Source organism: Nannobrachium achirus (genome assembly GCF_963921795.1).
Source record: "Nannobrachium achirus genome assembly, chromosome: 2".
NCBI lineage: Eukaryota > Metazoa > Chordata > Actinopteri > Myctophiformes > Myctophidae > Nannobrachium > Nannobrachium achirus.
Window position 1 is genome coordinate 71504157 of NC_137811.1, and position 144179 is coordinate 71648335.

General features: G+C 42.1%; 1 protein-coding gene across 1 annotated transcript; it reads left to right on the forward strand.

The window, feature by feature from the left end:
• Window positions 1-601: 601 nt before the first annotated feature.
• LOC308300267 (uncharacterized protein) lies at window positions 602-84212 on the forward strand (the record flags this gene model as incomplete). Its single annotated transcript, XM_080744088.1, has 42 exons — window positions 602-699; window positions 1759-1783; window positions 4192-4288; window positions 4653-4726; window positions 7290-7402; window positions 9410-9630; window positions 12133-12339; window positions 13392-13709; window positions 14928-15209; window positions 15513-15939; window positions 16572-16828; window positions 17345-17500; window positions 18491-18757; window positions 20248-20415; window positions 21893-22060; window positions 24589-24741; window positions 28620-28787; window positions 28890-29195; window positions 32680-32985; window positions 33571-33694; window positions 36728-36987; window positions 38827-38940; window positions 40724-40798; window positions 41163-41223; window positions 42223-42395; window positions 44769-44885; window positions 45559-45849; window positions 46878-46988; window positions 47235-47421; window positions 48065-48237; window positions 55060-55241; window positions 55873-56000; window positions 63282-63374; window positions 64154-64334; window positions 77947-77983; window positions 79451-79538; window positions 81527-81583; window positions 81687-81767; window positions 82058-82212; window positions 82470-83266; window positions 83471-83604; window positions 83710-84212. The coding sequence occupies exons 2-42, from the start codon at window positions 1764-1766 to the stop codon at window positions 84210-84212; spliced, it is 7830 nt and encodes a 2609-aa protein (XP_080600214.1). The 5' UTR covers window positions 602-699; window positions 1759-1763.
• Window positions 84213-144179: the final 59967 nt, after the last annotated feature.

Sequence of the window (144179 nt, forward strand, 5' to 3'; positions counted from 1 at the left end):
AAAATATGCCAAACTTACACATGATGAGGATGCTCTTTTATTTTCTATTTGCTCTCTTGCCCTTTGCACTCTCTTTTCTCAAATCTTTCTACATCTTTATCTTTTGTTTTGTTTTGATTGATTGAAGAATGTATTAGAAGCTTACAATAGAAAAGAAGTACAGTTTCATGACAGTACAAATCACTGGTGCAAGGTCAACTAAAAGGAGATCCTAGAAAGCCGAGGCTTATATTTCCACAGGAACCACACTTTAAGTATCTCATAACATTGCAAATTGTTGCTTGCTGTTATTATATTGTTTGCTGTTATACTACTGTAGGCCATATTTTCCATCTTTTTCTTTTTTCTTTTCCTTTGCAAACTGCTAATAAAGGTAAAACTATCAAATCGATCAACATTGATTAAAATGGTCAAACAACAACATCATGTTTGAAGTTAAAGCTCCCTACAGCCCGCCTTCCCACACTACGACATCCAATAGGAACGGGGCTACCAGATGATTGATGTGACGTGCGCTCGGTTTCGACCAATGAACGCAGAGATGCGGAGGGCGGTTAGCGGAGGTCCCGTCTCTTCCGGTCAGTTTTTTCATGTTTTCGATGGATGGTTGTTTTCCTGCAGAGTGTGCAGCAGACTCCTAGTAAAAGATAAAAACAACTCTTTACTCTTCATTCAATGGTGTTAAATGACAAAAACACGGTGAGTCGAGTTCTATTAACCAACTAATAATGGTTTTGTCATGCCTAGCACTGCCAACTCGCTTGCATTTTGCAGGAAACCGCTTTTATTTGCTCATTTTTCCTGCACGGTTCTTCCATGCTTTTCTCTTGGGGTATTTTTTCACCTTTTTCAAAACAACAAGAGGAGAGCTCCCCTCCTCACCTCACACACCCACTGCCATGCAGCCTCGGCCATGTTTTGCTTGCTTCCTTGGATTTTTGAAATGCAATGCAAATCAGCATGGCAATGTTTGATTTTTTGTATTATTATTTTATTAATAGCCTATATTTTTTTCTGGAAGGAGTGAAACAGAGGTGTAATTTAACCAAAATCTAGTTTTTTTCCCTCAAAAAACTGCTTGTGGGGGTAAAGTTTTAGAGCCCCCCCCCCCCCCCCCCCCCCCAAGGCAATATAGTTAGGTTACAGCAATTTCACACCAGAAAGGTTGGATTTTGGATATTGCATGTCTTCTGCTAGCTCCTTTCGGAACCACTCACTCCACGGCATTCTGCTAATGGAGGGAAGATGTTACACAATACCCATATAGGCTATCATCATTGAACTGAGTAGAATACTTGTCTTTATTGTGAATGTGCGGCAATTCGTGCTTTAAAGCAGCCATACTATGGCTGCCATAGTAAATGTTACTGATACTGTATGTGTATGCACTATGCACTGACCTGACCTGACCTGACCACAGACGAACAATAAGGGTAATAATAATAATAATAATAATTCATTATAATAAAAGTAGGCTATATTACTTGAGTACAAAAGGACCACAATTTAACAAGCCATTGAGCTTGATGTGGTTTAAATCGTTTTAGTTGACCTTGTATCAGTGAACTGTCCTGTACTTTTTCCTCTGAAAAATTAAATCAACCAATCAATCAATCAATCAATCAATCAATCAATCAAGGCAATAATGCGCAATGTTCATTTGCTTTTACAAAATAAATAAATTCATAACTTTAGCATGTGAAGTCAGTGAGTGGCCAAAGTTGATTTTCTTTCTCTCTGTTACATGATCCTATCCAGGAAGGATGAACAGAAAGAGGACTTGGTGAGTTCATATTCATATTTTTAAGTAGTTGTGTATCATCATCATGCAATATTTTAAACATGGATAAGCCTTTGTTAGCTAGTGAGTGATTGCCGATTGTAATAACCAGTGTTTGGCACTGGGCAGTATTACTCAGGAGTGTAATATGTTACTTATTACATAGATACTAGACTTTTGAGGCTTCAGGCTGGGGCTGCGACTCTCCGTCACACTCACCCCCCATTGACCTCCTCCTACGGGGAAGCCCGGATCCGGGTCACGGCACCAATGTAACGGAGGTGATCCGAACCTCCCCACCCAGCTTCGAACCCGGGTCTCCCGCGTGAAAGTCCAATATCTTAACCATTACTCCAAAGGGATATCCCTAAGTAACGAGAGCAGATACTAGACTTTTGAGGCTTCAGGCTGGGGCTGCGACTCTCTCCGCCACACACACACACACACACACACACACACACACACACACACACACACACACACACACACACACACACACACACACATATATATATATATATATCACCAGTGGAAAAAAAGTACCCTATCAGATATACAACAACACAATCTGTTTAGCCAGCTCCTTTTAGAACTGAATCATTTTAGCAATTTTTTGATTTTATAATAATCATAATAAGAGTCAACAATCAGCCGAAACGTATGTAAAATATGGCAGCAATCTCTCTTTACCTTTTAAACTAAATGTTTTCAAAAGACTTCTGACAAAATCAGAGTCAAACCCTTACACTACTCGTTACTGGGTAAAATAATAATATTACAGTAATACATTACTAGTAACTAGTTACTGCCCAACACTGTTAATAACCTCTATAATATGTATGCCTATTCATTAACCTACAATATACTGTATATCACATTGTATTCTATATGTAAATTGTATAATGGGGAAACCTGAGGGTTATGCATTTACCTCGCAGCCACCATTGTAATTTAAATAGTTCATGAATCTATCAACTGAGGGACTGGGGGTAGCAAGAAAGTGGATTTTTCTGTGATAATGTGGCGTCTGGTGTAAAGGCTTTAGCCATCAATTAATTTATAGCGCTCGTAAGAGGACTTTTATTTTGTAGACTTTTACGAGGTTATAACGACCGGAGGCAATAGACTGTTGGCAAGCCTGTTTGAGCCCCTTACTGCTCCAAACATGTACAAATGCAAAATATAAGGTGCTTACCGTCTTGTTCCAGGTGTAAATCTATCCATCAGGAAGCTCTGCTGAATGTGTCGGTCCATATTGTTCAATAATGAAGTGTTTTACTCCAGCTTGTCTCCGAATCTCATTGCTTTTCCTTGTTTACCACAATGTAAGTTCAGTGAACATGGTTAGGGCTGTCACGATATGACATTTTACATGACGATTAATTGTCACTCAAATAATTGTCGATTAACGATTTAATTGTGTTTTTATCGTTGATAATTACATTTCTGTTTGGCTTTTAGGCTTTGAAGTTGTACATGGTAGATATGACACATAAACTAAATATACAAAAAAATTACTGACATATTTGACAACTTACTACTTAAAAAATAACTTTGATAGTGGAAATAGCCGATCTACAAGCTCACAACGCGTCGCGATGCGACGCGTTGTGAGCTTGTAGATCGGCTATTTCCACTATTTCTGACTTTTTTCAACATTCACGATTATGACGATTATGACAAAATAATTGCGATAATGTCAAATAATCACGATTAGACGATTATGTAATAATTGTGACAGCCCTAAACATGGTCGCACATATCATGTGACTGTGCCTATGTTCCCCACTTACTCCCTCAACTAAAAAAGTTTCTATGTTCCTTTACCTAAAAATAAGTTCTGTTTCCAATTACAAAAAAAAAAAAAAAAGTCAACTCAAAACTTATTTCTAATTATTTAATCCACCTGTTTCCGCGCGAATTTACTGTAGCATTATCTGTGGGACACTTCTGGTTAACAGCAGACATACAAGCTCACGTCACATCGCAGATGCAACCGTTGTGAGCTTGTAGATCACACTCGGCTGCGGCGCCGGAAGCTGCCGTACACCTTCTGCGCAATGCATGATGGGACGTTGGAAACTTGTGGATAAGATCTCTAAACACACCCAATGGAACGCAATGGGAAGACATTACAAATTACATGAAAGTTAGCTGGGCACTGTTTTTTTTTTTTTTTTTTTTTTTTGAACATGGCACCTTTTTTGGGGAAAGTGGGGAACATAGAACCTGGGGAACATAGGGAGGATCCAGATTAGGGAACAAGCTTCTTGAGTAAAACACTTTTCCTATACAAACTTTTAATAAAGTTTTCAATCAATGTGTGTGTGTGTGTGTGTGTGTGTGTGTGTGTGTGTGCGTGTGTGCGTGTGTGTGTGTGTGTGTGCGTGTGTGTGCGTGCCACCTGCCAGTTACGAGTCGTGGTTGAAGTTTGTTCCACCAGATGGAGGGGCTTTTATCGACCTGCCTGATGGACGGATGGAGGTGCAGAAAAGTCCTTATCAGGAGGTGAGTCTGTCTTTACTCCAGGGTTTCTCAGAGTGGGTGCCACGACACCCTAGGGTGTTGTGACGCCATTAAATCATTTTTTAATCAAAGTCACCAGTGTGTTAAAAGGATATTCCACTTAAAAAAAAAAAAACATTTTATTGTCTACTCAGGCTTTTGTGAACACCCTGGACAGTTTTGTTTTAATTCAATATTTAGATATTTGATATTCATTTTATCAGACACTCCCCAAAACACCTGTCTTTTTAACTTTTTGTCATGTATTTTTGAAAGTTTTTTCTTGAAAATGGAAAAAATGAAATACAACAAAGAATTATTAAAATGAATATCCCTTTAGTGTCATCCTGTATTGTCTTGTTCCCAGAACGACACCAACCGTTACTTCCTACAGAGGATCAGGTTCAGAGTGCAGGCAGAGGGAAGGTACAGAGGTCACAGGTACTGTTTTACTAGTGATGGAAAAAGTGTGATTCTTTTTAACCCATTTAGAACGGGTACACATAAGTGTATCATTATTTAATGCTTTAACTATTGAAAAATAGCTCACAGCGCGGCACCGAGTGCCGCGCTGCGAGCTTGTAGATCTGCTATTTTTTTTAAATCGTGAAAATTTGAATTTTGTCCCGATTCTATAAGTGTCTTTTGAATCCTTCTAAGATTTTTTGAAAAACCCATGTTTCTATGTCAGCAATCTGGCCAGCCATCGTCAAAGAAAAGGTCCTTTTCACTTAACTGGAGCTCAGTTAGTCTGTTCTTGAGAGCCTACTATGTCAGTGGTTCTCAAGCCTTTTCATGTGAAGGACCCCCAAAATGATATGTATTTGGCCACGGACCCCCATCTCAAAATATGTTGTTCCAGGGACCACCCAGATGCAAAATTTGAGTTACAAACGTTCGCTTTGAAAATGCATACATTCAAAGATTTGCACAAATTTTCACAACTTTTTCAAAAATAGCAGATCTACAAGCTCGCAGCGCGGCACTCGGTGCCGTGCTGTGAGCTTGTATATCTGCTATTTGTCACTGTTTAAAGCATTCAATAATTCTAGGCCTAAATGGGTTTTAAGTAAAAGTACCAATACTGCAATGTGGAAATGTTCTGTTCCAAGTAAAAGTCCAGGATTCAAAATTGACTTGAGTAAAGTTATAAAACTATAAAGGTTTACGTAAAGTATTGACAGAAAGACTCATTGTGCAGAATTCCACATTTCACAACTTTTCATATGTATAATAAAATGTATAAAAAATCTTTTGAAAATAGCAGATCTACAAACTTACGATGCATCACATCGCAAGGCATTGTGAGCTTGGGGATCTATTTTCAAATTGCTGAAATGTGAAGGGCTGAAGTGGTCACTGTATGTTTTGTAATAGTCAAAATCTACAAAGTACCTAGTAACTTAAGTTTTACTTTTTTTGTGGAGTAAAAAGTACAATATTTGCCTCTGAAATGTAGTAGAGTAGAAGTAAAAGTATTGAAAAATGTTATGACAATACAACTACGAAACATAACTGTCAATTTGTTATTGTCCAGGACCTTAGTAGGGAATTAACCTAGGGCATGCTCTAATTATTTAGGAATGGTGTCCAGTGACTCTTCGGGCTCATCATAGTGGCCAAATTGTTTTATTTATTTATTTTCTTTTTTTTTAACCTTTATTTAACCAGTAAAAAACACATTGAGACATAATATCTTTTTCGAGTGGGAACTGGCCAAGAGGCAGACATAAAAATGACACTAACTTTGCTACACATACAAGACACCAACAGCAAAGATAAAAAATCCATGATACATCACTATTACCTAAACTCCAAGGTGATACACTTTACATGATATAAAAACTAGTTTACAAACTTCAGGTAATACTACACAAACAGTATGCAACCTGTAACAAAAAAATAAATAAAAACACAAAATGAGAACCTAATAAACATCAGGGCAAGTGCAAGTGTTTATGTATCTATCCAAGGTGCTTCTCAGAAGAATTAGCACGGCCAATTTGAGTCTGGTCTGAAGGTCGTTCCACGACCATGGACCAAAGAAAGCGAGGCATTTTTTGCCTCCCTCAGATGTAAATACAGGTACTATACAACGTAGCCAGGCATTTGACCTGGGATTTAGCCCATTTTTAACCAATGCAAATTTGGAGGAAATATAAGAGGGGAGCTCACCAAGTATCGCTTTAAAAATCCAATATTGCCACCATCTTAAATCACTTTTGGCTAGACTAGATGAGCTACAAATGTGAATTTGGTGTCTCTTTGAACTGTTCTAACAGAACCAATTCCTTCAAATCATCTATGCGTTTTACCTCAGCAGCACTAAACCACGATTTAAAAAGTATGGACATCTCACGAGACCAGTTCTACATAGTTTTGCCCATCTGACCTTTTTAACTTCCTGAATTGCTTACGGTATGCCACTGGCATCAGCTCATACATAGTCTTTTAACACAGCAGATTTCACTTTGGTGTACCTTTGACTGTCATCTAGAGACTAAGTGCAGACAAGGCTTCTTGAGCCTTGCCTGTAAGCACACATCGTAACTAGGGATTGGACGATATGAAAATGTCATATCACGATTATTGTGACAAAATGAATCGCGATTTATGATATTATCACAATACTCAAAATCCATTATCCTGGGGAGGAACATTTGCCAAAAAATAGAAGATCTACAAGCTCACAACATGTCGCATGCAACGCTTTGTGAGCTTGTAGATCTGCTATTTTTTGGCAAAGACATTTGATAGAGAGTGAAAAAAAGAGTACGTACGTATATTATAAGTACCTTTTACCAATTATAGAGGGTTTAAGTGCTACCGGATAGGCAGCTCGGCAAATAAAAGTTGAATTGATCCCAGTGCATGACGGAGGACGATATCACGATAAATTACATCTCCACGATGCGATTATCGTGAGTGTTTTTTATCACGATAAACGATAATATCGCGTATCGGCTCATCCCTAATTGTAACAGCAATGCCTTTTCTGGATCAGACCAATTACAGGTGGAGAAGACGCACGTGCTGTTTGGTCTTTCCGGAGAAGAGACTTACCGGCATGGATGACCACTGACTCCACTGACTCCCCTGACCCCCCTTCACCTAAAGGTGTGTGTGTGTGTGTGTGTGTGTGTGTGTGTGTGTGTGTGTGTGTGTGTGTGTGTGTTCCATTTCTATTCTCTCAGTGGAACTCCCTCGAGGACCCATGAGGGTCCTTGGACCACACTTTGAGACCCACTGGTGTTTCCAGTGAGCCGACGTGCACAATATCACCCTGACTCTGTTTGAGCAGAAGGGAACTGAGCCTTCATTAGTATCATTGCTAACTCTTTAACCCTTTTAGGCCTAGAATTATTTAATGCTTTAAGTATTGAAAGATAGCAGATATACAAGCTTGTAGATCTGTTATTTTTGAGTCTTTGAATATATCTTTTTAAAAGCGAACATTTGTAACTCAAATATTTGCTTCTGGGTGGTCCCTAGAACAACATATTTTGAGATGGGGGTCCGTGTCCAAATACATGTAATTTTGGGGGTCCTTTGACATGAAAAGGTTTGAGAACCACTGATTTAGAAGAAGGATTTAGAAGACATTTATAGAATCGGGTCAAAGATATTCAAAGACCTGCACAAATGTTCACGATTAAAAAAAAAAAATAGCAGATCTACAAGCTCGCAGCGTCAAGTGTCTAGAAGGATTGATAAGAAGGTGATTATATTCTGACATTAATGGCGCCAGCATGCTTGTAAAGTGCACTTTTAACCAAACCGATTCGGCCGCGGAACGCGGCGGAAAGCGTCTCTTGCCGACAGGAAGCTCATCGGCAGGTTTTCGGCAGCGGGTCGGGAACGTTATCGACCAGTATCGACGGAAAACTGGAAAACTGGACTTGCTCAGTTTTGTTGAGTCGCCCCTGGCCGTCGGTAGGATTGAGGGAGTTGTAGAATGGACCATTAGTTTGCTATACAGCTGCAAAACCAAGCCAAAATAAGCCAGAGACATTTTCCTGTTGCATATCTTTACTAAATACCATATTCTCAACTCTCAATTCCTATTCCAATCTGATCCAAAGCAAAGCTAGTAGTAGGCTAGTAATAGTGCTGCTGCTGCTGCTGCTGCTGCTGAAGCAGCCCGTGTTGTTTTTTTTTCTCTGCATGTAGAACACGGAGTGCCTCCGGTGCCAGATTCTGTGAGTGAAATAAGCGACCAGGTCTATGAAAATAAGCCCAAAAGCAGCGACCAGTTTCACCTATTGAGCTCTATTACATTAGATATTGTATAAAATAATGTTGAAAGCAAGGCCAAATAAGCAACTACACTTCAGAAACAAGCCCAAACAAAAGCAACACACAACTATCAACATTATAGGAAAACAGGATCAATGTTGCTTATAAATGAGCAGACCTGGCACCACTGCCATACAGTAACTACAGTCGGTGTCGTCTGAAAAAAGAAATAAGTGCTTAGTTTTTTGCAGTTCTTTGCAGTCTGTGTACAGTGACAGTCAGAAGGAGTCTCCTGTAGGCTGTTTGGTGTGGAGACACCTTAAAGCTATACTGTGTAAGATGCTCAACTAGTGGTCAGTAGCCCTATAGCAAACCGCGGTCGCGTCCGCGTCTTTCGGCCGTTTTTCGTACCTTCACACCCCCGCGTCTGCCTCCACCTCGCCGAGATCGATCTTTAGAGGGGTCCCTGGTTCCTGTGCGTTCAGGCATTCCGGAGAAACGGACTACTTCACCCTGCCTGGTAGGCGAGATTACCTTTTGAGTATAGAGACACACGGGCGACTACAAATATGGCCGCCATAGCGACCCCACTTCAAGATGCGCTGTGGTTGGCCGGCAGTGTATAACCCTCGCTGTGATTGGCCGGTAGTGTGATGACGCAATTTTTCCGCGAAAACCGGTCCCCGGTAGGGATCATAGAAAACATATAAAGAGAAGGCTTTAGAAGCTGAAAATAACGGAGTGGGGGTTCTAAAACTTTAGCGATTTAACAGTTAGGACAATTTTAAGATTTGTTTTATAAAAAAAGTTACATGGTATACCTTTAAGATAAACATGTCTTAATGAGTGCAATATTAACAAGTGTATTCAATTTAATTGCATGTTTAGAAGACCGCCTTCCGCCGGCCTTGAGGCGGATAAGGACCACTTGTCAAGATGAGTGGCCCGTCAAGGTGAAGAAGACTAGGTGGAAAACCACTAAAGATGACACGGGGACCACTGATGAAGATGACAGGCCCCTCAGGGTGAGGTCGACCAGTGATGATGAAGATGACAGGCCCCTCAAGTTTTGGAAGACCACTGGTGAAGATACCCGCAGACCTCAAACGGTAAGTTCTTTAACCCATTTAGGCCTAGAATTATTGACTGCTTTAACCCGTGAAAAATAGCAGATATACAAGCTCAAGTATATTTAGAGCGAACGTTTGTAACTGGGGGGGGGGGGGTCCCTGGAACTAAATATTTTGAGATGGGGGTCCGTAGCCAAATACATATCATTTTGGGGATCCTTCACATGAAAAGGTTTGAGAACCACTGACATAGTAGTCTCTCAAGAACAGACTAACTGTATGTATACATATTGGTGCTCCTTCCATTTTGGCGGGTGCTCCTAAATTATTTCTGGTGCTCCTAAGATTTTAAACTGGTAGCACCAGTGCTACCAAGTAAAAAAGTTAATTTCGAGTCCTGTCTGTAAGAGTTAACACATGGGCTGCTAAGGTTTATAACATTTATAGCTGTTGCTGCTGCCACCATTGACTTACGCTTTGTTTTGACGTGCCTCGCAAGCTTCGTGCGTGTGCACGTGCGTGTCCAGAGAAGATTGAGGAGGATAATCCATTTGTTTACAAACGCTCGCAAAACTAAAATCCAAAAATCGCGGTAAAATCGCGGTAAAGTGTCGCCGTGAAAACAATCAGCTCTCTGCTTCCATGGGGCTGTTTTCCACTTCATTCTTAGATAAAGCCGTTCTTATGTTTCAAAGTAGAATCTAAAGCAATGTTAATCCTTCTGTGATGTCTTCCCTAGAGGGGCTGCCTGCACTGACTGGGTGACGTAATGGACTCAGGTCATGCAAAGGGCAGCTGCAGTCTCAAAAAGTTAACTGTTTGTTGCCTCGTGTGTGAACGAGATAACTTCCTGTGGCAGGGGGACACCTAGTGGCCATAACTCGTCCCTGAACGAGTTTGGCTCCCCAAGTGTTAAAGATGGGGTGCCATGATTTTCCCCTCTATAAAACATAATTATCTACTATTATGATTATACTAGGAGGAAGAATCTTTCCAAAAAAGTGTACAGAAAATTTAAATTATGTTTTTATGTGGCCACACCCACCAGTTCATTGGTATGCTTGGTTGTCATGGTGGGTGGTGACCCAGCTGAAGTTAGCCACACCCACATGTGTTGGGTGAATGGTAATTAGGGGAGGGGTTGATTCTATGATGTAATAAGTATGGGTGTTTTTGGAACGGCACGTCTGACCCAGCAGGTAGCATCCTCCAGCTAAAAACCCAAATAAAAAGAGAATGCATAATTGCTCATAACAACCACACCAGGGGGTCTAATGAAGTACTGTCAACCTCCTAGACACATGAAAACCAGAAAAAGTACAAAACTATGGCACCTCCGTCCTGTGTACCCTGTGAGAGACGCTGGTGCATATGTCATAACATGACGCGCACAGAAGCGAAATGGTGCGTCTAGGCTGCATTGACATCCTATTCTATGCTGAAACATAAAAACAGTTTATCTCTGAATAAGGTGCAAAGAACGCCAGGGAAGCAGAGATCTGCTTGTCTTCACGGCGACACTATAACGCGATGGTCGGCCGCGGTTTGGATTTTCGTTTCGCGAGCGTTTGTAAACAAATGGATTATCTTCCTCAATCGTCAGCGGACACTCTGACTCTGGTCCGAGGCTCTTCAAAATAAAGCGTAAGTGAACGGCGGCACCAGCAACAGCTAGAAATGTTAGAAACCTTGGCTTCCATTTTGTTAACACATGGGCTGCTAAGGTTTATAACATTTATAGCTGTTGCTGCTGCCACCATTGACTTACGCTTTGTTTTGACGTGCCTCGCAAGCTTCGTGCGTGTGCACGTGCGACGGCGTGTCCAGAGAAGATTGAGGAGGATAATCCATTTGTTTACAAACGCTCGCGAAACTAAAATCCAAAAATCGCGGTAAAATCGCGGTAAAGTGTCGCCGTGAAAACAATCAGATCTCTGCTTCCCTGGTGTTTTTTTCAGCTTTTTTCAAGATAAAGCCCTTCTTATGTTTCAAAGTAGAATGTAAAGCAATAAACTGCCTCGCATTTTCTTCCCCTGTCTTCCTGCATGCAGCTGGGGGGTGACGTAATGGACTTAGGTCATGCAGAGGGCAGCCACAGCCTGTACAGTTAACTCTTTGTTGTCTCGTCTCTCAACGAGATTGGCAGGGGGACACCTAGTGGCCATAACTCGTCCCTGAACGAGTTTGGCTCCCCAAGTGTTAAGGGGACACCTTGATATTTGAAAGTTTGAGAAACACAGATATAGCTGGTGACCACCGGGAGCCCCTCAGGGACCACTGGTCTAGAGCAGTGGTTCCCAAACGAGACATTTGATTTCTCCCCATGACCCTAACTATAATAGAAAATAGCAGATCTACAAGCTCATAGCACATTTTCAACACGGTTCAAATGTTGGACCTCATGTCTATGATGGACCCCCTCCTGTGATCTCTGGTGCCTTCCAAGAGTAGCCCAGAAGACCCCAGGTTGAGAAACACTGGACTAGAAGACTAGAAGAATAATGCTCAGCAATAAAATGTCTTTGTTGTTTTTGTTTACAGACAACCTCAGCAGACAGAAGTGCAGACTCTGTCACGCCGGCAGAGGGGGAGGATGAGTGTCTGGTCACCCCACTTTCACCTGCCTCGCCACTTTCACCTGCCAACCCACCTTCACCTGCCAACCCACCTTCACCTGCCAACCCACCTTCACCTGCCAACCCACCTTCACCTGCCAACCCACCTGATGAAGACGACAGCCTCCTCCAGGTAGGGGTGGGCGATACGTTGATAAATATCGTTGAGACGATACAATGTCTCCACGATATGCCTTTTCAGAGATATCGTATATATATATTTCGTGATACAATGAGGGAGCCTTATATATAAAAAAAATCCTGTTGAATTGCAGAATCCATCTATTTAAACCTGCATTTTGGTCTAAATCAGTGGTTCTCAAACTTTAAAATGTCAAGGTCTCCCCTTAACTCTGACAGGATACAAATGAAACCAAATGGACCTGTAAGGGGCCATTTGGTTTCATTTGTATACTGTCAGAGTTACATTCTTGTAAGCGTCAAATTTAAACCTCCCAAAAGGAACCCAGAGAGTCTTTGAGGACCACTGGTCTAAATGGTCTGTTACTCCTTTTTCTTTTAGTTTTTGTTACCTTATACTGTAGGTGGTGGTACTGTTATTAACCCATTTAGTGCTCCAGACATGAAAGGGTTAAAAGTCCAAGCTGCCGTTCGCCTGCTCCGTCTGCGGCCAGTCTCTTATTTTGAAGGCCGGAAGTAGATCGCGCTCACAATTCCTACTTGACGACATTTTGAGATTTACCCGGAAGTGTTGTCGTCCAAAGCGTAAACAGCAATGGCGGATCGATACTATTTTAGCGAGAATCCAATGCCATCCTTGGCATCAAAAGTGTTTTTTGGAGAAAATGGACATCAAAGATGAGATAGAACGTTGGCTTCCATGTTAAGGGATCACTATTGTGTGCACGTGGATGCGCGATGATGATGAATCGGCGAGTCCACCCGTGCCAGCACTTTCCAACGGACGGTACGTAGCCCTTGCCAGCTTTACTGTATATACAGTAAATATCGCGCGTATACTCGGGATCGGCACTATAAATACTCGAGTATATTTCGCGAGTATACTCGGGATCGGCTACAAATGAGTTAAGTAACTTAACCAAAAAAAATAAACATAAAAAAACAACATGAAAAAGAATCCTGATAAGAACATGTATCGTGATACCACTTGGAAAAATATCGTGATATTGTATTTTTCCATATTTCGCCCACCCCTACCTCAAGGTGATGTCGTCCAGTGATGATGAAGACGAGAGCCTCCTCAAAGGCTGGAGGAAGACCACTGATGAAGATGACAGGACCCCGGCTCCGCTCCAGACGGCTCCCAGCATGTCTCCTTGCAGCAGAACACCAGTAAAGAACAAGGGAGGAGCATCCAGGCCAAACACCAGCGAAGCTCAAACAGCACCAGCCGACTACCGAACATCCCCACCTCCAGGGTCAGGAGACACACAGTCCATCAGTGCCTGGCACACAGTACGCTGCTTAACACCGCCCCCTCTTGGAGGATGGCGAGCCGACAAGTACCCAACCCCTGTAAAGGTACAATACAGAAACCCCGTCTTCAGAAAACACAGACCCAACTAGCCTAGGCCTAGGATTATTGACTGCTTTATATATTGAAAAATACCAGATATACAAGCTCACAGCGCGGCACCAAGATGCATCTTGGGAATGGGCTAAAAAATACATATTTGGTCACTTGTACGCATGCCCCTGTCAGTACCTTTTCCACTCGGGGTGCTTTTTCGGCACGGTTCCGGTGCTTGCGACTGATGTCACACAATATGGCTAGAAAAAAGCAGACTTACAAGCTCACAACGCATCGCAAGCGCAACACTTTGTGGGCTTGTAGATCGGCTGTTTTCGCCACCCAACACTGCCACCGGTGCCCAGTCGTTTTTAGAGACAGCTACATGGATAAATCATTATTGCAGAAAATTCCTCTTCAAACCAATAACACGTTTCTTAATAATTAGTTAATAGTTTCTTTTAATAATAAATATCAGCGGCGAGGGACCCCGGGGACCCCCCCTGAGGAGTGGCGGTCCGCGAGAGAGACCCTGGTGGAGACCCACGGTACCTCTCACGGACCTCCGCTGTGGTCACCCCGTGGTCGGCGGCGAGCCGGGCGAGGGACCCCCGCAGGGCGGCTGATCCACGGCCACCGTGCGGGGGTCCGTCGACCCTCCACCGGGGTCTCCACCGGGGTGTCTCTCGCGGACCGCCGGTCCTCAGGGGGGGTCCCCGGGGGTCCCTCGCCGCTAATATTTATTATTAAAAGTAAATTTTCATTATTAAGAAACGTTTTCTTTTCTTGTAATGTTATTTTCCAGTGTTGAATAATGGTTTGAAGAGGAATTTTCGGCAATAAGAATTAATGCAATACTGTTATTTATTATTAAAAGTTACTTTTCATTATCAAGAAACGTTTTATTTAAGTCCAAAAGCCAATCACAACATCATATTGTGTAACGTCAGTCGCAACGGATGTGCAGCACAAAAAAGGCAGACAAGCCCAAATGGAACGCACACCCCCACCAGCTGAAATCAAAATCATTGAAATAAAAAATTATATAAAGCAGTAAATGAAAACATAAAAAAAAAGAAATCTCCAAATACAGTACAATCTAAAATATGTACGTACCATTGTTATAAAAAACCCAAAGTTGTCCTTTAAATGAACAAACACTTTATAGCAATGATTACCATTACAGCATAGACTAACCTGTCTTCACCACCCTCCCTGCTGTCATGCAGCCTGACGGCAGTTCTCCGATCTCCGCGAGGACACCGACAAAGCTCCAGACGGCTCCCAGCATGTCTCCTTGCAGCAGAACACCAGTAAAGAACAAGGGAGGAGCATCCAGGCCAGACACCAGCGAAGCTCAAACAGCACCAGCCGACTACCGAACATCTTTACCTCCAGGGTCAGGAGACACACAGTCCATCAGTGCCTGGCACACAGTACGCTGCGTAACACCGCCCCCTCCTGGAGGATGGAGTAGTTCCTGGGCCGCCACAAAACCATCCCCTATGAAGGTAAAATACAGAAACCCTGTCTTCAGAAAACACAGACTGCAATAGTTTTGCCATAACTAATGTAGATTAACTGCAAAGGCTTTTTCCTATTCTATTTACATGATTTTCAGGTTTCCCCAAGACCCAAACTAGTGAAAATAAACACATTACAAAACATTTCAAATGTTGGACCTCTCACGTCCCTGTGATCTCTGGTGCCCTCCAAGGGGGGCCCAGACCCCCAGGTTGAGAAACACTGGACTAGAAGACTAGAAGGATAATGCTCAACAATAAATATACTCTTTGTTTGTTTTTCCTGAACAGAAGAGAAGATGTTTACCAGAATGGATGACCTCATGGATAACCTCTGACTCCAGCCTCCGGTTGCGAAAGTCTATCACGTCGGCCAGGCGGGCGGATGAGTGTCCGGCAACGCGAGGCTCCTCCACCAAACCACCTACACCCGCCAAGACACCCTCACCCGCCAAACCACCTCCACCCGCCAAGACACCCTCACCCGCCAAACCACCTCCACCCGCCAAGACACCCTCACCCGCCAAACTACCTCCACCCGCCAAGACACCCTCACCCGCCAAACCACCTCCACCCGCCAAGACACCCTCACCCGCCAAACCACGTCCACCCGCCAACACACCTCCAGCCGTTCTCACACCTAAAGGCGGGACAATGCTACGGACCCACGTCCCTCCACCTTGTTCTCTCAGACTTAAGAGGTCTTTGGCATTAAAAGGTTTGAGAACCAATCTATTCCTTTAATGAGTATAATTAACAAGTGTATTATTAACAATAAGTGTATTTAATTTAACCCATTTAGAACGGGTACACATTATTGTGTATCATTATTTTATGCTTTAATTATTGAAAAATAGCAGATATACAAGCTCACAGCGCAGCACGGAGTGCCGCGCTGCGAGCTTGTAGATCTGCTATTTTTGAAAAATCGTGAAAATTAGAATTTTGACCCGATTCTATAAGTGTCTTTTGAATCCTTCTAAGATTTTTTTTAAAAACCTATGTTTCTATGTCAGCAATCTGGCTAGCCATCGTCAAAAGAAAAGGTCCTTTTCACTTAAATGGAGCTCAGTTAGTCTGTTCTTGAGAGACTACTATGTCCACCAGAAGCAAAATTTGAGTTACAAACGTTCGCTTTGAAAATACATATATTCAAAGATTTGCACATATTTTCACGACTTTATCAAAAATAGCAGATCTACAAGCTCGCAGCTGCGCTGTGAGCTTGTATATCTGCTATTTTTCACTTGTTAAAGCATTCAATAATTCTAGGCCTAATGAGTATAATTAACAAGTGTATTATTAACAATAAGTGTATTTAATTTAATTGCCTGTTGTTCCAATCGTCAGGACGCAGGGGCAGGCCCAGAGGACGCGGACAACGTCGTAGAGTCCTGATCATCCCTAATCAACCCGACCGTCCTAGAGGTAGAGGTCCTAGAGGAAGTCCTAGAGGTCGTCCTACAGGTCTTCCTAGAGATGATGGGACGTCATGGTGGAACGTCCCCATGGTGAAGAAGACCCCAGATAAAGATGACCAGGCCCCCAAAGAGAGGAAGACCACTGAAGATGACCGGGTCCCCGAGTTGGGGCTGGGCGATAGTAAGGTGCGAAACCCCCCCCCCCCCCCAAAAAAAAAATAAACAATATGATATTTTTCCAAGCTGCATCACGATACACAATCTCGTCACGATTCTTTTTCCAAGTTACTTGACAGTACAACCACCTATAGCTACAAGGTAACAAAAACTAAAAGAAAAAGGAGTAACAGACCATTTTTGTGGCCTCCAGGGATTTTTTTTGGGTTCCTTTTGAGAGGTCTAAATTGACCCTTACAAGTATGTAACTCTGACATTATACAAATGAAACCAAATGGTTTCATTTGTATCCTGTCAGAGTTAAGGGGAGACCTTGACATTGTAAAGTTTGAGAACTACTACTTTAGACCAAAATGCATTTTTTAAATTAATTCTGCAATGAATCTTTGCATTATTATTTACAAAGCTCATCCTCATTGTATCACGATATGTACGATATCTCTGAAAAGGCATATCGTAGAGACATTGATTGTATCGTCTCAACGATATTTATCACCATATTATCGTCCCTCCCCCTACCCTAAGGCGAGGAAGACCACTAGAGATGGCATGTCCCCCAGGGTGTGGAAGACCACTAAAGATGACAGGGCCCTCAAGGTGAGGAAGATCATTGATGAAGATGACCTGGGCCCCAGGGTGAAGAAGACCACTGATGAAGATGCCCGCAGATCTTCTCAAGCGGTCAGTTCTTCAAACCTGTCTGAATTTATGTACCCGATTACCGGTCTTGTGTTTCCTTCAAATTGTGAGATAACAGGCGTGTGTTATGTGTTAAAAGTAGAGATGGAGCTCGAAATAAGGGTTCGCTACAAACTTGATAACAAATGTATTGAGTACCCGGTATCAATAAGCTTTGGTCTTATCAAGCTTGTTATCGAGCATAGCGGCCCATGACCTCATGTTGAAACAATCAAGACAAGAGGTTATTACAGTACTATTCATATTCATAATATAAAGCCATTTATCACTTATTGGACACTAATGATTGTGTTAATGATATTTCATGATAATAATCCTTACTTTTGTCAATTGTCATCTTTATAGATGGTGGTCAGCCACAAGCAGTCACAGTAACTAGACAATAATAAAAGATACCAGTTCTGTTCAGAATTTGTCGTCTCACATCTTTCCACAAAATATTAGATAATGCTCAATATAATAGTGGGCTCGATAAAAGCCCGGCTCAATAAGCAGAATTGATAAGGTGCTCATTATCAATAAAAAGTAACAAGCTCCATCCCTATTTAAAAATCCATATTGTGATAGTAATCATTACTGCAGAGTGTTCGAATTAACACTCTATAGCAATGATTACTATCACACTATAGAGCTACTGTATTTAACACTATTACTGAACAAACACTCTATAGCAATGATTACCATCACACTAGAGCTACTGTATTTAACACTGTTACTGAACAAACACTCTATAGCAATGATTACCATCACACTAGAGCTACTGTATTTAACACTGTTACTGAACAAACACTATAGCAATGATTACCATCACACTATAGAGCTACTGTATTTAACACTGTTACTGAACAAACACTATAGCAATGATTACCATCACACTATAGAGCTATTTAACACTGTTACTGAACAAGTCAAAAAACAATGTTGACAGTAAATAACGTAATAATAATATAATCTATGTGTTTATTGTTCTAGATGGGTACCGATGGCCCCGGCATCCCCCCAAACGTTCTACAAGGACCCTTCCACAGGGACCTTTCTACACAGACCCCCCAGACCTGTCTCCCCACCCTCCCTGCTGCTATGCAGCCTGATGGCAGTTATCCTCTCCAGGCTCCCAGCATGTCTCATTACAGCAGAACACCAGTTCATCCAGTAGCTTCCAGACCAAACATGATGAACCAGGAGGTCTCCAACACTCAGTTTGAGACCTTCGATTACTCTTCAGGCTACTTCACTGAGGTGAGACATTTATATGGCGTATCTCCCCATCCAGTTATTACACTGACCCTGCATTGGTGATTCTATGTTTGGGGGGTACGCTCGTCTAGTGACGCCACGCATGCGCATATATGTTCTCGCGACGTGACTGCATAAGAAAAGTAAATGTCTTTCACAACTTTCATAAGAAGTAGGATACTGTCTCTTGCCAAGATGCCCCATGTATATACTGTATGTGAGGACGTACAGTACACCTACCCTCACCTAAAGCTGTTATGCTAAGTAAGTAGCCACGGTACTTTAGCCAGCCCAGGGTACTTGGCTCACAAAGTGAACGCACATGCACGTTCATGCGTGTGCGTGCGCGTGAGAGGTGTGACACAGGTCTACCCGCGTGACCAGACCAATACATCACTGTCTGCTTCCATGGAATACTACTACTTTTGTCTGAGGTGCTGGTTTGCTGGATACCGTTTTGAACGTAGCAACGTTTCAAACGTAGTTTACAAGGAGCGCAATGGACATCACATCAAGTAGGATAAACTTTAAATTGATTAATTTGATTATTATTAAGAGAGTGTATCTTCTGCTTGCTCTATCTGCACAGAGTGCGTGCACGCACACACACACACACACACACACACACACACACAGCACACACAGGAGCGATGTTTTTCCCGGTGACCCACAGTTTGTTTTGCTTCTGTGTCTGAATGTGAACAAGGAAAAAATGCGGGGATTGTGAAATCAAGCAAGCCCGCATATTTAGTGCGTAAATATGAATGTGCACTCTTTTTGAGAAATTGTTACGCCTGCATAATCTGTGCCATTTGGCTGATTATGAGGTGAAGTAAGCGATCGCAGAATCGTGTTTTTCTGAAGGGTCTACTCTACGGTTGTGCTCAAATTATTCAACCCCCTTTGAAAATTAGGTGTATTATTGTAGCCACTGTTCCTTTGACTTAGAACTTTTGAACTATGCTCAAAACCGTACTTTTTAGAACATTCAGTGTCTTCAATTGTTTTATATCCTTTTCCTTTTTTGTACAAAGCAATAATCTCTTCTCTGAACTTTTCTGACTCTTCCTTAGACTTAGCCATGTTTCTAACTGCTCTAATCACAGTCAACACATGTTAACAAACTTCTAGTCTGGCCAGGTTGCACATCTGATGCAACTATTTAAGCCCTTGATTAGTCGATTGCAGTTGATTTGATTACAGATGTTTTCAGGTGTAATTAAGAGTGGAATAATTGAAAGTGAACGAGGCTTTGAAAGTGGCGTTTAGCATTGAACTTCGAAAAAGAAAACACTACAAATATTACTTTTGTTGAGCTATTTACATTGCTCTTGTATGATTTATTTATTTCATTCAGTTGACAGTTTGTGAATTTAGCCAATAAACCAGATTTGCAGGGGCGGGTTGAATTTTGACACTCACAGTGATCTATCCAGTTATTACACTCGACTGACCCTCCATCCTGTCTCCCCACCCTCCCTACTGCTATGCAGCCTGATGGCAGTTATCCGATGTCCGCTCCGCTCCAGGCGCCTCCCAGCATGTCTCATTGCAGCAGAACACCAGTTCATACAGTAGATTCCAGACCAAACATGATGAACCAGGAGGTCAACAACACTCAGTTTGAGAGCTACAATTACTCTTCAGGCTATTTCACCCAGGTGAGACATTTATATGGTGTAGCTCCCCATCCAGTTACTACACTGAAACTTTCATGTCAAGTATCTCCAAATTGACTCTCTTTAGCCCGCGGACCTCCGTTTGAAAAGATATGCCAGGGGACCCCCATAAGAGAAGATTTGTACGGCTCTAGCAGTGATTCTTGAACCATTATACTTTCAAGGACCCCCCAGTTTGACATGCACAAATGGAACCAAATGGACTTGTTAAGGTCCATTTGGTTCCATTTGTACACTCTCTGAGTTACACATCCAATAAGGGTCCATTTGGTTCCTAACCATCGTTTAGCTGGGGACCCCCCCCCCCCCCCCACTTTGAGAACCACTGAGTTATACAGAAGACAGGACGGGCTCATTTAGACTGAAGTGTATGATAACAATTTGCTAAGTAAGGTTCATCGCTGAAAACACCACATCTACAAGATCACAGTGTGTCACAAATGTGACGCGTTGTGTGCTTGCATATCTGTCATTTTCACCGTAGTAGCACAACAATGCGTTATCATACACTTATTTTCATGCACGTTAACCTTTCTCTAACTTCCTTGTCTGCAAATGATGCCATTCATCTAGCCAATTCCAGTGGTCTCGCCATTGAGGCTGGAACTTTCTTTCTCTTTTCATCTCATGTTCCCGTTTGGCGTTTGGCCGGGATCTGGGGGTTTTAGAAACATTTCATTTATCGGACACGGATGTGACAGAAACAGTGTGTCTTCTCCTGAGAATTCAGCAACACTGTGAACTGTGAACGTGAGTGAGCACTGCCGAGCAGCGTGCGTTTACGTTCACAGACACAGCTCTGTTCACACACACAGCTCTGCTGTGCGTGTGAACTGCTATCCAGCAGGTCCTATGGGCACATCGCTCGCTGTGCGCAGAAGGCAAATTGACTCCCGTCTTTGATCAGGATCACGTAACGCTATGTTTTAGCGGTAATTACAGAGACGATTTCACAGAAATCATTACAAAACACATGAATGTGAAATTGGATATAAACGTTTTTACTTTTATTTTCAAGGCATTATATTCACTGGCCCCGACGGGCAAGTGCTTGATGCATTCTGCTGACGGTTTTAAAAGTACTCCCGGCTTTTAATAAACTGTAGGTAAACTGTGATGTCTTAAGCCCAGCAAACAACCAACATCAAAGTCTTGGTGAAGATATAATGCTTCTAAAAGAGTTTTAACCTTTTTTTTTATTATTATTATTATATTTAAAGTCAATGACGAGCTTGAGTCTGGACAGCGTTTGTATTTTATCGCACTCGGTTATCCCAGTTAACCAGTTATCCCTGTGGTACATTTTCTGACACCTCCCGCTTAAAACCTAAAAAGTCAGAAGGATCGTGAGGCCGCGATTTCACTGTCTGTACTCGTAGGTCCACTAATTACACTGACCCATCCATATATTGCACTGACCCCCCCATCCTGTCTCCCCTCCCTCCCTACTGCTATGCAGCCTGATGGCAGTTATCCGATGTCCGCTCCGCTCCAGGCGGCTCCCAGCATGTCTCATTGCAGCAGAACACCAGTTCATCCAGTAGCTTCCAGACCAAACATGATGAACCAGGAGGTCACCAACACTCAGTTTGAGAACTACAATTACTCTTCAGGCTACTTCACCCAGGTGAGACATTTATATAGCGTACTGTAGCTCCCTATCCAGTTATTACACTAAAGGCGATTGGTTTTGATAGCACATCAAACTGGATGAAATCCTACATTGACGGAAGAGACCAAATGGTTGTCCCTTCCGGTGAGCTGCAGCGTTCCTCAAGGAAGCATTCTAGGGCCGTTACTGTTCCTCCTTTAAATTAACACATTTTTGGGACTAGACATTCTCTTCAAGTGAGATAAATGTAAACGATTTCAAGGTCAAAGTTGATGATACAGTAATCTCTAGCAAGGAAGAGATTACCTATTTGGGCTGTTTTCTTGACAAATACATGTCTGGGGATAGCATGGCAACAATGGTGATCAAAAAGGTTAATCAAAGAACAAGATTCCTGGGTAGAATTTCCACTTTTGTCAACAAACAGGCCCTCAGGACTCTTGCTGGGGCCCTCATTCAGTCCCTCTTTGACTATGCTAGCACATCCTGGTACTCCAACATCCAAAGGCCACTAAAGACTAAGCTCCAAACCTCCCAAAAAACAAACTGATTCGGCTACTTCTCGACCATGACCCATGACCCACGTTTCTCCACACATTTTGCTTGCTTTTTGCTAAGATGGCTTAGCATTGAAGACAGGGTTAAACAACTAAAAATGGGATTGACTTTCAAAATAGTCAATGCAAATCTGCCTTCAATCCCCTTAGTACCCGCATATCCGACCAAACATCTCCAAAAAGTTAGCGACACCCACAGCCACAACACCAGAGGGAGCGCACACAACGATCTGATAACACAAACCCATAAGACAAATATGGGTAAATTATCCTTCTACAACACTGCCACCCAAGTGTGGAATTCCTTGACTACTTCCCGTAAAACATGTAGCTCGCTGGCATCCTTCAAAACTGCCCTGAAAATTCACCTTTCAGGAGGCCAGAGGCGGGGGTAGTTATCACTTCTCCCATAGACAGGCGAGAAGTGAGCACCCCGCTCCTTACTTTAGCCCCACCCCCTCGTTTCCCATACTCTGCACACATTTAGTGTTTTTGAAGCGGTGAAAGCCGCTTCCAAGGAGTGGCTTTGTGTGTCCCATGTCCATATATGGTCATTTCAGACCAGAATGAACAGGTTTTTTCAAAAACAAAATGTGTGTCCCATGTCCTTATATGGTCATTTCAGTCCAGAATAAAGAGGTTTTATCAAAAACAAAATGTCTGTCACCTCATGTCCATATATGGTCATTTCAGTCCAGAATGAACAGGTTCTATCTGTCCCGTACGTCCAGAATATGTGTGTAGTGTCCGTCCCGGTCTGATGATTGGATACTTTGAGGATTGGTCAAGCTTCACATGACAATTCAGCCCTCCAGATAAAATCATTCATTCATTCAGAATATAAAGAATGTACAGATCACACAGTTCATAACTCTAGAACACATAGAATAACGGTTAACCGCTTCACTTCGAACCGAGGTTTGATTTTTATAATTGCGATGATATTTGAATGTTTTTTTGTTGCTATGTATAACACATACCAAGGACCTCCAACGCAAACAAGACTTATTTGGGGTGTTCCTTTCAGGCAGGGTGTTTAACTGTACTTGTCCTGTATTACATTTTTTAAAGCGGTGAAAACCTCTTCCAAAGAATGGCTTTGTGTGTATCACGCCCATATATGGTCAATTTAGTCCAGAATGAACAGGCTTTTTCAAAAACAGAATGTCCGTTTAATTACCATATATGGTGATCTCAGTCCAGAATGAACAGGGTTTTTCAAAAACACAATGTATGTCACCTCATGTCCATTATGGTCACTCCAGGCCAGAATGAACAGGTTTTTCCTGTCCCGTACGTGCAAAATATCAGTCCAGAATGAATAGGCTTTTTCAAAAAGCAAAATGTGTGTCCCATGTCCATATATGGTCATTTCAGTTCAGATTGAATAGGCTTTATCTGTCCTGTACGTCCAGAATATGTGTGCGGTGTCCCTCCCGGTCAGATGAATGGATACTTTGAGGATTGGTCAAGCTTCACATGATAATTTGGCCTTCAGGTTTTATCTGTTGTACATAGGTCTCACCTATTGCAGCAATGACAAATAGCCGCATAAGAGTAAAAGCAAAGGCACAATAAGAATATACAGATGCTAACAGAATGGTAAAAAGGAGCATTAAGGCAGAGAAGAGTAAATACATTGAAAATCTAGCAGAAGTTGAAAAATTTAGTAGGCCACAAAGATAACAGAAACTGAAATAATTATAGAGGGATGCAGTTGACAAACAACTAAGAGACCAGCAAGCAGGACTTGTAGGACCAGCAAGCAGGACTTTTTGTATATTTTTTAAAAACCTATTATACCGGCTGTCATACCGGCTCTCCAGACAATTCTATACTAAGATTCACTGCTTCACTTCGAACCGAGGTTTGATTATTTATTTATTGTTTTGACTATACTTGTACTGTTCTTCTTTTTAAAATATTCAATAAAAAAAAAACACTGACCCTCCATCCTGTCTCACCTCTCTCTCTGCTGCTATGCAGCCTGATGGAAGTTATCCTCTCCAGGCTCCCAGCATGTCTCATTGCAGCAGAACACCAGTTCATCCAGTAGCTTCCAGACCAAACATGATGAACCAGGAGGTCACCAACACTCAGTTTGAGAGCTACGATTACTCTTCAGGCTACTTCACCCAGGTGAGACATTCATATGGCGTATCTCCCCATCTATTTATTACACTGACTCTTCATCCTGTTTTTACCAGTGCCCAATGTTCCCTCTTACTTTTCACTGGTCTGAGCAAACACTATAGTGCATTCTGAGCGCTATCTGAGCGACTGCTGAGAAACATATGCGTGCATGTGTGTGGGCTATGTTATTTTTTTCTGTTGCTGTTGGTAGTCATGGTGGCCAGTTCCCACTTGATGTCATGTGGGAGTTCAGACTGCTTCAGGCCATAATGAATAACTGATAGCTTGCATAATGTCTTCAAAGTAGGACGTAAATCCAAGATGTACAGGTCATCAACAGATATGCTGTCTGCTTTGGATCCTCCATGGCTGATAATACAATCGCCCACCATGCAACAGCACCTTCCATACATGCTGCAGGGGTCTTTCCCCTTGGGCTTAACCTGCTTCCAGGAAAAGTTATTTGGACTGAATTTCCACAGATCATTCAAGTACTGGTTCCCTTTCCAGCCACCAAATACATACAGCTCTCCATTGTAGGCAAAGGCTGAATGACAACTACGTTCTTCTGGGAGAAGGTGTCCAGAAGACATGGTCAGCCAGCGGTTGGTCTCTGTGTCAAACACTCTGATGCTGTTGTAGAAGCCGCCTCCATGACAGCCCCCAAATACAAACATCTTTGTCCCGATGATGGTGGCAGAGTGACCTACTGCACCCGATCCTGCTGAAGCAGGTGGTGTGGTGCCTCTGGTGTTAATTAAAGACCAGACTATTGTGGTGGTGTCCAACTTGTACATGCCATTAGTCCATCCAGTCAGCTGGTTGTATCCTGCATACACATACATGACCTTCTCCAGGACACAGGCTGAGTGTTGGTTCCTTGCTCCTGGAATAGTCCCAGAAACAATGGGTTTGAACCAGCTGTGGTTGTCAACATCAAAGGCATACAGCACATTGCAGTAAGGATATCCTCCCCAAATGTAGATAATATCTTCTACCAGTACAGCTGTGTGGCCACAGCGCCCGGAGGGAACCTCAATGAGACGTTGTCCTTTTCCATTTGTCACTGGGGGCAACTTCCTCCAACGCAAACACAATGTGTTGAAGATTTGGACTTCAATCTGATCCTTGTTGTTTAGGTAATGGTTGTATCCTCCAAATGAGTACAGCTTGTGTCCGACTACCACAGCAGCATGGTAGTGTTCTTTAGGTCCTCCTTTCAGATGTATCGTCCAGTGAAACATTTAACACAGCAGCACCACCGTGAATCAGCTCAAGTAATTTACAATAGAGGTGGTTAGAGGTTAGGGCAATGTGTTGCTAACATCTGCTGAATGACGTTCTGTTGGAACATACAATAATTAACATTTAAATGGACAATCATATTGGATGTGATGACGATGTTGTGTTGTCATTCCTTGTTGTGTGATGTAATCTTCAACAATGAACCACATAAACCAGTAAGACTCCCTAATCGGTAGATAAGTGACCGCAAGGTCACATGTATACACCGCTTTGGGTGATTTTAGTGCAAAATCTGTAGGAGCAGTGCCCAAAAATGTGTTTTAAAAAATCTGACTGATGGTAGCGCTAAATGGGACAGATCCATGTTGATGACAGGACTCTAGACATACTGGCCCTCATTTATCAACGTGGTGCAGATCAAAATTTGGGTGTACACCGAAATTTAGGCAAGTCTCTGCATTTATCATTTCAACTTGACTTTGACTTTGGTCTAGGGTAGGATCAAATCTCACGTCAAGTCCTGAGGTGGTGTAGGATTCATCCTACACCACTTTGTTCCATTGTAGACGTGCGGAGCAGCATTGTTTAATTATCTGACAGGCAATGGACACATGTATCCACTCGAAAATGTATATCCAACACAATAATAAATAATCCTGTGAAAATATAACATTTTATAAAAGCATAGCCTATAGCCGGCTACATCATGGACATTCACGCCGATTTTATTTTCAAGTTACAATGACAAGCATTAAGAGCCAGATCTCCAATCTTAAGATTTATTCTGTTAAAGCAATTAACAGTAGATTTCTTCCATATATATTTAAATTATATATGGAAGAAATCTACTGTTAATTGCTTTAACAGAATAAATCTTAAGATTGGAGATCTGGCTCAGAACAAGCACAGATACGAACGCATGCGCGGCGCCGCTGTGGGTCGTGAGTCCTTTTAAATATGGATAAAACCGAAGGTCCAACCTGGCTTGGCTGTGCCCAGCCCGCACGCTCAGCACGCACGCTGCGGATGATTTATTTGGGGGTCCACGGCTATAACTCTATGGTCCACGGCCCACCGGGGAGAAGACCAGTGCACAGCAACGGTAGACCCACCTACATGATCGCTAGTTTAAGCACTCAAACGTGCATAGAGCTCGTCGCCGAAATTGGGTTAAATTAATATCCAAAACGTAACCGTGGGGTCTCTCAATTTATACAGTAGCCTAGCTACTGTACACTATGCTGGAAACCCGACGTGGCGAGCCGTGAGATCATGGCCATGGGGAATTATGATTGCTTGTAACCAAATGAACGCGCTCTGTCTGCGCACGCACGGCACGGGTAGGCTATGGTTTAAATTAATATCCAAAAGTATTCATGGCAGTGACTTGTGTCATTCATGTCGGCTGCAGTGCTATAGCGTCCTTGTCAAAAATTGTACCGTTGGTTAATCCCACGTTTCCACTGTCAAAGACTGCTGTGTAAACCAAAATGCTGCTGTTCCAAGTAGCCTAGTTTCGTGTGTAGGTGTGTGCGTGCGTGCGTGCATGTGTGCGTGGTCTGTGTGGGACGCGGACATGGCTTTTCTTTGGTTGTTAGGTCGTATTCGGATTGTTCTGGTCGTAAAATCGGGGCGTTTCTAGAATAATTAAGGGCGTGTTATTTAAATTTCAGCCTGCGCATTTATCAACGCTGGGATCAAATGTAGGGCAGGTGTGTCTGTTTAGGAAGCATTGATAAATGCCGTGCACACGTTGCCCTACGCAAAATTTGGTGAAAAAAATAGACCATTTTTTACACTCCATTGATAAATGAGGGCCACTGTGTGCCGCTTTGCGTGATTTTGGGTTAACACGGAAGTGAAACATAGGAGCAGTTTGTGCCGCTCAATAATAGTTGGATTACTTTTAATAAACTGTAGGTTAGGTCTAGCCTGATTTCCGACTCGGCTGAAGCTTTAGTGTGACAGTGTTCCCTGTCTGAACGATTTACAGGGGAGGGACTTTGACTTCCCCATAACCAATCAATAGAGATCAGCGGATCCGCCTACTTGTGGCTTCATCAGTGCACACAATATTGCTAGCCATTAGCACACACAATGGCAAAAAACATCGCGTGAGTGTCTGTGTGCGAGCATGCAGCCGTGAGCCTGCGGCCTGTTTGTTTCTGTCAACAGCTTGGTGAAATCGTTGTGTGTGTGTATTTGTGTGTGTGTGTGTGTGTGTGTGTGTGTGTGTGTGTGTGTGTGTGTGTGTGTGTGTGTGTGTGTGTGTGTGTGTGTGTGTGTGTGTGTGTGTGTGTGTGTGTGTGTGTGTGTGTGTGTGTGTGTGTGTGTGTGTGTGTGTGTGTGTGCGTGCTCTTCCTGAAACGTAATCTTATCAACTGCTGCGCGGATTGGATATTCGTTAGACCCACTCCCACCCCCTGCGCTCATTGGAGGAGCTGCAATTTCGGACGGTAAACTGCAGATTGATTACACAACACCAGACCAGAGAAACAGTCAACTCTGAGAGTGGGCGGGGTCTATGGGCTGGGACCAGGCTAGGTTAGGCCTACTACGTGCAGTTATTTCACTGACCCCCCATCCAGTTGTTAAACTAATCCCCTCCTGTCTCCACCACCCTCCCTGTTTGTATGCAGCCTGATGGCAGTTATCCGATGTCTGCTCCGCTCCAGGCGGCTCCCAGCATGTCTCATTGCAGCAGAACACCAGTTCATCCAGTAGCTTCCAGGCCAAACATGATGAACCAGGAGGTCACCAACACTCAGTTTGAGAACTACAATTACTCTTCAGGCTACTTCACTGAGGTGAGGCATTTATATGGCATATCTCCCCAGTTATTACACTGTTCCCCCATCCATATATAACACTGACATCCTGTCTCCACCACCCTCCCTGCTGGTATGAAGACTGATGGCAGTTATCCCATGTCCGCGAGGACACCGGCTCCTCTCCAGGAGGCTCCCAGCATGTCTCATTGCAGCAGAACACTGGCAGACATCGGAGGAGCATCCAGGCCAAACAACGTCATGATCCCGGCCACCAGCGAAGCCACGTTCCTGGCTCAAACAGCACCAGGCAACGACCGGACATCCGCACCTCCAGGGACAGGGGACGGCATGCCCAGAAGTGCCTGCTACGGAGCTGGGCCGCTGGACAGTGGCTTAACACCGCTTCCCCCTCACCCCCCCTCCTCCACACCGTCCACGGTAAAGGTAAAATACAGAAAACCCTGTCTTAAGGCCTGAACGCAAATCTGTATCGCTTTAGATTTGAACCCCTTTAACCATTGTTTGATGCTTTAACTATTAAAAAAATAGCAGATGTACAAGCTCACAGCGTGGCACAGAGTGCTGCGCTGCAAGGTTGTAGATCTGCTATTTTTGAAAAAAATAATTGTGCTTTGAATATTTTTGACCCGAGTCTATGAATGTCTTCTAAATCCTTCTTCTAAATCAGTGGTTCTCAAACCTTTTCACGTCAGGGACCCCCAAAATTACATGTTTTTGGCCGTGGACCCCCATCTCAAAATATTTTGGTTCAGGGACCACCCAGAAGCAAATATTTGAGTTACAAATGTTCGCTTTTAAAAAGATATATTCAAAGACTTACAAAATAAATTATGATAAATATAGCAGGCCTACAAGCTCGCAGCACTGCACCTGGTGCTGCGCTGTGAGCTTGTAAATCTGCTATTTTTCAATAGTTAAAGCATTAAATAATTCTAGGTCTAAATGGGTTAAGGTCTTTGCACACAGGGTCTGATTTTCAGCACGGACAAAAACTGACAATAAATGAACACACAGTGTCTCTATGACCTCATGCACACCGGATCTGAGTTTGTCCATTCTGACAATACTGTCTGTTTTATCTGTGCGTAAAAATTGGACCCTGTTTGCAAAGGCCTAAACACGAGCAAAAAAACTGTTTGGGACCCTCAGTGTAAAATCGAAAGGTGTGTTCTGCACCCACCTAAACATCTATAGTATGTTAAATAAGCATAGTGAACTAGAAAATCTACTCATGCATTGTAATATCGATTGTCTGGGTCTGACAGAAACCTGGCTAAAAGCGGTCATCCCCAGATTCTTTAGTGACTCTGGTGAGCATGCCTGGTTACAACATCTACAGAAAGTACAGAGTAATGGCCGGCCAGAGAATCCAGGCAGAGAGTGGAGGACTGGAGGTGTAGAAATGACTGTTTCCACAGAGATGAGGTTCACTCTGATTTGTGTGTACCGTCAGCCATCAGCTAAAGTAGAAGTAGTCTATGACCAGCTAAAATCTGTCCTCACAGCATGTGATTTTAACGGAAGGAATTCTGATCGGCGACGTAAATGTAAACTGGAATTATAAAAAGCTAAGAAAAAAACAAAAAACAGGTAACGGACAACTCAAGTTTAACTCAATTTATAGATCACAGGGCTTGACATTAACTTTTTGAGGCACGTTTTGAGTACATTTCCCATTCACTTGTCCGGGCACAAAAGTCACTTGTCCATAGTCTGCATACAGCACAAAGCTGCTTGGAGCGTCAGAGAAAAAGTGAAACAGAGGGCCACTTGTCCAGCGGATAATTACATTTTTAATGAACTAGTCTGGAAGTATTTATTACTTGTCCTAGATAACAGGACAAGCCTTAATGTCAAGCACTGGATCAGCTATTAAACTGACCCATCACATCATACAGCTATTACACTGAATCACTCTGCAACTAAGATAGATTGGCTGCTTTCCAATAAAGTCAAACATATAATTTCTTGACAGGCTTCTCGGACAGCAATATTATATTCTTCTCCAGAAAACTCAAAACACCGCTTCAGTAAAACTCAGCCACAACTAATAGTCAGAACCATCCCAAAGATTTGAGGGCACCCTACAAGGGCTGGAGTGGGATTACACATTATATATTCTGAAAAGGTTTTGGAAGTTCATTGGTAAAAATGTGTGGGAACCCTGGAGATTGTGTGCAATGTTCTGCTGTCAGAAATGAGCATGTAATGGAATCTTTCACCAGAAGAGGGAGCCAGAGGAAAGGGCAAATAATTGCTCTTCCCAAATGCAGAGGTCTAAAGTCTGGCCCAACAACAGACAGACAGAAATTATATTTATAAATTATATATACATTCAAAGATTCACACATTTTCATCAAAAAAACAGATCTACAAGCTCATAGTGAGTTACAAGCTTGTAGACCTGCAACTTTTAAATAGCTGAAGTATAAAATAATGGTTCTAGCTAAATCTAAAATGATGCTTTCCCAGATTGAATTGGTCGCATTCCTAAGACAAAAATTAGATTTTAGTAAATGTACTCCCATTGATTCCGGATGGGGACCCAAATGCATTTGGGTCCCCATCCGGAATCAATGGGGGTACATTTATTGTGATGACATTTTTGTCTTAGGAATGCGACTAAAACAAAAAAATATTATTGAACTCAAGTCTCCATGGCATTAGTAATCAATAGAAAAAAGTCATTTTGGGGGTGAACTACTCCTTTAACTGTTAATGACAAAAGAGTGATTATATTTATATTTCTTCAGGTTAACTTCAACCTAGATGAGTCATATAATATTTCGACAGATATTATTTGGTCTGAAAATGCATTGTTATACTCAAACTCAAAAGACCATACAAAACTCATCCCTGATTCAGTTGACATTACATCCTGTAAGTTGTAGCACCTCTGACTTGTTCCACGCCTTTTAGTGCTTTTACATTTTCCAGTCACTACTTTAGTGGTTTTCAAACGTTTTCATATCAAGGTCCATTATTTATTCAGCCTTTGAGCCACGGAACACCATTTGATGAGATTTAGCCTCCGAGACGCAAAACGTACGAATATTTTGTTGACTTTGGATAAGATATTGTCCACAATTCCATGCTTGATTACACTGGCAGGGTTCCCACGGTCATGAAATTCCTGGAACTATTTTGAAATTAGAAAAATATTTTCCTAGTACTGGAAAAGTTTTGGAATTTATCAAGGGTCCTGGAAGGTCCTGGAAATAAAATCTATGCATTGTCTTTGGTTATTGAGTTTGATAATGCCTCTGAAATGACAAATTAAACATGGGCCAAATTGTCAAATACCAGTAAGACTCCCTAATCGGGAGATAAGCGACCGTTGGTCGCTTATCTCCTGTCACACTGCTGACATCAGTATGACATCACACCGTACACAAATTACCCTTATATAAGACCGGCATTATCTACCGACAGATTAGTAACAAGATGTCAAAATCATTGAAGGTTTACCCTACTAACCAACTGTTTACCATAGCAACCATGTTTTTTACTTCAGAGGCAGAAATTGTGAAAATAGCCGATCTACATGCTCACAACGCCTCGCGTAGATCAGCTATTTTCACAATAGAACTGTGTTATACAAAATTCCTCAACTCTTAGTGCTCGTCAGGGTGGGGGGTCCCCAGTTAAAATATGATTATTTTCGGGGGCCACGGACTGAAAAGGTTGAGAACCACTGGCATATACTACCTGTTGAGCATAGGAGTAAAGACCTGTTATTGAGCCGAATTATTGTTATATAGATAGTCCTGGAAATCGGGTTAAATATTCTGGAAAAGTTTTGGAAATTAATTGGTAAAAATGTGTGGGAACCCTGCACTGGTCCCCCATCCAGTTATTACACTGACCCATCTCCATCCTGTCTCTACCCTCCCTGCTTGGTACGCAGCCTGATTGCAGTTATCCCATGTCCGTGAGGACACCGACTGCGCTCCAGGAGGCTCTCAGCATGTCTCATTGCAGCAGAACACCGGCAGACATCGGAGGAGCATCCAGGCCAAACAACGTCATGATCCCGGCCACCAGCGAAGCCACGTTCCTGGCTCAAACAGCAGCAGGCAACGACCAGACATCCGCACCTCCAGGGACAGGGGACGGCATGCCCAGAAGTGTCTGCTACGGAGCTGGGCCGCTGGACAGTGGCTTAACACCGCTTCCCCCTCACCCCCCCACCTCAAAGCCATCCACGGTAAAGGTAACATACAGAAAGCTTGTCTTCAAAAAACACAGAACCAACTTAAATTCTTTGCCACCAGGGTCTGATTTTTTGCATGGAAGAACCATAGACTGAAAAAATATGGATGGTGGGAACCCATTGGTTTCTATGCTGCGAACATGATTTGCCCTTGTATGGGTGTCACCATCATTGTTTTAATGCGGGTACCAAGAATGCTATTGGCTGCCAACGGTCAAGTGCAACCGCAGGGATACATGGGACATTGTCTTGAGCTTGCCGAAAATAAAGCACACAAGAAGAACCATCACAAGCCTATGATCACAAGCCCCTCCTACAGCATACCCTGCTTTAACAGCAATTATAACATACATTGGACTGTGCAAACTGAATGGTTCCCAAACGTTTTAGCCTGTGACCCAAAATAGACATTTAACTAAGTGTTGCAAAACGTTTCAAATATCGGACCTCACGTCCAGATGGACCGCCCTGTGATCTCTGGCACCCTGCAAGGCGGGCCCAGACCCCTAGGTTGAGAAACACTGGACTAGAAGACTATAATAATAATGCTCAACAATAAAATCTCTTTGTTGTTTTTGTTTCTAGACAACCTCAGGAGACAGAAGAGCTGCCTGTTCTTCTGAAAAGAAGAAGAGAAGATATTTACCAGAATGGATGACCTCATGGATAACCTCTGACTCCAGCCTCCGGTTGCTAACTTCACCTAAAGGTGTGTGTGTGTGTGTGTGTGTGTGTGTGTGTGTGTGTGTGTGTGTGTGTGTGTGTGTGTGTGTGTGTGTGTGTGTGTGTGTGTGTGTGTGTGTGTGTGTGTGTGTGTGTGTGTGTGTGTGTGTGTGTGTGTGTGTGTGTGTGTGTGTGTGTGTGCGTGCGTGCATGTGCGTTCCATTTGTACACTCTCAGAGTTACACACCTGTAAAGGTCGTTGCACATTGTTGCGTTTTCTCGGCCAAATATAGGAGTGAATTTCGGAGCATGTAAAAAAAAAATCAACATCACATTATGTCTATCATGTTTGCACACTGCCACCCGTTTCGTATTTATTTTCGGACCAGGTTTGATTTTTTTTCGATTTTAGCAACTGTCGCCACTGGGTCCCTTGCTCTCTCTATCTCCTCTCTCTCTCCTTGGCCTGAAAAAAGATTTCGGTTTCCAAAACGCAATGAAAAACACAGCAGTGCGCAACCAGCTTAAAGGAGTAGTTCACCCCCAAAATGAAACATGCTATGGAGACTTGAGTTCAATAATATTGTTGTGTATTCGTCGCATTTCTAAGACAAAAACATTGATTATAGTAAATGTATCCCCATTGATTCTGGATGAAGACCCAAATAAGGCCCTGGATGTGGACACAAATGCATTTGGGTCAGAATCAATGGGGGTAAATTTAGGGTCAAGGGTCAAGCAAATTTACCCCCATTGATTCTCACCCAAATGCATTTGGGTCCCCATTCAGAATCAAAAGGGGTAAATTTACTATAATCAATTTTTTTTGTCTTAGGAATGCAACATATACAAAATATTATTGAACTCAAGTCTCCATGGCATAACTAATCAATAGAAAAAAAGTCATTTTGGGGGTGAACTACTCCTTTAAGGGTTCATTTGGAACCTCCTCAAAGAAGCATGATGGTCCCTGGACCACACTTTTGACACCCACTGGTGTAGCAGAGTGTTTCCAGTGAGCCAACATGAACAATATCAGCTCCCTGACTCTGTTTGACCAGAATAAAACATTGAAAAGCATTGGCAGAATCAAACGGTTTGTCCGCACCGTAACCTTACCTCATGCCTTCATTCAGTGGGTCTCAAAGTGTCTGGAAATTATTCAGTCGACTCGTATTTCTGAACGTCCGTTGTGATGTAGGTGACGTCGTTGCTGATTGGATGTTCCAACGAATCAAAGTAGGGTTAGGGGTAGCTACGTCATCAGCCAGCCAATACACACTTGTGTATTTGTCCTGCCCCGCACCACAGACCAATCGAAAGCCGCGGTGGCTGGAAACCGCGTTCTATGTCCCACCTCCCCTTGGAGATAGGAGGCTTTCCAGACGGTGATGCAGAGAGACAAAACTAATCGCAGAACGGAGCAAACAGGCTGGCACCCAGGCTACCCTCAGGCAGGGCTTCCATATGGAAGTGTCTGTAACTGTGAGAGTGTACAGTACACACTGAACCAAATGGACCTGCAAGGATTCATTGTATTCTCTCAGAGTTAGGTCTTTGAAATGAATGAACTTAATTTAACCCATTATGGACGGGTACACATTTGTGTGTATTACAGTACATGTACAGCATGTAGTTCATTCATTTTTGTAAAAAAAATACATTTTTCCTTAAATTTTTCAATGAAAAGCCAAATGTGTAAGCTATCAAATAGTTTTGGAATTTTGTTTCTAGCTGCTACAGAGGCTGAGTAATACGCTTTCGAAACGTATTACGAAAGCGATATGGCATTTTTTCGTAGGTTTTTATATAAAGCTTTTTTACTGACTAGATGCTCGGTCTACCTACGTTATTTTTGTCTAGATTGATATTTCGATGCATTGGATGTACTGATGTTGATGTATTGATGTATAGAGTAACGAAGTCATGACGTCACTCGCTCATCCCCCGGTTCACAGAGGTAATTTCTCTATGGAGAATAACATGGAGTCATCTTAAAATCGTCTCATATAAGCATTGTGGTCCAAAAATAAACAAACGGTCTCCGCGATGTTGTCGGGGAGGTGGCTCTGTATAGTTTATGATAGTCAGTCACTCATATTTGAGTGTTTTTAGTGAAAATTCGGCAACAGTAAAATTTGCGTTTTCTCACCATCAGTTGATTCTTCATATCCATGAGTCAAACCGCGGAGAACATTTGTTTATGTTTGGAACACAGTTCTTATTTGACGCGATCTGAAAAAAAGTCTATGGGATTCAAAATGGAGTAAAAAAAAAAAAGTGAACCAGGTAGGATGTGTAAATGAAGTCAAACTTTGTTACTCTATTATCCTGCTTACTGTAAGTCACTCTGGATCAAGAGCGTCTGCTAAATGCCTAAACTGTAAATGTGTTAATGAGTATATGATTAATAAGTTAGTAATTAACCCATTTAGAACGGGTACACATTATTGCGTATCATTATGTTATGCTTTAACTATTGAAAAATAGCAGATACACAAGCTCACAGCGCGGCACTCGGTGCCGCGCTGCGAGCTTGTAGATCTGCTATTTTCTTTTTAAATCGTGAAAATTATAATTTTGACCCGATTCTATAAGTGTCTTTTGAATCCTTCTAAGATTTTTTGAAAAACCTATGTTTCAATGTCAGCAATCTGGCCAGCCATCGTCAAAGAAAAGGTCCTTTTCACTTAACTGGAGCTCAGTTAGTCTGTTCTTGAGAGACTACTATGTCAGTGGTTCTCAAACCTTTTCATGTGAAGGACCCCTAAAATTATATTTATTTGGCCACGGACCCGCATCTCAAAATATTTAGTTCCAGGGACACACCCCCCCCCCCCCCCCCCCCCAGAAGCAACATTTGAGTTACAAACGTTCGCTTTGAAAATACAATATTGAAAGATTTGCACTCATTTTCACGACTTTTTCAAAAATAGCAGATCTACAAGCTCGCAGCGCGGCACTCGGTGCCGCGCTGTGAGCTTGTATATCTGCTATTTTTCAGCAGTTAAAGCATTCAATGATTCTAGGCCTAAATGGGTTGATGTAATTCGATTTATTTGCGTGTCGTTCCAATAAGCAGGGTCCGGGTCCAGGGCCCCCAAACGACTTAGAGCTGCCGGTGAGACGTCATCGGGAGGGGCCGGGGGGAAGACCACTGATGATGTCCGGGCCCCCAAGGTGAGGAAGACCTCTGGTGAAGATGACTGGAACCCCACGACGAGGAAGACCACTGATGAAGATGACAGGGGAGCCACGGTGAAGAAGACCACTAAAGATGTCATGGCCCTCAAGGCTAGGAAGACCACTGATGAAGATGCCCGCAGACCTTCTCAAACGGTCAGTTCTTCAAACCTGTCTAACTTATATACCTGTCGTGTGTCTCTTTCAAAATGTGAAATTACAGTGGGTACAAGTTCTGTAAGTGCTATTGATTTGTCGAGATACGTGTTAAGTCTCCATATTGTGATAGTAATCATTGCAATATAGAGTGTTTGAACAAACAATATAGCAATGATTACTATCACAATATAGTGAATATACTCTATAGTCTATATCACTGTTTCCCCAATAGCACTTTTTTTTTTTTTTTTTTTAAGCTAAAAACTCGACCAGCTCTAACTGGGCCGGCCCGAGGCCCCGTCTGGCCTTACTAATTGGCATACATTTTTCTCCCTACTCGGCCTGAAAATGTCAATATTTTGTCCATTCCCAGATGATGCCCTGTTAGGGCAACCACACTAATGAAATCCCTTTTATGCCCAAATATGGAGATCCCTGATGTCATCAATATTAAGCCTGTATCTGGGAATGCCCAATATATGGTAAATGGTAAATGGTGCATTTATATAGCGCTTTTATCCAAGGCGCTTTACATAGATTGTGCATTACATTCACCCATTCACGCACACATTCATACACCAGTGGCGGAGGAAACCATGCAAGGCACCAACCTACTCACCGGGAGCAATGTGGGGTTCAGAGTCTTGCTCAAGGACTCTTCGGCATTAACTCAGGGGGAGCCCGGATTCGAACTGGGAACTCTTCGGGAACCCTTTGTGCTTTAATAACGGTTTCTCTACCCTTGAGCTATGCCGCCCCTTAGACTGGACATATTGTGTCAGTCTAAGGTGGTCTATGACGTCACACATATATGATGTCAGACGTCAGTCATCTCCATATTTGGGAAAATATGGCTGCATTTTGGCCACATTTAGACCATTTATATTTCTATTTTTTAAACTGATCAGAATTAATTAATGACCATTTTGTGTCAGTTTGAACCCACCAAAAAACCTTAAACAGGAAACGTAGATATGGGCGTTTTCCTTCTAAATTCCAAGATCCCTATTTACTAATAGCTGGAGAGACTGGGAGACACCTGTTTCTGAACACTCTATAACAGTGGTTCTCAACATTTTCTGGCCGCAACCCCCAAATATTTTAACTGGGGACCCCCACCCAGACGAGCACTAAGAGTTGAGGAATTACATTTTGTATAACGTGTAGATGTAGATCAGCTATTTTCACAATTTCTGCCTCTAATTAGGGCTGTCACAATTATTACATAATCGTCTAATCGCAATTATTTGGGGTAATCGCAATTATTTTGCATAATCATCATAATCGTTTCCATGTTGAGACATGTTAATATAGTTACAGACACTTTCAAAAAGTAGTGGAAATAGCAGATCTACAAGCTCACAACGCGTGAGCTTTTAGATCGGCTATTTCCACTATCAATGTTCTTTTTAAGTAAAATTGTCAAATGTGTCAGTAATTTCTTTGTATATTTAAGTTATGTGTCATGATTGCCATGTGCAACTTCAAAGCCTAAAAGCCAAAGATAAATGTAATTGTCAACGACAAATACACAATTAAATCGTTAATCGCAATTATTTGAGTGACAATTAATCGTCATGTAAAATGTCATAATCATGGCAGCCCTACCTCTAATACAGTATTTGACAATTCGGCCAATGTTTAATTTGATTTAGAAGTAAATAGTCCTTAATTAAATTGTGCATATACCCTCTATACGCTTAAACGGTATGGTGGTTTGTTTATTGTTGAGTGAGAAAACAATGTTGCACATTAAGTTAAGGGACCCTTAACTTAATGTGCAACCCACAGGCAGAGAACCACTGCTCTTTAACAATGATTACTATCACATTACAGAGCGTTCCTCAGAAGACCCTTCCCCTTCAACAAGGACCCATCATCAAGGACGTCCAGCAGCTCACCAAAGCTCAGTTTGACAGCTTCAGTAACTCTTCAGGCTACTCCACCCAGGTGAGACATTTATATGGTGTAGCTCCCCATCTAGTAGGGCATTCACCAAATATTCGAATATCAAAGTCACTATTCGATGAATTCGACAAAGTCGAATATTCGCTTATTATTATTATTTTTTTTCTATTGTTTTCTCTTTAGAAAATATATAGTTTATAAAGCTTGGCTAGATAGGAAGTCATAAGAATGAGTTGTCAATGCCCCTGGTGAATGAATTTGTTAATGCTCTATACCAGGGGTTCTCAAACCTTTTAAGGCCGTGACCCCCCAAATAAACATATTTGATTTGGGGACCCCCCACCCTGACAAGCACTTGGAATTATAGGTATTAATGTGACTCGGTTCCGCAGATAAATATTGTGAAAATAGCAGATCTACATGCTCACAACGCCTCGCAACGCGAGGCGTTGTGAGCATGTAGATCGGCTATTTTCACAATGTTCGTCTCTTGCTTACTTAATATTTGTCAGTTTGGCCAGTCCTGTCGAATATTCGACTATTGGAATACTTTGAGGTTGAATAATTAGAATACTAAAAATCACTATTGGTGAATGCCCTACCATCTAGTTATTACACTGACCTAGGGGTGAGCGATTTGGAAAAATACAATATCACAGTATGTTTCCAAGCGGTATCACAATACACAATCTTATCACGATTCCTTTTTCATGTTGGTTTTTATGGTTATTATTCAAGTTACTTAAAGGTGTATTCAGTGATAATGAAAGTGGCCGGGGGTCATCTTGTCCCTTACTGGCCTTACAGTGTGGAAATGTTTAGTTTTTGTATAGATTTTCTACACCATTATAATGTTCTCGTTTTGATCATTAGACCCAATCACTGAATATCAGTAGGCCTACGTCTCCAGCTTCAGGATATGTATGATACTGATTTACTACGAGACTGTGGCATTTTATGAGTTCAGTAGTTTACAATCTAGGCATTTAGCAGACTAGCAACTGGAGACCTTGACAGAACTACTGATTTAGACCAAAATGCAGGTTTAAATGAATTCTGCAATGAATCTCTGTATTAACAATTTAACAGGATTTTCCCTCATTGTATTATGATATGTACGACATCTCTGAAAAGGCATATCGTGGAGACATTGTATCGTCTCAATGATATGTATCACCATTCAAGGTTCACGGTTCAAGGTTGTACTTTATTGTTACGTCGTTTGTACAGGTACATAAAGTAAAACCTATTATTGTTCGGCATCCTTACAGACAATGCAGTGATATATATAAAATAAAGCAGAACAACAGAAAACAACACATCTAAAGTTAAAATAATAAGTAATAATGACTTAGGAAAGAAAGAGAGTGCAAAAGCAAAAGAGCAAAGAGAATGAGAAAAACATCTCAGCTGTACATGTGCATAAAGTTTGGTGTATTTTATACACCGATGGCATTTTTTCCCCGTAGTTGCTACTGTACTGTAAAGTTTTGTAAACAACTTCACAGTGTGTTCTATGTGCAACAGGTCGGTATAATTAAAAACTTCACAGTATATATCGCCGTATCGCCCACCCCTACCCCCATCCAGTTACTACACTGGCCTGGGACGCAGCTCCAAGAAAGAGAAAAAGAGAAAAACAGGCCAAGGCAAAGAAGACTAGACTAGGACAACGAGAACTCAGTCACACTACTGTCATTTATTCACAAAGGGTGAAATTGTAAATGTTGGTGAGAGTGCTGCAATGCAGTATTTATTGGATGTTGAGTATTTTTGGTTAATGCTGTTGTTGGGAGGAAATAACGTTATTGTCCTCCTCTTCTAGGCTGAGAGGTTAGGAGTCTCGTTTGCGTTTGAGGGGATCCTGAGTGAGACGATGAAAAGAAAGGTCACCCAAGCGGTGAGTATTGCTCCTTTAATTCAACATGCATACATTCTGCAGGGGCGTGCAGAGAGTACTGATGGGGCAGGTGCTCACTGCTCCAACCTCACAAAAGGGCACTTCTGCACATTTCTTAGGGTGGTCTTTTTGTGGGGGTCCCTCGAGCCATTTCACACCAGAAATGTAGTACAGTGAACATAGCATGCTTTCTGCCCTCCTCCCTGCTTCGTTATTCCAGCATCGTTTTTGCTTATTTAAACTGTGCTCTGTGTGTTAGACTAGTTTATTGTTGTCTTTGCAAGGACTCTGTGGGTCATGCAGATCTTTTTGACATTTCACTGCTCTATGTGTGACCAGGTCTCTTGTCTTATTTCCATTGCAGATAGGGTCGGATGGGCGTCCTATGTACAACAGTCCCAACTCTGGCATGAGCAGTTTCACTGGTGAGTTTGTCGTTGCCTCGCATGAAATCCATTTGATCAACAACTCGAGGCATTAACTCATTGACTGCCACCCAGCGTCAAAATAAGGAAAGGTTGTCAAAGTGAACCATTGGCAATAAGTCGTCAAACTCGTCATTTTTATTTATTTAAAATACTCTGTTTGCCACAGAGGCCTCTAATCCTGGTGAGTCAGTTGCTGTTTTGGATATCAAGCCCCTATACTCGGTGTTGGGGAAAATGGCACTATACAAACTATCTGCAGGAATCACTGCCTCGTTTGGAAGCTAGACAAAATATATGGTCACAAAGGGGGATATAGCATGACTGGAAGAGCGGTAGGGATAATCCACAAAAGCTCAGTATAGGTATTCCCTCAATGTAGAACTGACATGAAAAAATCTGTATCAACAAAATACACTCCACAACACAGACTTGTCTTTAGCATGAAGGCTATTCCATTGCACAACGGTGTCACTTGTCACATCGCTACCTAGGCTGTCACGACCATGACATCTTGATCGTTGTCAAACTAATATATTTTCAACAGTGGAACATGCAGTTCCTTAACCCATTCAGGCCGGGTACACATTTTAGTGTATGGGAGGGGCTTACAGTACATGTACAGTATGTATCAACATATTTGTTTTTGTAGGCTAATTTCTGATTTGGGCCTAACTATAGGTTAGGCCTAAATGGGTTAAATAAAAATTGCACAGGGCAGCAATGACAAATAACGTGAATATACAAACCCAATTTACTGAAATCTACAAAGACTTTACTGATAATGACCAGACAAGTAATGGCAATATAAAATGTTCTATGGCCAAAAGTTAAACACACCTAGACTGTCTAAATGTATACATTCACAAGTGTTCAAATATAGCAAAAGCAAATGAATCCGATCTACAAGCTCACATTGAGTATGAATTGGGCTTAAAACAGGATGGAGTTCAAGTCTTAAAGAATGCTAGTGATGTGTCATGATACCACTGCTTGCAGATGGGACCTCCAACGACAGTGCCAGTAAAAAGCTGCGGGTGGAGAAGGCCCCTCCGTCTCGTGTGCTCCACTTCAGTTATCTGCCCAACGATGCCTCGGAGACGGAGATCAAAGCCCTGGGGCAGCCCTTTGGCAAGGTCACCAACATCCTTACACTCAAGGGAAAGAATCAGGTAAGAGGACGAGACAAAAAACCCTCCGAAATACAATCGGTTCATAGTTAGGGAAAGTTAGCCGAGTCTTTGACCAATCTGGGAACTAAATTAATACCAATAGCTTTCTTCACAAATGTGTTCATAAAGGTGTCTACTATCACCTCTGAACTTTGTCAAACCCAACTCCCTTGGGAAACTTTGTGGGAGACAATCAAAGGTTGTAGTAAATCAAAGTGTATAGTAGAGTCTCATTGATTTTACTATACAGGGGAAAGAAAGTGATGACTCATCACTAACCCATAGTTTTGTGAGGGCCATTTTTAGTCCAAGGAAAGTTTTTTTTGTGCAAAACTAATGCTTGCAATGGATTCAGTATCATGAATTTTCAATTCAATTTTATTAAAGTGTCAAATCATAACAAGTTATCTCAAGACACTTTACAAAGGCTAAAGAGCCATGAGAGAGAGAGAGAGGAGAGAGGGAGAAACAAGGGAGAGACAAGGGAAAGACAAACAAGGGGCACACGCACACACATACACAGGTCCTGCATGCGTATGTACAAGAACGAACGAGGCAACAAACGAACGAACGCACACACACACAGGCGCTGCATGCGAATGCGTGTGTAGGGGGAGGGGAAGGGGAATGAAAACCGCTAGTTTGACCACTCACATGCTACTTAAAGCTGTATAGTTAAGTCAATGAGACCCCAACTTTGATTGGCTCCCACAAAGTTTCCGAAGGGAGTTGGCTTTGACAAAGTTCTGAGGTGATAGTAGACACCTTAATGAACACATTTGTAAAGAAAGCTATTGGTAAGCTTCAGATTGGTCAAAGACTCGGCTAACTTTCCTTAACTATTAGGTATTGTCTAGTAGTCTCTTGAGACAGACTGTTAACTCACACAACTGTCAAATGTTTCCGCGTAACTGAAAATGGTTAAGTAAATGGTAAATGGTGCATTTATATAGCGCTTTTATCCAAAGCGCTTTACAGAGATTGTGCATTACATTCACCCATTCACGCACACATTCATACACCGGTGGCGGAGGAAACCATGCAAGGCACCAACCAGCCCACCGGGAGCAATGTGGGGTTCAGAGTCTTGCCCAAGGACCCTTCGACATTAACTCAGGGGAGCCCGGATTCGAACTGGGATCCCTTCGGGAACCCTTCGTGCTCTAATAACGGTTTCTCTACCCCTGAGCTATGCCACCCCAGATGTGCAGATGGCAGATGTGTTCTCCCACTCCCCCAGTTCCATTTTGCCTTCCTAGTTGCGTGAATAAGCCCTACTACAGTAGTTGAAGCCCATCTAGCTTACTGCTTATCAGAAATGGGAGTGTGACGAGTAATCGTGTCACTGGCAGTGCATTCAAAGCCTCTGTACCAGGGAAGGAAAAGGGTTTTATCTGAGCATCTGAGCAGCAGCTTCCCCAAACATGCTTTTGAGCAATATAATACAGTATTTATCATTTGTTCCTAGATCCAGGTAACATGGCATCTAATACAGTATTTCTAGATCCAGGTGGGACCGTACCTATGTTCCCCAGGTTCTATGTTCCCCACTTACTCCCACAAAAAAGGTTCTATGTTCCCCTCTTACCAAAAAAAGGTCATATGTTTCCCAGGTTCTGTGTTCCCCACTTACTCCCATAAAAAAGGTTCTATGATCCCCGCTCAACTAAAGAAATGTTCTATGCTTATCCAAAAATGCAGGAAACATTCATTTCAAATTATTACTCTAAATACACACACAACAGAACAGAACATAATGGGGATAAATTACAAATACTAGTGGGTCAGGGGGAACTAGGGACATGTGGGCACCATATTTTTGTTATGACTGGACATCTGGACGAGTGGGCACCTGGACATCTGGGCACTTAGGGGTGGAGACATCTGGGCACTAGAGACATGTGGGAACCTGGGCAATCATGGGCACCTAAATTAGGATTGCCCACATATTCTTAGTGCCCAGATGTCCTACCATTCCCTCATTTGATTTGGGAACATATACCTTTTTTTTTTTTCCTTTTTTTGTGGTTGAGTGGGGAACAAGGAACCTTTTTTGGGGGGAGGGGGGAACATAGAACCTGGGGAACATAGGGAGGACCCCTTAATGATTTGTCAGTTGTGTTAACCCTTTGGCTGCGCCGATTAAAAATTGTCTTTTCCGCTTCACTGCCAAGGTTTTCTTACAGAACAGATAAACATTTATAGATAAATAAAGACAATTGTGTTTATATTAAATGATTGCAATTCGGCCATTATGTATTAATTTTGAAGAGTCTAGATATACATAGTTTACTTAAGGAAAGCACGCCATTGTGGGAAATGGTTTGATTTGTGCTTCTTTCATCTGGTATCTTTGTTTTCTCCCTGCCCAAGGCATTCCTGGAGATGGGTACAGTGGAGGAGGCCATAACCATGGTGAACTATTACGCCACTGTGAAACCTCGCGTCCGTCATGTCGCCGTCATCCTCCAGTACTCCAGTACAGAGCAAGTAAGGCAACATAACACAGCTAGAATGGACAGTTTTGGGCATACAATGTTTGACTTGTTTTAATAAAAGAGATTAAGTTAAACATTTCAAAGTATTATAGCATATAGCGTGAGCAAAACATTTTGGGATTCTACGTCAGCCTACAAAGACGCTACATTATCAGATCATCTTTCGGAGTCATGCCGTAAGATTGTAGATTGGCTGTATTTGCTGTGTAACACTATCCTTGGACAAGATATAAAGTTTGCCTCAAGCCAGTGGTTCTCAACCTTTTCAGGCAGCGACCCCCAAAAGAATCATATTTTAACTGGGGACGCGCCACCCTGACGAGCACTAAGAGTTGAGGCATTACATTTTGTATAACACGGTTCTATTGTGAAAATAGCAGATCTACATGCTCGTAGATCGGCTATTTTCACAATTTCTGCCTCTAATATTTGACAATGTGGCCAATGATTAATTTGTCATTTTAGAGGTATTAAAAAGGTCCTTAAATTGTCACTTTAGAAATGTTCAGATACCACTTAAAACTTCATGTTGGTTTGTTTACTGTTTAGTGGGAAAAAAAGAAATGTTGCACATTAAGTTAATCGTCTGGTGACCCCGCCAAATAATTGGGCAGTTAATGCAGGTGTGTTCCAGTATTGATGGAATGTCGATGTGTCCTCCGCAGCGAGCCCAGGCATCGCTGCAGGCGGAGTCTGCGGTCCACTCGGGTGGTTCTGCCAGCTCTGATGCCCAGGAGACCCCGGCAGCAGCAGCTCCTAGCTCTGATGTCCAGGATCCAGCATCTCCCATGTCTGATGTTCACGAGGCATTATCTCCTAGCCCTGATGTTGAGGAGAGCCTGGACGCAGCTCCCAGCCCTGTTGTTCAGCAGGCCCTGTTGGCACCTCCCAGCCCCGTGCTCCATATCACCATTGACAACATGTCATTCCCCGTCACACTGGACACACTGCATCAGGTAACTACAAAATCCTCACTGTTGCGCTCTGTAACACAAACACAAAGCCCCCCTTTTCAAGAATATAACATCACAACAAATACAAAAGGGAGTGAGAGTTTCAACACTGTGGCCATAACATTTCTGTCCAGTTTTCTTGTCAATAACTTACATGCAAACAACATTCAAACACATCCCAGTTGCCTGGTACCATGTAATTTGGGTTGGCAACTATCAGGCTCACAAGTTTCTCCAAGTGTCATCAATCATTAAACATACTGTAACATGTTGTTTCTCTTTCTAATTCAATTGTAGTTAATTGTCTAACTATGAATGATGGTATCATGATTTATATTTATATTTTTCTTTTTTGGGGAATTATCTTGAGTACCCCCTGCAGTACCTCCTCTATTTGAGAAACACTGGTTTAAATGACAGTTTTTGGAGAGGTGCAAGCGCTCCCAATGCTTGACTGAGTGTGTATGTAACTATGTATGTACTGTATGTATGAATGTAGCATATGTAATGGTTAGGGAAAGTTAGCCGAGTCTTTGACCAATCTGGGAACTAAATGCTTACTAATAATAGCTTTCTTCACAAATGTGTTCATAAAGGTGTCTACTGTCACCTCTGAACATTTTCTAACCCAACTCCTTTGGCAAACTTTGTGGGAGCCAATCAAAGTTGGTATACAGGAAAATAATAATAAATCTGCTTTAAGTAGCATGTGAAGGGTCAAACTAGGGGTTTCTCATGATTCTGAATCAAATGCAAGCATTTGTTTTCCACGAAAAACATTCCTTGAGCAAAAAACGGCCCCGACAAAACTATGGTTTAGTGATGATTCATCACTTTTCACAGACTCTGCTAACTTTCCCCAACTATGTATGAGTGTACTGGAAACAGCTGCAATACCGCTGGGTGACCAAGTGGCCAGCCTGGGAGAGCAAGTGGTGCTGTTGAGCAGCCGAGAAACTGCTCAAATGCATCGCTCACTTCAAACTGGGTTTGATTTTTGTCATTATTATTATAATTTTTTTTTTTTTCAGATTTTCTCCAAGTATGGCATAGTCTCGAAGATAATCACCTCCACCAAGAATAATCAGTTCCAAGCCCTGCTCCAGTACAGCGATCCCAGCAACGCCCAAAGGTCCAAACTGGTAAGACACATTTCACCCTGGCTACCAATGCAACCTCATTTGGTGTCTTTCCAGTTCAGTCGTGTGGTGTTGTCTTGTGGGACTAGAGCCAGACCAATGCCATGTCTTTGGGACCAATGCCCGTTTCGGAGAGCATTAGACCTAGACCACCAATTATCAATGTTGTGACTGACATCTTGTCAAAATAGAACTACGGTATATTACATCTGAGACAAGTATCTGTGTATGTCCTCTCCTCTCCCCAAGGCCCTGGACGGTCAGAACATCTACAACGCGTGCTGCACGCTGCGCATTTCCTCCTCCAAGCAGGTCAACCTCAGTGTCAAATACAACAACGACCAGAGTTGGGACTACACACAGCCGGACCTGCCGGCCAGTGACCTGCCCCCAGCGGCTGCTACTCCATCCAACTCCCTGCTGGGTAATTTCCCAGGTACATCCCGCTCCTTTTTAATTGTTTCTACCTCAAAAGGAAAAGTGTGTGTGTGTGTGTGTGTGTGTGTGTGTGTGTGTGTTTGTGTGTGTGGGGGGGGGGGGGGGGGGGTTAGCCCCAAGGAATGTTTTTCATGCAATACAAATGCTTGCAATGGATTCAGAATCATGAAGAACCCCTAGTTTGACCCCTCATATGCTACTTAAATGGGACAGTGAATCATAACTTTTTTTTGCGATGTTTCCGGCAGAACAGTCCTCTCATTCTATGGCATCATATGATGCTTAGTTTGTTGCATGCTGAAATACTAAAATATCTAAAAACACAGATTGAACACAAAAAAATAACTCAGGATTGTGTTGATCGTGTCCCAAACAACAATAAAATAAGATCTGGTTGTCCCAGAGGTGAAATGGTCCTTTATATTAACACTCCCCACCAGCCCAACACTAGAAGAGTGTGTCTATGCTCGATAAATCTCCTTTCTCAATCTTCTTTGGCAAGTAGCCACTGAACTAGTGATTAGAACTAGTAGTAGTCAATGGTTGCTAAGGGGTTTCTGTTTGTAACAAGTGACAGCTGGTTTGTAGTGATGCACCCCATGCCATGATTGTGTTTTTCTGCATTTTATTCCCCCTTCAAGGACTGCAACCACTGAGCACTGCTGCTGCAACCGCTGCTGCCATCAGGAGGGTGGCACTGGCCGGGCAGGGACAGTCTGGATCTGGCAGGGGTCTCCTGGTCAGCAACCACAATGAAGGAGTTAGACGCAATGAAGATGTTATCAACACGACACACACACAACACAATGAAGAGGTCAGCAACACAACACAACACCCACACAACACACACACATACACGCTAGAGCTGGGATCGGGCCCATTTTTTCTGTCCGTTCTGAACCCGTGTCCGACAGTTTTTTTAACCTTATGTTTCCAACGCTTTTTCGCCTTGTTTCTTTTTCTTTGAGGAAGCCACTGATTTACACTCACTAGCAAACTTGTTCTAATAATATGCAGTGCATGCAGCGTGCCTGCTTGCTACCCTTAATGTGAATATTAAGCCACACTGTGGCTTGTGAAAGTGTTTCAATAGTAGGCTACGTTGATTATTAAATAATAATAAATAATAACGTGCGCTGCGCTGGACGTCTGACACAGTGACTCGCTGACTCATTTATTCTGCAAGTTTCTGCGCCTGGAAAATAGCAGATCTACAAGCTCACAACGGGTTGCGGATGCAAGGCGTTGTGAGCTTGTAGATCAGACACCTTTGTCACGGAACACGCCACGATGAAGAAGTATAAAAGCCAGGATTTACTTGAGTGATGTGATGTGTGTTGAACGGACGGACGGACGGACGGACGGACGGACGAGGCTGGCACAGTGCACTGCCACTGCACACAACAGCGCCGAAAATAAACATCCAATGCAAGGACAGTATTGGAAACACAAGCTAGGAGTTCCATTCAGCGGCACGCCACTTCCAATCAAACCACAACAACGTGTTTACCTCAGCGTGGGACTTTTCTCCATGCTCAGTTATGTCTCCGTTGCTGCAGCAGTGTTTAGCGCGAGCAGCATCAGAGAGAGTGCATGATGCATGTCATAGGTAGGCAGAGGCTATATCAACGATTATGTCCGACCCGAATCGACGTCCGACAATTAACACATCTGCTGCCTCTTAATCTGAAGGTTGCTTGGTGCCTCGGCGCCACGTCGTTTCCTCCGTCGGCCGCCGCTATTATTTTGAAGGGCCGGAAGGGGGTTGTTTTTGTTTTTTTGGATTATCACTTGACGGCAACGATTACGTCATCTAGTCACATGACAGTGTGCGACAAGAAGATGAAGATGGCTGCGCCCTGCCTTTTGCCTTGTTTACATTTAGATCTGCTGCAAAATGTCTCAAAATGGCTATTTTGTTTAAATGAAGTTTCTTTATGGGCCTCGCCATTGACTTAACATTGAGGAGCTTCACTTCGCGTGCACGCCCAACGTGCGTTGTAAACAAATCGCCGACATTACCGATGCGAGCGGGACCGGAGCGACATTAAGTAAGTAATAATATCTTTACTGTATATACAGTAAGATTCACAGTCCTCACCGTCAACGGCGCCATGGTATTAACCCTTTCAATGACAATCCTCACCGTCAACGGCGGCGAAAAAGTTAACACTTGGGAGGCCAAACTCGTTCAGTAACGAGTTAAGGCCACTAGGTGTCACCACGCCAAACATGTCCCTGAACGAGACAACGAAGGGTTAACTGTACGTGCTGCTGCCTGCTCTCTGAATGACCCGAGTCCATACGTCACCCCGTAGCAGAGAGAGAGAGAGAGAGAGAGGGAGAAAATGGCGGAGGCTGCTTACATTGATTTCCATTCTACTCTGAAACATAAAAAGGGCTTTATCTCTGAATGAGGTGAAAAGAACGCTAGGGAAGCAGAGATCTGATTGTTTTCACGGCGACACTATAACGCGATGGTGGGCTCCCGTTTGGATTTTAGTTTCGCGAGCTTTTGTAAACAAAGGGATTATCTTCCTCAATCGTCAGTGGACACCCACGTGCACACGCACGAAGCTTCCGAAGCTCTTCATAATAAAGCGTGAGTGAATGGCGGCAGCAGCAACAGCTAGAAATGTTATAAACCTGAGCAGCCCATGTGTTAATTATGAAAATGTGTCAGGTAGAGCCTGACCGATACCAATTTTTTCGACCGATACCGATATCCGATGTTGGAGAGTGCTAGAGCACCGATACCGATGTTTTGTAAAAATCATTTTTTATTCATTTAAGATCATTTAATTGACTGCTCGCCCCTCGGATAAATGCTCAGATTATTGCTTTTTTTGTGCTTTTCATGTCAAACTTTGAGTTTGGTCGCAGTTATTAATTTCTATTGCTTGTTGGATAATAATACTCTTTTAATTTGGGGGTTCTGCTGTGTTTTGTCTCGTTTATGAATTAATATGTGTCTTTTATCCAAACGTAAAGTTTGATTCGCTCATGGATTCGCACGGCGGCTCTGCAAAGTGCAGACAGCCGCCATGCATTGCCAAGCAATTAAACAACACAAGTTCTATAGTCTATAGTCAGACATCTATATTTCTCTGTGGATTTTCACATAGGCCTACACACCTTCCTCCACCGCAACATGAAAAATCAGTGTTAGACAGTGCATGTGGTGAGTGAACGACACACGAGAGGCAGCAGCTCCAGTAGTGATGGCTTGCATCTTGGACTATTATACTGCACTCTGCTGGATAATTCTGGTATTGCCCACACATAGGCCTATATAACTCGGGGTTTCATGCTCTATCCGCAGACACGTTACAGACAATTAATATATCGGATATCGGTGGAATAATTCACCGATACCGATACCGATTGCTCCAAAACGACCGATATATCAAATTGACCGATATACCGGTCGGGCTCTAGTGTCAGGCCCGAGCCCGTCGGGCCCCACAGGTTTTCGGTGGGGTATCCCAGCTCTAACACACACACACACACACACACACACACACACACACACACACACACACACACACACACAGAGAGAGAGAGAAACAGCCTGCCTGGACTTCCTTCCTACCAGTCATTATCAGATTTTTTCTTTATTTTGCCTCTCATTGTCATCTGTTTCACGGGAGTCCGTTTTTACATGGCCCACGTTGATTTCTCAGCTAAGGGGTCCCTGCTTCATCTCTCTCTCAGCTAAGGGAAAAATGACAACAGCATGTGTTGAAAATCTGCCACATTATGTTTTGATCTGATCTACAAGCTTACAGTGGCCCAATTCCAATTCGCTGACTGACTCACTGACTTACACTAGGCACGCGTTCACATGAAGTCAGTGAGGGCTTGAGGGCTGTTCCAATTAAAATGGGCAGAAGTCACTGAGGGCTCGGGCCCCGCCCTTTTATGCACCGTTTCCGTAAGTGCGCACCTATGCAGGCTATGGCAAAGGAATTACCCACAGTTCATAGTGTTACTAGAGGAATCCTCCAAATGTCAATCATTTAAATATGCAGATAGGTCATGAATCGCTGTTAGAACGTCAACAAACAGTAGTACTTTCTCACTGTTCTCAAAGGGAGACGGAATAGAAGATAAGTATATATTTAGTAGGGATGTCCGATATTGACTTTTTTACCGATAACCGATAATATCCAACTCTTAATTTCTGATACCGATATGATATATGCTAATATAATATTTAGCAGTGATTCTCAACCATTTGAATTTCAAGGACTCCCAGTTTGAAATCTATTATGCTATTAATAGCATTTATATATCGCTTGGACCCCAATTTATATTATAAAATCATATTGAGAGTGTACAAATGGAATGGCTCCATTTGGTTCCATTTGTTCACTAAAAGTTAGACCTGTAAAGGTCTTTGCACACTGCTGCGTTTTTCGGGCCGAATATCGGAGTGATTTTCGGAGTGCGTGAATAAAAAAATCAACCTCACGTTATGTCAATCACGTTTGCACACTGCCGCCGGTTTCGTATTTATTTTCGGACCAGGGTTGATTTTTTCCGATTTTCGCAGCTGTTGCACTGAGTCCCTTGCTCTCTCTCCCTTTCCTCTCTCTCCCCCTGGCCTACGGCTTTCGGATTTCCAAAACGCAACGAAAACACGCAGTGCAGTGTGCAACCACCTTAAGGGTCCATTTGGTTCCATTTGTACACTCAGAGTTACAGACCCCTATGGGTCCATTTGGTTGCTAACTATCTAACATTAGCTGGGGACCAAACCCTACTTTGGGGTTTTTGGCACACCCCTAACTGCCATACAGTAAGAACTCCTGTAATATATATATGCATATAGCTTAGGGGCACAGACTTGTTGGCAAATGCTAGGTTGTTGAGGGCTTAGGGAGGACATTTAATGCTAGGTTGCTGAGGGCTTAGGGAGGACATTGGAATTGGGCCAGCGTGGTTCTGTGTGTTATATTTACTTTCTGATCTCTTCCTGGTATGTTGCCCAATCAGAGGGTGACTTAAGTTACGCATGCATAAACATGTGAACTGGGCAGGTACACGTCTATTTGAAGAGACGTGATTGGCCTGTCCCTGGCTGTACAGGATGACAACACGCTTTCACACACAAAGGGGCCATTTTTTGGGGTAAACATCTAGCAGATGCTTTAGAGCAGTGGTTCTCAAACTCTGGGTTTCGGGATTTTGAGGGGTCCCCAGATGATTAACTTAATGTGCAACATTGTTTTCTCACTCAACAGTAAACAAATCAACATAAAGTTTAAGTGTATAGAGGGTGTATGCACATTTATAAAGTGACAACTGAAGGACTTTTTTTAATACCTCTAAAATGGCAAATGAAACATTGGCCAAATATTAGAGGCAGAAATTATGAAAATAGACTATTTTCACAGTAAAACCGTGTTACAAAATGTAATGCCTGAACGCTTGGTGCTCGCCAGGGTGGGTGGGGGGAACCCCAGTTAAAATATTATTATTTTGGGGGTCGTGGCCTGAAAAGCTTGAGAACCGCTGCTTTAGAGAAGAGTAGAGTGCTAAAAAACCACCAGGATACCCATGGCATACACCATAGGTAAGCTTCAAAAACATGTTAACTCATGGGATGCCCACGAGGTGTCTACACACCAATCTCTTTGATGTCTCTGGAGGCCCACGACGCGTTGACGTGTTTACTGTATTTACAGTATTACTGTAACTTTAAATCTCACCGTTAGGTTGGGGCTGCGCCTGGATGTAGCCCATTAGCCGCTAGTCGCTTCGAGTCGACGCTGAGAGCATCGTGCGGCCGTTGTTCTCCATATACTCCAATGCATTTCCCCATCTTTAACGCCCTTTATTCATTGAAAAGTTAAAGTGTGCTTTGAACAAGGCCCCATGCGCAATGGCAGTATTTTTGGATTTCAAGAAAGCATTTGACTCTGTCAGCCATCAGGTCCTCTTGTCCAAACTAACACATTTCAACTTGTCCCCAGAGGCCATCAAATGGTTTACATCATACCTATCAAATAGAGAACAGTGTGTAAGCATAAATGGCATCAAGTCTCCTTATCACACTTGCTCGGTTGGTGTCCCCCAGGGATCAATAGTAGGACCAATTCTGTTTTCTCTGTTCATAAACGACCTACCTGATGTATGTAAAGATGTACATATCCAGATGTACGCAGATGATGCGGTTATACTGACTCATGGAAAGAGCTATGCAGAGGTGTCAACGGTTTTAACTTCTGTTCTGACCAGCGTTCAGGACTGGCTTACAGACTCATGCCTGCTCCTGAATGCAAAAAAGACGGTCTGCATGGCTTTTTCCAAAAGACCAGTTGTGATGGAGTCATCAAATGTGTTTCTGGGTGGAGAGGAACTTGAACTTGTGCCAGAGTTCAAGTACCTCGGGGTCATGTTAGACTCAACCCTAACCTTTAAAAAACATGTAAAAAAGGTTACAAACACAATCAAGTTCAACCTTCAGAACTTTAAACAAATCAGACCTTGTTTGGCAGTTAGTGCTGCTAAATCTTATCTCCAATGCATGATCCAATCACACATTGAGTACTGTTTCACAAACTGGTCTTGCACAGGTATAACGATTCTCAATCCCATTGAACAGCTATATAAGAGTGCGCTTAAGGTATTCGATAGGAAACCCCGCTCATATCACCATTGTAATATTCTTCAGAGGTACCGTTTTTTGAGTTTCGCTAATTTTAAGGTATTTAAACAGGTCAGTATCCTATATAAGACCCTAAATGGTCTATGCCCACCTCCCCTAAAGGAATTCATAAAAAGGAAGCCCGATAGAGGACTCAATACTAGAGCAATCACTAGAGGGGATTGCGAAGTACCGTACCGGGTAACCGCTTTTGGAAAAAACACCCTTTCAGTGCAGGGATGTTCAATCTGGAATGACCTACCTCTAACAATAAGAGACTGTTTGTCATTTCCATCCTTCAAGTTCAATCTAAAAAAATGGTTAGTTGACAATCAAACCTGTGACCATGTATAGTTTTAAGAGTACAGCTCATGTCATGTACGTATATTTTTAACTTTTCTTTTCTAATGTAGGGTACTGTTAGTAATATGTGTCGTTTTGTTGTTTTCTCTTGGTTGAGGAAAATAGTATTTGTATGTATGTTCTTAGGCGCCCTCTCCTAATGTAGGGTTACTGTTTGTTGGTATGTATTGTTTTGTCTTCATGTGGGGACTACGGATGAAATTTAGCATTCTTGCTAATTCCGGCTTATTTACATTGCTTTCATGTAGTGTTCATTAATATGCATTGTCCCGTCTAAATAAACAAATAAAGTAAAGTAAGTTTATCTCTGATGTTTGTTTTATGGCTAAAACTGTGGCGGGGTGCGGCAAAATGTCCAAATTTTCATCGGCAATGAACAGCTATGATCATCACTGGTCCATACAGAAAGTTACACAATAACATCCTGTCTGCGCTCATGTGACCAAGTGACGTCATGACGCATGCATTGACGCAGCAGGGCCGGATTCAATACAATGGTGGTGGGCCTGGGCAGTGAGAGGGGATAAATGGGGCAATCCAGGGGCACCCGATGTGTTAAAAACTAAAAAAAACATGATTTGTCCGGAGTCAGTCTTTAAATGTATGATTGGTCCTTCCAAGGCTTTTAGACGCAGGCTGTGGAATGACGAGAGGGAGGAGTCAAGCAGCATGGATGTGGCCACGCCCTCCAAGGCAGCCAATAAGCATAAGCACGGGACCAGAAGTGCACGGAAGGCGTCGGCGGCCGAAGCTGCTGGAGGCTCCGCCAAGAAGAAAGGCAAAGGCAAGAAGGCCCGCCACAGGTATGTGTTAGGGGTGCTGGAAAAAAACCATTTGAATTCGAATCGTGTTTCTAACATGGTAAGATTCAGAATCGATTCTCATTTTCCAAAAATCGATTTTATTACGATAATTTATTAGATATTATGTTGTGTTTCTACAAGTTTAAAAGAATTTGTGCAAGCATGAATAAATCAAGCATGTTGTCTTGGATTTACCTTTGTTTGTTTTACAATTATAAAAGCTACGTAAATGCACTCTGCTTTCATGCCAGCAGACTTGAGTAGATCCTGATATGAATTGAATAGAGAATCGTTTTGAATCGAGAATTGTTTTTAAATCGGAAAATAATCGTTTCTGAATTCGAATCGTTTGGATTTGAAAGAATCGAAAAATAATCGTGAATCGTGACACCAAGAATCGATTCTGAATCGAATCGTGGGATACCCAAAGATTCGCAGCCCTAGTGTGTGTGTGTGTGTGTGAATACATTCTGAGAAAATAGGAGAACAATGAATAACTCATGATATCAACATACAGTTACAGTACAATGTCACCACCTGTGTTCAAAATGTTAAGAGTGTGTGTGTGCGTGTGTGTGCGTGTGCGTGTGCGTGCGTGTGTGTGTGTGTGTGTGTGTGTGTGTGTGTGCAGCAACAAGGACCCTGACCTGGTCATGGAGTGTGAGACAGAGGAGATCGATCCATGGCAGGAGGTTCCATGGAAGCAGATCGAAGACGAGGATGAAGATGACTGGGACTTCGATGGTGACTACGAGGGTGGTGAGTACGCGCTGTCGCTGACCGTCGGTCGCTATGCCAGTAGAGCGTGGCAGCTGGAGCAAGGATGGCTTGCTCCAGATGCTATCCTAAGTTTCGAGCATATTTTGATTACCGCGATGATATCGTTGGCCGCAATTATTTTTGCCACAATCACTTTATTTTTGTATTTATTTTTTTCATAATAGTCCCATCCCTAAGCTGGATCAGGCTTTTAGCACGCATGTTTCCTAAACCCACCAGGATTGAGTTAAGACCCGCCTCGCGAAAACGCGAGGACTTCCAGGAGTGGCTGAAATCCTTGCCAGACACATGGGGGGTGGATAAAGTCAGACCTAGTAAAGGCATGAAGTCAATATAAAACTTTTAGGCTACTGAGAAAAGCCTGCATTTGCACAATGCACAGCTATTCATTTGTCACTACAGTGCTCAAAATAAACTGTGCTAAAAAAAAAAGAAAAAAAAAAAAAAACGTGTAACTTTTCTAAAGAGAAAAACGTACTGAGAAAGCTATTAATCTGTCACTACTGTGCTCAAAATAAAAACTCTTACTAATTATCAGTTAAATTGTTATAGTTTGGATATGGCTTTGGGCATATTATACTGCGTGTATTATTGTAATGGATCAGTAGGGCGTAGGTACAGTATTGTATTATTGTAATGGATCAGTAGGGCATAGGTACAGTATTGTATTATTGTAATGGATCAGTAGGGCGTAGGTACAGTATTGTATTATTGTAATGGATCAGTAGGTACAGTATTGCTTTGCACTTGAGCGAGCAGCACTAACGTTCATACGCACTTTCATACTTAAGATTATTGAGAGGGGTGCTTCCGGCGAGGCGGGTCTTAACTCAATCCTGGTGGGTTTTAGCGGTCTCCTCCTCAGAGACAGGCCTATCAGTGTCATCATCACCATCACTAGGCAGTAGTGATGCGCGGATAGGCTTCTGAAGTCATCCGAATCCATCCGCGCAAATTCATTATCCGCCCATTATCCAACCGCATTAATTATATCATCCAATTTATAAATCCGCACCATCCTCATCCGCAACTTCAAAAGTATTATTATTATTATTACCCTTATTATTAGGCTAATATTATTTTCTGGTAGGCTATTCCCTGTTAGTTTAGTTGTGCGATCACAGAAATGCATTGATCTAGCCTACTGAATGTCTCCGTTCGTCTTTTTTTCTTTCTTTTTTTTTTTTTTGGAGTCAGTGCTGCGCGTCGATGCAGACATGCAGGCAGACAGACAGAGTCAGACACACGAGAGAAAGAGAGAGCGAGGGAGAGAGCGAAAGAGAGGAACAAACACAACTTAGTGGGAAGTTTAACTTACCTACTGTACAGTACTTCTTTACAATATGGACTATGGAGCTGAGAGAGATTCACTTTTTAGCGCAGCGACCAGAGGTAATGAGTGCGACGACGATGCATGCCGTGATGCCGTTTAAGTGGACACAGCTGTTTAGTTTTATCGTGGACTGCACATTGCCTCATGAAAAATGATGGTTACTTTACAAATTATACAAAATAACACACGCTAACACAGACACAAGCATACCTAGAATTCGCTTTTTATTGATAGATATATTAGGCCATAATTTATTTCCTGCATTATTTCATCCGCGGATATCCGAAATTAATTAATAATTATATTTGATTCTACTTGGTCTTGCAAGTGGCCACCTCAGAGCCTGGGGGAATAGCTTAGCTTCCCTCCTGCTAGTTGCACTGACGCTGTACGGTCCGGTCCCACATTCGTTCCTGACAGAAACTGTGTCCTGAACTATAGTTCCTCTCTATGCCTCTATGGTCCTGGCAATAACAATGCTAATGCAGAAGAGAATAAATAAATATTACACCCATACTAGGTAGTAGGTAGGCTATCCTCTAAAATGTTGTTACTATGGGCAGGGTTTGCATGACAATATAGTCTTTGCAACAGAAAGTAATTATTAAAAACAATAACAATTAAAATAATAATAGATTTAATATTAGATTTTTATTCTCAAAAATGATTATTCGATTATTCTAACCACTAATTACAATTAATTGTAGCCATTTCATGAAGGGTTTTACTTGATTATTAGAACAATATAATTTTTAGCTTGATAACTGGTCATTTTAGGTTGTTTTTTTAATGTCCGCGGAATCAAGAATTGTTCCCCACAGAATTCCGCAGAATCAGGATTGTTCTCTGCGGAATACAAACTTTTTCTCCGCGGATTCCAGGGGGGACTAACTGAATGCACAGCTGACTATTTTACATAATCAATTCCCAACAGATCCCCAAACCTGTTGTTTTGGGGAGCATTGGTTTCAGTTCATTCAACCTCCTCTTGTGTGTTGACTAGCAAGACATATTCTTTACTTAATTGCGCAACAGTATTTCGTGTTGAGTAGCTGATATACAACTTGCGTCTCGGATGCGGCCGTTGTGAGCTTGGAGGTCTGCTATTGTCGGATGTGAAACGGGACAGAGCATAAATCAGGCTTCGTGGACTGTAGCTGGGCGAGCAATAGCAGGGACAGGTGCCTTGATCATTAGGAGCGCTCCCTCCATTCCAATGATGGTGAATGGAGGTGGGGTTTGAAGGGCAATTGTTTTGAGTCGCTATTATTGTTTACAATTAACAGAAACCAAGGATTACATATTTCTAGAGTGAGATCACAGTAAAAATCCTAAGAATTCTTCCTCCAGACTGGGAGTAAAACAGCATCTTAAAGTATGGCTTTCAAAGTTTGTAAGATTGGTCCATTTTGGACAAAATGCCTCAAATCACAAATGCAGAGTGCAATTAACATGAAATCGCACACACAGGTTCCCACTAGGCCGAGGAAGAAATGCCACTTCAAATTTTTGAAATCAGCCTCATGGTGGCGCTATAACAGGCTGGTTTTGCCTATAACTCCACCGATCTATAGGCCAAGGAAAAACCCTTTCATTGCATTTTTCACAGCCTTTTATAGCGCCACCAGGAGGCCAACTTATGTAAGACACATTTTTGGATATTTCTCCTTCAGATTTTACCCAAAATGAACACAAATCAGTACACGCTATCTCTACGTCATATGATCAAGACGGATCTGTCCTGTATTAAATATTCCATCCTGATTGGCTAAGATTGGCCTCCACACTTTGCAGGATTGATCAGTTTCAAACAAAATGCCTCAAATCAATGTTCAAATCAGCCTCATGGTGGCACCATGAAAGGCCTAAGATTGGTGAAGAACACATGCCACCCTTTTTACATTGGCATATTATACCACCACCAGGATGTGTGGCTGGTGGAGACCTGTGCTCAGAAGAGCACTTTCTCCAAAAATTATGTTTAAGCAAATTCAACATAAAAAAGACGGAACCAAGGCGGGACAAGGCAGAAAGATCTTCGGGGCACACGCTGGCCTAGCGGTCCAGGCGCATACCAAATAGGCTCTGATGCCTGACAGAGGGTTCGAATCCTGTTCCTGACGACCTGTCCTTTGCTGCATGTCACTCCCCATCTCTCTCCCCATTTCCTGTCAATGAAGGCATAAAAGCCCCAAAACAAAGCAAAAAACAAACAAACATGCAAGTCAATGGGTGAGAAGCAGAGCTTGCCAGCGCTTGCCAGTTTTGGAAAAGGGAACGGTTGGGGATGGGCTTAGCGAAGAGCTAATTTACTTCATGTTAATTCATTTGTTCATTCAGAATTAAATAACCTTTCATAATGACAATGAAAAACGTGTCCTACCGGATGTGATTCCTCATTGCAATTGTTAACGTTGTAGACATGTCGCAACACTGCCTTGTTAAAGAAAAGCATGTCAACTCAAACAAAGTAGTCCATTGAAGTAGATGGGGACAACACTGGTTGTCGATGTAAGGACATTTTAGATCCCTTTAGAGCAGGAGTTTCAACGGGGGGTCCGGGACCCCTAGGGGGTCCTCAGAGTTAACTACAGGGGGTCCTCCAAATCTTTGTGTTAGAAACTTTTTTCCTTTTTTATATTAACTACTGAACCCTAGCGTCCTTATTCTGAGAACTTTAGTCAAAAATCGCAGATCTACAAGCTGCGAGGCATTGTGCGCTAGTAGATGAGCTATTTTCGGAAAAGAGGTTTGGTGTAGAGGGGGGGAAACTAAGAGCAGACCAAGTACAGACTGAAAGGTCAAGTTTATTACTTATTGGCCTCGGAAACCCAGGCTTTTAATTACTTATTGATGGTTCAAGTGGTTAAATATCTGAAAACACAAACTGGCATGAATCCAAAATACACTGATTGTGCTGTCAAACGATGAAACTATTATGGAATCTATGAAAAGGTTGTGGGGGTCCCTGCTTCATTTCTCTCTCAACTAAGGGGTCCTTGGCCTGAAAACGTTGAAGACCTCTGCTTCAGAGAGTTTAAAACTGCCAATTTCACCAGAGTTTGGTGCTAGCAGTTAGTAGCCTGGAAACCAGCGAATACCGATGTCTCTGGTTGACATTGGCACATTTCACTCAGGTTTTTTTTTTATCTCACTCATGTCACTTTGGCTGCTGACCTCACTCAGCAACAAAATGACATGCATGATCTGGGCAGATTGCCCCAGGGAATGTGCCATTGTGAACCAGAGACATCGGTATGCCACTGCAAAAATACATTTGCACTCGGGAGATTTGGTCTGGCACTGCTCACTGTGATGGGATTTTTCCCTCCCTCCGAAGTAGAGGGTTAGGGACCAATATCGCCTCATAAACTTCTCTCCTTCCAGAAATTGCACTTTCATAAGGTTGGTCTGGCACAAAGCTTTGTGTGGCTGTTTCGCCTTGGGCGGGAGTAGCACGTTGACAGAAAACCCCTTCAGCCAGCTGGTGTAGGTGATGATGTGCATACTATGCGACTTGCCTCCGTTCGTTTTTATTTTGACATGGACTTCTCCAGATGAAAGGCAACATTTACAGGTAGGCCTACAGTTAATACTAATATGTACGGCTTTGCAATCTTCTTGTCTTACGAATGTTATTGGTCCTTAACATTAACATTTTACTCTTTTAAGAATGTCAAAATTTAGGAAATGGAAGCTAGCAATTTAGTAGCATCAACGCTACATATATATTAGCATCAAAGCTAACTAAAACATCACTTTGACCACAACAAATAGTGCAAACGCGATAGGCTTAGTCTCCACTCTATTGGACAACAGGACCATTTCTGCCTAATAGAACCCATGGACAGTAATTTTGAATACATAAAAGTAGGAAAATGAGCCTAGATGTTATTTAGGGCGGAGTTGTCCTTTAAGCAATATTACACAAGAGGGTGGGTGTGTGTTGTGAATATAGGCACTTTAGAAAAAGAGCTGCAGTTTTTTAATAGTTATTGTTCCTTTAATGTATATGTTTCACAGGCTGATGACAAAGTAATTGCGTAGGAAACATTACAACAGAGAATAATTTCATATACATTTAATTTTCATCTGGAGAAACTCAACATAGATAAAAAAAGAAAAACAAACTAGCGTTGTGCAGCCGTGACATCATAGACTTAACCAGTAGGTCCCTGGTTGGCTACGTGCACTGTCAGTGACGGAGCCCTGAGCGTGGCTCACCCAAGGTTTGGCTCTGGTGGAACACCCACAAATGCCCAGAGGCCACACCTCTTTCTGAAATCAAATGCAAATGCGATTTCTGGAAGGGGGTGGTTTACGCGTGCACGTTTTTGCCAATGAAGCTAAGCACAACGGTGGGGGGGGGGGGGGGGGGGGTATTATTGTATGTGAAAGTGAAAGGAGCGCTTGTTTTCGGTGATGACGACAGAGGCGCGCCATCTCAGGCAACCATGAACGACCTGAGACACAGCCGAGCGAGCGTTAGCAAGCGAGTCGCCGAGCGTTGCGAAGGTCGCATGAGCCGACCCAGCGCCGTTACAAAGTTATGTCACGATATGGACCGAATATTAACTTTTTTTTTGCCGAACTAGTACGGGAGTTAAAAAGCTGGCAGTATTGTGCTGAAGCCGAACTAGTTCGGGCTATATAATGTATTTACAGTAACCCTATTAAGCCTTACCATAACGTCGGGGCTTTCCGTGGATGGTGGCCGTTGACGGCGGTTTGTTTACATTACACGTTGGCAACATCTCGCTGCCGGAATCTTCCATTTAATCCAATGCATCAACCTGACTTTAACCTTTATCTCTGATGTATGTTTTTTTATTGAAGAGAACAACATCTTTTCACAGCTAGATGACCAAATAATGATCGGCTAACATTAGCTTTAGCCTATACATAATGATTTCTCACAACATCCTGCCCATAGTTATGTGAAATGTGAGCGTCATTATGTGCACATGCACACACAGGGGCGTTGCACAATACAGCGCAGGGCAATGGGAGAGTCCTTGGCAACGCATGTTGGGGTCTGGCGATATCTAGTGGCACAAAATGAGTTAAATCTTAGTCCGCCCTCACTTTCGGCAACACCGAAAAGTGAACACAGCGTTGCGCTCCCTACCTCCTTGCCCACCAACGGCCCCTGCCCACCAACGGCCCCCACCGTTGTACTTAGGTTTGTTGGCAAACGGCAGGTCGCCAGCCTGCGTGGTTTACAAGGCTAGGACCAATCAGGGCCCAGTATGCAAATATGGGGCAGCTTTATCACCAGAGGCATTTTGGGGGATATTTTGTAATATTATATATATATAATATATAACAATATATTACTCTTGATTCCAAGTAATAACATTTAACTTTTAAAGCAGAAATAAGCAGTTTTCTGCTGACATGAGCAGGAATCATGCAATTGCTTATTTTACAAAAATATTTTTATTTTATTTTATTCAGGCAGCTAACAATGCTTCCTAAAGAAATGTTGCATGTGTGACACTTCCTGGGGCCACAATCTGCCCCCAAAACTATTCTTTTCATCTGTGAGAAGTTCTGTTATTGGTTGATTAAACTGGGTGCCCATCCAAAATAACAGACCAATCAAGACCGCCTCTTGTTCTTGTTCAGATTGGTTGACCTGTCTGTCAATCGGTCGGCTGGTGCATTCACCAATGAGCTGCTAATGACAGAGCTTCTTACAGATAAAATAATAGTTTTGTAGGTAGACTGCGGCTCCTAGAAGCGCCACAGAGACTAGATTTTTTTAGGGAGCACTGTTAGCCGCCTGAATATAATAAAATAAAAATAAAAAATAAAAATAAGCACTTGCATGATTCCTCCTTATGTCAGCAGAAAACTGCTTATTTCTGCTTTAATATGTAATAAGTAACATTATTCTCCTGAGTAATTTTGCCCAATCTTTTCAGATCTCGACCCAGACCTGGACGCGGATGAAGAAAGGTACCCGAGTATAGAGGACTCAGGGGGCAGATGTTCTTCTCCATTCCAAAATGCCAGAGGTAAGAAAAGATATATTTTATCGTTTGAGATTAAATGAAATTAATGTTTATCTACAGTATGCATGGGATGTATTTGATAATGATGACTTATGTATTTACTATGACAGTAGTTTCCCCCTAACTACTGTACATATTTAGATTTTCTTCTACTCGTCTATAGGATGTTTTAGCATAGTATTGTATATTTGTCTGATGTTAAATGTTTCGATTAATTGAGTACACAGGACCCCAATGGAAACAAGCCATATGCAGACCTTGTATTGCACTGTACGTCCCTGTGCCGGTCTCTACAAACTCTTAATAAAGTATTTAATCAATCAATCAAAATGTATGCTTGGCACAGTGTAACTACTGTATGTATAACTGTATTTGATGCATTACATGGGTGCTTATTTTAATTAACTCTGGATAAGAGTGTCTGCTAAATGCTTGAACAATCAGCACAATGTCTAGTGCCAAATTACTGTACAAATCTGTTGGAAGTAAATATGGTGGTATGAACAAAAACTGGAGTTGATAAATTGCTTAAAATTGGACCAAAAGATTGCATTGTTTGTCAGGAAGTCAAACAAAAAGTAAAAAAAAAAAAAAACAGTTTGAGATTTGTTTTTCACACAAATAAAATAAAATAAATCAAACCCATTTTGAATGACTAGTGAAGGCTGCTAGACCTTACCGCTGGGTAGCTGCAGCTGGTGTTGCCATCATCATACAGACAGATATTTGGACAGTACAAAAATATGAATGTTATGGTAATTACGTATTTCTATCATTTACAGGTGGTTGCAGGCCCGGTGTAAGCTTTCCAGCTGCAGATCCTGCTGAGTGGTCTGAAATGAACTGGAAGCCAAAAAACATTCCTTTCACCGCAAATCCTGGACTTATCAATGGTGCTGCTGCTCTTGATTCAGATCAACCTGTTGACTTTCTTCAGCTATTCCTTACTGATGAGCTGCTCAAGTATATTGTTGATTCGACTAACTTGTATGCAGAGCAGTGCATTAAAATTGTCATTGATAGTCTGCAACTGCCAAGTTCTAGAATGAACGCCTGGAAAGCTCTCACAGTTCCAGAACTAAAACGCTTCCTAGGGCTGTTGTTTCTCACTGGTATAATTCGTAAGCCTGAGTTAAATTCGTACTGGTCTAAAGATGAAATAATGACTACCCCCTACTTCAACGAGACCATGTCTCGCAACAGGTTTGTAATTATATGGAGATTTCTTCACTTCAGTGATAATGAATCAGCCGATGTTACTGATAGGCTGTACAAAGTCCGCCCAGTCTTAGAGTACTTACTCTCCAAATTCCGTGAAATGTATCAACCAAACACAAACATTTCTATTGATGAAGGTACGCTTCTGTGGCGTGGGCGCCTAGCATTCAAAGTGTTTAATCCACAAAAACCTGTCAAATACGGCATAAAATCCTACATCCTTTGTGATTCTGGGACAGGGTACTGTTTCAACATGAAGCCCTTCTGTGGAGAACGTGTTGCCCTAGGAGACACAGTTGTCTCTCTTCTTGATCGCCTAGCGGGTCATGGCTATAGATTGTACATGGATAACTTTTACAATTCCGTTGCATTGTGTAAACGTCTAATTGATCTGAACACCCATGTCTGTGGTACCCTAAGAAAGAATAGAGGCCAACCACCAGCCATTCAACTGGCTTCAAATTATGACCTGGATATTGGGGAAACAATGGCACGTCACAATGACGGGGTGATGGTCTTGGCATGGCGGGACAGGCGAATAGTGACAATGGTTACAACACTCCACCAGAACAAGATGGAAGAGGTTCTGGAAAATCACAAAGGCCACAGAGTTAAAGTTTCACGACAGAAGCCAGCTTGCATTATTGCATACAATAAATCAATGAATGGAGTTGATAGATTGGACCAAAACATCTCGTACTACCCGTGTACTAGGAAGACCATGAAGTGGACAAAGAAATTTGTAGTCTATCTGTTTCAGATCAGTTTGTTCAATGCTTTTACCATTTACAAGGCTAAAAACCCACAAGGCAACTGTAAAAGTCAAATGTCATTCATTCTAAGTGCCGTCAAGGCGTGGATAATGAATTCCTACCCGAAAAAGGTCAACAGACAGCCAAGGCAGCAGCACCATTATCCTGTAAGAATTCCGCCCACCCCCGGCAAAAAGTACCCATCGAGGTGCTGCAGGGTCTGTTCAGCAAAAGTTTCAAGTGGAGGCAAAGAAAAGCGGAGTGAGACGCGGCTCCAGTGTGCTGTTTGTTTTGTGCCATTACACAGGAAGATCTGTTTCACAAAGTACCACACAGAGTTTGACTATGAAAATCTGATTTGTTTGCAGAGGGGGGGGGGTCGGCGGTTCTAGAGAATTGTGACTGGGGTGCGGGAGGCTATGGGGGGGCAGGGGCTAATACATTTTGTCAACAAACAATAATGAATAATACTAATACGAAAGACAAGATTCTCTAGTTTAGGGTATAGATAACTGAACAGATCAGATCACGCCAGGTCCAAATCTGTGGAGGTGATCGGATAGGGTTTTTGCAAGGCTGAAGATGCTTTCCAACATAAAAAAAGTATGATTTTATAGGGTTTAGTCAGCCTTTAACATATTCATATTTCACATATTTCAGTCTTTCACATATTCATATATATATATACTGTATATTATCATAATTGGGTTTATGGGAAGGGGAGCTAAGCCTTCACCAGGGGGGGCTAAAGCCCCCTCTAGCCGTCCCTGTAGCCGTCCCTGGATCTGGCCGTGCAAAGTGAGACGCTGACACGTTTCTTTGTTTGTGTGTGTGATCCTGTGCCAGTGACTGTTGAGACACAATGTAAACTGTACTGAGCAAAAAATATGTATGTAAAAAAAGTCCATTCAATGTTAATCTTTTTTTGTAATTTGTTTGAAGACAAATACTATAAATATATTTATCATTCATATAAGTCATTGAAGTAAAAAATAAAAAGATCAAATGAGTTTTCTGCTTGATAGTGTGTCTTTCACAAAGGTGTGTTTTTCTCCTGTTTCTTTCCTCAGACGGCAGTTTTTTTTTGTGTTTTTTGTATAAGTAAAAAAACTAAAAAACAGTTTGTTTTTCTTCTTTTTTTCCCCCTATTTTTCTGGGGATACTAGTGCGACATTGCCATCATAGTACAAAAATTCTGTGGGTCTTGAAAGATTGGTCACTATGGTTAACTCTCCTACTGCCAGATTATTTATTTATTTATTGGGTCTGGTGCCATCAAAAAGCGGCTTACCTTTGCGACGTTATAGTAGATAGACAGACATTTATTTTTTAATTTTTTTAATTTATTTTTTATTGTGCAATAGTGCACTTTGGTCTGCCAGGCAGCAGAGGGCGGCGTCATGCGAGAATGAATGTGAATTTGCCTTTTTATGTGTTGAAGAAGAAGAAGACCAGTCACTGGCCACAGAGCCTTACAGCCAGAGGAAATCAACAAGGAAGTGAATTGTTCTCCGTTGATGTTAACGCATAATGGATTTTTTACACCATCACCGCGGAAAATGTGTTTACAGTACACGGCCGCGCGACCCCTCATCAGCTTACAGTCATCAGACGAACGAACCGAACGAGCGCCGTATTGGCGCAGAGGTCTCTTGAGAATTGGGGCGAACGTGAACGTTCAAAGCGTGGGGAGAGTTAAAAAGCTTGGCAGGGAAGGAACACAGAAACATTTCTGGCAGTCAATGAATTAAGGCAGGGGTCTTCAATGTTTTCAGGCCAAGTAGGGAACCCCACAACCTTTTCAGAGATTCCATAGTAACATTGTTTGACCGCACAATCATCATTGTATTTTGGATTCATGTCAATTTGTGTTTTCAGATATTTAACCACTTGAACCGTTAATACTTAATAAATCTGACCTTTCACTCTGTACTTAGTCTGCTCTTTTCCCCCTCTAAACCAAACCTCTTTGTCGAAAATAGATGCTACAAGCTCACAACACCTTGCAGCATTAGGCGTTGTGAGCTTGTATATTGGCTAATGTTGGCTAAAGTTCTCAGAATATGGACACTAGGGTTCAAGTGGTTAATATAAAAAAGAAGAAAAAAAATGTATATTGCTCAAAGATTTGGAGGACCCCCTGTAGTAACTTTGAGGACCCCCTGTTGAAGACCCTTGAGTTAGGGCTTTGACCAAGTGTCAAAGGTATGGTCAGTGATTATACATCGTAAAATGTAAAAGACTGATAAGATTAGTAAGACAACAAGATTGCAAAACCGTACATGTTATTAGTCTCGCATCTGGAGACATTCAACCGAGATAACAAAGAAAAACAAACAAGTGGCAGTGGCTCATGGATAGAGTGGCCGCTTGGCAACCGAAAGGCTCCCAGTTTGATCCCAGGCTCCCCCAGTGTTACTGCCGAAGTGTCCCTGAGCAAGACACTGAACTCCCGATGATCAGGTTGATGTCAGTGTATGAATGTGTGTGTGTGTGTGTGTGAATGTAATGCACAATCTCTTGGATAAAATAAGCTCTAAAATGCACCATTTACCATTTAGCGTCGCACATCTGTGGCGTCTGACTCCACCAGTCAGTCCCTGGTTGGCCAACGTGCACTGTCAATCACAGAGCCCTGAGCGTGGACGCTGATTGGCAGAACACACACAAATGCCCAAAGGCCAGACATCTTTCTGAAATCAAGTACAAATGTGATTTCTGGAAACGGGGTAGTTTACGAGACTAGGACCAATCAAGGCCCAGTATACAAAAATGGATCTGAATTTCTTTTTAAATCTGCCCCTTGGAAGGTTCCAATGCAGAGTTTCCAGACTAAGGGTCGTTTCACACTAATAAGGAACCTAACTAATTTCGGTTCGGGAGGGCTCCCCGACCCGAAATTATTTAGGTTCGGGGGGAGTTCATCCATACTTTCTTAACGGCTAGTGCCGAAGTCGCTTGTAAATATTGGAGGTCCGTGGCATGACAACGTTTGTGGCCGATGAATGAGCGTTGCAGGGTGGATACATATCTGACTGGCCCTCGCGCTGCACGCTGAATGACTGGATGTCCAGTGTCACGGGTTAACCCTATCGGCTCGTTAAATATCACTAGATAGGAAATACCCTGACCTAAAAGTAAGCTATATGTGTGTGCGTGTGGTGGATGCGTGTGCATGTCAAACTAAAACAAAACGGCACTGTCCCTAATATCAACACTTAGCATGTCCACTCACCTACTGGCCACGGCTAGCTCTGTCGTTGGCCAACACAGCTGAAGCGAGGTGCTGGATATGGTCCGTTCAGATGGGTAATCAACCCGTAGTCTTTTTGTTGTTTTTATATTTTCTTCTTTTTTTTCTCCCGTAGGGTTTTTCTTCGTTTTATGTATTAGTCTCTGCACATCCACGACGCTGGTTCTCAAAACAGCTGGACAGTCAACAATAACTTTCTATCGTACGCGAAGCTCCACTATTCTCCACTCATGCGAACTACAAGGCATCGGAGGACAGCGCTATCCATCCGTCTCTTATCTTCTGCAATCGCCGTTGAGTTGTGGCCTCCGTATGTACGTTAAAGTCAAAGATATATCGTCTTCCACCTCGCAGCCATAGATCGCAGCCCGTAACAAACAAACCGCCACGCTTCTTCAAACACTTCCTTCTCTCTGTCCCCGTGTGATGACGTCCATTCATATAGCCGTGCCTCCAGTAGCCGTGACGCAGTAGTCATGACGTACAGAGACAGTGCCAAAACAATAAAAGTAAAATAACCAAACCATGTGTGCAGGGTGTGGAAACTGGAAAGATATGTGTAAGCCTATGATGCACAATATCCTAACACCAGTGAGTAGCTGCTCCAGCAGGCAGCAGCACCAGCGGGGTCTCTTCTCTCTCTCTCTCTCTCACTCACACTCACAAACGCTCGAGCTCTGTCAAAAACATTTAATCTACAAGCTCACATTATAGGCGTGCCGCCTCCCTTGCTGCATGTCACACAGTCACAACTCGTCATGGAAAACCTATCAACACGGAATACTAGCAAAGTTGTGTTTAAGCTCTTCTTTTCTCTTTAAAACGGTTGGCGACGTGTTAGCGATACACACAGCAAAGGTCTGTCTGTGTGTGTGTGTGTGTGTGTGTGTGTGTGTGTGTGTGTGTGTGTGAGACACGCCAGAGCGACTCGCCGTGTCTCCCTCCCAAACAACCGCTGTTTCCTTGGCTTCACAGCCGAGCATAGGAACTTGGAGCCGGGCTGAATGAATGAGAAGTCACCGCTGAGTACCGAAATTACGTCGGGAGGTCACAACATTTCGGCAGCACTGTGGAGCCGAGTTTAGTCGGTTGACGCCCCCATATTTGGGTCTGGACATTGCCGAACCGAAATTAGTTAGGCTCCTTATTACAGTGTGAATCGACCCTAAAGCTGGTTGCACAGTGCACTGCATTTTCTTGTTGCATTTTGGCAATCGGAAATCCAGGGCCAGGAAAGAGGAAAGAGAGAGAGCAAGGGACTCAGTGGTGACCGATGCAAAAATCGGAAAATCTTCATTTGCGTGCTCCGAAGTTCACTCTGATGTTCACAGTGGTGTGCAAAGACCTTAATATCTACGTAGCAGTAGGGTTGTCATGGTTATGACTTTTTACATGGCTATTAATTGTCCCTCAAATAATTGCGATTAACGATTTAATTGTGTATTTGTTGTTGACAATTACATTTCTGTTTGGCTTTTAGGCTTTGAAGTTGCACATGGCAGATATGACACATACTGTAACCTAAATATACAAAGACATTACTGACATATTTGACAACTTTATACTTAAAAAAAAAAAAACATTGATCAACGTGTCGCGATTAGGGTTGGGACTCGTTAGGATTTTAACGATTCCGAGTCCTTAGCGATTCCCTCTTAACGATTCCGGTTCCTAACGGTTCTCTTAACGGTTCCAATATATATATTTTTTTCATATTTTCTATCATCCATTATACAATTACATAATACACACAACTTAAACCATGGAAAATCAGCTTTATTAAATTACTGCACCCATTTCACTTGGCTTGAACACTGTTCGGTTAGGTAGTCTGGCTGTATGCATGAGTCCAACATGTTTTTTTTTTATGATTTTTTTTCCTAAATAAAACATGAACGATTGAGACCATTTAACAGTAGTTGTTTACATAAGCCTAATGGGCATTCAAACAGTAGTTAGCAGTGATGTTAATAGGTTTTCAATGTAATGGGTCCCGGGTCCCAGAAAAGTTTTATGAGTCCTCAATAAAATGTGTTTGAGCGCTGTGAGCTTGTAGATCGGCTATTTTCAAAATGTTTGCCTATTTCTTATATTTATTTTACAATATGGCTTAGTTTGAACTTAGAACTAGGATTTCTAAATACACTAGGCTACAGATACCCATTTAATTATATTTATATCACTGGGACCCCAATTTATATTAAATGTTAAAATATTAGAGTAAAAATGGAACAGGTCCATTTGGTTCCATTTATTCACTGAGTTACAGACCCATAAAGTTTCCAAAAGATTCCCTTTTACTTTGCTTATTAGCAATATAAAACGTTTTTATATTCAGCAAAATGTCAGTAATGGTATTGTCTGCCTCTCATTATTGTCAAGGAAGAAAGTACTGTATGTCGCTGCCTTGCTTAAGTTTCATCAAGGCAAAAAAAAGCACCCTAAGACACACACCACTCACATGTGTGCGGGGGACGAGGAGGGGGAGCCACCGTTGCACAGAAGTTACTTTCACTTTCAGCTTAGGACAAATGGCAGCTTTTAATCAATGCACAAGGATTTAAGGACAGACACCACGGTTTGATTTGATCATTGCACAGTCAATTATGAAGGGATTTCAAAAATTAAAACGTCCCCATATTGCTTGGGAAGTCTACTTTGCAGAAAATCGCGGCCTTTGCGATTCGCTAATCGCTAGTGTTTTTCTTTTACCGCGATGCGGTGATGAGACCCGTTAAGAGAATCGGACCGGCAAAAATGATTGACCCGGTTCTGGACCCGCTATCATGGAACCGGGTCCTAAAAAGAACCGGTTTCGGGTCCCAACCCTAGTCGCGATGCGACACGTTGTGAGCTTGTAGATCTGCTATTTCCACAATTTTTTACTTTAAAAAAATATATGAAAAATGTTCAACATGGAAACGATTATAACGAATATGAAAAATAATCGCGATTATGTCAAATAATCGCGATTAGATGATTATGTAATAATTGTGACAGCCCTACGTAGCAGAATTAATATGTAAAATATTATTCTCCTGAGTAATATTGCCCCTAACTTTACAGATCCGGACTCAGACCTGGACATGGGTGAAGAATGGCTTCCGACCAGGGGAGATCCTTCTCCACTCAAAACCGCCAGAGGTAAGAAGACACATATTTTATCATATTTGAGATGAGATGACATGAACGTATTTATTTAGTTTAGTATGTGAAACGGCACATGCGGACGCCGTCTGGACGTGTACACTTTTGTACGGTCTATGGGTTTGCTGCTCTGACATCATGCTCTGACATCACTGTGATGTCAGGGGAACAACATTAACGGAATCCCTTTTATGCCCATATATGGAGTTCCCTGATGTCATCAATATTAAGCCCATATCTAACAGGACTTCATATGGGAATTACTTCGTCCTAGAACGGAAGCGATGCTCGTTTTGTCGACAGAAGAAGAATTGAACCGATTGGTGGACGGAGTCTGTTTGTTTTGGTCATAGCGTTATAAGAAAGTGGTTTTGGTTTAGTTTCAGCATGCACACATCTCAAGGCGACGCTGACGAGTTATCGATCAGATACATAACGGCGATATAAATCAGATTAATGTATAAAGAAGATGATACGGAGAATGGCCGTGGTGTTGTGCGAGTCGATGCACAGCGACTGTTCGCCCCTTAGTGCTGCCAACGAGTCTTAACAGGTAGGCTAATAATAAACTTTTAAAACCCTCCTCTGAGGTGAATTCACATGTCATAGCAGCCATTGGTGAAATCTTGTACTATGCCTAACCTAACCATATCTGGCGACGCTGGTGAAACAAAACAACGAGCGGCTGCGGTCCGCCTGGAGTTATACTTTGTCATACGATGGTGTTGCAGCGAGCAACCAGTGAGTCGGAAAATGTCAAAATGTGTGACCCAGTTCTTAGTACAATGAACTGAAGCATACATTGGCCATGATTGGATAAAATACTGGGCTGCCTGTTCCACTTTAACTCGAGTATGAATGAATGAATTAGGCCTATGTGTATTGTCAAAAACATTAACAGTGAACAAATTATTTATCACCTGTGAATATATGAAGACATTAATGGTCTATCAACAATGAGTAGCCTGCAGCCTATATGAATGAATATAGGCTACAGACTAGGCTGTATGTCAGGGGTGGGCAACTTTGATGATGGCAAGGGCCACTATATTTCCACCTTCACTCCAGAGGGCCACATTGCATATTGCTACGTTCTACTTTGTCATTCTAGTATCTCATACAAAATCTACAAGCTCAAAATGCATCGCGCTGCGATGCGTTTTGAGCTTGTAGATCGGCCATTTTTGCTTCTTTTGAATTGGAATCCTGAATAATTTTTTGTTGTTTTTGAATTGGAATCCTGAAATGTAACATTTTTATCTAATTTCAAATGCATTTAGTTATATAGTCATGTTAACTTTATGAACCTAAATACAAATACATTGGACGTAAAAAAATCATTTTAATACTAGTCATTAAGCTACTAATATTGACTGACGGAATGAAAGCAGGTCATGTTTGGAATTGTAACAGCTGAAATCAGTAATATATCAGTGTTCCGGTATTAACCTGTGGGCCGCATTAAGTGAAGATGGGTGTTGCCAGTTGCCCATGTATGCTGTACGTGATATACACAATGTAGGCCTATCAATTAATGGATGGAATAGAAACCTACATGAGTTGAATACTTTCAACTTCATGCAAATCATGCACAGAAATGTGGATTTATTTAGGCTGCTCAATTAACAAAGACACAGGCTTATGTAAATAGCCTACTTGACAATGAAAAGCTATTTTACAATTTGAATAACATGATTATATTGATGTATGTTCATTCATAAAGTCACTGGTGATAGACTGTTTTGCTAGTCTATTGTTAACTAACTCTGAGCAAGTGCAGTTAGTATATTTATTAAAGATGTGTCAACAATATTGCCATTACTGTATTGCCTGGTAATACTAGCCTACTTTTTCTCAGGACCAAATGGCATTTTTATTTAAAAGGTTTCCATTATTAGTGTAAGTCAAGACATGCAATGTGCTACCTTTCTGGTGTGAAATTTCATTAACATAACTGTAAAGGTCCCACCCAAAAAGGGTTAGGGTTAGGGTTAGGACCCCCCAAAATATACGCTGTTTTGTGCGGGAAAACCGCAAGATTTGCACCGCGGGAGCTGCGCGGGCACAAAGTACTCAAAAGAATTTCCCAGGGTTGGCAGGTCTGAAAGTGTGACGTGACAGACTGACTGACTTTGCTTTCTATTATTTCCATGAATTAAATACAGAGGGCTTTCCACGTAAAAGAAGACCGTAAAGGGTCTTATTTGAGATGTTCCTTTTAGGCAGGGTGTTTAACTGTATATGTACTGTACTACATTTCAATTGTATTCACCATACTTGTACTGTTCTCTATTTTTATAATAAAAAAATCAATCAATCAATATGCTTGTGGAAAATAGCCAATCTGCAAGCTCACAACGTGTCGCGGATGTGAGGCGTTGTGAGCTTGTAGATCAGCTACTTTTGGCACGGAACACGCTGTGACGACGGAGTATAAGCCAGGATTTACTTGGTAATGTGTTTTGGACAGAGGAGGTTTGCACAGTGCACTGGCTGCACACAACCATCACAGGCTACAGTAGTGGGGAATACGGCGACAACACGCAGCGAGCTCCCTTCAACACAACAACACGTTTACCTCAGCGTTTAGGACGTTCTCCATGCTTAGAGTTATGTCTCCATGTCTGTAGCATTAGTGCGAGCAGCCACCTGGTTCGAATGATATCAACGCACTTAATGCGAAATATTCACGTGCTTTCAGACTCTTCAATGCAGAAAGTATCCAGGATACTTGGATATCCAGTATCCAATATCTCACCAATGCAGAGATATTAGTAGTAAAATGTCGACATCTAGTGGTCAACCTCAGAGGAGCGCAAAAATAAAACCTGAGGTGAATCCCAGCCTCGAACCAGATGCCAAGTATTCTCTGTTCCCCGGTGTAACGCTCCACGCCACAGACCCCGACGGAGCGGCGCGGTATTGGGCTCCGATGACCCCCGTGAGTCGCCACCGAGGCGAGCGCTAGCGAGCCGAGTTGCCGCGTCGAGCAGTGGGAACGGCGCCAATCCCACTCAGCCGCGTTACCGAGTTATGTGCCGTTATGGACAGAATAGTAAATATTCAGTCCCTTACTATCCACGTCTACCCCACTATCCACGTCAAAGATAAATGCACAAAAAAGGAGTCACATCATCCGTTCATCACGGTTTGGGTTCGATTCCCCTAAGGGGAATAATATTCAAGGCGAGAGATATCGGCGCATGCGTACTTCAAAGTGTACGGTGAACAGGATACCGTGGATACTCCTCCGTGGATACCCAGTGGATACTCTCTGCATTCAAACGTCTGAGAAATGGTGAAAAAGTCGGATTGAATGCGAAGAGAGCAGTCGAAGCCGGTGGAGCAGCACACAGTCACATACACACACACACAGTGCCAGTGCCACACACAGGGGAGTTGTGCGCGCTGCGCTCATCAGAGTGAGGGCATGTATGGGCATAAAAGTGATTGTATGTATGATGTGAGATGTCAAAGACGTCATAGGACTTTCACATAACGAAAAACAAGCATGTTTGGGCTCTCACAGCATATCTCCATATAAAGTACATGGATTTCCATATATGGGTACCAGGGGTCTGGTCTCCATATATGGGTAACTGGTCTGATATACATCACTGGCCAGATGGCCAAGACATGGCACAACCTCGCCCTTTAGGGCCTCGCCCTGAGGCGTCTTACTATTACTGTATCTACTGTATCTATGCATGTACTGTGTTTTGATGACTAGTTGTGGTTTTATAATGTCACAGTGCGCAGTAGGCGGAAAAACAACGATTAGCCAAACAAGACTAAACAGTGTTTTTTGCTTTTTTACAAAGCTGAATTTTTAACATGGTTGGATGGCTGTTGTTGTTGTTGTTGTAGCTTGATAGCATTGGTGGAGTGCTCACAAGACGACAAGTCACGCAATGGTGGTTGAAACGGTGTTACCGAGAACCGTGGTGTTGACACGGACGATATTTTTGGTGTTAAAAATCTCATACCGTTGCAACCCTAGTTCTTATGATGTTTTAGTATAGTATTGTATATTTGTCTATCATTAAATGTTTTAAAGAATTGAGTAGACAGGCCCCCAGCACCGGCGCCTGAACAATGGAACCAGGGGGAGCCAGTGCTCGGCCAGACCCCCCCCGACCCTCTCCATCATGTATACAAAAACGAAATCACTGTATGCATTCTTTTGCGGTGTTACCAGTCTTGCTTGTTATAAGTGATAGATTTGGGCATGGACCTGGTTGCTTGTTTCTCTTGCATAACCAGGCAACACAGGCGTGGTTTGCCGTGCCTTTGTAGTGTGTACGGAAGTGAATTGGCGCGTGTGTGAGAGAGAGAAAGAAGTTAACAAACAGAGAAATACCTGTTGAAAAGTGTTGTACTGTATTGTTCCTGCTTGACCAAGAGTAATAAGTGATAAGCGTTCTCTGCCAACGATGTATTGACTATTCTATAAAGGTTACCACGTTAAACATCCACGTTTCCAGTCGTTCGCATGGTAACATGTTGTTGGACATTGTGGATTTGTGGCGATGAGTTTTTTATAAGATACTAGACGGTGATTAGGTGTTATTTCAACGCCTACATATTATAAACGGTCTATGTGTATATATATATATACACGTCTATTAGACGTCTAAAATATAGACTGTCTATTCATGGGTTGCATTTGTAGTCCTAAACGGCCATCTTGAGGACCAGTTTGTTAAATATATACATGCCTATTAGACATCTAATCGACGTCTAGTCTTAGCTTAGACGTCTAAAAAACGTTCAAATCTACGTATATGTATATTAGACGTATTTTAGACATGTTTTAGACGTATATTAGATATCTAAGACTGAAAAATGTTGAGGGGGAAGGCCAAACAAAAATCATATTATGAGCCTAATCGTTTATTCGCACTTACTATCAAAACCTCCACCGGCTGTCTGTCTGTCCGTCTGTCTGTCAGTCACACGTCACACTTTTGCCCTGCTCATATCCCATCAATTCTCACATGGCCCTCTTCTACCTCCACCATGAGGCCGATTCTTGCAAAACACATTTTTGGACACTGCTCCTACAATTTTTCCCCTAAATTCACGCAACTCGGTACACAGTATGTCTACACTCATCTCATCAACATGGATCTGTCCCATTTAGCGCCACCTTCAGGCTGATTTTTTAAACCACATTTTTGGACACTACTCCTGCAGATTTGTCCCTAAAATCACACAAATCGCTGCACAGTATGTCTACACTCATGTCATCAACATGGATCTGTCCCATATAGGGCCACCATCAGGCCGACTTTTTCAAACACATTTTTGGACACTGCAACTACAAATTTTGCCCTAAAATCACACAAATCGGTACACACTTGCTCTACACTAATGTCATCAACATGGATCTGTCCCATTTAGCGCCACCTTCAGGCCGATTTTTTATTTTTGGTCACTACTCCTACAGATTTTGCCCTAAAATCAGGCAATTCGCTACACAGCATATCTACACTCATCTCATCAACATGGATCTGTCCCATATAGCGCCACCATAAGGCCGATTTTTTCAAACACATTTTTGGACACTGCTCCTACACATTTTGGCCTAAAATCATGCTGCGACCTGACTGTCGCTTATCTCCCGATTAGGGAGTCTTACTGGTATACACAGTGTTTCTCAATCTTGTTTGGCTTGAGTACCCCCTTTCCCAGATTTTTTTAATCCAAGTATCCGGGTAAAGGACCCGACATTTTACTTTTAAAACGGCAATTAAAACTGTAACTAGTAGTATATCATGCTATGTTCAACACTGTGACCATGACATTTCAGTCCAGTTTTCATGTCAATAACTTCAAACAACATTCAAACACACCCCGTTGCCTGATTCCATGTAATTTAGGTTAGCAACTGTCAGGCTCACAACACGTTTCTCCAAGTATCATCACCAGTAAGACTCCCTAATCGAGAGATTAGCGTGATTTTAGGAGAAATGTGTATGACAGTAAATGTTTTTGGAGCGGTGTGCAAAGCACGGAGCTCCCAGTAAGTGGCTTTCGGTATTTGTCCCGTCTAGTGCGAAAAAATTGTGTTGTTCAGTTCGAACAGGATCTGCGAATGCGCGACTTTACTGCACACACACGCACGCGCGCGCACACACACAGACACACGCACGCAGTGAGTGCAGCCTCTGTGTTGGCAAGCGCATCTCTCACTCTCCCCAAGCCTGCATTCCTCCCTGCCCTCACTCTATTACATCAGAGTAAGTGATCTACTTCCGGGTCATCACCCGTATGTATCGCTAACTTAATACCAAACCACTTGCCAAGATGTACTACATATGTACTAAATATAGCTTAAAATTTCAAACACCCATGTCACTTTTGCAAGATGTCGTTTCCAAACATTGTATTCGTTTCAGTTGTATTCGTTATTACCCTCATCTTTTGCCTTTGTATAAAATAGCCTCAGTGGCCTTGTGGTTAGAGTGAGACTGGGAGGTCGGGGGCTCGATTCCCCGGTCGGGTCATACCAAAGACTGTAAAAATGGGACCCAATGCCTCCCTGCTTGACACTCAGCATCAAGGGTTGGATTGGGGGGGCTGATCACCATTACTGATTCCCGAGTGCGGCACGGCTGCAGCTCACCGCTCCAGGAGATGGGTCAAAGGCGGAGAACAAATTTCAAATCACAGCAATGTGTCTGACTAATAAATACATTATTATTATTATTATTATTATAAATTATTATTATTATACACCACGTCATCGCATCACCAATACTTTATTAACGTCTGTTTACATTATACGCAGTTATTACCGTTGTTTGAGGACGTCTAACCAGCAATGTACAACTACTGACTTCTCAACAAAGAAAGTGCTAGAAAGTGGGCTTGGAACAGTGTTTTGTTTTGATTTTGACATCACGTGATTGGTTTCAGCTTTCCGGTTGTTCTAGCGTAGACACAGGGAACCAGGCTCACTCATATGTTGCGCAAGGGCCTTATCTTTCAATTAATAAATAAAAGTTAATAACGCGGCAAACGCGGCGTGGTCCTCCAATAGTTTTTTTTCTTGTTTAGTGTTGTATTTAGTTCATGGTTCGTTTTATTGCTAGTTTTTAGTGTTTCGTGGTCCTGTAGGCTGCTCTATTTGTCTTTCTGGTCGACGGCCATTGTTTGTGTAGCCTGCCAACATGGGCCGGGGTCGAAAACGAACCCCCCCCCCCCCCCCCCCCCGCCCCAGTAAAACTAGCAGTAACACCGCCGATGGATCCAGTACTTCTACCCAGGGATCAACAGCTACAGCTAGGCCTACTGCTGGATTACGACAACAGACATTGGGTGCTTTTTGATTGATTGAAGAATTTATTAGAAGTTTCATGACAGTACGAATCACGGGTACAAGGTCAACTAAAAGGAGATCCTAGAAAGCTGAGGCTTATTTCCACAGGAACCACACTTTAAGTATCTCATATAACATTGAAAGACAGACGGATAGAACATAGTACTTTATCTAGGATAAAAATGTCTATGGCTGTCTAAAAATGTGAGTGTGAAGACGAAGAGAGAGCGAGTGGGTGCAGAGAAAACCGAGCAGGACCATAATGTTGTGGCTAGAAATGTGAGTGTGAGAGAGCCTACCAGTACCTCGGCTGTTGCAGAGAAATCCGAGCAGGACCATAATGTTGTGGATAATGCGAACCGGCCGCTCGCCACCTCCGTCGTAGAGATCAAAGAGTAAAAAAGACGAGAAATCCAGAGATTCAGACACCAATGCTGACCTCGATGACAGTGAGCCAGAGGATGATGATCACGGTAAGGAACCGATTGTGCGACCCCTCCGCAGCTGCAGAGAGACCCCTCGCGGGGGAATGGAAAGTCCATTCAACTCACAGCAGACATCTCAGTCTGAGGAGTCAGGTAACGTCCCTAAATATATGTATTTAGCACAGTATACAGCCATCTACTGCTATATGATTATGCTGTTACACACAATTGAGCAAAATGAAACTCTGATGAAATGAAACTCAGTTTGCTGGGTTAGATGTGATGGGTGTTTTGTGAACGATTCTTCATAAAATACATTTTTTTTCTTTTTTTGTCATGGAGAGGGGTTAGATAGTGATGGGTAGCTTGTGAGTGATCAGTTCATAACATCTAGTTTTTTTTTCGTGAAAGTGAATGAACTCATTCACTTCTTGAAACTGTTGAACACTGCTGAACACTGAATGTGAACAATCACCCAGTGAACATGATCGGAATCGTCCAATCACTGAAATGAATTTGGTTCCCCATCACCATTATTGCTTGCATCTGTAAATAGGGTTGGGACCCGAAACCGTTTCTTTTTAGGACCCGGTTCCATGATAGCGGGTCCAGAACCGGGTCAATCATTTTTGCCGGTCCGATTCTCTTAACGGGTCTCATCAGCGTGCATTTAATGTGCATTCCATTGCAAGCAGCTGTGGTGACGTCAGGCCACCTCTACAGAAAGAATGCTGGGAATGTCCGTGTCACTGAGCAGCGCGAGTGAGAGCGACGACAACTGAACACACCAACAAGCAGCGTGATAAACAAACAGCATGGTGCAGAAGAGACAGAAGTCTTCCAAGTTTGGCTGTAGGCTACTTCAGCTCACTGGAAGCGCGTTCATTCTGACGTCCATGAGCGGCGCTCGTCGGCTCGTTCGGTCCGCGGTCTTCTGTCCCTGCGTCTTTCTTTTCATTCGCATTTCACATTATGCTCCAAATAACACCCGCAGCTGCAGAAGACCTCGCGAAAGTTGCAGAAGACCTCGCGAAAGCGGACCGAGGCGCTCCTCTGTGCCGTCTGCCTGGGTGCTTCTCTTCTTCCTTGTTACGTCTTGCAAGTTGCAACGCAAGTAAAGCCTGACTACTTCGCTGTGTTGCATGCCGAAAATAGCTGATCTGCAAGCTCACAACGCGTCGCATCCACAAGACAACGTGAGCTTGTAGATCAGCTATTTTAACCAACGCTTAAAGCCTTAAACATACAGATGGGCGCGACGTTTAGAAACCTGACTTCACAATAGCCCCTTTTCCACTGCAGCTTTAGTACCACACCACACCACACCACACCACATGAATATATCTACATTTTCAATTACACAAAAGTAGCCCTATTGGTAAGAAACAAATTGACCCTTAACTGTGATTATATTACTATATATATTTGTATTAAAACAACTATACCTAAATTATTATTTATTTGAACGCCCATTAGGCTTATGTAAACAACTACTGTTAAATGGTCTCAATCGTTCATGTTTTATTTTTCTATAGGACATACAGAAGCGTCAGTGTCAGAAAATATGAAAATATATATATATTGGAACCGTTAAGAGAACCGTTAGGAACCGGAATCGTTAAGAGGGAATCGCTAAGGACTCGGAATCGTTAAAATCCTAACGAGTCCCAACCCTATCTGTAAAGGCAAGGCAGAATCAGTATGCCACCTTGTGGCAACAACATTGTAATATGCTGATGGGATGTATGCAAAAAATGACAATAGACTAAGTTGATTCTGATTCTGATTGTGATTCGTCTGTCATTTAATGTTATATGAGATACTTCAATGGTTTCCTCTGTAAATAAGCCAAGTGCTATTCTAGGATCTTCTTTTAGTTGGCCTTGTACCAGTGAACTGTACCGTCATGAAACTGTACCTTTTTCTATGCAAACTTCTAATAAAGTCTTCAAATCAATCAATCAATCAATCAATCAATCAATGAATCAATCAATCAATGCATGTAATATATGATGTGATTTCAGACTCAAACTCAGACTCTGATTCGTCGGAGGAGGAGGAGATGTTGTCACAGTCTGGTAGCTGTAATGCAGGTAAGAAAGAAAAAGATACAGAGATCTGTTTGTATCTTGCTTTTTATCATTTATACTTTTACAGCATAAAGTCATGTTTTTGTCCACACATCTCATCACTCAGACAACAGGTCCAGGGATGCACCCACAAAGCCCAGGCTGGCACCAGCAAGGCCAAAGGTCAAAGGAAAAGGAAAAGGCAAAGGTAAGTAGTTATCAAATCAAAATAGCACTGTGCCTGCACTTGAATAATAATTGTATTTATTTTGTACACGCACGCACACATGCACAAACACACACACACACACACACACACACACACACACACACACACACACACACACACACACACACACACACACTAAATTACTTTCTCTGATTTATATATTTCTGCTGTGTGTTTGGTGAAAACTAGTTTTCTGCGTGTGTACAAAATAAATACAATTGTCATTTTGTAATTTGTATTTTTATTTTGTACATTTGTATATTCTCCAGGTGCAGCTACAGTGTCTGAGTGGAGGGAAGTGGGGCCTTTGGGCTGGGAGCCTGAGGTTTTCCCATTCACTGCAGACCCAGGGGTCAAGGGTGCTGCAGCAGAACTCCAGTCCACAAAGCCAGTGGACTTTTTACAGCTCTTTCTGACAGATGAGGTGAATAGAATCACAGGATTACAGAATGCATCTATCTAGCTACACACACACACACACACACACACACACACATGCACACACACACACACACACACACACACACACACACACACAACACCCTGATAGAACTGCTACACACACACACACACACACACACACACACACACACACACACACACACACGGCCACAAATGCACCACCGCTCACTTCAAACTTGGGTTTGATTTTATTTCTTTTTTTCTATTTTTCTGCTGCAGATTCTGATTGAAATCGTCCATGAGACCAATCTCTATGCACAGGATGCAATAAAACGGATCCCAGGAAAAAATAAACAGGCCAGGGGACATCGGTGGAAACCCACTGACCTGGTGGAGTTGAAGAAGTTCCTCGGCGTCGTTTTCTTGACGGCTATAGTCAAGAAGCCGAAGTTGTCCGATTTCTGGTCCACTGACGAGTTGGACTACACCCCTTACTTCTCCACAGTCATGTCCAGGAACAGGTTCCAACTCATTTGGGGCTACCTCCATTTCGTTGAGAGTGCGGACAAGGACGACAGGATGCACGAAGTGCGCCCCTTGTTGAATTTCCTGGCAGCAAGATTCAAAGAGCTCTTCCAGCCGCAGCAGAACATCAGCATTGACGAGGGGACCCTCTTGTTCCGTGGGAGGCTGAGTTTCAGAGTATATAATCCTCAGAAGCCCATAAAGTACGGAATAAAGAGCTACGTACTCTCCGACTCCCGCACAGGCTACTGCTTCAACCTCAAGCCCTATTGTGGAAAAAATGCAACCCTCATCGACACCATTGAGTTCCTCCTGGGTGATCTGGCTGGTCATGGCTACATTTTGTGGATGGATAATTTTTACAACAGTATTGCCATGTGTGACAGACTGCTGGAGCTCAAGACCCATGTTTGTGGCACGCTCAGGCGTAACCGAGGGGAGCCACCGTCCATCAGAGAGCTAACCAACCGCGACCTGGGAATCGGCGACACAGTGGCAGTCCACAACGATAGGACCATGGTGGTGGCGTGGCGTGACAAGACAATCATAAGGTTGGTGTCTTCATCATCATCATCATCATCATCATAGCTGATCTACCGATCATCATAGCCGATCTACATCATAGCCGAGCTCACAATGCGTCGCATCGCGACGCGTTGTGAGCTTGTCGCAATGCGACGCATTTTGAGCTTGTAGATCGGCTATCTACAAAATGTGGCAACATTTGTTTTACAAGATGTTCTTGTTGCTTGCAGGGTGGTGTCCACGTTCCACCAGAACGAGATGGACGAGGTCCTGGTGTGGCAGCGAGCCGAGAAAGACAAGGAAGCGATGCAGGTCCCACACCCGAAGCCAGTGGCCATCATCGACTACAATAAGAACATGAACGGTGTGACAAATTGTTTCAAATGTTTTTTATTTTATTTTTTTATTCAAGTCAAATATTTTATTCAAGTCAAATATATGCAACAATGCATGCTCTTTTTGTCCTCAGGTGTCGACAAATTGGACCAAAATATTCAGTATTATCCCTTTGTCAGGAGAACAACCAAGTGGTCCAAAAAGTTTGTGTTCTACACAATGCAGATCTGCATGTTCAACGCATTTGTCATCTACAAATCCAAGGTTCCAGGTGGCAAGGGCACGGGCACATGCAAGAAGCTCCTTGACTTCATGAAGAGCGCCATCAGGGCATGGACCAAACCACCACCAGTGGACCAGCCTCGGCCTGCAGAAGCGGAGGATGTCCCTCTTCCTAGGGAGCCTAGGAGGGTACCTCACACTGACCCTCGGTGCAGGCTGGATGGCCCACTGATAAGCCACAAAATGGAGAAGTTTGGGCAGACCAGGAACAAGATCATTGTAATGAGAAGATGCAGGGTCTGTGCCAGGAACAAGAAGAGATGTGAGACCAGATACTACTGCACCAAGTGCAAAATTCCCCTATGCAGGAATAACTGTTACGCCATCTACCACACAGTGCAGAAGTACTACTGATTTTGAGGGGTCCATTTGTACCGTATGCTCCAAGCCACACACATATGCACACACACACACGCACGCACGCACACCCACGCAACCCTGAAAAGAAAAGTGTGAAAAACATTGTGAAAACGTGTGCCGAAAATATGGTCTCTCAATAAAAAAAAAGAAAAAAAAATCACCGGTAGAGGGGGCTAAAGAGCTCCCCAACCCTTTCCTCAAGACAGATATACTTGTACAGTATGTGTGTGGGTTTATTGTGAAATGTTTGTTGTAATGTTTGTAGGGTTTATGGAATTTATTTTTTTGGTGGTTTTGTGTGATTTTGAAATGTTTGTTGAAATGTTTGTTTGTAATGTTTATGGAAAAGATGTGTTTTGTGTCATGTATGACAAAAAAAAAGAAAGGAAAAAAAAAATGTGTAATGATGTTGACTTTGCAATGTTTAATACATGAAACAAACTGCAAATAAAAACAATTAAGTAAAAAAAAAACACAGTACACAGTACATTGGTGCAGTCAGCACATCTACACAGCTTTGCATCAGGCGTCTCATGTATCCTGTTGAGGACACTTCGGGTGCGTTCGGAAATGCGCACTCAACGCACTGGTGTGCCATGTTGTCGTTCGTTTATTCGGTGCACTTGGTGCGTTGTCGTTCGGAAATCCAGTGAGCGGCGCACTGGTGTGTTGAGTGCACGCACTCACCAACCCTACTCAGAAGATGGGGTTTGGTGGTGTGGTGGTGTGGTGCGGTGTTCTGATTGGTTGGTTTTCATGGCCGTGTCTCGAATGCTTCTCAGCTGTGAACAATGGAGGAAATAACCGCAAAATACAGCACTTGCAGCTTAATTGGTCGTTTGGGCTTGATAGTTTCACACACATCAACATGTAAATTAACAGCAGGTATGCCAATGTTGTGAATTAGACCTACATCTCCTAATAGCAACGTTACGTTAGCATACTCAGCAACTGCTGCTTTTCAGAAAGTTTACCTTGGAGTTCAGAGTGAAAAAGCGCACAGCTGCCTGTTAAAACTGGTAGTTCGTAAATAAGCCACACTGAACGCACTCTCCAAAGTCACGCCCACTGCACTCACTACACTGAGCACACACCCGGTGCGGGTTTCCGAACGCACCCACGAGAGAGAGGTCTGCACTAAAGTCTCTTTTTCTCAGAATTGTCTTTTTTCTGCTCCGTTTTTGGTGAAACGACTCATCTTGGGTTGCTAATAACTCAAGAACCTTAAAAGTGAAAAGCTTGCTCTTTGTTGCTGGTGAAAGTACACATTTTCCTCTTTCATTTGAATGCCTGAATGGCATTATGGTAATAGTACAACATGGGTTGTAGGCTTTGAAAGATGAGGCAAATTGGTCAAATAGATGGGCAGATGAAATAGATGAAAATGGATAATTGTGGGCATTCAATGTGTTAATGATATTAATCATTTAAGCTGAGATATGGCTTTCATTGGTTGTTTGCTGTTATGTGGTTTCAGAACAAGCATGCAGGCCGGTCTGTCGTTTGTTGTGATTTGACTTGATTACATTTGTGCATTGTTGTAAAGTTACTAAGTAGATTTACTTAAGTACTGTACTTACAGTAAGTAGAGTTTTGAGGTATCTGTACTTTACTTGAGTATTTCCAGTTTTCAGTACTTTTACTTCTACTCTACTACATCTTGAATCCAAATATTGTACTTTTACTACACTACAATTATTTGAAAACTTTAGTTACTAGTTACTTAGCAGATATATCAATGAATATAAAACATACATTAAACCACTTCAGACCGATTTCATACCTTGGCTATTTGAAAATAGCCAAATCTACAAGCTCACAACGCGATGCGACGCAACGTGTTGTGAGCTTGTAGATCGGCTATTTTCAAACATTTTGAACTTTTACTATTGGTACTTTAATTACATTTTGATGCCAATACTTTTGTACTTTTACTCAAGTAAATTTTGTACTACATGTACTACTACTACTACTACTTGTAACAGAGTAATTCTAGAATGCAGTATTGATACTTTTACATGAGTAGAAAATTTGAGTACTTTTTCCACCACTGCATGTGTGGCTTCTGTAGCTGGCAGGCAAGCTGTCTGTCTGTGCAGTGTGCATCATCTGCTATGATTTCTCATATTTGTTTTAATTCATGACGTGAATGTGAATCCCTGCAGTTAACCATGTCATTCTCTGCCAGTCAACTGCCTGATCAACTTTTCAACTAGGGGGTTCCCTGCCGATCAACTTTTATTTATTTTAGATATTTTTTGAGGAAACAACATGTGTTTCGCACGAAACACCTGTTTAAAAACATTTTAACTGCCCCCTCTCGAGTTACCCGAGTTATTACCGTTGTTTGAGGCCGCCAGGGCCCAAGTTTTCCGATTTGGCAGCCATTTTTGTTTTTTAATTTTCTTTCCAGTAATTTTTGGACCTCCAAAAATTTAGTAGGCATGATCGCAATCGCGAAATTGTATGTTTAACACCCATACCAACCACATCTTTCAAACATGGCGGTCATGTTTGTTTACATTTGAAGAAAACATAATGGCTTCTATCTCATGAATGCCTGAACGGATTTCCAAGCGGATTTTTTTAGTTTGAAAGCTGTGAACAGCGTGCACACACATGGTGCATGATCTAGGCATGGGCGTGCATGATTCCGTGCACTAAAATTTTTACTTTTTGGCAGCCTGTTACTTGGCAGACATTTTGAAACGGCAGAGAATGAGTTAAACCATTATTAAACAAGGTCAGTTGGAACTTGGCAGTGACAGAAGGCTTGGACGCAAGGTTCGTACACAGACATTCGTGTCCGTGGGGAGACGTGGCAATGTATGTGGCAAATGTACGTCCCATTAGTTGCAGATTGAGCAAAAATCGTCCAAACACAGTGGAGCGGAGAAATATAAATCAAGTTGAACCTAGCTGCTCCTCCCTCTCTCTCTCTCTCTCTCTCACTCACTCACTCACTCACTCACTCACTCACTCACTCACACTCACTCACTCACTCACTCACTCAGACACACACATACACACACTCTCACTCTCTCTCTCTCTCTCTCTCTCTCTCTCTCTCTCTCTCGCGCCTTGGATCATGGACTAGGGGCATTGTTTCTCCATTTACCACTCAGAGGTGAACTATGCTAAACACAGTGAGAAAGTAAGCAATGACCCTCAACCTGAAGAGAATTCAAACGTTGTTCCTACGTGCCGCAGCATGACCCCAAGTCCAGGTTGGATGGCAAGTTTGCATGCCATGTACTTGTTAAGTTTCCGCCCACCCCCCAAAAGAAGCACCCATTTAGGCGTTGCAGGGTTTGTTCAAAAAGAAATGTGCGGAGAGTGACAAGTTTTTACTGTAAAAGTTGTATTGTGCCCTTATGCTTGGGGCAGTGTTTCGCCAATTACCACTCAAAGGTGAACTATGCTAAATAATGTTATTGATTGTATGTATGTTTTGTTTGTTTTATTTCAATAAAAGGAGAGATCACACCAATTTCTTGCTCGCAAAATGTTAATTAACACCTCCGATGCCAAAAACCTGATAAGTATTACCACGGCGCAGTGCCACGGCCCTGTTATCTCATCCAGACTAAAAGGTTTATTTACAATAGTCAGTGTTAACAATGGTGGACTGTATTTACAAGGAATATCAAGATGTTATCAATGAGATATTTGCAATAAGTTAGATGTTACACTAAGTTATCCTGTAATCAAGAATGATATTAATGCATGACGTTATGAAAATTGTAACAATAAAGGACCACAACGAGGGAATAAGAATGAATAAGGGAAAATAACAAACAAACCAAAACAGCCTATTAAAGGACAACTCCTTCCCTAAACTACTTCTAGGCTTATTTTCCTATTTATATTGATCCAAAAAGACTGTCCATGGGGTGTATTAGGCAGAAATGCCCCTGCCGTCTAGTTTCCTCAGCAGAACCCAGCAGCTCTCATAGCTTAGAGTGGAGCCTATAAGCCTATCGCTTTTACACTATTTGTTGTGGTCATCACAAACACATCCATGCCATCGTTGTCCCTCACAAGCCATCACACTCTGGTAAAGAGATACTTTTTCTTTTTCTTTTCTTTATTTTTTATGATTGGCAAGTGCAGTCACTTTGATTGGCAGTTGTGCCGAATGCTCACCCCAAAACATTATTTATTAGATTGTGATTGCTTGTGTGGGACAACCAAGGCATGGATGTGTTTGTAATGATAACTAGTAACGTGTTAATGAAAAACAAAATCACTTTTGACCACAACAGATAGTGTAAAAGCTATTAGGCTTATAGACTCCACTCTATGCTATGACAGCTGCTGCGTTCTGCTGGGCAAACTGGAAAACAGGAGCATGTGTGCCTAATAGACCCCCATGGTCGTATAATATTAGTAGGAAAATGAGCCTAGAAGTGATTTAGGGAGGAGTTGTCCTTTAATGAAATTGAACACAAAAGGATGGGGTTAACTAAGGCACAAATGAATCCCTTTCCGAGTGGGATCAAACATAAACCAAATGAGTCGGCGGGGGAGGAAGACAGAGTAATGTGTTCTCCGTGTGCTGTAGCACCTGCTGCCTCCTCCCCAACGGCCGTGCCATGACTGAGCTTTCATACTGTTTCCCACAAACACCAGCATTGATTGGCGTTGCCAGGAGCCGCTGGTGGATCACCATCAGGGGTCCAGTTGTCCGGATTTTAAATGAAGCAATCACTTAACTGAAAGTCTATGATTGGCCGCTAGTTGCACTGTTCTGGTACCAGAAGCCATAGACATAAAAATCAAACCTCGGTTCAAAGTGAAGCAGTGAATCTTTATTCTATGTGTTCTAGAGTTATGAACTCTGTGATCTATACATCTATACAGTTATGGACTCTATGATGTGATGTATTCATTCTTCATATATTCTGAATTCTACATTCTTTATATATTCTGAATGAATATATAAAGAATGGAGGGCCAAATTATCATGTGAAACTTGACCAATCCTCAAAGTATCCATTCATCAGACCTGGAGGGACACTACACACATATTCTGGACTTACAGGACAGATAAAACCTGTTCATTCTGAACTGAAATGGCCATATATGGACATGGGACTTTTTGAAAAAGCCTATTCATTCTGGACTGATATTCTGGACGTACGGGGCGGAAAAAACCTATTCATTCTGGACTGGAGTGACCATATATGGACATGAGGTGACATACATTGTGTTTTTGAAAAACCCTGTACATTCTGGACTGAGATCACCATATATGGGCGTGGGACACACAAAGCCACTCATAGGAAGCGGTTTTCACCGCTTCAAAAAGGTAGACGACGCCTCCTTCGGCACTGGGGCGTCCGTCTTGGAGGATAGGCAACTTTTCCAAGACTGTATGGCTGCAGGCGTGGAAGCTTCCGCATGTGTCACAGAAGGGGACATTCGGTTAAATTGAAGTCCCGGAAAACATGTGCTGCGATTGGCCAGTAGTCACTTTGAGTGGCAGCGTGCTTTTAGGGTTGGGTACCGAAATTCGGTACCGGGACAGAACCGATAAGTACATGACGGTTCCTGGGTACCCAAAAATAATATTTACTTTCGGTACCGCTTATCGGTTCCTAGACGCACCAGTTAAAAAAAGACGTGCTATCCGTTTAAAAAAGGCTACGTTACATTACGTGCACTTCACAGGACAAGCCCTACACGGGCTACACTACGAAGGGCGCACACTGAATTGGGAAGCGGCTCTTGTATTCCTCCAACAGACACACAAGCGCACACACAATCGGGGGACAACAGACAACTGCGTTGCCACTCAAGTCAACAACAACAGCGATGCTAGCAAAATTAGCAGCCCATCCACCAGTACAGCTGAGCCCTGCACAACCACAGAGAGACGTGAGATGGAGTCGAAACATTTATGACAGCATGGCATTCATCTGAAAGACTGTACGGCAACAGCAATAGTGCTTGCGGACCCCCGCGTGTCTCTCTGGGTTATGTTGCGACTGCGGGCTCAGCTCTCTGTCGCTCGCTCGCTCGCTGAGCTGTGTTATTTTGTCAAATCTAAGCTGGCAAATCTAACACTTCCGGTAGCCGATCTTTTCAGAATAAGATATGTTGCGCTAGCCGCAATAAGAAATAGGAACCGTTTGGAACCGGAACCGGAATCGTAAAAATCCAAACGATACCCAACCCTACTTCCACACTTCTGCCTATCCAGTTTGACGGGTCTCTCCTATGAACTGCAGCAGCGGAAGAGGTATCTAGCTTTTTATATCTTTGCTAGAAGCAACATGTTCTCCATAGGATTCCAACAAACTTTTACATTTGATTTTCATACCCTAACCCTACTAGGTCGCGACCACCGACCTCACGACTTCAAAGCCTTGTTACATAATGATTACGTCATGTTACACAGCTGACCCTTATATATTTCGAAACAGCAGAAATTAACCTTTATTCCAGTTGTGATTTGAATGAAAAGCAGTTTTCATAGAGAAAAGGTAATTTAAAGTTTACATAAAACATTACATAATAATTACAGAGTGCAGTCATGATCATTGAATCAGGGAACCGTAACCTACTGTTACTTTGATGTTTTTGAAGCGGTGAAAGCCGCTTCCAATGAGTGGCTTTGTGTGTCCCACGCCCATATATGGTCATTTTAGTCCAGAATGAACAGTTTTTTTCAAAAACAAAATGTGTTTCATGTCCATATATGGTCATCGCAGTCCAGAATGAACAGGTTTTATCAAAAACAAAATGTCTGTCACCTCATGTCCATATTAGAGCTGGGATCGGGCCCATTTTTTCTGTCCGACCCGAATCTGTGTCCGACAGTTTTCTGTCCGACCCGAGTCGACGTCCGAGCATTAATCATGAAAAAGCGTCCGACCCGATCCGAGGCCCGAACCTTATGTTTTCAACGCTTTTTCGCCTCGTTTCTTTTTCTTTGAGGAAGCCACTGATTTACACTCACTAGCAAACTTGTTCTAATATGCAGAGTGCCTGCTTGTTAACCTTAATGTGAATATTAAGCCACACTGTAGCGTGTGAAAGTGTTTAAATAGTAGGCTATGTCGATTATTAAATAATAAAAAATAATAACGTGCGCTGCGCTGCGCTGGACGGCTGACAGTGACTCATTCATTCTGCAAGTTTCTGCGCCTGGAAAAGAGCAGATCTACAAGCTCACAACGCGTCGCGGATGCGAGGCGTTGTGAGCTTGCAGATCAGCCACATTTTGTCATGGAACACGCCGTGATGAAGAAGTATAAGCCAGGATTTACTTGAGTGATGTGATGTGTGTTGAACGGACGGACGGACGGACGGACGGACGAGGCTGGCCTGGCACAGTGCACTGCGACTGCACACAACAGCGCCAAAAAATAAACATCCAATGCAAGGGACAGTAGTGGAACACAAGCTTGGAGCTCCATTCAGCAGCACGCCACTTCCAAACCACACTGTGCGTTTACCTCAGCGTGGGACTTTTCTCTGTGGTCAGAGTTGTCTCCGTGGCTGCAGCATTAGCGCGAGCAGCACTCACACACACAGTGCCACACAGTGCACACACACACACACACAGGAGTTGCACGCTGCGTGCATCATCAGAGAGAGTGCATGATGCATGTCATAGGTAGGCAGAGGCTATATCAAAAATATGTCCGACCCGAATTGACGTCCGACAATTAATTATGAAAATGCGTCCGACCCGAGCCCGTCGGATTTCGGTCGGGTATCCCAGCTCTAGTCCATATATGGTCATTCCATTCCGGGCTGGGACCGGACCAGCCTACCACGTGCCTCAAGTCTACAGCCCTGATTAGCCCATTCAATTCGCCACTCCTCGGGCGAGCTTGAAATAAAATAAAATATCTCCGGTGTCAGTCCACACTACACACCACCCACCAACAGGGGGTGGTGATGTGCGGACTGATTTATCAGGCTAGCGTTCTGTGCGTCCCCTCCTCCTCCCCTCTCACTGAGTGTGCACTAGAGAGCCTTTCCATTCTAGACACCCACACACATTAATGCACGTTTTGTTTACATAACAAAGGATAAGCTAAACAGCCAACCAGGAACTAGAGCCTATTTAAATGAATTGAGGCGATGATGTCATCCACTATATCCTTGTCTTTGCACTGGAACCTTTGGTTGCCATGGGAATGAACAACACACAACGTCGAATGGCTTCTTCTTTGGTTTACAAGCCTTACCATGGGGTAGATGGCACCATGTGGTGACACTCAAAGCACATGGAACTGGAGTTGGGGGGAGGTCTTTCTAGACAGAGGAGATGCATGCACACAGATGATAGAAAAAGACAGTGTAGTTGAATAAAGACAGAGATGTTGAACTATTCATAAGATTGTTATACAATATTATATTATATTATAATATATTGTATTATATTATATCATATTACATTACATTTATTACTGTAAGAATTATTTTTCTATATAAAAACGCAGTAATAGCAGTATAGTAAAAACGCATATTTTTCTCACCTGCATTTAGGGGAGAACTATGTCTACATAGCTTGAATTTTACCTTGGTCTTTCTGTGTGTTTGGGCAAGTAAAATTCAACATTTCCTAGCTTCAATATCAGTTGATGAGGATATTTGTCCTTTTTACAAGTGAAAAAGGTGACTTTTTCAAATCCGTTTTTGTAAATAGTATGTGTTTCTGGGTCAGATGCATTGATATATTAGGTAAAAGTGAAAGAAATAATTGTTGGTCATATAGATTGGGTTTTGCTGAAGAAATGGATTCCAAGTATTGCTATGGAAAACATTTTCCAGTGTGGGATATAAAGACAGAATGAAAATCAGTAAAAAACGCCTAACATAGATTAGACCTAATATCAGCTCAAGATACATACATATTGCTTTATTTGACTTGAATTTCACCATTATGGACAACCTATTTTGACAATTTCAACATACAAAATACATAGCTGAGCATCTGTGTGATTTTTACAAAGCCATAAACCTTATGTGTTCAAAATGCCTTTACATGTAAAAGTGAAACAATTATGATTTGGCATAATAGCTGAGGTTCTCCTGAAAGAAATGGTACCACACATTGGTGGGTGAACACTTATTAAATGTGTTTTTTAAAGGAAAATGCAAAAACATGCAAAAACGGCCCAAATAGGCTTAACCTAGAAGGGTTAACAGTTTTACTGCCAGATGTTATGTATTTATTGGGTCTGGTGTCAGCAAAAAGCAGCTTCCTTTTGCGATGTTATAGAAAATTATCTATTGGTTCTTTTTGAACAAATTCATCTTAGAATGAGCAGACAAATATGTACTTTGGCCATAATGGCAGCAGAGGGCAGCCTTATGCAAGAATTAGTGTGAATTGGGCCGCTCCGGCTTGCCATACATTCAGGGAGCAGAATCTCATCAGAGCAATAGATCCACACACAGACATAGAAAGGTAGACGCCTCTTCCGGCTGGGGGGTGCTGGTCCAAGACTCCTGGCAAGCCTCCCAATAACTCTACGCAAGCCTCCAGAATTCTGAGGCGGGGCTCTTGGGAATTTTGAAGGACGCTTCCTTGTGCGTCACAGAATGGGAAGCTCGGTAGTCCAATCAGATGCAGGACTGGCAGGACTCCCTCTTTCCCATTGGAGGGGGCAGAGTTCCTTCCGCAGTTCCACAGTTATGCACTTCCGCCAGAGGTGTTTGACCAGTCGCGCTAATGAACTGCAGCGGCGGAGGAGGTATCTAGCTTTTTATATCTGTGGATCCACAGTGAGCAGCCAGGAAGTTAATTGGACATCATTGATGTTTACGTGAGGTGGAGATTTGAAAGCAGCCTTACGGGAGATGTTTTTACTGTACACACCCGCACGACCCCTCATCAGTTTACAGACATCAAAACAAGGTACAAAAGAACGAGCCGTATTGGCATCACGCCGCCGTAAAAAATGAGGCGAACAGGAACATCCGTAGCTGTAAAAGAGTTAATAAACATTGTCATAAATACTTTATGGTTCCTGTGATACGCGTTTTGTGAAAATATGGTCCAATTTGTGTTATAATTTTTTTTGTTATCAATTATTTTTATTTTCCATAACATAAAATTAGAGACATACATATGAATAGAACAAGAAAAAGTAAAACATTAATCAAAAGAAAAATGCAATTAACAGACAAACACAAACAATAGCAAAACAAGAAAAGGAAAAGAAAACCCACCCACCCCCTTTCCCCGGACCAACACGGAATGTACAATAGTGCATGCCTGTGCTAGGCTGTTACCACTATATAGTGATTTCTTGAATCATAGCCTTAAGCTTATCTGCAATGTCCGACCACATATTAATGTTTTCTTCTTTTGCTCCGTGTAACCTTGCTATCGACTGCTCTAAATATACTATATCTAGAAAGGTTAAGGCCCACTGGCGAAACGTTAACGTATGAGGAGGTTTCCACCGCGTAGCTACCATCTTCTTCGCCGCCGTTAATCCAGCAAAGAAGATGCGCTTGCGTATATTGTTTAGTTGCAACTGTGAGACGTCATTTAATAAAAATAAAGAAGGAGAAGATATGATATTAATACTAAAAATAGTTGAAAGTTTTGAGGCAACCATATTCCAGAATGACGACACATTTGGGCATTCCCAAACCATGTGAAGGAAGGTACCAATACTATTTGAGGCGCAGAGAGTGCAGTTGGGATTATTCAAAATCCTCATAGCACATAGTCTGCGGGGAGTTAAATAAGTCCGATGAACAAAATTTAAATGAATTTGTTGATGGTCTGGATTTCTAGAAGATAGCCTAATGTTAGACCACACTGTGTCCCAACAAAAGTCAGGGTCCAAATTTGGTACATCATTCCTCCAAACAGTATCAACAGATAGGGGCCCATAACTACAGTCTAATAAAAAACCATAGAGGGTGGAAACCAAACCTCTTGTTCTGTTACCATCACAGATAAACTCATGGAAGGGGTGCAATCTAAGGGGAGCTTGCCATGGGACCCCATAGGTCCTCATGGACAATCTCAGTTGGAAGTAGAAAAAAAGGGTATTTCCAGGCAGATTGAAGATGTCACACAAATCTCGAAAAGGTCGTAAACCATTTCTATCAAATAAGTCCCCTAATGTACGAATCCCCTTAGCCCTCCACCTTGGAAAGCGAATGGGGCGATCCTCGATTAAAAGTCTTTGATTATTGAACACTGGGGAAAATAAGTTCCATTTACAATCAATCTTACACATCTTTTCAGCTGCTCTCCATACTGCCACTAAATGAGAAATGATAGGTCCAAAGCGAACTTTGCATTGATGTGTAGTTATGTTTGAATAGATAAGATCTCTCAATTCAACAGGCTGCACTAAACTCTCCTCAAGCTCTCTCCAAGAAACCTTATTTGCTGGGTTAAACCAATTTAAAAGGGGGCGGAGCGTGAAGGCCCAATAATAAAATTTAAAGTTGGGCAATGAAAGGCCGCCATCATCTCTAGCACGCTGTAATAGAGAAAGTTTAAGACGAGGGCGTTTCCCTTTCCACACAAACTTAGATATCGAAGAGTGAAGCTTATTCCAGTATTGCGGCGGTGGTGGCAAAGGGAGCATAGAGCTTACAAAGTTAACCCTAGGAAGAACATTCATCTTTATGATTGAAACTCGAGCTTGGAGAGAGTTGGGCAAAGATGACCATCTATCTAAATCAAGACAAATCTTATTTAGAGTGTCACCATAGTTGTTCTTAACAATAGCCTGAAGAGAGGGGAAAATATCTATGCCAAGATATTTGAATTGGCTTACTACTGGGATTATGGGCGGCAGGATAGCAGATCTCATCTGATCATTTAGAGGTAGAAGGGCTGACTTCGTCCAATTAATTTTGTAGCCGGAAATGGAACTGAACTGATCAAAGATTTGAAGGACATGAGTAATTGACTGTGGTGCATTCTCAATGAACAGTAGAATATCGTCAGCATATAGGGAAATGCGATGCTGTGTGTTGTTAATCGAAACAGGAGTAATATCTGCAGACTGACGCACTGTCTGAGCCAAGGGTTCGAGTGAAAGTGCGAAAAGGAGAGGACTAAGGGGACAACCCTGCCTCGAAGATCTGCCAATCGTGAATAGCGGCGAACAGATCTTACCGGTTAGGACCATCGCTGACGGATTAGAATAAAGTACTTTAACAAAATGTATGAATGAAGCACCAAATCCCATTTTATCTAGTACAGCCCACAGGTAAGACCATTCCAGACGATCAAATGCCTTCAACGCATCGAGCGACAACACTGCGGCGGGGGTCCTCAGCTCCTTAGCCCTATCGATGATATGCAATAGTCGTCTAGCATTATCAGAGGCTAGTCTAGTTCCTATGAAACCTGTCTGATCACAGTGTACTAAGGTGGTCATAAAACCCTGCAAGCGACGCGCAAGCACCTTAGCAAAAACTTTTAGATCAGAATTCAAAAGTGAAAGCGGTCTATAGCTTGCGCAATCTGTGGGATCCTTGTTCTTCTTCAACAATAATGATATAATAGCTACATTCACATCCCTGGAGAAAGAGCCACTTTCAATTGCATATCGAAACATGTCTAGCATCAGCTGACCTAGATCTTCCCAAAAGATGGCATAAAGTTCAGGGGGTATCCCATCCAAACCAGGCGACTTGCCCCTACGCATTGCGAGCACAGCTTCCTGTAATTCCGCCAGATGGAGCGGTCTATCTAAGGCTTCCGCATCCGCCTCGCTAAGGGTTGGTAACTGTATGTTGGATAAAAAATTATTGCATACTGCATCATCGTGAATGACCTCGGAGGTGTAGAGCTCATCATAAAAAGCACGAAACGTGGCATTGACCTCTTTGGGTTCTGTAACCATGGCTCCCGTTGTTGATTTGACACTAACAATATCAGCAAAATGCTCATTGGATCTAAGACGTAAAGCCAGTAAGTGACTGGGTCTTGCACTATTAAAATAGTAGTTTTGCCTTGTGCGTTTCATTTGAAATTCTGAGCGGCGCTTGAGAATGGAGTTAATTTCTTTCTTAACTAGCTCCCTCTGAGTTGCTGTACTAACATCAAAGTTATTTTGGAGAGAATTATCCAAAGTAGAAAACCGAGATTCCAATTCCACCAGTTTGGCTGACCTTAATTTTCTCTGAGTGGACGCATAGAGGGTTGTATTACTCCTGATAAAGCCTTTAATTGCATCCCAAAGAATTCTGGGATCCTCAACTGAGCCTGTATTGATATTTATAAATTCACGCAAACCAGTTTGAAACTGAGCTACAAATGCCGCATCGCGCAGCAGTGTGGTGTTAAACCGCCATCTAGGAGCTCTATCTATAACCTGTTTCAGTGAAGCAACACACAGCACCGCCTTGTGATCCGAGAGTGACATTGGGAGCAACTCTACCTTGGCAATTTTATGAAACAAGCTAACAGGGGCAAAAACGTAATCGATCCTAGAGAATGAAGCATGCCTACCCGACAGAAAAGAAAAATCTCTAACCGTTGGGTTCATTAAACGCCAGATGTCGAGTAAGCCAGTTGAGTTTGCCCAAGCACGTAGTTCTGCAGACGCTAGTGCTTGTTCTCTGCTTTCTACCCCAGTGGATCTATCTAGGTTATGTTGCCATGTTGCATTGAAGTCAGCACCAACAATGATTTTGAAATCCGTCAGTTCCAATAAGGTTTTAGTTAGTAATTTGTAAAACTCTTTGTCTAAAACATTTGGAGCATACACAGAGACTAGTGCTAGCATTTTACCCTCCAAGCGGATTTTAGCAACAGCTATCCTCCCGTCACTGTCAGACCAATCACCCAAAGAATCCAACCTAAGGTTACGTCTAGCCAATATGGCTACTCCCTTGGTTTTGGAAGAAGCAGCTGAAAAGGCTAAAACACGATAATGTTTATTAGCCAATCGGTTGGAATGCTCTTTTAAAAGATGAGACTCCTGTATAAATGCAAAGTCAATTGATTTAGATCGCAAAACCCCCAAAATGCTGGTTCGCTTATGCGGTATATTCGCTCCCCTTACATTGAAACTTAGAAATTTATATTCTGTCATAATTGTGGTTCAAACCATACGCACAGCAAGCACAGTAGAACATTTTAGAATTTCCTAGTTGGTCCCTCACAACAAACCTTCCCAACAGAAAAACAAAACAACCCCAAAAGGAACAGAAAGGAAAAAGCAACATCAAACGAACATAAAAAAACACATAACATTGAAGCTTGAGGGGGAAAACCCCATTAGCATCAGAGTGCACAAAAACAGTTCCCCACCCCATCAACCTATTAGTCAACCTTCATTTCACTCTGTCAGAGAGTGCAAACAAGTAACTGCCCAAAAGTAACCATACATTGCCCTCTGGTGGTTATGTAAATATATAACAGATCACCAAAGTAAAAACAACAACAACAAAAAAGTGCCTTCTTGTGGCTGAATAGCTCTTAAACATTCCATCAGCTCAAATTATGATCAATCTCCCCACTTCATATCACTTAAATAAATGAGAATGGTATGTTAACATTTCTAGTAAAGAAGGGGGAGAGAAAAAAGAAAAGAATAAAGGGAAAAAAAAAAAAAAAAAAAAAAAAAAAAAAAAATGAGGGGACTATAACAACTGTAATAATAATAATCAGTCCAGCATTAGGCCCACTTAGAATGTGATAAAGCCCTATAAGCCACGCTAATGCAAATAACCAAACACTTGTGGCAGATAAGTGGAAATAAGGCTGTCACCACGACAAGGCACTAATATAATATTAATAATAAAAATAAATAAAAAAGGAAATCAGTGTATATGATATAAAAATATATGCACTTACATATGTAGTTAGAAATAGAAATTAAAAGCACATCCGGGGGGCCATATGCAGCAAAGCACACACAGTGTTAATGCATACTGCGCCACATACAGCCCCCCCATGCATCCATGCATACAAACCACAATTACTAATTAGAAGGGGGAAAAAAAGGAAAGAAAAGAAAAGTCTGTATACATAAGTATTTACATAAAACACAGTTATGTATGATCAGGAAACCATATACAACACAGCACACATAATGCATACTGCGCCATATACAGCTCCCTGTACATGCCCAAAAGGCCAGTGCAAACTTAGATAAATGTCAATCATATTAGTTAAGTCTGTTTCCGTCTTAAACAGTAAACTACCATACTTCAAACAGTGAACCTACCCAATCACGACTACAAAATAAATATCCCAATACAGAGCTCCCCTCTCCCCCCATCAAGAAATTAACATTTTAACAAGTAAATTAACATTTTAACAAGTAAAGTAGGTAAATAACTACCCCCCCCCCCCCCCCCCCCCCAGACAGCGGATCCACAAGCACGTAGAGCCAACGCGCCACGAGATCGTACATCCGCCAGCTATTGAGATTAGAAAAAAAAGGAAAAAAAAGAACGAGTCAATGAGCCAGGGAGAGAGAGAGAGAGAGAGAGAAAGAGAGAGAGAGAGAGAGGAGAAGCAGAGATAGGTAGAGAGACATAGAGAAAGGGCGGGAGAGCGAGTGGTCTCTGGAACCGCGGAGCCTTCACAATTTAGACCATATTATTTATATCTGTTTCACCTTAAACAGTAGGCTACATTACTCAATACAAAGGCCAAAGCCCAGTCTCGCCCTCCTACCCGAAAAAGTAGCGTTTTAGGCGGCATAAACGAACCATAAACTAACAACCAACATAGCCGCCATTACCTAACAGAAAGAGAGAGAGAGAGAGAGAGAGAGAGAAAGACACACACACACACACACACACACACACACAGCGAGAGAGAGAGCCAGAGAGAGAGAGAGAGAGAGAGAGAGAGAGAGAGAGAGGGAAAGCCGAGATAGATAGAGAGACATAGAGGGAAGACGATAGAGAGAGCAGGCTCCGTCCGAACCGCGACACGGAACACGTTAGACAAAGCCTAACAGAGAGAGATAAAACCCTCTAGACCTATATAGTAAGCAGCACAACGCTCAATAAGAGCAAAGAAAAGGAATACAATAATAACAAGAACAATGTCCATTATATTCAAACAAAAAAGACAGTGAATTATGCTTATAGCTTTAGCAGCCCTAAATCCTCTCTCCTTGCGGTAACCTAAATTAAAACGAGTAACACCCATCTGCTTACAGATCTTGTTAAAAAATAAAACAAATAAAATAGGTATTATGAAACGAAACACTTGAAAACACAACGTCAAGTCAGATGATGAGTCCAAAACAATAAGTAGGCTTACATTAACAACTCACCCTTTGGGGAGGAGGAGGAGGAGAGAGTGAGGAAAGAAAGACGCTGCGTAAAAGTCATCTCCAAAGTCCCAGCCAGCTTACCAACAGTCCATTAAAGGCAAAAGGATATCACATCGGCAGAATGTGTTTGAAAGCACGCGATCACGAAAGCAAAAGTGTCCCTGGTAAAAGTTAGTTCTCTGTAACTGTCGTCTCATCATCCTGCGTAGCTAGAGTCTCGTCCGCAGCACCTGGAGTCTTGAACTTATCCTTGCAAAAGGCCAGAGCTTCCTTGGGTGAGTTGAAAGTAGAAGTCGCCTCATCCACGGTTATCCAGAATTTGCTCGGGTGCCTTATTCCGTATTTAACCCCTTCCGCGGTGATGGAACGTAGGAATTCCTTTACTGGCCCGAAAGCTGCCCTTCTCTTTGATGTTTCAGCAGACCAGTCGGGGAAAATATACACCTTTTTGCCATTGTATGTCAGTTGGCCCGCTTTCCTGGAGAGCTGGAGTATGCGTTCCTTTACCCGGAAAAAATGGATCCTTGCCAGGAAAGCCCTTGGCTTATCAGAACGTGGATTGCCGGTCCGATGAGCACGATCCACCTCCGGGGGGGAGTCGGGAAACTCGTCGGGGAATGTTTTCTGCAAAAAAGACTGGATAAAGGCCACTGGGTCAGCCTTTTCTAGCCCAGGAGAGATCCCAATCACTCTTATGTTGTTCCTACGACTCCGGTCTTCTGCTATGACGAGCTTCTCCTCCAGATTAGCACATCTTCTCTCCAATTCAGTGATACACATCTGCAAACTGTCCATGGAGGAACCAAAGTTCTCAATGGCCTCCCCCTGTTCAGCCACGGTCGTGTTCAGCGTGGCGACTGCAGGACGCAGCTCCTTTCCGAAGTCATCAATCTTCTTCAGTAATTTCTTCTCCAAGCCAAGCATCATGGGTTGAATAAAACCATCCATAAACTCTTTCAGTGATTCCTTGAGGACCTCGCGCAGCATGCTCTTTGTAACCGGAGCGTCAGCGTCGCCCTGCATTGCGCCGGCCATGTTGTCGGCGTTTGCGGTCGGAGACCTGGTACTCCTCGACCTCGTGTTAATCGTATTCGGCATGAAACACGAAACAACTGCAAAAACAGACGCTCACCAGTGTTTTGGGCGTTTAAAGTCTCAAAAGAACTATAAAGGCAGTAAAAAATGGGCTTAAAAAATGTGAAAACTATGCACCTCCACAGAGCTCAACAAACGCGTCCTACTCGGTCGCCATCTTGTCGGAACTCCCAATTTGTGTTATAATTGATGTTAAAGCAGGGTATGCTGTAGGAAGGGCTTGTGATCATAGGCTTGTGATGGTTTTTCTTTGTGTGCTTTTGCTTCGGCAAGCTCAAGACAATGTCCCATGTATTCCTGCAGTTGCACGTGACCGCTGGCAGCCAATAGCATTCCTTGGGTACCATTAAAACAATGATGGCGGACACCCATACAAGGGCAAAAAAGCTTAATTTTTGCAGCATAAAAACCAATGCGTTCCCACGTCCATATTTCTTACAGTCTATGATCACCACCCAGTCAGTTGCGCCCCTCCCTGGACAGATCTCCACGCCTCGTCCCCATGGCAACCTCCACTGACTGACAGCACACACAAATTTAGATGCGTCCCTCTGCCTTCCCCCTTCTGTCCTATGAGTAGAAGAGAAACACATAATATCAGTACATATATAGGGAATAGCAGCAACAATAATAATAAAGGTAATAATAATAATCACGGCCAGCAGCGACAGTGAAAGTAAACATACTGATCGCCATTACAACATAGTGAATTTCCACAACATGGACACGCTTGTGGCTTCAGGGGCTCTTCAAAATAAAGTGTAGTGAATGTTGGCACTCTGTAGCCAAATAATTACAAAGATAATGGCATGCAAAAGTGTTAAGGGGGGTTTGGCATCCAATGTGTTAAAATACGTTATTTGCAATTAATCTTTATTTATTTATTTTATTTAAAAAAAAATGTTTTGCCTAGTGAAAGTTACAGATATGGTGTGTGTGTGTGATGGGGTCCGCTCAATATGCCGACGGGCCACTGTTCCGACTAGCGTCGGCAGGTTAGTTACTTGTCACGGTTACTGAGGTTGTGTTTAGGGTCAGGGTTAGTTTTAGTGTCGGCATACCGGCCCGTTGGCACACTGATGCGGACTCGTGTGTGGTATCAAAAGTGATCTTAACAAAATCACAGTAATCTTTAATCATATTCAAGGGCTTTTGGAGAAATGGGTTAGAGTCTCTCCATTTGAGCACTGCAAGTGGGAGGTGTGTCTGTGTCCAGCTAAAGCTTGTTGACGCTCGTTAATGTTATATACATAAAGGCGATTATGTTTCTGCACTCATTTTCGGTTTTGGACAAGAATTTTCCATTTGGCCCTAAAAAACGCAGCTTATCAATTAATTGTTAATCAATCGATAAGGTTATAAACTATCAATTAATTGATAATTTGCATCACTAACACACACACACACACACACAGTGCTGATTTGATCCTGGATGAAACGTGCTGATTTGATCCTGGATGAAACCCTAATTGTCAACGGTTGTACCCACTGAGCATTTTTAGGTTTATTAGTTGCCTAATAGTGGTGTTTTTATCTTCTACACCACGCGTTGAAAATCAGTGTTGTAAAGGTCTAGATTTGCAATTTTTTTAGTCGGCTATATTTACACTAGACAACTATTATGCCTCATTCACATTGGAAGCGATATATCTGAAGTTTAGCTTGGTAATTCAATGTTATCTCTATGGAAACCAGCTTCCATGCTCGAAAAAAAGCTTGGAAATGAAAAGTTTGCTTTTTTTCTCACTAGTCCTCAATTTTATAGCAGCTTCTTTTCATCGTTCACACTGGCTTTGTTTTGCCCAGCCAATCAGAGCACAGCATGATCTGAGTAGGCGGGGATTCAGCCCACCAAATCAACTCGTCTGACCACAGACACGGAGCTGCAGAATTTGCGACATAAATATTTTCACTTTTTTAAAATAACGGCTATATATGTAATATTAATGATGATTTGGCATATATATGGACTGAAATGAAACGATATAAAACCAACAAGTCGTGAAAACACCGTGTCCTCCCGTGAGACCCCCCCCTGCATCCAGAGGTTGAGGAGAGGAGACCGGTCTGGGGGGACGCGTTGTGTGTGTGTGTGTGTGTGTGTGTGTGTGTGTGTGTGTGTGTGTGTGTGCGTGTGCGTGTGCGTGAGTGAGTGAGTGAGAGAGCGCAAGAGAGAGAGACGCTGACACAGTGACACTAGTAGGCCTACCACCGGGTACTTAACATTCCAATCAATTAGCAATCCCTTTGTTCTCAACTCCCCTCAGCTGAGACCAGATATACGGCTGGGGCAGCTTTCTCTTTCGTTTCTGCAGAAGCGACGCTGTTCATTTGCTGATTGCTCGTGGTCGTACCGAAAATGATACATACGACAATGCCGAAGGCAACTCACATAACTCGGTGGCGTTCCCCACTGCTGTCCCTTCTTGCATTGGATGTTTATTTTGCGGCGCTTTGTCCGCTCTGGCCATGGTCTCTGTCATCTGCCCAGGGACAGGAGCAGTTGTGCGGGGAGAGGCTATGTGAACGTGTGTGTGTGTGTGTGTGTGTGTGTGTGTGTGTGTGTGTGTGTGTGTGTGTGTGTGTGTGTGTGTGTGTGTGTGTGTGTGTGTGTGTGTGTGTGTGTGTGTGTGTGTGTGTGTGTGTGTGTGTGTGTGTGTCCCAGCCCACGTACAGGCAACGGTACCAACCAAAACGGCTCGTTAAGTTATTAACAGCTTGTTTGAATGTTCTATTCTTATTTTTTTTCCAGAAAAAGCTTATGTAGTAACTTATTTCCCATCTAGAGACGCTATTTTAGATTATAGGTTTCCGAATTAAAACGACCTGTTTTGTCTAGTTGAAAGCAGGCTGACCGACCGGCAGAGTCGAGTGACAGGTACCTCATTTGCCTAAAAATAAATCTGGACACGCTCATTTGCATAAAAATAAAGCTGCATGGTTTTTACCAAGCTGCCTGGTTGTTTAGCTTACTTATTTTTATAACTTTATATCTGCAGTCTGAATGCAGCTTTAGACCGCTAAACGTCGGCTATATTTAGCCGTTAACGGCCGTCGAAAGTAGTGAAAAGAAGGACATCGGTGGGGTTCAAAACTTCTGACAACGAGACAAGGACTTTACCCCAGAGCCACCAGGCCTGTTACAAATAGGAGGGCGTTTGGCACTTATTAGTAAGTAACATCGCCTCCCACTGTTGGTTTTGGGTAACGTTTTTGAGTTTTCTGATAAATGCAAAGTAGTTGTATTGATGAATAGCTATTAAAATGATGTTTATCTAATCAATATATATTGAATGATGGAGTTTGGGGAGTCAACTAGTGTGCGTGTCAGTGTTGTTCTCAGAATTAATTATGTGATTCTCCGCCCAAAGAGAGAACATATCGTATATTGCTGCCTCCCATCAGTTTTGGCACTGCACTGACAGAGGTGGCTATTTGATCGTATATTTTGGCTTCTTTTTGTAAGATGACTTTATTTAATACATGGTCTAAAGATAGTCGTTGAAATGCCGTATATAAAACGACTACACCCAGACGTATACCTTATAGTGACAAATGGCTATTAAAATCATGTTACACCAATATTTGGCTATCAGTTCTGCAACGTGCAGTTGTTTTTTAAATAAATATCTATTAAAACAGGGATTAACTTCAATTGTCTAAATTCGGTGTAAATATAAACGTAGATACGCCGACTATAATTTGTCGGCTAAATCTCGGCTAGATCTAAACTATACTTAATAATGATCAACGGATATTATAATTATGTTAGTCCAATATTAGGAGATCAGTTAAGCACCTTACTGTTGTTTTTTTAATAAATAGTTATCGAATTATGGAATAAATTGCAAAGTATATTTTCGGTGTGAATATAACCGGATTATAGCTGGTTGAAATGACGGCTAAAAAATAACTAGTCGTGTAATATCCGACTATTGTGGGTATTTACCATACAAATGCATGTTAGGCTTTGTGTTGTGATTATGCTGCACGGCTCTCTATTTCATCCGGCCACGGGTAGCTCCGTTCGGAACCTCTCCCTCCGCTATACAGCATCTCGGAGCTGTATAGCCAAGGGAGCGGTCACTACTGCATTGCACCACATGGCTCTAAAGTCAATCCCTACAGTAATAATTTGAATATATGAGTATTTGAATTGGTCAAACTAGCAATAGAACACAACAGAATCCATGTCGTGGGGGGGTAGAGTGATGATGCAAGGTTGGGGGGTTTCCCCTTTCACAAAGTTTCACATATTGGGTCATCTGAAAATCATTTTCAGTCCTGGGATTTATTTATTCGTTTTTTGGGGTTTAATCCCTGTGTACATCATATTTACCGAACTACCAACATTTGACTGTGATTTCTGACACATAATCGGCACAGCCAACATCTATTGCCACATTACCATCTGTTGGCAGTAAAAATGGAGGTGAGAACAAAAACAAGTTTTTCTTTTTCTATAGATACATTTTCACAACAGAAACCAACTTGCATTGTTGCATAAGTAAATGAATGGACTTAAATTAGACCAAACCATTGTGTACTGGCCATTTGTCAGGAAGTGGAAAAGTGGACACATACATTTGTAGTCTGTATGTTCAATGTTTCTTTTCTTTTCTTGTTATCATTTACAAAGCTAGAAAACCCACAGGGCAACTGTAAATGTATTCTCTCATTAATTCTAAGGTTCATACAGCCATGGACCAGCCTGAAGGGTGTAAATAATTTGATTTTGTGCACATCAAAATTATTTACCAACTATATTACATTTTACTGTGATTTCAGAGTCGAGGGAGGAACAGCCCACATCTCATTATGCATTACCATCTGTTAGTTTTTTCTTCAATTCACACTTTCCACAAAAATAGAAAAATCAAACTCAGTTAGAAAGAGCAGTGCAGGCGGCTCAACAGCACCGCTGAGTGTCTGCAGCTGGAGCTCCCGTCCTCATACGGACATACGGACAGACATATGGACAGCACAGGGCACCTAGAAGGGAGGCTTTCCAGACTGTAAAGCAGAGTGAGAAAAGCTAAACGCTGAATGGAGCAAGCAGGCTGAATTCAAGGCTATTATTTTATAATAATGTATTTCTATAATTTGCAGGTGGTGGCAGGCCCGATGGAAGCCCTCTCGCTGCAGATCCTGCTGAGTGGTCTGAAATGAACTGGCAGCCAAAAGACATTCCTTTCACTGTAACTCCTGGACTTATCAATGGTGCTGCTGATCTTGATTCAGATCAACCTGTTGACTTTCTCGAGCTATTCCTTACTGATGAGCTGCTCCTGGACATTGTTGATTCAACCAACTTGTATGCAGAGCAATGCATTAAAAGTGTCATTGATGGTCTGCAACTGCCACATTCTAGAACAAAAAAATGGAAAGCTGTCACAGTTCCAGAACTAAAACGCTTCCTAGGGCTGTTGTTTCTCACTGGTATAATTCGTAAGCCTGCGCTAGATATGTACTGGTCTACAGCTGAAATGATAGCTACGCCATATTTCCACAAGATCATGTCTCGTAACAGGTTTCGAATTATATGGAGATTTCTTCACTTCAGTGATAACGAATCAGCCGATGTTACGGACAGGCTGTACAAAGTCCGCCCAGTCTTGGATTACTTACTCTCCAAATTTCGTGAAATGTATCAACCAAACACAAACATCTGCATTGATGAAGGTAAGCTTCTGTGGCGTGGGCGCCTAGCTTTCAAAGTGTACAATCCAAGAAAACCTGTCAAATACGGCATACAATCCTACATCCTTTGTGATTCTGAGACAGGGTACTGTTTCAACATGAAGCCCTTCTGTGGAGAACGTGTTGCCCTAGGAGACACAGTTGTCTCTCTTCTTGATCGCCTAGCAGGTCATGGCTATAGATTGTACATGGATAACCTTTACAATTCTGTAGCATTGTGTGCACGTCTAATTGATCTGAAAACCCATGTCTGTGGTACCCTAAGAAAGAATAGAGGCCAACCGCTAGACATTCAACTGGCCTCAAATTATGACCTGGGAATTGGGGAAACAATCGCGCGTCACAATGACACAGCGATGGTCTTGGCATGGCGGGACAAACGAATAGTGACAATGGTTACAACACTCCACCAGAACGAGATGGAGGAGGTTCTGGAAAAGAAGAAAGGCCACAGAGTTAAAGTTTCACGACAGAAGCCAGCTTGCATTGTGGCATACAATAAGTCAATGAATGGAGTTGATAGATTGGACCAAAACCTTGTGTACTACCAGTGTATTAGGAAGACAAACAAGTGGACAAAGAAATTTGTAGTCTATATGTTTGAGATCTGTTGGTTCAATGCTTTTACCATTTACAAAGCTAAAAACCCACAGGGCAACTGTGAGCGTCTTCTCTCATTCATTCTAAGTGTCGCAAAGTCATGGACCAACCCGAGACAAACTATGGATGAGGAAGTAAAGGATGAGGAAGTAAGCGATGAGGAAGTAATCGGTGTGGTAGAAAGCGATGAGGAAGTAAGTGATGACCCTCAACCTGAACAGAATTCAAACGTCGTTCTTAGGGTAACACACAGTGACCCAGGTCGCAGGCTGAATGGCAAGATAGCCCGCCATGTACTGGTTCCGTTCCCGCCCACCCCCAGAAGAAAGAACCCATCTAAGAAATGCAGGGTTTGTACAAAAAGGAACTTGCGGAAAGATACAAGGTATTACTGTAAAAGCTGTAGTATGCCCTTATGCAAGGGGCATTGTTTCACCGTTTACCACTCAAAGGTGAACTATGCTGAATAATGTTATTGATTGTATGTATGTTTTGTTTGTTTTATTTCAATAAAAGGAGAGAAATTTCATACACGCAAAATGTTAAATAAAGTGAAGACTTTGCCAAATGGACTCCATAATCATTTAACGTGAATAGATTATGGATGGGAGCAGGCACAGAATATGACTTGTGCAAGGCGTGCATGTGCACAGGGGCCCTGAGCCATTTAATAGGGATATATATATAAATAGGGCTGGATGCGATTAAAAAAATATATCAAATTAATTACAGGCTTTGTAATTAATCACAATTAATCGCATTGTAATCGCATATTAAAACTTGACCCGCGAAGCTTTTTTTCCCCCCCAAGTAAAACACATTTTGTTGTATGAGTGAATCAGTTTTTAAATCTAAATTTTGCATCCACTCCACTGGGCCAAGCAAAGCGCTCTGATCGGCTACTTCTCCCTTTGCGTTTGTTGTCGCAATTAATCAGTTAAAGTCCCATATATGTATACTGTACTATATACTGTATATATACTATATACTGTATATAAATATAGCCTATAATGTGCAGAAAGGGTCTTTCGCTACGCTGCCAGCCAAGATGGCTAGAATGTAGCCTGACTTAGCCATACTATATCACACGACAAACTGTGTGAATATATAGTCTGGTGGTCAGCCATTCAGAAAATAATTCCATTGGAGGTTACAAAAACGATTCTAACAGACTCTATTATTGGTTACACGCTGCACCACTGAGACGGAAGGGTTTGTGTTCAGCAGCAGCAGCGTATCTCTCAGTCTCACACTCAACAAAGAAAGCAACATAACACAGCCATCAGCCATTGCTGACAGAACAGTTCGTCAAAATGGGACTAATAGTAGCAAAAGTTTTTAACCCATTTAGGCCTAGAATTATTGAATGCGTTAGCTATTGAAAAATAGCAGACATACAAGCTCACAGCGCGGCACCGAGCACCACGCTGCGAGCTTGTAGATCTGCTATTTTTGAAAAAGTCGTGAAAATGTGTGCAAATCTTTGAGTATAGGCCTATGTATTTTTAAAGCGAACGTTTGTAACTCAAATTTTGCTTCTGGGTGGTCCCTGAAACTAAATATTTTGAGATGGGGGTCCGTGGCCAAATACATATCATTTTGGGGGTCCTTCACATGAAAAGGTTTGAGCACCACTGTTCAAGAACAGACTAACTGAGCTCCAATTAAGTGAAAAGGACCTTTTCTTTGACGATGGCTGGCCAGATTGCTGACATAAAAACATAGGTTTGTCAAAAAATCTTAGAAGGATTCAAAAGACACTTATAGAATCGGGTCAAAATTCTAATTTTCACGATTTTTCAAAAATAGCAGATCTACAAGCTCGCAGCGCGGCACTCGGTGCCGCGCTGTGAGCTTGTATATCTGCTCTGTGTGTTAATGATGTGTCTTTCATGAGTGATTCGTTCATAGTTGTCATGGTGGGTGGTGACCCAGCTGAAGTTATCCACACCCACAGTGTTGGATGATTGATTAAAGGGGAGGGGTTGATTCTATGATGTAATTGTATCTGTGTTTTTGGACCGGCACTTTTGACCCACAAGGTGGCAGCCTCCAGGTAGAAACCTCAAATACAGAGAGAATACATATTTGCTCATAACAATGAAGTACTGTGAACCTCATAGACACATGAACACCAGAAAAAGTACAAAACTATGGCACCACCTCTTTAAAATGTTATTTTTAGGCTTTCACTCCCCCTTCCCCTTGCGACTCACACAACAGAATACTCACAGCCCCTCCCTGTCTGTGTGTGTGTGTGTGTGTGTGTGTGTGTGTGTGTGTGTGTGTGTGTGTGTGTGTGTGTGTGTGTGTGTGTGTGTGTGTGTGTGTGTGTGTGTGTGTGTGTGAGTGAGTGAGTGAGACCTGAAGACTGCCTTACTTGAGGACGCTGAAGACCTAGCAAGTGACTCTAGACTCTTTCTTGTGTTACCATGGGTGGATAGAGTTTAGCTGCGCTAGGCTAGCTAGAATGAGCCACTCTGCCTCCCGGTTGCTGTCCCTAAAAGCTAGTTACTAGTGTGTGTCATGTAACTTAATCTAATTTAGTCCATTGTACTTCCTGCAAGTAGACTTAAAAATAAACCCAGGTGATTAATCATATGACGCAAGGCTCTTATTTTGAAATCAAGAGTAAACACTTCAGCTTGTCATTATTAGCTACTTGTTCCAGCTCAGATGTAAACAGACACCATGTGGATTATACAAGCTAAAGTTCATGCTTATGATATGAAAACCATGATCCTATTATGACTTAAACAATGTATACCGTTTGGAGGTGCGTTGAACTCGTTGAACCTCTGCAGCATTAGGTGAGTGGACTGGTTAATTATCTTATGCTGGCTTGGCAAGGTGTCTTCCTACAGCTGTTGCTGTGATGAAAAGTTGACAGTGCAATTAAACATTTCGGTCTTTTCTCTTTACAGTTAGTTATTTTGTCTTGCACCTGCGACTAGACGACTGGATCCGCAATATCGCTCTTTGATACATTAATTTAGTGCTGTGTGCCTCCATGTATATATATAGTCCACAGGATTGTTGTCAAGCAGTCTGCACTGCACATACTGTACTCTGAATCAGCACGGAAGATTTCTGAAACACTTGCAATTGTAGCCGCCAATGATGCGATTCTTTCTTTTCACTGTCGGGATTGACAGCCTTCCCTGGACAGAATAAAAGCTACAGTCAAAGACAGGTGTAACCTATTTAATGACGACGGGTTGCGGGGTAGGGCGGGTTGTGAAAAGTGATGCGGTGTTGAGGTGCGGGGTGAGTTGGGTAAAGTTATTCATGAATGCGGGATCCGCTGGTCATAAAAAACCCTGACCCGCACATCACTATGCGGTTGTGCGCACATTGTGTCTTGGGTCACGGTGCTGGGCTTGCCGAGTCTGAGTTTCGGTGCCTGCCCACGGTGTGTGGCCGCGACTAGCCCTCCGCGAGCCGAGGGACACGACAGGGGGCCTTTGCGATGTTGTCCACGGGGCCCATGTTCAAGTATTATTCATTTTAATCCCTGTGTACATCATATTTACCAAACGACCAAGATTTTACTGTGATTTCTGACACATTATGGGCACAGCCAACATCTAGTGCCACATTACCATCTGTTGGCAGTAAAAATGGAGGTGAGAGCAAAAAAAAGTTTTTATTTTTTCTATAGATACATTTTCAGAAACCAACTTGCATTGTTGTATAAGTCAATGAATGGGTTTGATAAATTGGACCAAACCATTGTGTACTACATTTGTCAGATAGATAGATACCTTTATTATCCCAAGGGGGAAAATTTGTTGCCCAGAGGCAGCACAGCAGTATAAGGTTATTTACAAAGTTACAGAGAAGTATGAAAAAGATAAAAAGAAAAAACAAGAACAGAGTACAGTAAGTACAGTAAGAGCAAGGTACAACAGGTCTTAAAGCACGACTATCAAAAAATAATACAGTGCCCAAATCAAAGTGACCATAACAGTCAATGCTAGTTAGTGCAACAAGTATCTCTACATCATGTCAAACACAAGCAGAAATACTAAAAGAAAACTACTAACACAACCTAATAGTGCAGTGTCCAAAGGTCAGAGCGATAAAAACAACTAGCAAAAAAAGAATAAAAAAATAAACAGGAAACGGTGATGCGGCAAGACGCACAAAAAACACCCTCCCTGGAAGGTCCTTAGAGGTCAAAGTCAGTGCAGATATAGTTCCAGTAAGGAAAAAAAAGGCTACCGTCGGCCTACGTTAGGAAGGTAGTCCTCAGGAAGTCAAACAAGTGTAGACCTACACTTTTGTTTGTTCAATGTTTTTTATCATTTACAGAGCTAGAAAACCCACAGGGCAACTGTAAATGTATTCTCTCATTCATTCTAATTGTCATAAAGCCATGGACCAGCCGGAATGGTGTACATAACTGATTTGTGTGATTATATTTACCAACTAGAAAAGAAAATTTCTAAGAAATTTTAAGTGTGTCTGCAGCTCGCTAAGTCTGTGCAACCTTGTGTAGCGGTTGGTGTTAGCATTAGCGTTACATTTTTTAACATTAGCATTTTTTGCATAAGCTTTAACATTATGGTTCTTCATATGACACCACCCACATGTCTGTACGACAAACAGATCACGAGATAAAGGGTCACTTCCTGTTTGGTGAGGGGCACTTCCTGTTTGGCAAAATAGGCCCCAATTAAGGTTAATGACTCTTAATCAAGTCATTTGATGACACCCACGCGTCTGTACGACAAACAATTCATGAGATATAGGGTCACTTCCTGTTTGGTAAGGGGCACTTCCTGTTTGACGAAATAGGCCCCAATTAAGGTTAAGGACTCTTAATCAAGTCATTTGATGCCATCTACGCGTCTGTACGACAAACGGTTCACGAGGTAAAGGGTCACTTCCTGAGAAAAAAAAAATTTGAGAAAAAAAAAATTTTTGAGAAAAAAAAAATTTGAGAAAAAAAAATTGAGAAAAAAAAAATTTTTGAGAAAAAAAATTTGAGAAAAAAAAAATTGAGAAAAAAAAATGTATGACACCAGCCACAACTCTGTACGATAAACGGTTCATGAGATGTAGAGGCACTTCCTGTTTGGCAAAGGGCACTTCCTGTTATAGAGGGGGCGGGGCTTAATCAATTACAGCTCATCCCTATTGGCTGGAAAAAGACCAAAGTTGTGTGTGCATTTTAAAGTTTAAATCACGTTGCTAGGCAAAAGTATGGCAGAGTTATGTGGCGCCAAAGTTTCTGTTTTTTTTTCGGAGTCCCCCATTCAAAGTCAATGAGGGTTTTTTTCGCGTAGTTTTTTACGAATTACGTTGCCATGGTAACGTGGATCGGAAAGAAAAGTAATAGCACACCATTCCCGGCCGAGCCGCACATTTTGATATATATATATTGCGGCAGTGGCGTAAATCGTGCGGCAGTTACTACGTGCCGAAATTTCCCCCATTCTAAGTCAATGGGGTTTTTGGGCGTCGTTTTTTGCGAATTACGTCGCAATGGTAACGCGGATCGGAAAGAAAAGTAATAGCACCCCATTCCCGACCGAGCCGCACGTTTTGATGTATATATTGCGGCGGTGGCGTGAATTGTGCGGCAGTTATTACGTGCCGAAATTTGTGGCACCGTCATTAAGTGTGCCTGCCATGCAATGGCAAAACACTTATTGTAATCCGCCATACTTATATAATAATAATCACTTCACAAAATTTCGGCACGTAATAACTGCCGCACAATTTACGCCACCGCCGCAATATATACATCAAAACGTGCGGCTCGGCCGGGAATGGGGTGCTATTACTTTTCTTCCCGATCCGCGGTACCATTGCGACGTAATTCGCAAAAAACGACGCCAAAAAACCCCATTCACTTAGAATGGGGGACTCAGAAAAAAACCCAGAAACTTTGGCGCCACATAACTCTGCCATACTTTTGCCTAGCAACGTGATTTAAACTTTAAAATGCACACACAACTTTGGTCTTTTTCCGGCCAATAGGGATGAGCTGTAATTGATTAAGCCCCGCCCCCTCTGTAACAGGAAGTGTCCTTCGCCAAACAGGAAGTGCCTCTATAACTCATGAACCGTTTGTCGTACAGACTCGCGGCTGGTGTCATATTTTTTTTTTTCTCAATTTTTTTTTCTCAAATTTTTTTTTTCTCAAAACATTTTTTTTTTTCTCAAAAATTTTTTTTTTCTCAAAATCTTTTCTTTCTCAAAGATTTTTTTTTTCTCAATTTTTTTTTCTCAAATTTTTTTTTTCTCAAAAAAATTCTTTTTTCTCAAATTTTTTTTCTCAAAAAAATTTTTTTTCTCAATTTTTTTTTTCTCAAAGATTTTTTTTTTCTCAAATTTTTTTTTTCTCAGATTTTTTTTCTCAAAATTTCTTTTTCTCAATTTTTTTTTCTCAAAACATTTTTTTTTCTCAATTTTTTGAGAAAAAACTTTTTTTTCTCAATTTTTTTTTTCTCACAAAACAATTTTTTCTCAAAAAACTGTCGTTAAAGTGCGACCCATGATAACGGCCAAAACGCCACTAATTAGTCGAAATGGCTGTGGGTGGTGTCATATGAAGAACCATAATGTTAAAGCTTATGCAAAAAATGCTAATGTTAAAAAATGTAACGCTAATGCTAACACCAACCGCTACACAAGGTTGCACAGACTTAGCGAGCTGCAGGCACACTTAAAATTTCTTGGAAATTTTCTTTTCTAGTTATTATTACTAGGAAAGAAAATTTCCAAGAAATTTTAAGTGTGCCTGCAGCTCGCTAAGTCTGTGCAACCTTGTGTAGCGGTTGGTGTTAGCATTAGCGTTACATTTTTTAACATTAGCATTTTTTGCATAAGCTTTAACATTATGGTTCTTCATATGACACCACCCACAGCCATTTCGACTAATTAGTGGCGTTTTGGCGCATTTTTGGCCGTTATCACGGGTCGCACTTTAACGACAGTTTTTTGAGAAAAATTTGTTTTGTGAGAAAAAAAAAAGAAAAATTTGAGAAAAAAAAAAGTTATGACACCAGCCGCGAGTCTGTACGACAAACGGTTCATGAGTTATAGAGGCACTTCCTGTTTGGCAAAGGGCACTTCCTGTTATTGATTGGCTTAATCAATTACAGCTCATCCCTATTGGCTGGAAAAAGACCAAAGTTGTGTGTGCATTTTAAAGTTTAAATCACGTTGCTAGGCAAAAGTGTGGCACCAAAGTTTCTGGGTTTTTGTTTGGCAAAGGGCACTTCCTGTTATAGAGGGGGCGGGGCTTAATCAATTTTCTTTTCTAGTTATTATTACTAGAAAAGAAAATTTCCAAGAAATTTTAAGTGTGCCTGCAGCTCGCTAAGTCTGTGCAACCTTGTGTAGCGGTTGGTGTTAGCATTAGCGTTACATTTTTTAACATTAGCATTTTTTGCATAAGCTTTAACATTATGGTTCTTCATATGACACCACCCACAGCCATTTCGACTAATTAGTGGCGTTTTGGCGCATTTTTGGCCGTTATCACGGGTCGCACTTTAACGACAGTTTTGTGAGAAAAAAAAAAGTTTTTTGAGAAAAAAAGAATTTTGAGAAAAAAAAAATTTTGGAGAAAAAAAAATTTTTGGAGAAAAAAAAATTTTTGAGAAAAAAAAATTTTTTGAGAAAAAAAAAATTTTTGAGAAAAAAAAGTTTGAGAAAAAAAAATTTTTGAGAAAAAAAAATTTTTTGAGAAAAAAAAAATTTGAGAAAAAACATTTTTTGAGAAAAAAAAATTTTTTTTTTTGAGAAAACATTTTTTTTGAGAAAAAGAAAAATTTGAGAAAAAAAAAAGTTATGACACCAGCCGCGAGTCTGTACGACAAACGGTTCATGAGTTATAGAGGCACTTCCTGTTTGGCAAAGGGCACTTCCTGTTATTGATTGGCTTAATCAATTACAGCTCATCCCTATTGGCTGGAAAAAGACCAAAGTTGTGTGTGCATTTTAAAGTTTAAATCACGTTGCTAGGCAAAAGTGTGGCACCAAAGTTTCTGGGTTTTTTTCGGAGTCCCCCATTCAAAGTCAATGGGGGTTTTTGAGCGTAGTTTTGTGAGAAAAAAAAAAGTTTTTTGAGAAAAAAAGAATTTTGAGAAAAAAAAAAGTTTGGAGAAAAAAAAATTTTTGGAGAAAAAAAAATTTTTGAGAAAAAAAAATTTTTTGAGAAAAAAAAATTTTTTGAGAAAAAAAAGTTTGAGAAAAAAAAATTTTGAGAAAAAAAAATTTTTGAGAAAAAAATTTTTTTTGAGAAAAAAAAAATTTGAGAAAAAAAATTTTTTGAGAAAAAAAATTTTTTTTTTTGAGAAAAAATTTTTTTTGAGAAAAAGAAAAATTTGAGAAAAAAAAAAGTTATGACACCAGCCGCGAGTCTGTACGACAAACGGTTCATGAGTTATAGAGGCACTTCCTGTTTGGCAAAGGGCACTTCCTGTTATTGATTGGCTTAATCAATTACAGCTCATCCCTATTGGCTGGAAAAAGACCAAAGTTGTGTGTGCATTTTAAAGTTTAAATCACGTTGCTAGGCAAAAGTGTGGCACCAAAGTTTCTGGGTTTTTTTCGGAGTCCCCCATTCAAAGTCAATGGGGGTTTTTGAGCGTAGTTTTTTGCGAATTACGTTGCCATGGTAACGCGGATCGGAAAGAAAAGTAATAGCACACCATTCCCGGCCGAGCCGCACATTTTGATGTATATATTGCGGGGGTGGCGTAAATTGTGCGGCAGTTATTACGAGCAGAAATTTGCAAGAACATGACTTACTTACTTACTTACTGACTTAAGTATGGCGGATTACAATAAGTGTTTTGCCATTGCATGGCAGGCACACTTAACTATATTACATTTTACTGTGATTTCAGAGTCGAGGGAGGAACAGCCCACATCTCATTATACATTACCATCTGTTGGCAGTAAAAGAAAGGAACAGGGTAAGAAGTTTTTCTTCACATCACACTTTCCACAAAAATAGAAAAATCAAACTCACTCAGTGGTGCAGGCTGCTCAACAGAACCTCTCAGTGTCTGCAGCTGGAGTTCTTGTCCTCATACAGACAGAAATATGGACAGTACAGGGCACAGAGATGGGAGGCTTTCTAGACTGTAAAGCAGAGTGAGAAAAGCTAAAGGCTGAATGGAGCAAGAAGGCTGGTATTTTATAATAATGTATTTCTATCATTTACAGGTGGTGTCAGGCCCGGTGGAAGCCCGCTAGCTGCAGATCCTACTGAGTGGTCTGAAATGAACTGGAAGCCAAAATACATTCCTTTCACTGCAAATCCTGGACCTATCAATGGTGCTGCTGCTCTTGATTCAGATCAACCAGTTGACTTTCTTCAGCTATTCCTTACTGATGAGCTGCTCCAGTACCTTGTTGATTCGATTAACTTGTATGCAGAGCAGTGCATTCAAATTGTCATTGATAGTCTGCAACTGCCACATTCTAGAACAAAACACTGGAAAGCTGTCACAGTTCCAGAACTAAAATGCTTCCTAGGGCTGTTGTTTCTCACTGGTATAATTCGTAAGCCTGTGCTGAATATGTACTGGTCTAAAGATGAAATGATAGCTACCCCCTTCTTCAGCAAGATCATGTCTCGCAACAGGTTTCAAATTATATGGAGATTTCTTCACTTCAGTGATAATGAATCAGCCGATGTTACTGACAGGTTGTACAAAGTCCGCCCAGTCTTAGATTACTTACTCTCCAAATTCCGTGAAATGTATCAACCAAACGCAAACATTTCCATTGATGAAGGTACGCTTCTTTGGCGTGGGCGCCTAGCTTTCAAAGTGTACAATCCACAAAAACCTGTCAAATACGGCATAAAATCCTACATCCTTTGTGATTCTGAGACAGGGTACTGTTTCAACATGAAGCCCTTCTGTGGAGAACGTGTTGCCCTAGGAGACACAGTTGTCTCTCTTCTTGATCGCCTCACAGGTCATGGCTATAGATTGTACATGGATAACTTTTACAATTCCGTAGCATTGTGTAAACGTCTAATTGATCTGAACACCCATGTCTGTGGTACCCTAAGAAATAATAGAGGCCAACCACCAGACATTCAATTGGCTTCAAATGCTGACTTGGGAATTGGGGAAACAATCGCGCGTCACAATGACACAGCGATGGTCTTGGCATGGCGGGACAAACGAATAGTGACAATGGTTACAACACTCCACCAGAACGAAATGGAGGAGGTTCTGGAAAAGAAGAAAGGCCACAGAGTTAAAGTTTCACGACAGAAGCCAGCTTGCATTATTGCATACAATAAGTCAATGGGTGGAGTTGATAGATTGGACCAAAACATTGTGTACTACCCGTGTATTAGGAGGACCATCAAGTGGACAAAGAAATTTGTAGTCTATCTGTTTGAGATCAGTTTGTTCAATGCTTTTACCATTTACAAAGCTAAAAACCCACAGGGCGACTGTGATCGTCTTCTCTCGTTCATTCTAAGTGCCGCAAAGTCATGGGCCAGCCCGAGACATGCTGTGGATGAGGAAGAAAGCGATGACCTTCAGTCTGAACATAATTCAAACTTAGTTCCTAGGGCACCGTCCCATGACCCTCAGCGCAGGCTGAATGGCAAGATAGCATTCCATGTACTTGATTATTTTCCGCCCTCCCCCAGAAAGCAGCACCCAAGTAGGCGTTGCAGGGTTTGTTCAAAAAGGAACTTGCGGAAAGAGACAAGGTTCTATTGTAAAGGCTGCGGTATTCCCTTATGCAGGGGGCATTGTTTCACCGTTTACCACTCAAAGAAGCACTATGCTTGAATAGTGTTATTGATTGTACAGTATCTATGTTTTGTTTGTTTTATTTCAATAAAAGGAGAGATCACACCAATTTCATACACGCAATGTTAACTAAATAAAGTGCAGACTTTGCCAATCAGACTCTCAGACTCCATAATCATTTAACTTGCGTAGATAATGGATAGGAGAGAAAAGGAAAAAAAAAGGCTAAACGGCCATCAGAGGCCAGCTAAGAAAGTACAGAAAGCATACTTTAGTAGCAACAATATTTTACTGGTCACTTGAACTTTAATATTAACTCCAACTGACTTTTCAGCTGTTGAAATATATATATAAAATAAAAAAAAACAATATGGAATGCACTACCTACAGAGTGTAAATCTCTACTCTCCTTTAAAAGCGCTCTGCGCTGCAATTATGCATGGTGGATAATGGTGTGTATAAGTGTCTTCCTCTGGGATTTTTAACTTAAACACACTGCTGCTATGCACCAAGTGGCTGTAAAGTCAATCCCTACATTTTATGAATTGGTCAAACTAGCAACAGAACACAACAGAATTTCAGAAGCTGCTTCTGTAATGGATTGGCACCTACATAGTCACAGTGAAGGCAGTTGAGAACATCAGGGAAACACCATTTTATCACGCCAAAAATTTAAGATTTTTAATTGTATCCCTCAAACCCCCCCTTATCCCTGTCTAAGACGTGACCTGACGTTTGCCAACGAGTCTGAGCACAATGGGGGGGGGGGGGGGGGGCTACATAGATTTACTATTCTGCCCCCCTGGTTTACAACTTTTAACGTCTCTGAGTCGGCTCAAGAAGACTTCGTAACGCTCTACACGGCGACTCGCTTGCTTAAGCTTGCTCGGCAGTGTCTCACGTGGCTCAAATACATAGGCGATTCTAGCCTCTTCTAGCAGGGGTGCAAGACTGGGTTCCTCATGAAAAATTTCAGATTTTGTATGGTTTATCCTGTTGTTTTAATAAGTTTCTAAGGTTTATTTCTTACCTAATTGTAACACAATATAAACTGTGCTTTTCTAGACACCATGAGTATAGTCTATGATTTATTTACTTATTTTTGCAACAACTTGTGTGTAAAATACCTTTAAGTGACCACCAAAGCTAAATAACAAACACCTTTTTGCTCCATGGAAATTCGTAGCTTGCAAGGACTTTATGAGGTTATTCCCACCCCTGGCGGCCAGGGGGTGCAAGTGCACCCATAGACACCCCTTAAAATCACCTATGCTCAAATCCACTTGAGTCGGCGCGCCTACATCACCCCTGTTTGCCCCTCACGCCCCCACCATTGTGCTCAGATCCGTTTGCAAAAATGAGCACGCATCTAGGACATGGGTAGACCGATGCAAGGTTGTGGGCTTTCCCCTTTCACAACGTTTCACATATTGGAACATGGTCTGAAAATCGTTTCCAGTCCTGGGATTTATTTTTCTTTTAGATGTTTTGTTTTGTTTTGGCTTTAATCTCTGTGTACATGATATTTACCAAACTACGAACATTTTACTGTGATTTCTGACATACTAGTAATCCAATTCTTGGCCATCTGGCCAGTCATAGGCGATTTTAAGGGGTGTCCTAGGGTGCACGTGCACCCCCTGGCCGCCAGGCGGCCATTTTGATTTTTTTGATCATAATAAACACGCAATATGATTAAGAAGAAGAACATCTCAAATTCGCCTTTTTTGACCCTTTGAAGCACCCATAGCATGACTTCTAAACCAATCACAGCAAATGGGGGGCGGGAGGTAATAGGACTACTGGTTTCTCAACCAATCACAGTGACTGTCTGAACGTGCCTGACAGCACCGCTGAAAAACAAACGGCAGATGATGACACCTGCAGATTTATCTAAATAACAGAATTAAACAGTTGTTTCACAGTGGAATATGCTACCTGGGGTTAACTACAGACATCATAGGACATGTGGATAGCTTTTACATTTACCATACGTGAACTAAAGTTTTCGGCGCTGCTCAAAGAGGCTGGATTACACGATGTGTTCTGTGCCTCCAAGGAATAACACTTTCTTCTGGGCACCTCAATATAACATTGGATATTTTCTTGTCATTTTCTTAAGGTAAGACATGGCTTTATTTAACTATCTGTTCACTGTGGAGTTAGCCAGCCTGTTTTCTTCTCCTCCGTGTGTGTGTGTGTGTGTGTGTGTGTGTGTGTGTGTGTGTGTGTGTGTGTGTGTGTGTGTGTGTGTGTGTGTGTGTGTGTGTGTGTGCGCGCGCGAGCGAGCGCGCATGCTTGCTTCACTTGCTTGTAAATATTGGTAGCTGCTGGTTATGGATCTTTGGTGGTGTGGTTGTGCCACACCACCAATGTAAATGACTGCTTGATTGCTTGATGAATGATGATTAACTTGATGTTTGGCTTTATATGTCCTGGCTGTGCTGCCTCTGTCTGCAAAATAAGTAAATAAATCCTATAGACATATGCTCATGGTGTCTAGAAAAATAAGCACCTGTTTTACACTTTTTTTGTTTATATTGTGTTACATTTGGGTACAAAATTAACTGCAGAAATCCGCTAAAACAACATTACAAAACCGCTAAGCGCGCGCGCGAGCGTCGTGCACGCGCGCTGCGCGCGCGTGCATGAGGTAATAGAGGTCGTGCACCCCCTGCTGGAAGAGGCTAGAATCGCCTATGTGGCCAGTGATGTATATCGGACCAGTTACCCAATCTCAACAGTGCCTGTTGAGATTGGCAGAACATGCCCATACAGTATATGGGCATAGATATGCCTTTAATATTGATGACATCGGGACAGGGATCCCCATGTATGGGCATAGAACGGACAAGGACGTAGTTAATTTGCAAGTGTGAACTGGGAATGCGCATATATAGTCCATGGGCCATACAAGTTGTCGGTATCAAAAAGGTGGCAAAGGTTACCATGCATTTTATAAAATCTCTATATCTGTAGATTATATTTTGGTATGATAACCCTTTCTTAGACACAGCTAAATTGGTGTTATCAGCCGCTAGATTTGTTGTCCCATTAACTTTACATTACAGGGAAAAAAAGCTAAAAATGAATCTGCTTTAAGTAGCATATGAGGGGTCAAACTAGGGGGTTTTCATGATGCCGAATCCATTGCAAGCATCTGTTTTGCACAAAAAACATTCCTTGGGCTAAAAACTGTCCCACAAGACTATGGTTTAGTGATGAAAAGTGATGAGTCATCACTTTTCAGACTTTTGTGGGGGCTGTTTTAGCCCCAGGAATGTTTTTCGTGCAAAACAGATGCTTGCAATGGATTCAGCATCATGAAAACCCCCTAGTTTGACCCTTCTTATGCTACTTAAAGCAGATACATTTTTAGCTTTTTTTCCCTGTAATGTAAAGTTAATGGGACACCAACTCAAGAGGCTGATCACACCAATATAGCTGTGTCTAAGAAAGGGTTATCATACCAAAATATAATCTACAGATATAGAGCTTTTATAAAATGCATGGTAACCTTTGCCACCTTTTTGATACCGACAACTCGTATGGCCCATGGACTAATATGGGCATGTCAGAACATGCCCATATATTGGCATTCCCAGATATGCCCTTAATATTGATAACACTGGGACAGGGATCTCCATATACAGTATGTGCATAAAACGGACAAGGATTTAATTAATTTGCAAGTGTGATCTGGTAATGCCCATATATGAGCATGTTCTGACATCACATTGTCGATGTAAAAGGGGCATGAAGCCAGAGCGTGATGTCAGAGCAGCAAATCCATTCTGTTAATAGTGGTTCAACTACATGGGAGTGTTTTGCCGTTCCTATGTGTCATTTTTTCGACACCCAAACCTAACCCTTACCCTAACTCTAACCTCCGTGGGGTGAGTCGCTAACCCTCCCGATGCTCCGTTGTTGAAATGATGGTCGTTCGAAAGAGCGAGATTTCACCCCCTACATCACAGTGACATCAGAGCATGATGTCAGACTGACAAGGGAACCAATAGACTGTAAAAATGTCTACTGAATGACTGACACAGACAGACAGACAGACAGATGGAGACAAGCTGCGACATTTCTCATGGTATACTGCGACCTTCGGTCGCAATAATAATCAGCACATCCAATGTCTAGTGCCAGATTACCATCTGTTAAAAGTAGCAATGTAGGTGAGAATGAAAAAAGGTTTTTCTATACATATATTTTTCACAAAAGAAGCCAGCTTGCGTTGCTGCATAAGTCAATGAATTGAGTTCATCAAGTACCATTCCGGTGCGTTCGGAAATGCGCACTGGATGTGTGCTCAGTTTAGTGAGTGCTGTGGGTGGTGACATTGTAAAGTGCACTCAGTGTGGCTTATTTATGAACAACCAGTTAATTAAGGGGCAGCTGTGCGCTTTTCCACTCACTCTAAAGCAGCAGTTGCTAACTTAACGTTGCTATTGAAATGTAATTTAATTCATAACGTTGGCCTACCTGCTGCGTTTATGCGTGTGTAACAATAAAAACCAAAGGACCAATCAAGCCTCAAAGGCTGCATTTTGCTATCATTTCTTATGCCGTTGTTCACAGAGAAGCAGTCGCCGCATGGACGCACCACACTTTCAAACCCCAATTTGTGAGCAGGGTCGTTCAGTGTTTGCACTGGGGGGGTTGCAGCACACTGGATTTTCAAACAACAATGCACCAAGTGCACCGAAGAAACACGTCAAGATGGCACACCAGTGCGTTGAGTGCACATTTTACGAACGCACCCCATATTTACCAAACAATTTTACATTTTACTGTGATTTCAGAGTGGAGGGAGGAACAGCCCACATCTCATTATACATTACCATCTGTTGGCAGTAAAAGAAAGGAAAAGGGTAAGACGTTTTTCTTCACATCACAACTTTCCACAAAAATAGAAAAATCAAACTCAGTTTGAAAGAGCAGTGCAGGCTGCTCAACAGCACCTCTGAGTGTCTGCAGCTGGAGTTCCCATGATCATACGGACATACGGACAGACATGGACAGTAAAGGGCACAGAGATGGGGGGCTTTCCAGACTTTAAAGCAGAGTGAGAAAAGCTTAATGCTGAACAGAGCAAGCAGGCTGTATTCCAGGTAGCCTTGGGCGATATACCGGTTTTATTGTATATCGCGGTATCAAAGGACAATACCGATATAAAAAATGTATACGTAAATATCGTCATTAATAATAATAATAATATATATATATATATATATATATATATATATATATATATATATATATTTGCCCCCAAAACGCCCAAACTACTTTTTTTCCCCAAGGACTGTAACTTTATGTATGTGATAATTGTTCGAGTCTATTTGAAAACAATAATGTAGAACCTTTACATGACTGCATTTCATTTAGAGATGCTTAGGTACTGCTCATGCTTGCTTGACGTACTGTACTGTATGTACGTCAGCCCTGAGCCCTCACTTCACTCAGATCAGATCACACAGCAGAGACATTCGTCTTGCCCTGTACTGTGTATTGCCATGCCAGAGTAAGTAAACGTGTGCTCCTCATGGATATAATCCCAATTGTCAAAAATAATTTCTTCCTAATGTTCAGTAGACTCCATTCTGTTGTTGGCTAACAAGCAGTCGCTAAAAATTTGCACTTTGCTAAAGCCTTGTTGCCTTCATAGCTATAAGGATGCGATAGTGTGACATAACTTTCAGTTCTGTTATATGTTTCAGCTCAGGATGAACGACACCAATTAAGATTAACCATACCATTTATTGCAATGATATAACCAATTATGCAATGATATTGCAACTTAGTTTTAGGCGATGTAGCTCTGCTTTGATTATCAAATTATCTGCTCGAACATGAGCCATAATCTGATATATCAAACTCCCCCAGAGCAAAGCATGATATACAGATAACATGCACGACACGTAACATTGAACCTTCAGTTGCATGATTTAAGAGATCTACAAGATTTACATATCATAATCCATAGAACACTATACCATCTGTAACGATACATATAACATAACTACATTTACATGATTTAAGAGATCACATCATAATCCATAAACACAACATGAGTTGAGATCACGTCATAATCCATAAAACACAGGATAATCTGTAAACCATACATATAACATGAGTAACTACATTTACAAGGAGGTGGAGGGATTTTTTTTAACACATACAGCTGCACAACCAGTAGTAACAGCTAAACATTCTAGAATGAACATAGAACAGGAAGTTGCTTAAATAGACTGTTGAGATGCATTGTGGGTAAGAGGGCGTATGAGAATTAAGCTCGTAGCCAATGAGAATGAACATGAGGTGATGGATTGCTCTGTGGGGGTGTGAATGAATTAACTACTTAATGAAGGGGGTCCGGGGAGATAGCAACAACACATCCTGCCTTCCACAAATAAAAGAACTACCGCAGGCTGCATTTATCCATGTTCAGACAGCGTTCGATTGAATATGCCCTGAACAGAACGTATCTCAGCCTCTACGCTGTTGCACGCAGCGGTATACTTTCACTTTCCTTTCACAGATGTTTTCATTGCACGTGCAAGCCACTAGATGCAGGCAGCCACTGCCTCCATCTAGTGGCGCATAATTGACAGAGCACTTGGAAAAATAATGATGTTTTTTGCTCCTAATTCATGTTTCTTTTATTGGACGATAATACCGAATATCGCTGTATTATTTTAAATATCATATCGATATTTAAAAAGGCCATATCGCCCAGGCATAATTCCAGGCTAGTATTTTGTAATAATGTATTTCTATAATTTGCAGGTGGTGGCAGGCCCGATGGAAGCCCTCTAGCTGCAGATCCTGCTGAGTGGTCTGAAATGAACTGGAAGCCAAAAGACATTCCTTTCACTGCAAATCCTGGACCTATCAATGGTGCTGCTGATCTTGATTCAGATCAACCTGTTGACTTTATTGAGCTTTTCCTTACTGATGAGCTGCTCCAGTATCTTGTTGATTCGACTAACTTGTATGCAGAGCAGTGTATTAAAATTGTCAATGATATTCTCCAACTGCCACATTCTAGAACAAAAGAATGGAAAGCTGTCACAGTTCCTGAACTAAAAAGCTTCTTAGGGCTGTTGTTTCTCACTGGTATAATGCGTAAGCCTGACATAAAGTCGTACTGGTCTACAGATGAAATAATGACTACCCCCTTCTTCAGCAAAGCCATGTCTCGCAACAGGTTTCAAATTATATGGAGATTTCTTCACTTCAGTGATAACGAATCAGCCAATGTTACTGACAGGCTGTACAAAGTCCGCCCAGTCTTAGATTACTTACTCTCCAAATTCCGTGAAATGTATCAACCAAACGCAAACATTTCCATTGATGAAGGTACGCTTCTGTGGCGTGGGCGCCTAGCTTTCAAAGTGTACAATCCAAGAAAACCTGTCAAATACGGCATAAAATCCTACATCCTTTGTGATTCTGAGACAGGGTACTGTTTCAACATGAAGCCCTTCTGTGGAGAACGTGTTGCCCTAGGAGACACAGTTGTCTCTCTTCTTGATCGCCTAGCAGGTCATGGCTATAGATTGTACATGGATAACTTTTATAATTCCATAGCATTGTGTGCACGCCTAATTGATCTGGACACCCATGTCTGTGGTACCCTAAGAAAGAATAGAGGCCAACCGCTAGACATTCAACTGGCTTCAAATGCTGACCTGGGAATTGGGGAAACAATCGCGCGTCACAATGACACAGCGATGGTCTTGGCATGGCGGGACAAACGAATAGTGACAATGGTTACAACACTCCACCAGAACGAGATGGAGGAGGTTCTGGAAAAGAAGAAAGGCCGCAGAGTTAAAGTTTTACGACAGAAGCCAGCTTGCATCATTGCATACAATAAGTCAATGGGTGGAGTTGATAGATTGGACCAAAACATTGTGTATTACCCGTGTATTAGGAAGACAAACAAGTGGACAAAGAAATTTGTAGTCTATATGCTTCAGATCAGTTTGTTCAACGCTTTTACCATTTACAAAGCTAAAAACCCACAGGGCAACTGTGAGCGTCTTCTCTCATTCATTCTAAGTGCCGCAAAGTCATGGGCCAGCCCGAGACATGTTGTGGATGAGGAAGTAAGTGATGACCCTCAGAACAATGCTCCGTTGCTAGGGTACAACGTTAGGGCACCACGCAGTGACCCTCAGTGCAGGCTGAATGGCAAGATAGCATTCCATGAACATGCTCCGTTACCGCCCAACCCCACAAAGAAGCGCCCAACTAGGCCATGCAGGGTTTGTGCCAGAAGGGGAATGCGGAAAGATACAAGGTACTACTGTAAAGGCTGTAATATGGTCTTATGCAGGGGAAAATGTTTCACCGTTTACCACTCAAAGTTGAATTATGCTAGCACGAAATAAAGTGCAGACTTGGGTGATTACACTCCATAATCTTTTAAAGGAGAATTCCATGCTAAATTATTTTCTCTGCTTTTTGTGTTGTTATTTTGTCACCACAAAGCTGGTCCAGGTGTTATTTGTTAAACCCCACTGCTCCCGTTTTGAGCGGCCAAAAAAAAAAAACAGCTAGACCAGCTTTTGGGTGAAAATATAACAACAGAAAAGAGGTGAGAAAGAGATTTAGCATGGAATTCTTCTTTAACGTGCATAGATTATGGATAGGAGAGAAAACCTCAAAATAAAGAGTTACCCTGATTCTTCAGCTGTTGAAGTGCGTATCAAAAAATTTAAAGAAAAAAACATCTCTTTAACAGGGTTAAATTAATTATCCTGCTAATGCCCTGCCTACAGAGTGTAAATCCCTACCCTCCTTTGAAACCGCTCTGACAGGGGGCACGGTGGAGCAGTGGTTAGCGCTTCGCCTCACAGCTAGAAGGTCCTGGGTTCGATTCCCGCCGGGGGACGCTGTGGGTGCTGGGGGCGTGTTTCTCCCTCCGCATCATCAGCGCCCACACCCTACGTGGGGTCGGCGATAGGGCCTTTCTGTGTGGAGTTTGCATGTTATCCCCGTGTCTCCTAGGGTTGATACCCTCACAAAAACATGCAGTAATCCTGGTCTCAATAATTCCTCCCCCTGGCCAGCCGGGGCGCTTGATGGAGGGGAAAGGAACTGGTTGGAATAACGTGTTCCTTCCACGCACTACGTCCATCCCGGGGAAATCTCCATTGTCAGGTGAAAAGAAACAACTTGGACTACTCATGCATTGAAGGAAGCATGAGGTCAGTCCGTTGTCTCCCCAGGCGCGGCAGAGGGAGAGCAGAGCCCAGGATTACATAGGCAATTGGCACTGGGTGAAAAATGGGTTGCAAAAATCGTAAGATAAAAATTATATAAAAAAGAACGCTCTGACAGAATACTTACAGGTGGTTGCAACTCGAAAGCTTACCAACCCCACCAACCTGTTTACTGTACTTTTATTTTCTTCTTTTTTTCCTGATTTATGACTGTTATATGTTTTATGTTTTATAGTACTAATAAAGTAATCAATCAATCTTTCTTGGTGAATTTAATAAACCAATCAGGGAAGCAGCGGTGACATTCTTGCCACCTGTTGTATGAAGCGTCTTGAGTTAAGAGTTTCCCATATCTATCAGTGGAGTCTTTACCAACAAATACAACGGATGAAGACTCATATGGTACAGTGTTTGAGACATCTAGGGCTTGTCTTGTTCACACCATGTTCTTTCATTCTTTAATTATAGGCCTATTTAACAAGTTCAGTTTCAGCCAGGACACTCGTTGAGATGGAAAACATTTCTTGCAATATTTTCCTCTTCCCCTCCCATCCGTTCCGCTCCTGTCCTATCATCCCTCTGCTCCTCTCCAACCTCCTATTCTCTTCAATCCTCTCCCCCTGACATTAAATAGGTGATTTTGAACTTCTGGATTTCATGCCCCAAATTTGCCCCAGTTGCCCAAACTGGACCAATGTTATTCTTTTCATAGTGGTTCAAACTATTAAAACGTTCAACCCACTAAAACGGGTGTCCAAACCTTTTTTTTTTTTTCAAAGGGGGCCATACAAGGTTAAAAAACAACAACAACAACAACATAGCCTTCCTTTTTGACCCCTTCAGAAGGAGACAACAGGGAACAAGGAATCCTGACAAATTATACAATAAAATGTTCTTGTTGGACGGTGCTGGCGGGCCATTTATAGTACAATTTAGAAATGAAGCCACGGTCCTTATAAAATTTGTCATTGGCCTGTATTTGCATAATGGTCAAATGAGTGTGTATAATGTGCCTAAGTGTCTTCCTCTGGGATTTTCTTTAACTTAAACACACTGCTGCTATGCACCACGTGGCTGTAAAGTCAATCCCTACAGTAATAATTGTATGAATTGGTCAAACTAGCAATAGAACACAACAGAATTACAGAAGTTGCTTCTCTAATGGATTGGCACAGCTACTCACAATGAAGGCAGTTGAGTACTTCAGGGAAACACAATTTTACCACCACAAATATTTTGTGCGTACATTTATGATTTTTTTTTAATTGTATCGATGCTTTTTCAGTCTGAACTCTGAAGGAAAACTTTCTGAAAAACAGCAGTTGCTAACATAACGTTGCTATTGAAACGTAATTTATTGCATAACTGGCCTACCTGCTGTTAACGCTTCCAGTGCCAGCCCCTTGGGGGCGCCCAAGGTCTGTTGAGTGCCCAGGGAATCTCTCATTGACAACCATAGTAACATACAGGCGCCCACGTGGCAGTGACGTGCGTGTACACGTTTGTGCATGAGTCAGAAGAGACCCGGATGAAAATAGCAACAGGATAGCTATAAGCTATCAAGCATTTAGAAGCACTATTTTCGGCGATTTAGACGTAAATAAAACCTGCGCGCTTCACACAGAACACAGATCAGAGAAACAGGGCTTCAAAGACGTGAGTTATTATTGGATTCGGCGGCGCGATGCGGCCGCGTTGCCCGATTACGGGCCGGGGGAAAGGGCTTTCGGTCGGCCGCCTAGATTTTAGAGCCAGGCTTGGTGCGGCCTCGGATTATTTTATTCATTTTATTAAAAAAGCCGGACTAGTTCGGGATAGGCACACTGGAATACGTAGCGCCGCCGACAGTGAACATTCGGTGAACATTGGGGGGGGTCTAAAATGGCTCGTTGGGAAGCGCTGGACGAGCCAGGACCACCCACGTTGGTCCAAGCAGCTCAGGGTGAGTAAAAAAAAAAGCGTTTTGCCGACAAAAAGCCGAACTTGTTCGGGATAGGCACTAGATGAGTTAATATACATGTTTATGTGCATGTAACAATAAAAACCAAAGGACCAATCAAGCCTCAAATGGTGCATTTTGCTATCATTTCCTACACCGTTGTTCACCGAGAAGTGCTCGAGGCACATCCATGAAGATCAACCAATCAAAACAGCGCATTGACACGCCACACTTTCAAACCCCAACTTGTGAGTAGGGTCGTTCAGTGTTTGCACTGAGCACACCCCCCGGGGGGCAGCACACTGGATTTTCAAACAACAACGCATCAAGTACACCGAAGAAATGAACGTCAAGATGGCACACCAGTGCGTTGAGTGCGCATTTTCGAACGCACCCCATATTTACCAAACAATTTTACATTTTACTGTGATTTCAGAGTGGAGGGAGGAACAGCCCACATCTCATTATACATTACCATCTGTTGGCAGTGAAAGAAGGGGTAAGACGTTTTTCTTCACATAACACTTTCCACAAAAATTGGGAAAATCAAACCCGGTTTGAAAGAGCGGTGCAGACTGCTCAACAGCAATGCTGAGTGTATGCAGCTGGAGTTCCCGTCCTCATACGGATATACGGACAGACATATGGACAGTACAGGGAACAGAGATGGGAGGCTTTCCAGACTGTAAAGCAGAGTGAGAAAAGCAAAACGCTGAATGGTGCAAGCGGGCTGGATTCCAGTCTAGTGCTTTATGTTAATAACCTATATCTATAATTTTTCCAAAGTTTGCTGGATTGCTCTGTTTAAATAATAATAATAATAATAATAATAATATCGCAAATCATGAACACCACATGCCTTTTCTTTGCAATTAGCCACACACATTCGCTCAACACATAGCCATATGTGCTACTTAAAATCTTCACAATCTTCACATCACAGCCTCTTCTAGCGCCATGAGGTTGCTTTTTGCACACTCTTATCTCCGGCACCGTTTGCCCTATTCATTCCAAACTTTGCACACACACTCCTTGGCTGGCAACCCACAACCTCCGCCCCTGATTTCTCACATGCCCCATAGCGCCACACTGAGGTTACTTTTGGCAGACAACATTATGCAACCTTATGGTAGCTTATCTCCCGATTAGGGAGTCTTACTGGTAACCTATATCTATAATTTACAGGTGGTGGCAGGCCCGATGGAAGCCCTCTGGCTGCAGATCCTGCTGAGTGGTCTGAAATGAACTGGCAGCCAAAAGACATTCCTTTCACTGCAAATCCTGGACCTATCAATGGTGCTGCTAATCTTGATTCAGATCAACCTGTTGACTTTCTTGAGCTATTCCTTACTGATGAGCTGCTCCAGTATCTTGTTGATTCGACTAACTTGTATGCAGAGCAGTGCATTACAATTGTCAATGATTGTCTGCAACTGCCACATTCTAGAACAAAACACTGGAAAGCTGTCACAGTTCCAGAACTAAAATGCTTCCTAGGGCTGTTGTTTCTCACTGGTATAGTTCGTAAGCCTGATCTAAATTTGTACTGGTCTACAGATGAAATAATGGCTACCCCCTACTTCAACAAGACCATGTCTCGCAACAGGTTTCAAATTATATGGAGATTTTTTCATTTCGGTGATAACGAATTAGCCGATGTTACTGACAGGCTGTACAAAATCCGCCCAGTCTTAGATTACTTACTCTCCAAATTCCGTGAAATGTATCAACCCAACGCAAACATTTCCATTGATGAAGGTACGCTTCTGTGGCGTGGGCGCCTAGCTTTCAAAGTGTACAATCCAAAAAAACCTGTCAAATACGGCATAAAATCCTACATCCTTTGTGATTCTGAGACAGGGTACTGTTTCAACATGAAGCCCTTCTGTGGAGAACGTGTTGCCCTAGGAGACACAGTTGTCTCTCTTCTTGATCGCCTCACAGGTCATGGCTATAGATTGTACATGGATAACTTTTACAATTCCGTAGCATTGTGTAAACGTCTAATTGATCTGAACACCCATGTCTGTGGTACCCTAAGAAATAATAGAGGCCAACCACCAGACATTCAATTGGCTGACTTGGGAATTGGGGAAACAATCGCGCGTCACAATGACACAGCGATGGTCTTGGCATGGCGGGACAAACGAATAGTGACAATGGTTACAACACTCCACCAGAACGAGATGGAGGAGGTTCTGGAAAAGAAGAAAGGCCACAGAGTTAAAGTTTCACGACAGAAGCCAGCTTGCATTATTGCATACAATAAGTCAATGGGTGGAGTTGATAGATTGGACCAAAACATTGTGTACTACCCGTGTATTAGGAGGACCATCAAGTGGACAAAGAAATTTGTAGTCTATCTGTTTGAGATCAGTTTGTTCAATGCTTTTACCATTTACAAGGCTAAAAACCCACAGGGCGACTGTGATCGTCTTCTCTCATTCATTCTAAGTGCCGCAAAGTCATGGGCCAGCCCGAGACATGTTGTGGATGAGGAAGTAAGTGATGCCCTAGGAGCACGGTTTGAAAAGAAAGTAGGGTACCGGGTTAGGGCACCACAAAGTGACCCTGAGTGCAGGCTGAATGGCAACATACGCCATGAACATGTTCGGTTACCGCCCACCCCCAGAAAGGAGAGACCAAGTAGGAACTGCAGGGTTTGTCTCAGAAGGGGAACACGGAAATCAACAAGGTACTACTGTAAAGGCTGTAGTATGCCCTTATGCAGGAAAGAATGTTTCACCATTTACCACACAGAGTTGAATTATGCTAGCTTGAAATAAAGTGCAGACTTGGGCGATTAGACTATTTTCTAGATTCTTTTCTCACTTTTTTTGTTGTTATTTTGTCACCAGAAAGCAAGTCCAGGTGTTATTTGTTAAACCCCTCTGCTTCCGTTTTGAGCATTGGTCGGGTTGACAGCTAGACCAGTTTTTGGGTGAAGAAATAAAGCCTAACCCACCAACCTGTTTACTGTACTTTTTATTTTAATTTTTCTGATTTATGTTATATGATGTTTTATAATACTGTGTATATTTGTCATCTGATGCCATAGTGCTTTCTCTGATTTAAATACTATTTTCCAATTCAAACTTCTAATAAAGTAATCAATCAATCAATGTTTCTTGGTGAATTTAATAAACCAATCGGGGAAGCAGCGGTGACATTCTTGCCACCTGTTGTATGAAGCATCTTGAGTTAACTCATTCTGAGCCCAGGACATTAACGGATTAGGGGGTCCAGAGTGCCCCCTCCCGGCCCCATTAACGGCCGCTGTCTTATTTTGAAGGCCAGAAGTCTAGACCGGAAGTACTTCCGGTCTGACGTCATCGGATCGTGCGCCGGAACCGATGCGTGTCCACGTGGAGTTGTGTAATGGCCGACCGGGAGCTTTTATAACTGTGTAAAATAAGCGAGCATCTGCCTCCATCCTAGCTTCTAAAGTGTAGTTTTGAGATAATGGACATTAAAGATGAGATCGGCCGTCCACCTCAATGTTATGGGATGACTATTGTGTGCTCGTGGAGCCGTGATGATGACAAATCAGCGCGGATTTCGTCTCCGGAGCGTCGGCCATTGTACTAGGTATTTTTACTCGCCGTTACAGTAATATATTACTTTTCACGCGACATCGCGTGGATGGCACTATAGATACTCTATTACTTTTCCCGCGACATCGCGGGGTTGGCTTTTAATGAGTTAAGAGTTTCCCATATCAGCAATCACTGAAGTCTTTACCAACAAATACAACGGATGAAGACTCATGGTACATGTGACATTCGCCCCAGTTGCCCAAACTTGATCAGTTATTCTGTTCATAGTGATTCAAACTATTAGAACTTTCAACCCACTAAAACAGGGGTGTCCAAAAAAGAGGGCCATATCCTTTGACCCCTTCAGAAGGAGACAACAGGGAACAAGGAATCCTGACAAATTATACTATAAATTATTCTTGTTTGACGCTGCTGGAGGGCCATTTATAGTACAATTTAGGAATGAAGCCACGGGCCGTATAACATTTTTCATCAGGCTGTATTTGCATAATGGTCAAATGTGTGTATAATGTGGATTTGATGCATTCGAATGTATATTCGAATTTCGAATGCATATACATTTTTAAATAATATATTGTATGCAGTAAAACCTAAGTCAAACACAGCAGAAGTCTATGTCTTTAGTCTCACTCAAACGGTACGCTCATTATGCTGTAATGGAAGTTGGAAGCTTTACCATGACAGGCAATTATAATCAAACCAATGGATTAGTTTTTGGTTTAAATCAAATTAAGGTAGGCTACAAGATAAATGTGACATGGCGGAAGTTTTATCGTTAGAGACAAGAATCCATGCATAGTTTTTACATGGCGTTTTCGGTGGTCGAGTGTCGTTGTAAACAGTGCCTTCACTACCAAATGAATCGCCCATTTCAACTTGACTCGTCATTTTGAATCAATTAAAGTTACATTGTGTGATTAAACGTACAGAGAAACTGCAAGTCTAAAGCCATAGCGACTCAGAGGCAGAGGCACTGTGTCTCTGTGTGTCTGTCTGCGAGTCAGACGGTCCCAGGCAACTTGCAGAGAAGCAGCAGCAGCTGGTTTATTCTTCGTTGTATGGTGGTGTCGCAAACTAATACTGCAAATCTACAAGCCCACAACACGTTGTGTCAGCCAGTGCTGGGGAAGTTACTTTGAAAGCGTAACTTGTACAGTTACAAGTAACTCACCATGGCAGTAACTTGATCAAGTTAAAATTATACCCCTGGAGAAATGTAACTTATAAAGTTTCAAGTTACATAGAACATGTAACTTGAGTTACTTTCTTTTCAGCGTTAAATTGAGAATGTACATTTGGTGTACATGAAACAAAATATAATATCCTACAAAAAGTCACATGCCAGCAGAAATATATATAATATAGAAATATATTCTTTAGTAAACATCTGTGATCCTAAAATAAAGTTAAAAAAATAAGAAAATGATAATCTGTTGAGGACATTTGATCGTCAATCTTAACACAAACTTATATGTAAAATTATAACTTCGCTTGTAACTTCTTGTAACTTGTAACTTGAGCCAAAAATGACCCAAAAAGTATCTCAGATACTTGACGAGTTACAGAAATATGAATGTAACTCAGTTACCAGCAAGTTACAGCAAAGTGTAACTTAGTTACGTAACTCAGTTACATGTAACTTTAACTTCCCCAACACTGGCGTCAGCGACGCATCGTGGACTTTTAGATTGGCTCACATTTGCACGTGGCTTCTCGTTGAGGGGAGACGTCTGCCTCACGAGGCGTGCCTTTTAACATTACATGCAATTTTTGTATTCTTCAAAGCTTAAAGGGATATTCCACTTTAATTTTTTGTATTTCATTTTTTCCATTTTCCCAAATAATTATTAAAAATTAATGAAAAAAAGTTATGGATAAAACACGGCCTGCTCACTTATTAGGATATGATTCAACAGAAAAAAATAATGGGTGTTTTTAATGAATCTGTCATGGTTAAAATGAAGTTTGAAGTTACAATGGGTGGGTGTGGGGGGAGGCCCTGGGCCTGGAGGGCCTGGTAACATTTACATCAAATATCTAAATATTGAATCAAGCAAATTAAAAACGGTTCAGGGTGTTCATAAAAGCCTGATTAGACGATAAAATTACCAAAAGTTTTTTTGAAAATGAAATATCCCTTTAGTTTATAGTCGAATATTCGTTTATTTGTAATATTCTAAGGAGTGACAGTCCTGTGTGTGTGTGTTTGTGTGTGTGTGTGTGTGTGTGTGTGTGTGTGTGTGTGTGTGTGTGCGTGCGTGCGTGCGTGCGTGCGTGCGTGCGTGCGTGCGTGTGTGTGTGTGAACCAGTGATGTAGAGCAGTGGTTCCAAAATGTTTTAGCTCAAGACCCAAAAGATAAATTATAAATTTGCCCGGGACCCAAACTGGTGGTGAAAATAGTGTCACTTTGCGCCGTATTGTGAGCTTGTAGATCGGCTATTTTCACTACTTCTTAAACTGTTCTTTTCTACTTTATGGAAACGTAGCCCCAACCGTCGTCATCTACACCCTCCTCAAGACCAACTTTAAGGGTCAGCAGTAACGTGTGTGTGTGTGTGTGTGTGTGTGTGTGTGTGTGTGTGTGTGTGTGTGTGTGTGTGTGTGTGTGTGTGTGTGTCTGTGTAATTAAGGCATAATAATGATTATAAAATAAAATAACGGCTAAATGGTGCATTTATATTTATTGCAAAGCACTTTACAATTTACATTGTAAAGTGCATTACATTCACCCATTCACACACACATTCATACACCGATGGCAGAGGAAACCATGCAAGACACCAACCTTCTCACCGGGAGCAACTAGGGGTTCAGAGTCTTGCTCAAGTGTACTTCGACGCCAACTCTGGGGGAGCCCGGGATCGAACAGAGAACCTTGCGGTTCTCCATCCGTCCGCTCTACCCCTGAGCCACTGTCGCTCCTCATGCACGATAACTAATGCTATCAAGATACATACAAGATGTCACCATCTGTGTGTGTGTGTGTGTGTGTGTGTGTGTGTGTGTGTGTGTGTGTGTGTGTGTGTGCGCGCGTGCGCGCGCGCGTGCGTGCGTGCGTGCGTACGTGCGTGCAGCACCATGGCAACTGACCTGGTCATGGAGTGTGAGACGGAGGAGTTGGAGGAGGTTCCATGGAAGCAGGTTGATGATGATGATGATGATGCAGAGGAAGATGACTGGGAGTTCGAGGATGATGGTGGTAACTGGTAAGTAGCCTACTCTGTCGCTATGCCAGTTGAGTGGTTTGGTTAGTATTCACCTTATTCCAGTTGAGTGGTTAGGTTAGTATTCACCATATATTCCAGTTGAGTGGTTTGGTTAGTATTCACCTTATTCCAGTTGAGTGGTTAGGTTAGTATTCACCTTATTCCAGTTGAGTGGTTAGGTTAGTATTCACCATATATTCCAGTTGAGTGGTTTGGTTAGTATTCACCTTATTCCAGTTGAGTGGTTAGGTTAGTATACACCATATATTCCAGTTGAGTGGTTTGGTTAGTATTCACCTTATTCCAGTTGAGTGGTTAGGTTAGTATTCACCTTATTCCAGTTGAGTGGTTAGGTTAGTATTCCTGGCCGCTCCCAGAGGCCAAACACCTGGGCTGGGTGAAAGTGGTAAACAGGAAACTCAATGATGTTGGGCTCGGGGTGAAACCTGTGTTGCCATGTCTGCTTATAATAAGCAATTTGGGTGTTTAAAAAAAACGTGTAGTTGCTTATTGGGCTTGCTTTCTAATGTTTTCAAGGACCCCCAGATTAATATATTTGTCCACAGTCGCACTCGCAAACCCCCATCTTAGAATATGTGGTGCCAGGGACCTCCACACAAGATTTGTGTTGTTAAGATGTTTCAGAAATATTCAATACTAGCTCTTACCCGTTCAAAGATATGAGCTCCAAAATGATGTGCAGTGTGTGGGTTATGGGAGGTGCACTGTGCACACAGTATATGAGGGATGGAAAGTAACTTTAACTGGTGCTTGCATGATGTAGGAGCATCAATGTAAGAAACCCGTTTCGTTTAATGGCTACAGAGATACTGTCCCCCCCACCCGCATCTAGCATGAGGCACATATGTTTAACCAGCTCTGTGTGTGTGTGTGTGTGCAGGCAGGCGGGTGTGTAGATACACCATAAAAATGCTAATATACAGCATACGATTTGTGAAAGTGACAAACGGGCTTCACAGTTATGTCAGGTGTGTTCATATGCTTATGGTGATGCGATTTCAGATCAATTGCTCCAGCCACTGAGGAGAAACGCTGTGACAGACAGACAGACACTCACTCACTCACTCACTCACTCACTCACTCACTCAGACATTCGCAAAATTATAGTATAGATATATATATGCTATATATGTCTCAATATATATTTTTTTAAATAACAGATCTACAAGCTCACAAATGTGTCACAATGCTTGCTGATCTGCTATTTTCAAATAGCCGATGTAAAGTAGTAAAACTGAGCCTACTTGCATTGGGCTTATTTTTACAGACCTGGCCGCTGAAATCTGGCAACACACGATTCCCTGTTCACTTCCTTACTTGGGACTCGGGAGGAAAGTGAAAAGATGTTTTCCCTCTGTAAAAGGCAATGGCGGCCTCCCTGGAGAAGGCCAGAAATAAAGTGAATACAGCTTTTACAATGATACTAATAATGTTTTTATTGTTATTGTTTTCAGCACTGCATCGGATCGGACAGTGAGCCAAAGGAAGGAGAGGATGGCACACACACACACACACACACACACACACATGCACGCATGTGCCCGCACACACATAGGAGACAATATATCCCCTGTACCCAGGTGATGAAAATGCCGACAGCAACGGTGCCAAAGGCAAAAGAAGCCAACAAGGTAGTGTGGGAGGGGGTGCAAGAACAGAACTCTGCGAAAGACATTCCAATGTGGCACGGTGCTCTTCCCACTGTTGACTATGTCGGCACGCCCATTGATTACGTCAGATATTTCTTCGATGATGATCTTTTGGATTCTATTGTAGAGCAAAGTAATATGTATTGCGCCCAAGTCAATCCAAATAAGGCCCTCAAATTGGATCGAAGTGAATTGGAGCAATTCATTAGCACTTGCTATACATGAGTGTCATACGCCTACCAAGAACAAGAATGTACTCGTCCACTAAATGTCGAATCCCACAGGTGGCTGATGTAATCGCTCGAGATAGATGGGAAGACATAAAGAGATTCATTCATTTCAATGACAACAGCAACGTGACAGCTTACAATGAGGATAAGCTCTTCAAAATAAGGTCACTTATTGATTCACTTCTCCCAAAATGTCAAGCTATCCCTCGAGATCAAATGTTGTCTATTGATGAACAAATGGTTCCTTTCAAAGGTAAAATGATACGCAACTGGGGTTACAAAGTCTTTGTGCCTGACGCATTCATTCGACATCTACACGGGGAACCTTGATCCTGTACCTGGAGAACCTGACCTCGGTGCATGCGGTAACATTGTCCTACAGCTGTCTCAAATCATTCCTTTTGTTGTCAGTGTCAACCACCTGTTATATTTTGACAATCGGTTCTCTTCTCTGGATTTGTTCGTTGCTCTTGCGAAAAGGGGCATACCAGCCCTCCGTACCGTGCAGGAAATCGCCTTCAGTTTCAGCTCAGACAAGCTATTGAAAAAGAAGGGAAGGGGGGCATTTGAAGAGAGAGTGACTGTTGTCGACGGCGTAGAAATAAAAGCGACCAAATGGTTTGACATCAGAGACAGAGGGGTGATCGTTGCCAAAACTTTTTGCCAGCGCCCAGCCTGTCTCTGCGCTCACCAGATTGGACAAAAATATATACAATGCCCGAGCATCGTCAGCCAGTGCAACAAATTCAAGGGCGGTGGCGACGCTCTCGATGCCCTAATTGCATGTTATCGCATCCGAGTAAGGTCGGAAAAGTACTATCACAGGTTCTTTTTTCATTTTATCGATATGGTACTTGTGAACAGCTAGCTGTTGTATCGCCGCGATCGCGACGCAGTGGATGCTCCGAGAAAGAAGCAGAAGGATTCACTTGATTTTAGATTAGAATGTCTGTAGCACAGGCACTGCTTGCAAGGCAAGGACGCGTCGCCGTCAAGGAAGAAGAGGGGGTGTTCCTCCTCTTCCTCTGATGTTTATAGGGAATTTGAAAAGAAAAAAAAAAGAAATATATATATATATATATATATATATCCAGCTAAGCCCCATTCCAGAACAAGCAGTCCGCACAGATTCTGTGGGTCACTAGCCAGATTTGGCCTCTAGACAACTCTGCAAATTCCCAAGTTGTGAGCTCAGGAGTGAGATAAAATGTTCCAAGTGCAATTTGAACCTGTGCCTCAACAAGAAACGCAACTGCTTTAGAGAATTCCACATGTGAACCCGCTTTTAGGAAAAGTCAGGGGAAAGACTTTTAGTCTTATAGTCCAGTGTTTTATTTTGTTTTTATTTCTTTTTTGTAGGAAACCTCAGGAAAAAAAGAGTCTACTGTGAATGTGAAAAGAGATATGCACACTCTTGAATGTAAGTCTGTAAAAAAAATAGTATTGATTTATTTTGTATTAATATTTTTGTAATTTATTTGAAGTCAAATAGGGCCTACTGTGAATATATGTGTCATTGAAGTAAAAGATAAAAAGATCAAGTGAGTTTTATGCTTGATAAAGTAAAATATCATTCACAAAAGTGTGTTTTTCTCCCGTGTCTTTACCAAGAGGGCTATTTTTGGTGAAACCAAGCTTAATTCAAATGCCTATAAGTAAAGAACAGAACATGCTAGAAACATGCGAGAAAGTTACACCTGAGGCAGTAGATTTATCAAACGATGAAAGACTATACAGCCATCGGAGGCCAGTTAAGAAAATACCAGGGAATGAATTTAACCAGGGAAGCAACAGGGACATGCTGGCCACCTGTTGCATCTGGAGTTAAGATTTGTCCACATCAATCAGTGATGTCTTTACCAGCTAATACAACAGATGATAACTCATGGTATAGTCAGTGTTTGTGACATCCTGGGCTTGTCTTGTTCACACCATCCTCTATCATGCTTTAGTTATATTCTATCAGTTTGTTTAGTTTCAGTCAGGACATTCACTGAGATGGATTTTTTTTTTTGCAATATTTTCATCTGCCTCTTCCCCTCCCGTCCCCTCCCCTCCAATCCTCTCCTGTCCTATCACCGCTCCTCTCAACCCCAACGGTGACAGACCGCCATTCCGAAACACCGCCATTCCGAAACCCCGCCATTCCGAAAAATCTTCATTTCGGAATGGCATGGCACTTAAAAGATAGTTATATAAACGTGTCTATAGTCACTAAGGGCTGCGGTTTGCATGGTAGAACTCCCCATAGATAGTCTGCATCCCCCCCTAGATTCACAAGCCCAAGTACCCTATTCTATTCATATGCCTATTAGGTTTCCGTGAATGCATGACTTGTGCATGTGTGTGCGTCCAGGCGTCCATCCAATCAGTCCTCATGGCTATACATGTAGGCTACTATTTGAGATTCATTCAAGCTTGTTTCTCTACTGCAGAGCTGTATTTTCTAATTGATGACCAGAATCACCGTATATGTATGCAATCTATGCATGTAGGCTATTATATAAGCCTAGCCCTGAAACATGACGCGTCGAGGATTGACTTCGACTGGTGCGGAGCGACTTCATTTGCCGCTTAGAGCTACACAACCATTCAGATTTCACAAACAAAATGCTTAATCAAGGCTCACACGTGTCTCTGTCAAACGTCGGTTCGGATCGGTCCAAATCTCCTCGGTTCCATTTCGGCTCGGATCCCATTTTATGGACCCGTGCTATACTCTACTGAGATATAGTGCGTGCGTCTGACGCACGCTGCGAGCGTCGCACTGCAAAGCAGAGTAATGCTGCGCAAATATAGCCTATTCATATATAATTTTAAAATACCCAGCAGAGCATTTGGGAATTTTTAAATACCCAGCAGAGCATTTGGGAAGGCATAGCCTCCCCTGGCCTCCTCTACCCGCCGCCCATGCACGTTAACTAATTATATAGTTATATAACTATTTTTTTGTTTTCGGAATGGAGGTGCTTTTATTGTTTGTAGAAGACCCTGCCATTCCGAAATGAAGATTTTTCGGAATGGCGGGGTTTCGGAATGGCGGGGTTTCGGAATGGCGGGGTGTAACCTTTAAAGTTCTAATAATTCTAACCACTATGAACATACGTCCTGACATGATACAATTATGTTCATAGTGGTTAGAATTATTACAACTTTAAACACAATAAAACTTCCATTTCAGACATTCTGGACTAAAATGAACTACCAAAATGAATTACATATAGCCTACACAGTAACGTCTTGGACTTCAAATTTATTGTCACATCACAAGGTTTACTGGTGTAAAAAAAGTAGCTGAGATTAATCTCTGCTACTTATTTCTTCAACTTATTGCCATTTCACAAGATAATCACAAGAATAAATACATTAGAAAAAAACAGAGTACAGTCTCTTGTGAAAGTAAGAGACAGCAGATATCAGTGTATTAAATGAGTAGGAATTGATTATATAATATTCACAGTCATATGGTAGGCCAGTGTTTCTCAACCACTGTGCCTGGGGACCTTTGGTGTGCCCCTGAGAAGAGTCAAGTGTGCCCCTCGAAACTGCTTGAAAGCCAGTATTGTATTTATCATTTTAAAAATGATTTAAACTAGTGAAAACAGCCGATCTACAAGCACACAACGCCTGGCGGTGCGAGGCGTTGTGTGCTTTCACAACTGTTGTGCGACAGCCTTGTATGATGAAGCAGGGCTTTACTTTGCGAAGAAACATACACATTTGAATCTTGGAGATACAAGGTTTCTTCCCGACAGTGACAATATTTACACCCCCGTATTATGTTGGTGTGCCCATGGATTCTTGGGACATGAAAAGTGTGCCTATGCAGAAAAAAGGTTGAGAAACACTGTAGTAGGCTATATGTTCAGTCAAGTGATAGTGCCAGTGTGACAGCCTGTGTCAGCAAGAGTCCAAGACTGACAGGTGACAGAACCAACTCAGGGAATGGAGGAAGGTTTGTGGATCCTTTGGTTGCAATGTAGTATGACCACCAGAGGGTAGCATTGGACTGCTTTTTGAATAGAGTGTGTGCGGGGAAGCCGTGCATGTGAATTTCAGATTGTGAGTGTGACATGCAGACATTTTCTAAATATCACTAAAATCATCCAAAACAAATGCAGCTCTCTACAAGCTCACGGTGCATTGTGAGCTTGTAGATCATCTATTTTTGCTGCCTGCACAACACCATTGCATGGGTATGTATTATTATAGGGCTTAAATGGTTAGAGTTGGTATAACACTTTTTTTTAATCTAATTTATTGAGATTTGACCATGCAGAACAGCATAACCTATAATATACCTCAATCAAATAACGACAAATAAAACAATCCCAATCATAGACCTATAGGCCTATCCAATCTATCGATTTAAAAACATTTCACCATAATAACCAATAGGGTCTATAATTCACAACTTATTGATAAACGCACAGTAATTACTGAGATCCTAAATCACTTTACAATTACCTCGTTAGAATTTAATTTACCCTCAAAGGACACACACACACAGAGACGGACAGACAGACAGGGGCGACCTTTCGGCCTGGCGGAGACAATAATATAATTAATGATAATACTAATATGATTTTATGCAGAGGCGTCAATTGGGTATGGCAAGCTATGGCAGCTGCCATATGGCAGGCTACAGGGGGAAATAATAAAATGTACTTTTCATCGTGCCTGTTGCGCGCGCGAGGGCACCAGTCATGTTGTCATACCTTAACTTTTTCTGAACTGACGCCACTGTATTTGATGTAGGCCTATTGATAATTTGTCATTTGTGTTGTACTGTACTGTATTGTCTGTTTCGTATTGTCTCTGTTGTTCTTAATATACGTAAACGACATGTCATCTGCTTGTGACTGCAATCTGTTTCTGTTTGTGGACGACTCGGCTCTCCTAGTCTCAGGCAGAGACATATCGCAGGTTGAAAAGTCCCTTAACTGTGAACTTAACAAGATCTGCACCTTAGTCCAGTACCTGGCTTAAAGTCCTGCTCGCAATTTGGTGTTAGGGGAGTTTCTCACCTGAATTGAGTCAGTGGGTCCCTAGACATGAAAAATCACAGAGGTGCTCGTTCGCCATAGTGCCACGAATGGCGCAATGGCCAAATCAAATATGGCTGCCATCGGCTATGATGAAAATCCAACTTTTCTGTTTCTGGGTGTATATGCACATGTAATACCTCTATATGGACTAATTGGGGTGAGGGGAATTCATTTCTGGCATTGTTTTGACCATTTTGGGTGATTTGGACGTCGAAAAGGTCATGTTCAAGGTCATTTTGCTATTCCGAAGACCGTGGCCATAACTTGGCCATTGTTAGGAGTAAAAACAGGTGCAATAGGTCTAAATCAACTAATTCTGACATGTATAATTCATTTCTGACATTGTTTTGACCATTAAGGATCGTCTTGTCTTTGAAATATCAATGTCAATGCCATTTTTCAAAAAAGATTTTGTTTACTTGCACTTTTATAGTATTTTTTCATAAGTTTGTTTTGTTTATAGCAAAATACATACTAGTGAGAAATACAACAAGTAAACATCCCCATTTAACTTTAAAGGGGGGTTTAAATGGGTGTTTAAATTAGAAAATAAGACAGACCATTTACGAATAAAAGTGACAAATAAAATCACACAACAAAAGCACACACAAAATTAAATAACAATTTCTCTCAAAGTGCACCAGTATTGTGATTGTGTGCATCCAAGTTAGTATGATGTGTTTTTAC